The sequence below is a fragment of the Seriola dumerili genome, unplaced genomic scaffold (assembly GCF_002260705.1).
Source record: "Seriola dumerili isolate Sdu_G_001 unplaced genomic scaffold, Sdu_1.0 BDQW01000002.1, whole genome shotgun sequence".
Classification (NCBI taxonomy): domain Eukaryota; kingdom Metazoa; phylum Chordata; class Actinopteri; order Carangiformes; family Carangidae; genus Seriola; species Seriola dumerili.
Window position 1 is genome coordinate 4,352,497 of NW_019174257.1, and position 144,179 is coordinate 4,496,675.

At 41.0% G+C, this 144,179-nt stretch overlaps 1 protein-coding gene across 8 annotated transcripts; it reads left to right on the forward strand.

Annotated features, from left to right (window-relative positions):
- Positions 1–30,853: 30,853 nt before the first annotated feature.
- ephb3 (EPH receptor B3) lies at positions 30,854–89,500 on the forward strand. 8 transcript variants are annotated; one of them, XM_022738806.1, is made up of 16 exons: positions 30,854–31,608; positions 61,836–61,900; positions 66,472–67,144; positions 70,768–70,923; positions 71,977–72,312; positions 74,695–74,831; positions 75,472–75,634; positions 76,168–76,276; positions 77,955–78,007; positions 78,292–78,510; positions 80,562–80,809; positions 81,365–81,580; positions 82,718–82,867; positions 83,234–83,433; positions 86,512–86,667; positions 88,900–89,500. In XM_022738806.1, exons 1-16 carry the CDS (start codon positions 31,545–31,547, stop codon positions 89,006–89,008), a joined length of 3,054 nt encoding a protein of 1,017 aa, XP_022594527.1. In that variant the 5' UTR covers positions 30,854–31,544; the 3' UTR covers positions 89,009–89,500. The 8 variants fall into 8 exon arrangements, with proteins under 8 accessions (XP_022594527.1, XP_022594551.1, XP_022594543.1 ...); XM_022738830.1 differs by having other exon boundaries at positions 78,292–78,426; XM_022738822.1 differs by having other exon boundaries at positions 78,304–78,510.
- The last annotated feature ends 54,679 nt before the right edge of the window (positions 89,501–144,179 follow it).

Consider the following 144,179-nt stretch of genomic DNA (forward strand, 5'->3'; position numbering starts at 1 on the left):
ACGGCCAAGCAGGTGCGTGTGAATCAATGCCAGTTTATTTACTCTCCCAGTCTGTACTCTCAGACATAAAAAAAATATCTTTTACCCAGAAAAAGGTCATGGTGAAGGGCTTTATACTCAACAAAAGCAATAAGAAAAGGGCCTGTGTGAGCATACAAATCTGCCAGGTGAATGACTGACAGCAGGTAAGGAAAACAAAAAAGCTAACTGTGAAGTTTGTTAAATTAGTTCTGTTTTTCGCTTTGGGCTCCACTGATTTAACATTGCCAGACTCACAATGGACAGTATTTTTTAAAAAAAGGATCAAAGGGATATCATCTTATTTATTCCCTGCATCCTTCTCCCTCATTAAAAGACTTCATGAGCGTACATTACCCACAATGCAACTCAACCACAGAAGCTTTGGTTGGAGGTTCGGGTTATGCTAGTACTAGCTATTGGACTCGTGTCCCTATATTTTGAAAGTCAACACAGTTCACATTTGCTTTTCAAATCATCAAAAGTTAGCTGGAAAAGGAAAGAGGAAATATGGGCATTTTCGGGGCAGAAAAAAAGGAAAATCTGATTCCATGAAGCTAAAGCTTGTTCCAGACACATTAGGTGGTGTTGTTATGTAAACCCTTTTCCTGATAAACTGTGCACAATCTGGGAAGCAGCAAATATTTCTCTGATGGGCAACACATGCTCATAGGAAGTAAATAATTTGGTTTTGCAGTGCAGAGCCACAGAACTCTTTTTAAATAAAAAAAAAATGATAAAAAGTAAATATCAGAATCAAAATCCAGAATTAATTTTAATTAGTGTGAATACTGTGGCTGCTGAGTTTGGACTTTGCTATTTCTTAGTGTGGAAATGGACCCCCCCCCCCCCAAAAAAAAAAAAAAAAAGAAAAAGCAGAGCATCAGCCCTGGAAGAAACAGATCACTTTTTCTAGGCCAGCAGAGGAGAAGGCATGTCAAATCCTGGATTTAATTTTAAGGTGGAAGTATGCTGTTTTGGATATTGCTTTTACGTGACTGTTATAAGTGAGGTTTGGTTCAAAGATTTGGGAAAGATTCCTTCTGGCGTAACTATACCAGCTCAGCTCATTTTGTGAGAAGAAATAAGTGAACAGTGGCGTTGTCGTGGCAACCAAGGAACAAAATTCTGATGCATGCAGCTATAAAATCTTCAAAATCAGACTGTGCCATTTATACTAGGGCCATGTATTCTTCATTTGCTTGCATTTATTAGGGGTTACTTATGTCTCTTTTTCTTTTGATTATTGTTAAGTGAGCTTTAATCAAAGGCTTCAGTCATTTTATATGGAAGACTTCAGCATCGTGATATCATAAATAAGCAATAGTTTCCATACTTCTCTTTTCCCCATGTGACAGATTTCTGCTGATCTACTAAATGATCCCTTACATTCTGCTCCCGAGGTCCAACAAACCTCGGCACTCTTTCTCCCCTTCTATCCATCCGGTCCTCCCTCCTTCCCCCCAAAACACTCAGCATAGGGGTTGTGCTTGAGTGAAGCATTATAATAGCTCAAGGAAATGGCCCTTCTTGAGAAACTTTCAGGGAGCTGTCAAAGGGAGAAGATTAATGCCTGGCCAGGCTCTCCAGGGGACTGGGATCCCCCCCCCTTCCCAATTTCTCTCTTCCTTACCCATTTTTTTTTACCCCCCCCAATCCTCCCCTCTCATCATCTACACACAGCCAACAATGGCATGTCCCATACAAACGAAAGATTCACTAACCGAATCTCTGGCAGACACACATTCATTCAGTTCAGTCTCACTTTACTGAGACATTGTTGGTATTTGCTTTTTTTTTCCTCAAGGGACACCAAAGTGCTTTGAGGACAATGCAGCATTGATGTGCTCATTATCCCTTCTTAGATGTCTTTATATCGCCCAGGTCGACATGATGAAACACGCAAAACATTGAAATGGCTGTCACTTTAAAATTGCAATCACTTTAATCGTTTAAAGGACAGGAATTTGTCTCGGAGGCATGTGCCCACATCTTTCTGTAGGGGAAATCAATCTCCTGCTAACTCTCCTCTGTGAGTTTTAGAAATACCAAAGTTAAAAGAGTAGAAACACGCAATAAGCCAGTTTCGGAGAGTGACATCCATCTGCACGCACATTTCCCCACCACCAGCTCCGCCTGTCATCAAAACTTCACTTCCTGCCGTTGACACTCCTGACACAGACGCCTGTTCTGTCCCTAGGACTTTCTTCCTCTCAGTTTCCTCTGACTGTCTCTTCCTCCCTTCCCTCTGTCTATCCTCTGCCACTCTCTCCATCCATCCCTCACACTGACTGTCTCTCATCATTTCTCCACATCCTACATTTGATGCACTTGACACAGAGGTCTGCTCTCCCTCTCTGTCTCCCTCTCTTCCTGTCTGCCTCCAGTCTTTCTTTCTGTCTCTCATCATCTTTCCAACTGATGAAATTGAAGCACTTGACACGTAGGTCCAGGCTGTTTGCAATGTGGCTGTTTAGTTTTAGCAGAGCAGTGATCATGGAAGAATGAGGTGGACTCTTTTTTTTTTTTTTTTGCCCGCCTCAGTTGCTTTGTGACTTTCTTTGCACTTCCCTCGTGTATTTTTCATTATTATTTGTTAATGTGTGCGTCTGCAACTGTCGACCTGAAAGAAAATGTACAAGAATCAGCTCAGCTTTCAAACTGTGTGCCGTGAGATCACCCCGCATTCTTCCCAACTTCTATATATTCCCCATGTGTTTGACGTGAGATGAGCGACACAGACATACATTTCGAGCTTGTGAACTCAGGCCCGTCCTGCTGCGCAGCTGTTGAGAAGATGGGAGGATGATCAACTACTCAAACATTCCTCACTTTCTGTCTCTGCCACCCCCCACCCCCCACCCCCCACCTCCTCTCCCACATCCCCTCTCGCCTTCACCCTCTCTTCCCCAGTTTTCAAGAAAAAGCATGGGAAGTTCTTCAGCGGCACCCTCTCTCTCTTCTCTCTCTCTCTTCTCTCTCTCTCTCTCTCTCTCTCTCTCGCTCTGCTCTGTTTGTAGACTCAGCCGTCCTCCTCGGGGACTGCTTGTTTGAACTTTCAGAATCAGAATTTGTAACGATACAGAGCAAAGCAGAGAAGATGCAGCCATAACAGAGCAGCGCGCATCAGACCAAGGGGAGGAGGGGCCAGATCAAACACGCCCCTCAGGGAGTAATGATGAACCCCAGAGTGAAACCTCCAGTCTCATCCACAAAGCATGGCTGCATTGTGAGACGCCTTTTGTCTCACACACTTTCCAAGTTTGTGACCTCAGTCTATCATTTGCATCCAAGCAGCGTAAACAAGCGTGTTATTTGTGCGGTATTTCCCGGGCCACCCACCCACCCATCCCTTCCACTGACAGCACAGAGAGAGAATTAAACCCTTGGGGCGATCCACGGTTTTCTGCAGCATACACTTTGAACAAAGAATGCAGACTGAAACCCCCTCCTAGCAGAGTTTTATGAGCCAAGATATTTCTTTTTTTACCCAATTCCAATTTGCTGTTGTACATTTGTGTTGGCTCGGCTGCAGTGGCTGCGCGATCGAGATGACAGGACTAATTACATAGCTCAGAAAACGTACACAGAGAAACGAAAACAGTGGTGTTTTTTCTTTTCTTGAACGTAGGGCTGAAGCAGACAGCTGGTGGCACTGACCCCAATGTCACACCATATATATTCCTCTGTGGAGCAGATTTTGTGCCACTGGGGCTTGTATGCTTTGCGGGATCCTGCTGTTTTTAACTTCTGCCAAGTCAAACCAATACGTTGAAACAAACACTTCTTAGCTCTTTAAAAGAATAGACTGTCCTTATGATTAGACACAGGTGAGCCAGTTCAGCTCTTAAGAGAAAAACCTCCATATAAAGTAGTCTTTAGTCCTGGCCTGAACGTAATCTGGGTGTAAAGTGAACTTGCCCTGAGGGAAAATACTATGAAGACCCTTTAACATCAGGTCTATCATGGATTACGGGGAATAAGTAAGGATTTTCTATAAGTGCTCTGTGAAATCCTTTTCTGCTGTATCTAGTAACTACAGCGATATGTAACAATTTGTACAGAGCAGCACACTGTGGTAGAACGTATCAGTTTAAGTGGGTGTGTGTGGCAGTGGAGAAATGTCTGTGGAAAAACTGAACACCCCTCTAACAACTCAAATATTTGTGAGAAAGCTAAGAGAAGGTTATAGAGGTTTGGCTCATATTTCACTATTTTTATTTCAATTTGATTCAATAAATGTCAGGTTCACTTCTTTAAACACTCTGTGCTCTGGATTTGTTTGGGTTCGCTCCTCGATGCAGGGTTCAAAAATTGGCAGACCTCGGGTGCAGTAACATGTTTATGTGTGTCTGAGTGTCAGTATGCATGTGAAATGGACCAAGCGATTCAAAAAAAAAAAAAAAAAAAAAAAAAATGACTGTATGCACTATGTGTGTGAAGAAACATGCATATGTGTTCACATGGACTGCTTGTTCACACTGTGAACTGTGTGGTCCATCATTGTGGCCAAAACCATATTAGGTCAGACACCCACTCTAATGTCTTTCTTGACATTGGCCAGAGTGATATATCAGCATGCATGACAGCTCGCAGTACAAAGCTCCTAGCAGAGGAACATGTACATAATGGTACGACACAGATGTCCAAGATGAAGTCATCAATTTTAGATAAAAATTAAACAAAGGCGTTCCAACCATCTCACAGCAGGGTGGGTGTCAAGGCTCTGAGTCTCATATATGAAACTATCACTACGCTCATCCTTGTTTTCCGGTTTAATTGGTGGATATAAACTATTTTCCTGTGTATTTATTAATTTACGATATGAAAGAATGGCAAGCACAAATGCAGATAATGTGCTACAGAACAAATGAGAACTCTAAAATATTGGAAAACTCATAAGTCCCAGTCAAGACCACCACCTGGTGTAGTAAAGCCAAGAAAAGAAAAAACACCAAAGGGAATGTAGACCGAGTCGACATCGAGACCACACGTGTACTAGAAAGGAAATGAGATATTATGTGATTGTATCTGTCATAAGACTTTGCATGAAAGCCCATTAGTTTTGAAAAAATTGCAAATGTAAATATGAGTTTATTTTATTCCATGTTGCACATTTAACTCCTGACTCTGCACTTCATGTGTTTGTGGCAATACAATACAATACAATACAGTTCCTATTAAAATCTCAGTAATCCTTAGGAAAATGAGAGAGAGAGAAATGCATTCATTGAAATGGGTCATGAGACCTTGCTTTAGAGACAAGCATGAATAAAGTTCAAATTTGTACAAAAGATCAGTCCCCAAGACTGCTATTTTTAAACATGCATATTTCTTCACGGACATCCACAAAGACTCTGACATGGTCTTAAACTCATTTGCGGTCGCTCTAGCCGTATCAGGAGTGATTAAGTATGCTTTGCTTCACCCAGCAGCTCCAAGTATTAAAGGTGTTGTAAAGTGTTATTGGCGGTAGCTCTGCCTGACCTCCCCTGCACAGCTGCCTCCCCCTTTAACCGGCAAGGTCGCGAGGGGTCACAGCTTAGTTAACCATGTGACCAGGAAAGGTTACAGAGGAGAGGTTGAAAGATCAAGTCCACTTCCAGAGAGGCCAGAGTTTAGGGGCCCAAGCGTGAATTCAGTCACAAGGGTATAGTGCTAATGGTCAAGCTGTTGTGTTGCTCCGCAAACAATGGATGTCAGTTTGTGCTTTGCTGTTTACTTTTCAAGATAAATTAATAAATGAAACTTCTCTCCCTCTCTCTGCCCAAAAGAGTGTAGTCACAGTTCATTATGGATATGTTTAGGCCGTGTGTGTGTGTGTGTTTGTGTGTGTGTGTGTGTGTGTGTGTGTGTGTGTGTGTGTGTGTGCGTGCGTGCGTGTGTGTGTGTGTCCTGCTGAATAAAGCATAGGCACGGAAATACAATTCTCTTTTCTTCTGACTTCAAAGACAATCACTTGCGCACACACACACATGCACAAATCACACAAGGACTCACAATTGTGTCAAGCTGCATGCATGAATTTCTTTCCCTTTTCTTCTTTGATCAACCTTTCAATCTCCTGTTTTTGTATATCAGCTTCTTTTCCCTCCCCTGTTTCATATAGTCACACACACCTGCATATATGCACGCACACGTACACAAACACACACATTCACTCTCACTTCCGCTCCTCACTCACTCTCACACACACACACACACACACACCTGCCACATGGTTTGATTTCCTAATGTCTCCTATTAAAATAATAATATCTTTCCTGCTCATTTCTGTAGCCTCCACAGATACTTTCAAAGACATTCAAAAGCATATGAAATGAGCTGATGAATTTGGAAGGTTCGAGTCTGATGAATTCCGATAAGATTCAGACATTATAGTTTGACTGCATGTGCATCTTTACGCATGCTGTATAAGAACTCATACTTTTACATATGTTTGTGTAGGCACTCAGGATGCTACTGTTTAGTGACCAGGACATGGCTGTGTCCACCTAGCAAAAACTACCCATCATTGGTTGTCTGCCCGTGTTGTGTCTAATTCCCATGCCCCTCTGCAGCCCTCTGTAATCTTGACAAAAAGTCGATATCTGCCAAAGAAAAATTGCATTTCGCTTTGCTAACATAAGAACGAAGTTCATCCCCAAACTGAACATCCATCTTCACTCTCTTTTACTGTAGCAACCGTAGATGCTCTGTCATTGTCGCTGAGGTTTGGGGTTTGACTGGACACCATCCAAGATGTTTAGACTGCAGCTGACAGATAAAGCCAGTTGTTCAATGTGTCAGCAGTAAGAAAGAGACACGTTCCCATCTCTTATGGAAATGCTATGCGAGTCAAGGTTTTCGGAGGCTCTAGTCATCATATTTGAAGTGCTAATAACTGCATTCACCTTGGATCTCAGGTATGAGAGAGCCTGAGCACTGGGATCCAGGAGTAAGGAGTAAGTTACTAATTTTGAAGAAAAAGGCAATTCAAGCTGAGTGTTATTATTAGATGAATTTCAGGTTGACATCAGGAAGTTCCAGCTGCTGTAGGCTTTAGCTGTGTACTAAAAGGCCCTGAAAACTTGTTTTTTTTCCTATGGGGTCCAACACAAACACACTCTTTTCTGCTCAAATTAGAACAGGTTTCATTATTTCAAATGAAAGATTTCTGTACTTGTGTTTTTGTCCTTTTCTCTTCTGATTAGTTCGTAGTAGTAGTAGTAGTAGTAGTAGTAGTAGTAGTTTGAAAGTAATGATGTCATGTATTTTGATGCACCAATCAGAGTTTAGCAACATTTGAAACAAAAAATGACAAATCTGATCAAATCAAACCCGCACAGTCATGACAAAGAAGATTAGCTGAGTTTTTTTTTTTACTGTGAAAACCCTTAACAAATAAAACCTAAGAATGTTTTTTTTCCCCCAAACTTTAACTTTTGCTCATTCAGTCAAGCCTTAAAACTACATTGTGTAACTATGCACCACAAATGGCACGTGTACTTTTGCAGACACAGACAGATGACTAAATGTACACATGGACCCATAACCCATGAATTGGCCTTTAACTGTTATCAGGACGTTCAGAAAAAAAAAACTACATTCATTTCCAAGCCTATAAGGTACATTAAGATTTATCTTGACATGGGGGTACAGAGTAACATCATTCCAGTTAGATAAAATGATGATATACACATGCTTCACCCCAGGTGCAATGCAGGCGCTATCTTACAAATATGACTTATTATTTGTGCATCTCGTACGTTATCAGTGGTTAACATTTATCTTGCTTTAGATAAAAGGAAAGCTCTCACTTTTGGAATCCCGTGGGTTCGAGGTGATAGATTGATAATAATGAAGTTAGTTTATGAAAAATGCATTGAGGTTAAGTTTCATGGGATCAGATACATTAGTTGTAACTGGCACCTTTCACCAAAGACATACCCACACACACAAGCTCACACACAAGCTCACACATACTCTTCTCTCACCTCCTGGCTTCCAGCAGTCTCTGATGCTTTCAACTTTCTTCCCCCTGTCCACCCACCCAAACATCCACTCGCTAATCTCCTCGCCTCATTGATGGCAATCACTCGGTGTGACTTCTCGCAGATAAAGTAGCCCTCAGATCATCCCTACCCTCCTTCCCCAACCCTTCCTGCTGATTTCATCACTTCCCTACTGTCCAGCCATTGGACATGTAGGAGTCGACTCACAAAGGAGGACCGTGTGCTTCATCTGTGTCAGGATTAAACTGTTAACTAGGGTGTGACAAGCTGGGGAGGCCGTGCCTTTGAAATGCAAAGTGAACATAAATGGGAGGTAATAACCATGATGTTTTTTTTTTCTCGTCTCCATGTGAATGTTGGTCTGAATTTTGTCAAGGATTAAATTCATTGCTTGCTATGTATCAACTCAATTCCGGAGACTGTTTGTTCTTAGTCTCGATAGTCTCCCTGAGGTCTTGTGTGACTTTGAAGTGGTTTTTGTTCCAAAAAATTTCAGTAGCATTTCTTTAAGCCCTGAGAAATAATAAAATGGCCATAGCTGGAGAATGAAATTACTGGGCTGTTGCATTCCCATTCATCATATTAAAGGAATGTAGTCATCCAGAAAAAAAAAGAATGAATATAGAACACAGGGGGATCGTGTGGAATAATCCTCTACCCCACTCGAGCTTGGGCCAATTTTTCTCTTTAATTACATGTGAACCAGGTCACTTTTGACAGTGTGGTTAAAGGAAAGATGGCAGCAGCCATTTGAGGAAATGCCTCACCTCTTGTTACTTGCAAAGACCATGTACAAATGTGTCTGGTATGTCTTGTGGAGACAAATAGGCACAAATGGTCAGGGGTTAGTGATTTTACAATACCAGACAGCTTTGTGCTGTGAACCAGACTGGGCCCTAAAACCTGAGGTGACAGATGAAGCAGGTAGTGTGAGCCACTTGGCCACCAGGACGTCCTGTGTGACTCATTTTCAAAGGGACAGTGGCCAAACTGTTTTTGGATAGCTGGTCTCCCCCAGCAGACTGAGTGCAGGTGTCCATTAGACACTCATTACATCTAAAGCCGCCAAATTTCAAGGAGTTAATCTGTAAGCCATCAAAAGGCCCCATGCCGAAACAAGACCTGACTCTGAATAAAGCAATTATGAGGTGCACACATATAAACATGAATAATGAATGACTGCATGCTGAATAAATACATTTCCAATGCTGGCATGTTGGCTGAAAATGTGCCGGTTTTATGTGTTGAAAATCAAAATTTATGTTAATTTTCATCCCTTAGTATACAGCACTGCAAGCAAAACGGTTTGCATTTCAATGACAAATCCACACTGAGCCTCCACTCAGACATTTAAATCCAAAGTTGGAATTTCAATTGGAGAATTTTCATTTCAGGTCCCATTCATCTCCCCCACCCTGTTAGCATCTTACTCTCCATCTGATTGACACCCAGTCTTATTGTCTGCGGTCTCTTTAATGGGATGGATGTGCATTTTACTGACAACCACATAATGGGAGCGAGATCTGTATTTTCAACATGGCAATAGTATGGCAGTAAAAAGATTCCAGTGCCAGTGGAAACCCTGGATCATATGTGTTGGGGTTGAGTGAAACGGAGACCTGGGCCAAAAGATGGTTACAACAAAAACACATTAGAGAGAGATCAAACCCAGCGATAGCATGTCCGCTGTCATGTCTAACTTCAACTAACGTTTAAAAGAAATATGGAAGAGAATCCATCTTCTATGTCATACTGCTTCTTTTTCCAAAATGGCTCTATCAACATGTTGTGAGTTTTGGCTCACTAATACACACAGTGTAATGAGCCAGGTCCACCCCTCCAATAACAGGTCATTGCCAACTTCTTTTTCTAGACCCCTGAGAGCACTTCTTTACATAATGAAATGAACCCTCCTTTTAATTCTTTGCCAGCAAGTTACTTTTCACATTTACATCAGTGCATTTACAATGGAAATTGTAATTTAATCATGCAGTGCATTATTTACTTGCATTTTTCTAGGGCAACATATTGTAGAGTCACTGGAAGGAGACGAAGAGAGAGAATAAGAGACGGAAAGACGGGGTGAGGCTAATATGAAAAGTTCTCAAGGAGGAGCGGCATTACGAAGGAATTGCTGATGTTTGCCATAAGGTTTTGGCATTGGATCCGCTCTCCTTGTTTGTGCGGTAGCCACTGGCAACTCCACATGGTGGTTTTGTCAAAGATAGACAACATCGTAATCCAGTTAGACATAAACCGCGTTCTCATCAGACCTTTTGCTGACCTGAAACAGACTTTCAGACAAAGTAACATCCATTTAATTGTGTGAAAGACTTAAAAATGTTTTGCTGTGTCTATTACTACTCATGTGACTAAGCAGGAGTGCTGGATTGAGCAAAACCCTCCGTCTTGTAGCCTTTGAAGGGGTAGTTCGGGTTATTTGACTTGGGTTTTTGTGAGGTACTCATGAATGGTCGTTACATTACCCACACTAGATTCTGTTCAGTGCGCTCCCAGTTATGAAAGCCGACCGTGAGCACCCGCTGTGCACGGGGGGGCCTCCAGGGAAAAACGTGTTTTAGAGAATTTTAAAAATGCCCACCGAAACAATCCAATATCCATTTATATGTATGTCATTTAGAATATTTCAGCGGTTTATCTTCCCTAGAAAACAGCACTTTCCTTTGGCACTACATTTTTCAACCGCTGAACTACCGCATTCCTACGCACAAGGGCACCTACATAGCGTACTGTATTACGCGGCAGCCGCAGGTCAGCTCGGCAAATCAGAAAAATGTAGTGCCAAAGGGAAGTGCTGTTTTCACCTCACACAACCCCATATCATATAACCCGAACTATCCCTTTAATGTTAAAGCAACTACTTGTGATGTCTCACATGTGATTTGATGTAGACTTAATTCTTTGTCGAGGTCTTTTCAATGACGCAGTGAGGTTATTCTTCTGCATAAGAGACTGGAACAATGTATATCTCTCCTACATCTCCCCTTGATGTTCCACAGGCTTTCTATAGAAGTTGTCCAATCTCCTGCAATAAATATGGTATGACTGACATACTCTATTCAGCCATGAATCTTGCAGAAACAATGCTGTGTATGAGATATGTCACAGCTGGCCAAGAGCAAGAATTTCATAACTCTGAACTTGTCAGCAACAAACCACATTGTAAAACTCTGTGACATCTTTATGCTCTCCTGCTGTTGGGACCTTTCTCTAGGAGTTTAAGATCAGTTATGTTCAGATGTTAGGTCACTGACAACAGTACATATCTCACACAATGCATAGACCAACCTGGAAAAAAAAAAAAACCCCAGGAAACATCACCTCATCTCCTCCTGGCAGTTTAACTGACAAACAAATTCCACCAATCAAAGCTTCCTTAAGGGCACAGAGGTAAGCTGTCTTCCTACGGTGAATCACAAACACAGCTTTGCAGCAGCTCTTCTATCTCCTTTCTCATTCATTATCCGTATGTTTGAATGGACCCTCATCCATCAAGGACCCCACAATTAAACCTGTGGATTAGATTTGTCATTCAACCCCTTCAATTTTTTATTTTTTTACTTTTTTTTTGCCAGTGAGGTGGAGGATGAAATGTGTCTAATTCTGACAAGAAGTGGATAATTGTAAGTAATTTGACACTGGCCACAGGCAAAGATTAAGCTGTCTCTGTTTTTTTTTTTGTTGTTTTTTTTAAGATGTCAGATTTGGCAGAGCAAACACCTCTCTGGGGGAATAGTGGTTTTATCAAGCAGGTGCTTTAGAAAAAAAAGAGCTGTTCTGGTCTTTAAACAAGAAATGACATGCCGTCTTAATAGATGAGAGTTTGGGCAGCTTGATAAGTATTGATTAATGCTAAAAAGCAGCGTGAGGATGTTGCAGATTGCACTTTTATGGCTGCTTGAGCACTTCCTGGATGAACAGCATTTACTGCATCAAAGCTACAGGAAGGAGGCTGTTCATGTTCTAACTTAATTGCTATTAATCATAGTTGATTTTTCTGTATTTTTTTTACCACCATTAAAGTGTTGCTACACCTCTGTTATTTATAATCATACTAATTAATTCTAATCTGAGATGCATTTACGAACAGAACCACTTTTCAGCATATTATCTGTTAGTTATACAACCTGGTTAACACTTGCACCTTCTAAACAGGAGATCCTGCATTTGTATATCAGGTCTTTTCTGTGTGGAATTTGCATGCGCTCCCTGCGTTCACGGTTTTCCACACCTGAGGGGAGCTGACGCCACTGAATTCCCCTCACGTGAGAATGTTAGCATGTTTGTGTCCTTGCTAATTACAAGTAGCAGATGTCAAACTTTATATAAGAACAGATATTTCACACTTCATGTAGAAGACACAAAGCAAATACTAGGAGTCCAGTATGAGTTGTAAGAACCAGTTCCAAGGAGGTAAACGTATTATGGCGGCAACAAGAAGTCCTCCCACTGAAACACTTATGTCACGGCCCAATTTCATATTTGATCAGCAGGAATAACCACAGGCCACAGTGTTGTTTAAATAACTAAAACCAAGGTGGATATAACACACCTTACAAAATGTCGGACATAATTTTACCTTCACAGCCCTCTCTCCCTCATAAAATTACACCCAGGCTTGTGCGCCAGGCACAAATTCAATCAAGGAAAGGAGTGTTGGGTGGAAGGGGGGACTATTCTGAGGCTACGAAAATTTAATTTGTTTTTCTCATTCCAGGGATGGGAGCCCAAGTGCCACTCCCGTACCCACACCCCTCCCTGCGAGCACCTTTCAATTTGCCAGATTAGCACCCCTATTGTACCTCTGGCATGTTCCAGAGACACACAACGGCACAGCAACCCCCCCCCCCCCCCCCACCCCCACCCCTCCAAAACATCAGCGCTACCCCCCACCCCCCCGCTCCTCACCTCCTTTGGTCCAACCACTCCCCGTCTCTCTCCAATCTTATTAAGCTAATTAACTCTTTCCCCCCTCCACCAATTTCATTCCATCTCATTTAGTTGCTTGTGCCGTCCCCGACCCCATCTTTAATCACGTTTAAGGTGAAGTTAATGCACCTCTACCAGAACCCTTGCTCTCGGGCATCATGTGAGCAGTGAGCGACAGAGATGAGCTTGCCATTATGAATGTGTTCGTTCAGTCTCTCCTGAAAAGGCAAAAAAAAAAAAAAAAACCTCTATGAGACCAAAAAAATATTCTGTTTCCATGGCAATATGGTCTTAGTCAAGCTTCAAGTAGCATACCATATTAGTGTTTTAAAGGTTTAACTTTTTCTCAAGCAAGGGAGGCAGCAGAAGATACTACTGGCTGAATGTACTCTGATCTCTTTTACTTTCTTATATTTTTAACCTTTAAGCTATATCTGGTTAGCTGAGGTTGCATGCTTTTTTGAGAAATGCCCCGCTCTGTGTGTCCAAATGTGTAAAACTATTCATTTGAAATTATAATTATGACCCAGATATGAGACATTAGCCAGTAGAATAAAGCAACAAATGTTATTTTAATCCTAAAGAACCCACAAGAATGAAGTGTAATCTTAGTCTTTCCATAATTAAATAATAATAATTATAGAACGTTACAGTGCATATTATCTGAGTTTGTGTTTGTTTTGGTAAATGTTTTTTTTTTGTTTGTTTTTTTTCAATTTTAGAAATCAAATAATTCAGTATTCACTTTCAGATGTTATCAATATCTGTATCAGCATTCGGCGATATGTCTGTGTTGACAGTATAAAAAGTGGTGCAGCAGTGGAATGTTCTCTGTGATTTTATACAAGTCAGATTATTTCTACACTTCTGCTTTGCTGTTGGAAACTTTGTAATATTTCCATCACAAACCTAAAAAAAAAAAACCCGCCTGGAGCTTACCTTGACTCGTCTATCGATCACACCGCATACCATGGATTGCTAGGTGAAATTTAAAATAAACATGTGCGGCCTACCTTTAATCTACTCAGTCGCAGTGTTTACACCAACACATAAACACACAAGGAGGAGAAAGCAACGCTCCTCTTCTCCGCAGCGCACGTGTCATTGCAGCAGAGGATGTGACCTTTCCCTTTCAGGAAGGAACACTTATGTGTGATGAGAGACATTTTATGACAGTCTTAGTAAAAGGAACCCAGGTTGCCCTCATTTAGAATAACAATCATGGAAGTAGGATTATGAAAGAATGGCGTGTTTTACATTGCACTGACGGATACAATGTCCTCTATAGAATACAGGTTGTACGTGGAATGAGATATCCACGTGAGAGAGGAAAAGCTATTCACCCGTCCGACAAGAAGCATGATTGGCACAGCTTTGGCCTTCTCTGTCTTCATCCTCTAAGATGGTCCGCCTACCCATCTACCTCACCCTACCAGCCACTTCTAGGAGGCTTCTAGAGTTACCGGGTTTATCATAGTGGCGGCAGCATTTATCATCAACCTATTACCTTTTCAGTGTCACATTTTTTTCATTTCTGAATATGTGATTCCTCATACGCCACTCTTATTGCTCCCCTAGCTTTGCACGGTGAGGGTATCTCTCCTTGCTTTTCCTCTCTAAAGATTTTTATTTATTTATTATGGTTGAACTTGAGTGGATCTGACTGATTGGTTGACCATTTTGAATATCTGGTCCAAAAATCTGTCTGGACTAAATGTATGTTCAACATCATGAACCCCTCCCCCTGGAAAATGATTCCCTTGTTGGAACATTTCAGGCAGTTACAGAAGGTAAGGAGGAAAGGTGAAACTGAGTGGTTAACACCTTCGTGGTATAGTGGTTGGCTGTGAATAACCTCACTAGATATATTACAGCCTCAACCTGGATTGGAAAGTCAGTGTTAAAAATGAAAACCTGCTTCACGAGTGGTCGATAAACAAGCTGTCCAAATGTTTTCCAGGACATTAGTCACACGCCCAACACCTTAATGCCTACTACTGCGAAAGTTTATTTCCTTTCCCTAAGGTCACACAACTTCTCATTTTGTTTGTTTTCAACACTCTGACTCTCAACTAATTCCTCCCCCAGCTAAACCAATAGAGCACCTTCAAAACAAAGCCACACCTTAGCCACACAACCCTGACCAACCATCAACCCTTGATTTTAAGGGTCCGGATCCTGCCTTTTCTTTTAACAACTTACAAGGCAGAACCCCCCTTGAAGGATTAACATAAGGATCGGAGATACGGAGCGAAGGAAACAAGGAAGAGACGGAAGGAAGGATGAGTCCCTGTTAATGGGTGGTTGGGCGGCAGCTGACAGAAGCCACATTTTCAATAGGGTGTGAAATTCCTGCTTGGATGGGACCTCCGTCTGGTAAATAGCTGAAGGGACAGAGAGGGAGGGGAAACGCGTCAGCCTGTCTGCCCGCACTGGTCCCATGAGCCTTCCCATCATGCCCAGCAAGAGACGGGGGTTTATCTGTGGTCGCCGATGCCCAACCGATCTCCCCGCTGACCTCCGTTGGCAGTGGGGAGGCTGCCGCAAAGGCCAACAAAGCATTCTAGGTGAAGAGGTCCTGCCGTACTGGTGTGTGGCCTGGGCTTGTTACAGAAATAGCTATCATCAAATAGCCCCACCAGTTGGGACCAAAGGGCAACAAATGAAGATAATGCATCACATAAACGGACCCGGGAGCGTAAAGAATTCTAACACGCTATCACTGTAATTTCTGAGTTGATGTAATGTCAGGAAACGCATCCTTTGATGAAAAAAAAGGAAAGGGGATAATGGACTCAGCTGTCAACTCAAATGCACAGCTGTCACCACAATATGGCTTCAAAGCAGCCTGAATACTTTACATATTGCCACCATAATACAAAGAAATGACAATGTAGGCCTTGTGACGAGGAAGCACCAATAGGGCCAGTATCAATCTTTGCTTTGTGAGATGTGAAAGAGTTGAAACGAAAGGTAGCACAGAGCGCTCTTGGAGATGCTGTTTGCCAAATTTAGGTTGGCAACTTTGATTAGGTTTAGATATGACCCGGTTCTATCCTATTAGCAAGGACCTCGACCTTTATTGGCCTGGGGTCGCACCGCTCTACATCGCCTCACCTCAAACTCTGTGACACATTTCTCCAATAACAGCCCATTAATTAGTTGAGCGCATTACACTGTTCAGAGGTGGGACAGTTCTTTGCCTGGAGCTGGCCACCCCGTCTCAGGCGAATAGACACATGCAAATCTGTTTGTTTCATCAAGTGTGAATTCAATTTGCGAGGTTCTTTTTAATCTAGAGCACCTTTGCCCCCAGCGCATAGGAGGAGACCACAGAGCTCTCGTTTTGTGGAAGTTTTGATGAAAAAGAAGAAAAAGGAAGGGCAAAAGGAGAAGGAGAGGAAGACAAAGAGAGGTAATGAAAGGCGAAGGTGCGCTGCTGCTGCTAGGGAGGGAGAAAGACTCAAGGTCCTGCAACCTTGGGGAAGTCTATATGAAATGTTGCCAGGATCTTTTTTTTTCCCCCCCATCAGCACCCATGGGAGCTTTCTGAACATTCACACAGAACAGCAGAAAATGCCCAAGACAAAATGACAAACAATGACAGATCGCACCTGATGGAGACGGGAAAAGAGATGAAAAAAAAAAAAAAGAGAGACTGACATGATCAGCACTTCTGTGCCCATGCTTGCTGTTTGTAGTCTGTTTTGTCAGTGTTTCTCATGCTCGTCTGTAGAATGTGTTCTGTCACCCCAGTGGATGCAGCCAGTTGAGAAATCGGGGATTTGCTACAAAGGCAGAACACCACTTTTGTGCTGGAGTGGGTAAAGGAGGGTATCACAGTCCCCTGTGAAAACTTTCCTGAAAGCATGAAAGGAGAAGTGGGCCTGATTTGTTCACTAAGACGAGCAGGAATACTCACATACGTCCAGACCCACATACAGGAATACACACACACACTTTGATATATACTCCCACACACCAAACACTTGTCCCACAAAACCGATTTTTACACACACACCCACTCAAGCCCAAATTCCGCACTTGTTTATCCAGTCGAGTAAACACAAACCACCGTCACCACGTGTGCACGCACGCATAAATAATACACACAACTCAGATTCTCACTCATCTTCCACCCTGGTGATTCTGGTGAATAAATGCCAAGGAATGTGTTTGAGAGCTAAAAGGAGACACCTTACTACCCATGATGCCTCATACAGGTCTGAGTGGGTGTAGGCCATGTTGTGTCAGTGTGCACTGATGACAGACAGGCAGTGTTGGCCCTCCACTGTCAGTGTTGAGGCATGCAGTGACATGACATAGTCTGTTATCACATGAATGTGAATCAGCCCCAAAAGCAACAGACTACAAATCACAGCAGCGAAAGCAACAACAAACCAGTTTCCATTTTAGGAAGAGGGTAGAGGGGGATGAGTAAAAGGCTCCCCAGGCCAAACGGAGATGTTGTCTGTACATCTATTTTTTGTGGCAGACTGCAGTTTTGTCAAAAGAATGATTATATTTTTCTTTTTTTGTGCCGCTGTGAGTGCGCAGAATGATATCTGTTCACTTGTTTTTTTTTTATACGGCGCTATGGCTGTTTACAGACATTCTCATTTGCAGCCGTTTTCAGTGGGTTTTGGCAAAAAGAACAAGAATAATACATTTTCAGAAACGCTATTTATTTCTAAATAAATTCTGGCCAAGAGTGGGCTTGTTAAGTGCCACCATAAACAACTCAATGAGCAATTACAACATAGGAAGATTGCATTCTCCTTTATGGTGGAGGCGGATGCAGAAGAAATTATAAAGCAATTGCACACATTTTATTTGCTCTCTTCTTTTCCCATGGTGAAAAAGTCAGTATAAAAAGGAAGATAAAAGGGAAGCTGAGGGAGTATAGGAGGGGTACAATAGGCTTGTTAGCAATATTAGAACAGCAGGGGTGTCCATCAAACTGCAGGGAAAATATGCAGTGTCATCAAAAATGACAAAGGAAGAAGATAAGTGTCACAAGTGGCTTAAAAAAAAAAACAGATTAATGCTGAAAAATAATAACATTTATCAAAAACTGATGACTTTCAAAATACTGCTGGCAAATAAATTAAGTGTCAGCTAAACAAATTTGTGTCTTTTTCATTAGGTTTCTGTGTTGCATTCTGTTGTGGATTTAGTCAAGTATGGCATGATCACCATATGAAACCATTCGTGTTTATCAGCTAATCAGATGAAATTTCAATTTCCAATTAAATCTACTTTCCGATGAAGCCCTATGTGCCAAAATGTGTTTGGTACAATTTCTTCTGAGCAATTAAGTTTGATTTGATACTGTAAGTTAGCCAAGAAAGTGAGTTTTTTTTTCTTTCTTTCAGAATCCAAGACTGACAGTCTTAGATTCAGTGTGGTCTTACCCACTTTACTTTTGTGAATGTTAGGATACCTCATCCTCCAGAGTGCAGTTGTCGGCTTTGAAGTTCAGGCTACATTTTTCCTTTTTTGAGAGAAAAACTTACTTAATTGGATGAAAACTCTCTCTTTTTCTTCATCCATGAAACAGAAAACTTTTTTTTTAACTGTGAAGATGAAACCGAGTGGACCCCAGTTTTTTCTATTCTTATTGTTACAATGGATATTTTGTGTGATGACCCCAATTTCTTCTCAGATTAACAGTGTGAATGTTTGGGGTCTGTCTTAGCTCTGTGTAGCTAACTGTTCTGATGACAAGCTGCAGCAGCTTGAGGACAGAGACATTCTTGACAAACACCACACCGCTGTACTGCAGCACCTCAGAGGGTCACAGTAATCCTACCGTATACCATTACACTGCATATAGACTAAACACAAGGCCAGGTGAGAGAATGACGGAGTGTGTGTGTGTGTGTGTGTGTGTGTGTGTGTGTGTGTGTGTGTGTGTGTGTGTGTGTGTGTGTGTGTGTGTGTGGGGGAGTTCACAGTTTGCATGTACCTAAGCATGCATTTTCTTCTTAGTTAAAGTAGTTGTGTCAGTGTGTGGGCCTGCTGGCCTGTCTCCCCCTAAGTCTCCACTCCCGCCATACGTTTGTGGCGAACAACACCGAGTGTGCATGCAGGCGAGCTTGTGTGTATGTCTCCATAATGCAGAACAGCCTCGCCTCCCGCCCCAACCCAGAGAAAAAAGTCACAGCCAGGAGGCCACTTTGAAATACCAGGTGCTCATTTGGCAAATCCAGGCAACTGGGGTGTTTACATTTCAGCAACTGAGAGGGGAAAAAGACCAGATGCCCCCTTGAGCTGCTCAGCAGCGTCCATACAGAGATCACTCACATCGCCATGGGTGACAGACCTGTGTGGTGGGAGGGGTCGAGGGATAATATAGAGCGCTGGGCAAAGTCACTAAACACCCTATGATGACTTGCAGCAGGGAGACATGAAATAATGCAACAATGCTGAAAATTAGCTAGACATTTCTCTGTCCCCACAAACCACATGCATGCATGCACTCTCTCTCTCTCACACACACACACACACACACACACACACACACAAACACTCACTCTCTTGCGCTCCTCACTGTTTCTCTTTCCCTCCTATTACCCCGCTCTCCTTCTCTCTAGCTCTTGAATGGCTCTATTGTCCTCTCCCATTGTTGGCGCACAGTTTACAAACAGCTCAAGTACTTCCTTATCAGTTAAGAAAACAATGGGGGCATGAATGAGAGTATGTAATGTGGGGGTTTGGTGAATGGGAAGCAATGGATCTCTTCTAACACACACGTACGTGCACACACACGTTAGCACACACACATACACGCACACATGTACGCACACATACATGCAACCACAGAGCACCTTGTCCCGGCTGGTGCTGCAGACATTTTTATTGTTTCATTATGTCTACTATCAATTTACCGGCAGTAAATTCAGTCTGTCTTGATAAAACATTGCCTGTCAATTTCCTTCATAGCACCTGCTCATAACAAATCACTGAGGCACTCTTTCTGACTGATTGCTTCTTGGCAGAGCGTTTTGTGTTGTCTGTCTGTATCAGCGGCATGCATAAGGCGGCTGACTGGTGGTTACGTGCTGGCGTGTGGGTAGGTGCTGGCAATGTGACTGTTTCCTTTGTGTGCGTGTGTGTGTGTGTGTGTGTGTGTGCGCGCCATAAAGATGGGTGCAGCGACTTAAGAGGGAGAAAAAGAGTCTGCAGATTCATAACTTGCCTTTTTGTCTGTGTATGCAAAGCATGCATGCTCAGTGAACATTTCAACATTGAATATGATTTTATACGAGGGACTGCACCCATTTAAATATAGCTCCAAAATGATTATGATATGTTTTCCATTCGTGCTGCGTGCATCGGTTCGTAAAATCAGTAACTAAATACCGTTATGATATCAGCTCAAAACATTTTCCAAAGCGGCTTTAATGTTTTCTGAGAGAGTCACACTATCATATTGAGAAAAAAAATGTATGCTTGTTTGGGTTAATGTCAAACCTGCGTGTCATGTAAATGTCACTGGGGATTGGAAAGTGGTTGAACTTGTGTGTTGCTGTCTGTCAAATGCTTGCTGGGTACAGTCATGTGTTTGTCTCGGTGTGTGTGTGTATGTGTGTGTGTGTTTGTGTGTGTGTGTGTGTGTGTGTGTGTGTGCGCGGCTGCCCCAACTGCATGCATTCATCCCTTACTGCCATGTGCATACTGTACAGGCTTGTCTGTGCATGGGTGCACATTCTTGAATTACATATCCGCTTTACCAAATTACCTTCTCTGCCAGGGATCTTGCCTTTCTCTTGGTCCACCAGTCAGTTGTCACAGCATGCATGAGTGGAGAAAGTGAGAGTAACACATTGTTGCAAACCTCATATTTAAACCCATACGACGGGCTGCAGTCTTCATTCAGCTTTTAACTTTGATTTTGTGTTGCATTTAGACTGGATAGGAATGGATATTTGTGATTAAAAAAAAGAAGTTACCTTATAAGATATTACAACAGTCCCAGTGTAAGTGAGTTCAAGTCCATTAAAAGTCAAATCAACATCACCAACAACACAAGTTTGCTTAGAGTCGTCTGCAGTCAGTCTATGATTGCTGCTTGTGGTGCCTGCTTCCTCCGATACCAGACGAACTACAACTGTGATTACGTGTAAAACAATCCACCTCTATCTATAGCAGCATAACTTGTTTTGACTCATAAGTAGGTGAGATATTATGAGTTGCAGCCTAGCAGCATTAGTTGCACTTGCTGATGATGTAATCATGAGTAAGTGCATGGACAAGTCAGAGAAAATAATGTTACCCTGCATAGTCTGCCTCAAGTCTAGCGGAGGCCGAGACAACTGTGAAACTGCAGTGACTGCGTGAGCGTTTGTTTCATCTCTAACTAGACTTTCATGTGCTACGGTCCTCATCCAGGCTATATTTTACTCAAAAGCAGAAAAAAATGCAGTAAAGGCAAGTCATATGAACATGTTACTGTACTGCTTTTGCACAGACATGAAAGATGGAATTTTAACTACTGCAGCTGTTTCCAGCTGCAGTTGAGAATAGTTTTGTGTTAGATAAAAAAAAAAGTAGCCTCTGTATTTTCATTCAGTCCAGCCAACTGTTCACTTCTGTATGTTTACATCTATGTTGTTTCACTATAGGATTAATTACTGTATTTTACCACTTTCCTGAACAGTACTTAAAGAGAATAAAAGTTCTAATATTTCTTATTACACATTACAAAAACCATAGTATCTTACAGACCTTTATCTAGCCATGTGTAAGTTTCTTTTATTAGGTAGGTTTTGAGAGATCCATGTTTAAGATTTCTGTCTGCACCTCAATACGATGGGAATTATTGGAACTATGTTTGTGGGGTTCACGGTATAAAAAGATTACATTTTAAAGTTGTGCAGCAACACCTTTTTCTTCCACAAACAATGTCCTGGTTACTCTGGATAATCCACAAAATATGCTTGCATCAGTTTTCAAAGAGACTATTTTTTTTTTTTTTTTGGCAGAAAGTAGTTCAAGTGAAAAGTGTTTGCAGTGAAGTCTGTGGATCATACACAGTAAATGAGGGGAAACACAAGCTGCTGTTGAATATAAAAAATGTGATTTTTTTTCACTGCTATGAAAACCACAAAAGAAATCCTACCCATCTCCATTGCGTTAGGATGGAGACAAATACAGTGATATAACAGCCAAAACCACAGGGAGCAAAAATCATTTCTTAGTTTTATCAAAATATGCAGTGATGGATTAAATGTCTAGCCTCTTGTATCTTTGTGAGTATCCTGACAGTTACTAATGACGTGACAGTTGTACCTGGGTAAGTAATGCTTGCTCTTAATGTTTGTGGCATTTGTGGCTTTTTTGCTTAACATGCTAACTAGCACTCTGGGAGTATCATTCGGTATAGAGGAACAAACACATCCACACACACACACGCACGCACGTTTACTCACACATGATGCCATCCCAGGGTAATAAGTACTTTGGTTACATTACGCATACGTGAAGGTAATAAGGACTGAACACGCACATACACAGACCATACACCCACCCACACTGAGGTCATAACACATTTACACATAAATACACACACACACACACACACACACACACACTGAATGATTACAGTGTTGCACCATCCTGCCAGGTGCCTGTGCTCTCTCGCTACACCAAGCAAACGACCAGCTAACCAGTTGACCAGCTGACTTCTCTGTACCACCACCACCACCACCACCTCTGCAAAACAATTTGCCCAGATTTAGGTGCTTTGAATCAGCTTTCAGATCTTTCAGCAGAGCCCACTTACCCATACAGGAAGACTCATTAGAAATATTACAAGCATTTACCCAGGGATGTGGCTGACATTTCCTTTTGGGTGCCCAGATTTTGGGTGGTGGTGGTGGTTAAGGCTCTCTGCTTCCCATTACACAGCTTTTGGGTCATGGTATGTCGTATACGAGTGGTGTGATCATGCAGAGGGAGAGAGAGAGAGAGAGAGAGAGAGAGAGAGCGACCGGATGGGAGCCATGTTGAATGGTAGCGAGGGCTAAACTGAAACCATGTGCTTTTGTGGTTAGAAACTTTGTCATGACTAACTACGTCTGGGAGAGCCGCAATACAGCTGGACACTGTGGGGGGAAGAAAATCCCTTTTCACCTGACTGACAGTAACTAGACAGGGCCGATTTGTTGTGATTTGATGCTCAAAAGAAGAAGAAACCGAAGCTATTGACCTCCACTTCAGTCAATGGCCTCACCTAAGTCTTCTGTATGAGATATATGAGTGTAGCAGTAACTACACCATTACAGACTTTGATGTGTTTTCAAATAGTAGAACACCCCCNNNCCCCCCCCCCCCCCCCCAGGCCTGTTTAATAAGTTAATTTCCTGTCTTGTTTTTGAGGGATGTTGATAGTGACCTCCAGTAACCTACAGTAGAAAGCATCTGCCAATATTTGCCACCGTTGCCAACCCTCGGGGTCACAGCCTGCATGGAAGATTGCATTTTGCAGCTGGACATGCTGAAAGGTCAAGGGTCAACAGAGAGTTTCTGGTTATGGAGGAAGAACGGGGCCCACGAGGGAGACACTCTGTTGACATTGTGTTTGGACACTTTAAACAATGTTATCTCAGACAGTGTGCGGCTCTGGGCCAATCAATCATTCTGTTATTGGAGCAGCTCCGGTGATTATTCATCCTGGACCTTTGATTTTGGCTGACATCAAACGGATCCTGCATGAGCCACCTTTTCTCTCTCACTGTCTGGACCTCGTCCTTGGGAATTTGTTAGGGCTGTATTTTCCTCAAAACATTTAGTTATTAAAGTAAATTGAGTGTTCTTTTCTCAGTCTGACATGAATGTTATCCACTGCTGCGATGGAAAGAATATTTATGAATCTAAAGCAATTGTGTTGGCACCAGTTGGACGCTAGATATTTCAAGCTCAGTTATGGATGTAAGGAGACAGCAAATAAATCTGTAATATACAGGCAGGCGTAGCTCAGGAGCAGAGATGGAGCAGGTTGTACTTTGGGAAAGCTGTGCATTTGCAATGGCAATGATTGTAATGACACATGGCGAATGGGATTTTTTTTCCAATGTGTTAATGGGAAAAGCTCTGAAGCGTACAGCAGTGTACCCGCACTGACCTGACCCCACCAGCTCACCCACTCAGGCCAGACCTAATACTGGGAAAGACAGAAGAAGAAGAGAAGAATGTGTTTGGAGGAAGTGAGAGGTGTGTGGACTGAGGTATTTTTAGACTTGTATATGACTTTTTTGAATTAAGACCATATCCATTTTGGAACATTGTTACATTTTAAATTTTTCTACTTGTTTCAGTATCAATTTTGATTCAGCCTGTATGCACATCAGCTCTCATATTGGCCCCAAAATTTCCCTGACACACAAGAGGTGATGTTTAACAGCAACAGAAAAGGTTTTGTAAGAGAAGGTTATTTTAGGAAAAAGAAGCGATACCTGTTGTTTTGTAAGAGAACAGCTGTTCGAAAGTTCTTGAAATAACCACAGCTATGAGTGTGAGCACAAATCTGGAGATACGATTACTCCACTGTGACAGTAACATGTAACAATTTGGACATATCGTTTTCGAGTCATGGAAATGTTGGCCAGTTAATCAAGTTCAGCAATTACAGTTAAGGGAAATGAAACCTTGGTTGTAAAGCTTCATTTACAGTTCAAAGCCTCATTTAAAGTCGGGAACTGAACCTCAGTTGCCAGATTGTTGATCACTTATCCACCACCTCAACCTCAATAACCAAATTTCTCACCACATAGCGTGCCCTGTCGAACGACTGCCTGTTTCTGTTCATGTTCTCTACGTAACTCTGTCATAGCCGGGGAAAAGTAATTTCTCACATTTCTTTTTTCTTTTTTTCTTTTTTTGTCCACACAGTGTGTCATTTGCATGCTCAGGCTGTTTATCAGCTATGCATGTTTATGCCTGCATGACAGCGTGATCCTCACACGTGTATGACTGCGTCTATCTATGACTGCCTGTCTGCGTAAATGCCCGCCTGTCTATCTGTCTGTCGGCACAAAGACAGCGGGGTCGGGGTGATGGGAGGTTGAGTCATAAATCTGCAGTCAGCTGAGACAGTGAAGTATATCTATTCTCGGTTAGGTAGAGAAGGTGCTGAAAGGTGATAGATAGTCACCAGAGACAGACAGTAGCTGGTTGTGGCAGAAGGTGGTGGTGGTAAGGTAAGTGGAGAGTGTGGGGGGGGGGGTGGGGGGTGGGAGCTGGAAAGGAGGTGCTGATTTACAGCGGCAGGACTGGAGCTGGAGGCCCAGACAGTGGAGGTGGTGTTGTGTGTGTGTGTGTGTGTGTGTGTGTGTGTGTGTTTGCACTGGTGTGTGTGTAGGGGAGTGTGGATGATGGTGGTCTTGAGGGGGTTCAGTTGGGGCTGCATTTGTGATCCTGTGTTAAGTGCTCGGTCAGTGGTGAAGGCCTGGAGGATTAGACCCCCACACCTCCCCACCCCCAAAAAACTCTTGTGAACAGCCCCCCTCTCTCCCACGCAGACACACACACACACACACACACACACACACACACACACACACACACACACACACACACACACACACACACACACACACACACACACACACCTCCTTTCTGCCTGGATTCCAGCTTTGAGCCCTTGTGAGATTCTCCAGAGCCACCCACCACCAGCTCCTCCTCCACCAGTACTACCAGTACTCTTTGCCTGTTCACACACACACACACACACACACACACACACACACACACACACACACGTCAAAAGACACTCTAACATAACCAGCAGCTCACCATTCCCTTAATATTGCTAGAGTAAAGCGATCCTCTCACACTCACATCACATTAGTGCTGCTATTAGACCGGACCCAGACATGAGAGCTACAGGGTGTGTGTGTGTGTGTGTGTTTGAAGTCTGCAAGAGTTTTATGCATGCTAGAGGGGGTGAAATGTGTGTGTTTGTGTTTGCGTCCGGGCATGTGATTTGTGAGGGAGGAAGGGAAAGAGAAGTTCAGTGTGAGTCAGAGTGTCTTGGATCTGTGTGTGTGTGTGTGTGTGTGTGTGTGTGTGTGTGTGTGTGTGTGTGTGTGTGTGTGTGTGTCTACGTGTTGCGTTTTAAGAGAGAAAGTAGAGACACTGATATCCTGGCATGAGATGAGTGGGAGGAAGGATGGATGAGGTTAGCGAGGGTCTGGCAAGGGCGCAGTAGGTGTAAGCTTGAGAAATTTCCATGTGGCAGTAAAATGTCTGCCACTTTACTTATTGAGTTTCTAATGTGTGCCAGGTGCGTCTCAGAAGCACTTAGTGGACCATTTCTCTGTGTCTGTGTACGGTGTGTGTTTATACGTGCTTGTTTTAGGTCGCATTTGGAACAAATTGTGGACTTCAAACCAGATCAGACACCGCTTCAGGACAAAAATGGCGTCGTCCTGAATTTGGTTTCAGGGAAGTTGGATTCAAAATGTCTTCTTGTCCTCACTGAGATTATATTATAGGGTGAAGGTAAGAGTAATGGTTAGGGTCAAGCATTTTTTGGTTATGGGTAATGGTTACGGTAAGCCTCCAGGAAAAAAAAAAATCAATCTACCGTCTCCAGAAATAAACTATCCGTGTGTGTCGGTGGGTGTTTTCAGCTCTAATCTTGACCAGTTCAGGTCATTATATAACAACGGGGCTGTGTATACAGTTTTACTGCTGCCATTCATAGACGGGAAAACGTTCAACCGTCAAAATGGACCCAAATGACTCACAATATAAAACGTAGAAAAATAAACCTGCTCTAGAAGTTTTTGTGAAAAGCCAACCACAGCTGTAAAGTAAAGAACCGTCGATTTATTAATGTGGATGCTCCAGTCATTGGAAAAAGTCCAGTCCCCCCCAGTGTGTTGGTTTATACCAAGCCCATATTTATGGTTTGACACACTTATTTTTTACATTGGCATACAGTTGGGGGTTCAGCAATTCTCTGAGACTTCCCCCTGGTAATCTTTTGTTTATTATAGACCAAGATCCTTGCTCTTTGATCTTCTGGGGGGAAAAAAAAAAAAAAACCTTCAAAGATGTAACATGCTCCAAAGAAAAATCTGTCAAACTCCAAATAAAAACCAAAATTTTAAAGGTATCATTATGTTTTGTTTTCTTAGCAAAGTTTTGCATAAGTCTTTCTACCTCGTTTCCTTTTAAGAGCACTCAGAAGCGGATAGAAGTAACAGAGGTGTTAGTCGTGAACTCAGTGGTTGCCCTGTAATGGCGACCAGGCAGGAGAGCCAGGGGCTTTCGGTGGTTTTGGCAACAAACGAGACAGTCTTCTTTGAAGCCGTCACAGATCCTCTTACCCACGTTGCTTCGCTTATTAAATGATTTTCCTTTCAAACGGACTATGTCGCTGTGAGGTACACAGGAATTCATATGTGATACATTTTGTGTCAGTAAGACAAACCCCCCAAAATATCTTGAGTAAGTCAGAGGCGGCCTTTAACGCCTTCTCTTTTTTTTTTTTCACTCTCTTCTTCTAGTTTCAAAGTATTTTTAACACATCAGGACTGAAACGCTAAAGTTTTTCATCACAGAAAATATGATGAGAACAAAAAACAGTATTATTTGGATTGAATTTCTTTCTGAAGAAGACAATAAAATATGTTAATTTTGTGGTGAAACATCATCTGAGTTTTTTAATACAGAAATCAAAATGTAGACAGTGAATGTTTGTATAAAAGTGAATTTTATTCACTCCATCATTTACCATCAAAAGTTTTTTCACTTCTTGTGGGTGTGATTTATTTAGGATTTCTAAAGGCTGTTATCCCACATGCCGAGCTGCTATGTCACCAAACAGCAGCGGTAATAATCACAGGGGTAAAATAGGCTAACACATGTTTAAAGGAAATGTGTCATATGCATTGTCTATAGCCGTCTACCAGCAGAGGTTATTGTGTCTTTAAATTTCTTTTCATTCAGTATTTTGGTCTCTCAACTGCAGTTGAGAGACCAAAATACTTTGACAATAAGAACAGTAAAGGTTACCATTGTGTTATAGGCCAACTTGTAAAAACATGCCTTTGACAAGTTGGCCTATAATAGAGTTCCAACTCTTCTTCATATTTTTCCTCTCTGGTGTCAGTCAGGTGGCAGCGGCTCCAGATTCCTAAACCACAAGGTAAATTAGAAATTGAGAGCAGTTTTACAAGTGCTGTGTTATTTCATGCAGTGGAATCCTAACACTCATCCAATTACACTATGTCAATAACATTTCCAAAGTTCAAATTTCTATTTTACTTATATATATATACATATATATGTATGTATATATATATATTATGAATTATTATGAATTAATCTGTATATGAGCTTTGCATTATGACTTTAAAAAAGTAGATTATCTGGGAAATTTGAATGCACTGGTCTTTTTTTTTTTTTTTTTTTTTTTAATCTCTCCTTAAGATCAAATGCAAATATTTTAACTTGATCAGAATCAACATTTCTACAAAACTAACTTTGAGAGAAACTAAAAATGAAAGTGTAATTTGGGACAGATGGAAGAGTGAATTTTTAATAATTTGTGATGACAAAAGCCACAACTTCTTTGATACTCACAGTGAAGTTACACAAATTTGCCAAATGGCAGACTATTATCTTTAAAGTTTTTTTTTTTTTTTTTTTTTTTTTAAATCACCAGCCAACTCCGTGACAGAGGCAACACTGACTCATAATATAGAGAGACACACAACAGAGCACATGGTTACATCTCCCCGCTTGCACCTCTCAGGAAATGGCATCCAATCACCATTCAACTTCACACTAACAGAGCAGTCATTTGGCTTTGCTTGGACATTTCACAGGTCTAATTTCCTCACAACACACTTAAAACATTTCTCTATGTACCTTCAGAGCAGGCTACATATTCCATACATGGCTGAGTGCTATTCTTTGCATGCAGAATGAAGTTCACTTGGCAATACTGCGAATCCCTTACATTAACTTTTAGAATAATAACTTTATTTGAACAGCAGTGTTCAGCTCTTCACTTTTTTTTCTTATCTCCAAATACAGCAGAGAACACATCAATATTCAACATGATTAATAATGTAGCGGACTTCTGCTATTTGGAAGCCTAGTAGGCTATTAATGCTGACTGTGCCAAGTTCAGCCTTTCATATTGTACAACTGCGTCTGACATCTCTTGGCTCTGTTATATATATCTGACTTCATTAAAGGCATCAGTTGACTATTGCTATTTTTTTTAAATGGACAAAATATTACTCAGCATTAAAATAAGTGTCAATATTATTGAATTATTCCCTATACATTAGCATGTGTGCTGAGTTACTGCAGCGGTCCTTCCAATCCCCCGCAGATCACTGGATTTTATGTGGAAGACCAAATGGTTATTTCCGTTCATTTAAAGAACTATAATGGCCCCTAAAACTGAGAAATGTGCTCAATTTTTCAGTGAATAAAAAAAATCACATATTGAGTGTTGCCGTTTGGAGTGAAATGCATTGTTGTTGGCACATTCTTTAACTTTGTTTACTGCTGTTTGGACTATAGGACTGAAGCACTTAGTGATACAATAAAACGACTGTAAATGCAGAGAGATTGGGGAGGAAGGCTGTAAAAGTCCGGTCGTGACAGATGCCCCCTTCTTCAACTTACAGAAGAGGAAAAGTAAATTGCAGTTCGACAGTACTGCAGGCAAAAATAAAAAAAAACACCCTGTCTGCTGCACTTTAACCGATCGATTGTATTGTATATATATAATTGTATTATTATTTTATTATTAGCCTATTATAAACACAAGCAAGCGATTTAAACAGCAGTGCGCTGATGTTCCGCTCAAAATCAAATCGTCCCTTCTCCGAAAGTTTTCTCTTTACTTTCCTACTTTTCATTTATCAGAAAACTTCGATGCCGCCGGCTCTTAAATCAAAATCAAAGAGAATTTTTGATGTTTTTCATTCGCTTCTCATTCATAGTATTGTCTTAAAATCGCATTTTACTCATCCATATATTTTTTTCCTACACGAAGTCTAGGATATAAAGTGTGATTGTGGCTGAGTGTGATGATGTCACTTTTCATACTCACAGAAAATCTCTACATGGGCGAGGCGTCTTTTATTTTTTAAGTTCGGGGTAAAAAAAAAGTGTCCGAGAGTGTCCAACCTGCGCTGTTTCCTGAGGTATTTCAGAGCTTTGAAGAAAGTCTGTAGAAGAAGAAAACGTTTTAGTCGAGGTACAAAAAAAAAAAAAAAAAACTCAGCAGAAACTTCCTCTCTCTTTTTATATGAAAACAGAGCGACCCGCAGGGGGGCGCTGTGTGTCCACGTCTGTGCACGAGCTGGGAGTCCCAAGAAAGGCAAGTCAGAATGACACGCTGCAGAAACAGATGAAATAGAAAGAAAAATAAGACCGATTTCATATTTAAGATGTTAAATTAGGGCTTGAAAATCCTTGGAACAAAAAAATGCAAATGTGGATCTAAATCAAAAGTTGCTGAAATGATGACAAAAATATGAGTTTATTCTATTTTTGTCTCAGACATGTTTTAAGTGAAGATGGTGTATGCTGCTGTAACTGTGCGGATAGAAGAAACAAAGGCTGCTCTGGGAAGAAGAAGTAAAAAAATAAAATAAAAATGTTGTGAATGCAGCCTCGTTTTGAACACACGATGATTTGATTTTGATAATAACTGTGAGACTAAATGATTGTCAAGGTACTAGACATTTTTTTTCAGTGCAGCTGCTTCAACCGTAACCCCTCCTCCTGCATGGTGCCCCCCTGGTCTCTCTCTCTCTCCCTGCTCTCCTCTCTCGTCTCTTCTCTCTCTCTCTCTCTCCTCTCCCTCCTTATTCCTCCACAGCCTTGTGCTTCATTCCAGTGCACAAGCCGAGCGAAGCAGACGGTTCACGCAGCAGCCAAAGCTTATAAATTCGCTCAGGGAATAAACATCTATAAACCGCGCGGCTGTTTCTTTACGGGAATAACACTTGATCGTGGACGCATGTGAGTGCGCACATGCATATAGCCGGGACGATACACCATGGTTCTGACACAAGTGCGGCTGTCTCTGCCTCTGCTCCTCTGACCACAGAGAACAAGAAAAAAGAAAGAAGTCTTTGGATCTCATCTTGAAGCCTGGTGTTTCTTTTTTCTCATTGACTCTCAACGAAATATTGCTGGAAATATTCTCCGGATGGTGACCACGGGCTGGACTACCTGTTTTCAGCTGAGTCGCTCAGTGCGAGGGGAAGGGACTGGAAGACTTGCGCCCGATACCTTTTCTCTGGTTTGATAAAGCACGTTGGAGATCACTGAAAGGGGAGACGGGCATATTCAAACATTTTATACCAAGGCTGTTATTACCTCTGAACTCTCACCTTTACCTGTTTTTTTTTTGGTGAATGGGGGTAACTCTGGTCCTGGAGGCTTGACGCAGCTGGGACTGGGACAGGGACGGGACTGGGTGCGTGGAGCGTCGGATCACCCACCTGTGTATTCCCTCTCTCTCTCTCTCTCTCTCTCTCGCTGTCTCTCTCTCTCTCTCTCTCGTGGGTCTATTTACATGTCCGACCTGACTGCTTTATGACAATGGATTACTTTCTGCTTTTATGCAGCCTCTTGCTGCCCGTGGTGTCCGCCGTGGAAGGTAAGAAATTTCTTCTTGTGATTGTGTTGTGTTGCATTGCAGGATAGCCTAACGCGTATTATTCCTCCATATATCAAGAGAGCCAGCACCCATGCCTCTGAGAGGCTGGGCACCGCGGTGGGTGAGGCTCCGATATACCCCCCCCAAAACCTTCATTTTCTATCAGCCCCAAATTAAAACCAACGTTTCATTTTCAAAGTGGCCATCTGGTTCGTTCTGAGGGATCGCTTAATGGCATTATTGCCTTTACGCAGCCAGGCGCTGTGGCCCGTACAGGTTTCAATACACTATTGTTGTGCGCGTCAACCAAAGCTCATCCATTTCAATGGTAGTTGTGTATTCTTTTTTAGTAACATCAGCTTTTGCCGGCTGCTGCTGCTTTCTTCCTCACTTTAAGGAAATTAGCTCCACACTGTATCTCATCGGGGAGTCGCGGACCTAAGCACCCCCCCTCCCTCCAAGACACTTTCCCCCAGGTCGGCTGCGTGTATTTTAGGGCTATGCGAGTGTGTGGCCTCTTGACATGTGGGCTATCAGTTAAAGTCCAAAGTAAACTCTTGAAAAATCCGATAGGAGTCTATTTGATAGTCGGTTAATTTAGAAGAGCTGTAAAATGATTTTACAAAATGTACACAAAACCGCAACATATCATTTAGTAAATGAGTTCATATTAACTACCATTCATTTATCTGTGTTCATTTCGATTTTTTTTCTAGTTTTGTCAATGTTTTTTTATTCTCTCAAGTGCCATCAATTGCTTATTTCCACTTCTATTCCGCTGCAGTTTCTATAACAAAGCCGTTTGTTTTAGCTGAGTGTTGATGTTTTGCCGTGCGTACAATCGATGGGAAATTCAAGCCATCTTTTTTCTCTCTCAGTGAGATAAGTATCCCACTCTTGCTTTATTTCTTCCCTACATTTCCCAGTGTTTCCCTCTGCTCTGTTTGGGGAAGGGAGAATAAGGAGCAGTGGAAATAAGGTTGAAAGGGGCCTAAAGCTTGAACTATGAATGCTGGAGCTCAGGCGAGGCTCCCGGTTGGCTTGTGATGCCAGTAGAAAAGTAGGACAGTGGGCCACTGGCTCAGTAGACGCTTTTCTCTCTCAGCTTGTTTCTCGACCTGTCCGTACCTTGTCTGAAGAGTTGTTGTTTTTTCTCTCCCTTAAAGTTAAAGCGAAATACGCCTGTCGTAGAGTTGAATCGGATCAATTATTTTTCAACGCAGTTTTTATTTTTTCTCCTTGACGTCATAATTGGAAATAAAGCAGAAATATCAGCGACTCGGCTGCTTATGAAGAAAAAACAATTAATAAACGAAATCCCTTCAAATCAATATTAGGTTTTTGCAGTTTGCTACAACAGCACCCTGCGAGCGTTGGACCCGAGTCTCACTTTTCCAGTGTCTTGACCCTGATGTGAGAAAACATCCGTGGGCCTGCTCGCCAGACTGAGCAAAGTGCTGAGAAGAGCTCACGCTGCTTCGTGATCTCTTCATGAAATCTCCATTCTGACTACACGGCTTTCCTCGCCACTGCTTCCTCTGCCAAGGACCAGGGCTGAGAGAAACACGGGGATGAAAATGATGCTGTGTAAAGCTTATCTGATAGCGGTTGTTGTTTTATTGGTGGCCCTTGATAACAGGGAGAAGGAGTATAAGCTGTATGGTGAGAGTCCCGGTAGGAGTCACTTTACTCGCTCATAGATCACCAGCAGTCAAACTGCTTTTTGACATAGCATCAAGTGCAGAATTAATGAAGGCCGTGCTCTGCAGACAGATGGATTGTGCATTGCATTGTAATTGTACGATGCCAGCTTTCTCTGAATAAAATGATTTTGAAATTGAATTTTGGCCCTGGGACCCCCCCACACCCCTCCTCGGACCCCTGTCAGTGACCCCTGCAGGTCACCGGACCCCAGTTGGGAACCACTGACTTAAAACACATGGCTTGAATGGATGAGTGGATTCTTGTTGTGTAGAAGTTGATGGGGTAGAGAGAGATAGAGAGAGAGAGAGAGAGAGAGAGAGAGAGAGAGAGAAGGAATAGAGGGAAAGAGAGAGAGAGAGATTGGTGTTTTTTTGACAATAGCAGAGACTTGGTTGCGCACCGGCTTCAAGTTGATGTATTTCGTTAGAACAATCTATTCCCTACATAAGTGATGCCATAAATTGTACCCGACTGACCTGGCAGGGGGTTTACCTAAGCTTTTAATACAGACGGGTGATTTATGGCCGCTGCTGGGACTTCTTTCTGGGATCTCCGGGTTTATGGCAATTTAGGGAGAAACAAGCGGCCTGGCTGGGGGAAGTTTCCCCGGCCCCACCGTGCGTCTCTCCGGGTCCCAGGGTCACACAGCCCGGGGAAAAAGCTCTTAATTACTCTGTTTTCTTTTCTTTTTTCTTTCTCCCTCTTTTTTTTTTTTTTTACTTTTTGCCCCCCCCCCCCCCCCCCTCCCTAAATGGAGATGTAATAGTTAAACCCAACGTCTTCAATCTTGTGAATTTAGTTTGCTTTTAATTAATAAATTATGGGCCTATTACACTCTGGGTCTCGCCTGTTTCAGAGTGCCACAGTAGCTGCAAACATAAATAAGCTAAACAAGCGCTTGAACCCAACCACTCACTTTACCTCACTGAGCTGTCTGAGCGCTTTTACTTGGTTAAAATGAGGCCCAACAAAGAATGACCAGTTACTTTGCGCTGAACTTGTTATTCTTGTCATAATGGTTCTTTTGTGGCGATAATAATGTAATGTCCAGGTCCTTTTTTGTATTTGACTTTTTCCTTTCCTTTTTTTTTTTTTAATTTGGATATTAAAATGTGTTGAAAGTGTCCATTAAATTTTGATCAGGAACTCTAATGCCACTGCAGGTGTTTTATATTATCCTTCGATCATGAAATTTATTATGTTTTTTTGTTTTGTTTTGTTTTTTTTTCGTCAAAATGATAAGTCGGTCGTTGCAGTGCTGTTGAGGTCAGGGGATCCTGTGGCCTCGGTGTGTGTTAGGCCTTGGGCTGTTGGACCTACAGCTGCTATCGGTGTGCTGAGGAGACAAATTGCGTCGATGACAGTCCTGTGTAGCGCACAGGCGGTTTGGTTACTCTTCGGTGTAAATTACTTTTGATGGAGGAAGGAAGCACAGGGGGGGAAAAGAGAGAGCTGTATACGAGCGCAGGCAGCATAATGATATTCAGGTCAGGCCAACGAGCAGGAGACCCACGTCGATGCCGTTTGTCTGAGTTTATTGTCTTTTAATGCGTTCCTGTTGTGCGTAATGGGATTGAAGTGCTTATGCTATGCTTAAAGACGATGTATCGCTGTTTCTTATCTATAGTCTACCAGCCTGTTAAGTTTCTGTTTCAACTTGGGTTTCAGTGAAAAAAAAGTTGCCTGTGTATTTAACGTCTGCTCCGTTCTGCTTGCACTCGAAATGTAGAACCTCTCATGATGATTCCCACTTGAATAAGCCTCACCTGGGAAAATTTTCTGTGTAAACTAAGACAAATGGGCTTTTATGGCCGCAGCTCAGGGCTCCCGCACTCACCCTCCATGCCCCCCCCCCCATCCCTGTTTACGGCGGTGTATTTCGTGGAATGATTCCGCGCAGTCAGGGCCTTTGAAGCGCACATGTTTATGTTTTTATGTGGGTGAGATCACACCTCCACAGGAGCTCTCCTGTGCCTGTTTGCAGTTGGCACATTTTCTCATCAAACTCCCGTGATTTATTCTCTCTCCTGTTCTTTCTTTAGCAGAGGAGCTCCCCTCGCCGTCATCATCATCATCATCATCATCATCATCATTATTTTACTATCAATATAAAAGGGCGTTGCTCGACAGTGGCAAATCATATAAGTAGGGGGGCAGGGGGGTTTGTAAATTATTGTTTCCAGTTGGTGATCATCAGGCAGACATCACTATTACAGAAAGAATTCATGTTAAGAAGAGAAATACAAAATAATAATAATGATTTATCTCCTCTCTCACTATAAACCTACTAGAATGCCATAAATGATAAATATGCGTAAATTCGATTCCCACTTAAATAAAACATGCCTCAGTTAAATGTAGTTGAGGGTATTACGTGATTTAAAAGGGATCCTGGTAAACTGATGTATTTTTCACCCCTAATAAAAGCCAAAGTACTGACCCGTGGCGACTTAATTGATTGATATGTGTTGCCTCTGATATTAATATTAAAAAGTAGGCTACAGCACGTTATTTGGACATTTGGAGGGTCGTATCTTGCTCAAACACAATTAACATTCATGACAAAAGGAGTAACGGGGCCATTTTGTCCGGCACACTTGCTGTCCGAAGGCCTTCATCCGCCAGAGCTTTATTTAAGAGCGCAGCATGTGTGGCCCGAGCAGGACTCGCAGTCAAGCTGCAGGATGCGTTCAACTTTACTTCAGGAGCTCTTCTGCATAACATTCAAAAGCAAATTACTGAACAAATGTGTTTAGGGTCACAATAGACGTGACAAAGGGGGCTATTAGAGGTGGCCATCACACAAAGCATTTCAAGGGCCGAGTGGAAACCTGCTAAAGAGGCGTGGAAGTGAATTTGCAAAATAAAAGCAAAGTCATTTTGGCAATTCTGCTAATGAATCATTGTGGAGGTCAGTATCTATCTATCTATCTATCTATCTATCTATCTATCTATCTATCTATCTATCTATCTATCTATCTATCTATCTATCTATCTATGTAATTTATTTATAGGCATAGCCTACTTTATTAATTGGATTATTAGGTTCTTCATCTTAGAAAGGTGGTCGTATAAAACAGAAATAAAGGATTTTTTAATAAGAAGAAATAATAGTGCTGGGAGAGTGCTGTAATAAGAGATAGTCGCACAAACACCCACACAACACACACACACACACAGTGTACAAAGTGTCAATTGATGCGGTCATATTGATCGGGCGAATTAGCGCTGCTCAGCCTCTTAAAAGCGCAGAATCAGGTTTGATGCGGGAGACTGCCGAGCTGTCTTCTTGCTAGAAGCAATTACCAATTCATAGGGATATTTATCAATGCGTCCTGAATCAATTTGCAGGGTGAAGGATGACTTGTGCATTAGCCGCGAGAGCACATTGGGCACTAAGGGTTTCTGTTTTTCCAATGTAACAGTTATGATAATGATAGTAATAATAACAACAACGATAAAAATAATAATGATAATAATAATAATAATGATAATTCATATATTAAGATTTAGTTCGGAGTAATTAATTTATTTTATGAGCAGGGAAATACAACAGCAGTTCCAGTATAAATATATAAATATATGTTTCGTATGTATATATTTATATATATTTGAAATAAATATATATCCTGTATTTTCAATACATATATATTTAAAATAATATATATTAAAAAATAAAAGTAAATCGAATAATAATGCTCATATATTGTTGTTGTTATTATTATTATTATTATTATTATTATTACATTGGTACATCAGTCAACTGTTTTTGCATCTCACCATAAAGTGTATGTACAATTTAAATCGATCAAGACTTTTTGCCTTCATTCATCACATTTGCACTTGTGCTTCCCATTGGTGTTACCTTTACATTTCTAGTATTTGCTTGAGAGGAACAAATTGGCACAACAATGCAGACGCGTCTCAGCATTCACAGATTTGCACTCATTTCAAAGCGTACACGAAGAAGAGAAACCATAAAGACATGAGAGACAACAGCAGTTCCAGTCCATCACGCTCACCAGTATCCTGGCATCTTGACCTCGACAGGGATCCCAGCCACGCAGTAGGTCATATGCTAGGCAGCAGCCATGTTGAACAGATGTACAGTGACTTAGGTTCAGATTGGCGTAAGGCGCTCAGGAAGAAGGGGGAGTGGATGACGACATGTAGGGAGTTGGGGTGGGATGGTATGGGGAGGGTGGAGGGGGGGGTGTGTGTTGGTGGTGGCTGGGATATGGGGCGGATTTGGATCAGAGACCTAGAGTGCAGCAGAGCTGACAGACTTTACAGATGCAGTGGGCCTGCGGGAGTGCTCATGTGCACCATCCGATGGGTCATAGCTCAAATGGCGGCGCGGAAAGATTCACCGAGCTGGAATTTCACATGTAGGCAAGCAACAGCCGTGTCAGGCCTGCTGGGTCCTTCACACACCAGGAAGCAGGATGACCAATGAAAATAAGGCTGCAGGGAGGAAAATGTGGATGTTGTCCATTCAGATTTGATTGTGTAGAACCGTGCTGTGGAGTCCCTATTGAAGATGAGAAAATATGACACCCGGGATGTTGTCAAGTCAAATCCGTTTCACTGTATTTGTTTAGGGCTTTGCATCATAAAGGCGCTCTGTAGCTTGGCTTTTGGAGAAAACAGGATCAGCAGGGGTAGAATACAAAACCGGCATTAGAAATATGAAAGCAACTAATATTGTTATTACAGTAGCCTGATACAGTATGTTTTGTAGGCTGTGGATGTGAGTTTACAGTGAACTCTACCTGTAGTTGAATCCTACCAAAATCAAAATAGTTGTGGCTATATGCGCACAATAGCAACAACTCTAAAGAGCTAGTGCTAATACTCAATTCAGCCATTTACATGACACCGTAAAGAGACACCAATCTAGTGTATGTGACATACAGTAACTGTGACATGAATAATGTGATCACAGGTAGAGAAATGTGATTAACTTATGCTATAACTGCTCTCTTCTACTCCAAGTAAAGTCTGAGTACTACTCTTACTGTATTTTACCACGTGTAACGCTTGCTTTTGCAAACATAATCATACTAATATAGCTGTGCGCTGTGTTTAAATTGGCGCTTCCTTTCTCCCAGTGTTGTTTTAATTGCTTTAAGGTTATATATTTGCGGTCATGAAACAAGCTGTAGCCAGCAGTATGCCACAGTGCGATCTCCTAAGGATATTTTCTGGACCATTTCCAGAGCTGTATGTGAGAATGCAGCTTGTGCGTATATGGCTGTTTTGTATATGGCATTTGTGTGTGAAGTCCATCCTGGCATCTGACAGAGGGGCCTTGTGGGATGGCAGGTCTTTGACACCCACTGTCGAGAGCAAGCAGGAGAGGGCGAATGTGTCTGGGCCTGCCCACCGCACAGACACACTGCTGCTGTCTGCAGTCAGCCATGCAGAACAAGGGAGAGAGAGCGACGCACACGCACACACACAGACACACACACACAGACATGGGGAGTGAGTAAGAGGAAGAGAGTGAGGGAGATTTTGAGCTAACAGGGAGAACAAGATGGGTGGTAAATCAAGGGGGTAAGAGTGTGTGTGTCTGTGTGTGCTTGTGTGTGTGTTGCTGGAGGTACAGTATGTCAAAGTATGCACCCTCGTCTAATGAAGGTGGTTAGAATTTTTTTTATTTTTTATAAATGAGTTATATAATGGTAGCATAGAGAGATGTAGATGCCATCCTGTGTATTAGTCTTTGTCATTAATAAGAACTGAGGTTCATCTTGAAACTTAATAACACTGATATATTTTGACAAATACTTCTGACAAATACTCATGTGAATCTTGTCAGACTTATTTTTCCTCTTACAGTTTGATTCCCTGCTATTTTTCTGTTGAAACACATTCACAAACTGTTAATTTTTTTTGGTCATGGGAAAACCCGACATAGTGAAAGTTTTGCGCGTGCAAGTGTGTGTGTGTGTGGATGGTTCATGGGTGTGCCACATATAAGCTCACTCACAGAGGGATCTTCTCTCCATACCAAGTTATATTAATGGCTTTCAAAATACTGATGAAATGTCTGACATAATATTAATGGCCATAGGAGTTGGCGTTTTATTGGCCCTGTCTGCACCGGATGTCCATAAAAAGCAGCTGAAAGTACCATGTGTCAAAACGACCAGATTATAAGTGAGTTAGGACCCCCTGTGTTTTCCACCCACACTCAACCCATGTCCTGTGACCCTTACCCAGAGGTCACATGGGGACCTGTTTGGATGATTTAGATCGAGGGGGGTGGGGGGGCTACTCTCCAAGGGTAGTCTTATTGCTTCACAACAATAGCTGTCCTAGCACAATCAAGCTCCAGGGGTTATCCTTTTCCAGTGGCGAATAAAAATACTCTGAAAGAGGATGTGTATATTTAGAGAGACCCACTGCGGAACTTTCCACGGCTCGTTGACACATATAAACACTCACACAAACACACCGGGTCAAAAGCACAGTCGGAGACCGGGTCAGTGATGTGCGCTTGACTTTTTTTGTCGTCGTGGACGGTCCGCAGATCAGTTCTGCCGTCTGCATGTAGTACGTGGAGCACTTGTGAGCGATGACTAAGAGCCTGTGCGGACATGCGATGGCCATTATGGCTGCTCGTCTGTTGGCAAGCACAGAAATGGCAGGCACTGGAGGTTTGAAGGGTGGAGTTTAAGGGGCGAGGGGGGGGCTGACTTCTCCTAGCAGCAGTCTGATCCACCTCAGGGCCTCCTCCCACAATTTCTTTACGAGCTACAGGCTCTTGTAACAAAATTTGCCGATGGAGCAGAAAAAGATCTTTGATATTTGACTTTAAAAAATGGCCTGTTACATCTGTCTGGAGAGCGAACGCCGCTGTAAAACGGTGTGCCTTGAGGGGGAAGAAAGGCCACATCACCTGGTTTCAGCCTCTGCCAGTCTTGTTAAATATAAGAAGAAAAGAGAGATGGGGGATATGGGGAGGGAAATGTCTTTGTCGAGTTTAACCATAGCTGGGTGGTTGATGGTGGGACTTCTGGAGGCAGAGGACCTAGCCACAGGCCCTGTTCACTTCAAGAGCAGGAAAACAGCCTTTGCCAATTTTCAAAGAGCCATCCTGAGTAAGCTCACGTGTGATGATAGGAACGGCTTCAAGGGGAATGCTGGAGTCATGACTGATGTGATGAGCTCAAATGTCCACTGTAATCAGCCATAATGCATGTGTGAGAACAAGAGTGTTTGAAAGGTGTATATTTTACTTGGTAAGGGGCCTGTTCACGTGGAGCGCAGCGTTGCAGCAGGCCGCTATTACACCTTATTCTGGCCCACTTCTCATCCTTGGTGTCAAAAACACTCGCCACCTGCACTTCATCTACACTTCAAAAGGCCCGCAGGCAAGAGGAGGGCTCCCCACTTCCATTAAATATTTCTCCCTTTCTCTTTTTGTCTTCTCGAGAACAGCAGCAGGCTTAACCAGACCCCTGCTCTCTTATCAACAGTGCACCAAATTCAATCTTAAAGACGTCCTCCTCCTCTGCGCAGCTCGCACAGGTTGAATCCAACACATTTCAGTGGCAGCAGCGCCGATCACACGTGACCTTTTGTCAAGATATTTACATAATCCCCATGGTTCCACGCTGCAGTCTCCTGGAGGCACTGCCAGCTGTGAGGAGCATTTATTTAACCTCTGCTCAAGTTAAAATGGAGTCTCAGTGACATAGTGACTTTAATGTTTAAGTGAGTGCAATATTTAGAGGACAATGAATGGAAGGTTAAAAAGCTTTACTTGGGGAAGTATTTCATGGGGGCAGTCTAGCAGATGTGGAGGTGTTGGTTTTAGTCTTTTGTTACTCAGATGGTCCTAACACTTGTCCATTTGGTAGAGCTGTTCATGACAGATAGCTATAAATTGGTGTGTGTGTGTGTGTGTGTGTGTGTGTGTGTGTGTGTGTGTGTGTGTGTGTGTGTGTGTATGTGACACAGATACACTCATGATGTGTGTTTTCAGCAGCAGACGGAGGATAGGAAGGGAGGCCACCCTGTGGGTTTGCCATCAGCTTCAGTCAGTTCACAGAGCTGTTCCACTTTTAAAAGAAAGTCTGTTCTCCGGCAGACTTTCTTCCTGTTGAAAGGACGGTGTCTGTTCTCACTGCAAGTTAACTTCACTGAGGAGGAAAACATATATTCATATATGTCGTGGAAACTCAAATATATAGATTTCTTTATGTGTGGGCCTGTGGTGAATGGTGGTTGTTAGCTGTGATTTTAACAGGGATTTGACAGTGAGCGCTGTGAAGGACTAATTGCAATGAGCCAGATGAAAGCAGCGGACAATATAGGCTGACCCCCTCCCTCTGTGCCAAGTCAGGCCATAAACAGCTTTCCTTTCCCCTCTCACACCCTATGGAAATCCCTTCTGACCTCTCAACACACACACACACACACACAAACTGAACACACATGAATGGTGACAGTTGCTTAATCACACAGCCATACACACACATGCACACATCACCTCTGCCCAATACACATGCACACGAGGCCCCCCTCTTCCATGAAATCCTCACCCGTGCACCCACCCGTTTCTTAGGGTCAGAGCCCACATCCACATCCCCTCTGCTCCTCTGCTAATGAATCAATCAGCTGGTTCCATTCATTTCATTGCTGTCAGACCCCATCGATCAGCCCCTTTCTCCCCCGTCCCAACAGAGCAGCGGGGGAGCTCAGAGATCGAGAGGAGAAGAAACATCTCGACAGTTCAAAGACTCTTAATTTCTTATCCGCTTCGCTTCCCCAGAAATATGGCGTTTTGATGGTGTGCAGCAGCGTGAATGTGTGTGTCTGTGCGAAATGAAAGCGAGAGAAGGGATTAAAAACAAGATCAAGAAAGGCAAGACGTCTTCTCTTGGAGTTTATATGTGGTGTCTGACCTTCCTTTTACCTTTGCGAGACTAGCGTGTTAGCACTGTGGATTCCAACATCGCAGGAAGGCCAGAGATAGCGGGTGGCGGATTTCAGCCAGGTGCAAGCTCATTCATTTCCATTGATGCCCCTTCCTTGCTATGATGCATAAACCGCCCCGCCCTACTCTGGCGTTTGAGCCTCTAGCTTGGCGAGGTGAGCCGTGTGTATGGTGGGTCCAACTCTCGCCACGCTCCACTCCCCCACCTACCGAGTCAAAGTCAGAAAGGTTATCAGTTATTAAAGCAAAGTTGGAGCTCTATATGTGTGTGTGTGTGTGAGGCCACGCAGAGTGAGGGAGGGAGACAAGAAGAGAGGGTGCTCATTTTCAAAAGCCACTGTTTATTGGCCAGCCCATTCATTTCAAAAGGTGTTGAGAGAAGCAACTATGGAGGCCAGAGGTTGCAAGGAGCCAAGGTCAATTGAGTTGAGGTTAGGGGAGAGAAGGGTGGAGAAGAGGAAGCAGTGTGACGAGTGGAGTAACAGAGCAGCAGTAGGTTCCGAGATTGTGAGATCCATCTGAGCAGAGAAACTGTAATCTCCTGATTTGGAAATTTGCCACCAATCTATCGTCCAAGTCTGCACTTTCACACCATGCAGCTTCCTTCCTGATACAGGGTTGTGCCTGGGAAGGGAGCTTCACCTTTCCACCAGTACCTTTGACTATCTTTTACCCACGGTCTCGGTACCTTGCGCGCACACATGTACTCACATTGGACCCAGATGAAAGGTCTAGGCTTTGATGCACTCAGAAAGGAATCTGCAGGCAGGTTTTTAATGAATCTGACAAGGAAGCCAGTGCCAATCAATTGAAACATTGTGCGACGATTTCAAGATGCAATCTCCGATAGTGTCAGAGAAGGTGAGTAAATGGCAGCTGGAACGAAATAATTATAGTTGAACAAAAGGCATAGGGAGCGAGTGAGTAAACACGAATCTCATACGACTTGAGATTGCAAGCTCACCAACAGTGGAGCATTGTGGTTTTATTATCTGATGACGGTTAAATGTAGGAGAAATTCAAAGCTTTGTTAAGCCAGGTTATCAATGGGAACAAAGCACAGTGTACCTTTACAATGTTTGGTTTCTTGTCATTGATTTATAAGAACCTATATATTTGATTGCCGTTTGATTAGAGGAAGTCTAACGTTGTGCAACTGCAGTGGTGATTTGGCACAAGTTAATCAGGTGCCACCAACTTCAAGGTCCCTGCATGTATTGTGCCAGCCAGACAGCCTGGCGCTTTGGCCTGCCAAAGAGGAAGAACCGAAAGGTTCAAGGCTTTCCAACAAAAAAGGTGGGCATTAAGCAAAAATCCTGTGCCGACAAAGCTTTCTTTTATGTGGTGTTTACCTGCCCCCGTTTTTTTTTTTTTTTTTTTTTACCTCCCTGCCACTTTCTTTGGCCTTGTCCCTTTCCCAGCCTTGCTCTTAGCCTATGATCCATCCGCCCCCTCTCTATAACTGTCATTCTAGCCCTTTGTTCTTTCATCTCATCCTTTTTGTCCATCGTTCTGCCCTCTGCCCCTGTTCAGGTCCCTCTCTGTGACTGCAGCTTATCACAGTTACAGTAGGTCCTAATTGCAGTATTATTTTCCCCTCCGTTATCTCATGCCCTTGTGGTATCAAAATCCCAGCAGTGACAGTAAACAGCTGGGAGACAGATGCTATTTACTGCTTGGAGACCCTTTGTTGTTGCCTACTACTTGATAACGTCTTGACTGTCAAGATGACTTCCCCTATTGTGTGTGGAGAGAGGAAAGTCTTAAGTTAAAAGGCATGGCAAACGCACGTCATCTCTGATCATTCCACTGACCTGAATTGTTTTCTGTATCTCACGAAGGCCAAATGGTTTTCTGTATACAGAGCAGGGAAGCAAAAAAAAAAATTAGGTTCAAAGACTGACACTTAAGTGACAGGTCTGACACGCACTTTCCTTTCAACATGTCATTGTCACCCTCTGCTCTTTTTTTTGCACAGAACATGTCAGCTTATACAATAAAAAGATTAGAGCAGAGGGAACGGCTACATAAAAGAAAGGCAAGACTGCCTCAGTAGGCTGTAATGCAATATGTTGCTTTAGCTGGCAGAGGGTGTCTAAGAGTGAGTCGCGTGAGGTGTCTGGGTTTTAAATACCTCAGCCAAACAGCTTAGTGTGAAAACAATCGACAAGAGACATGAAAGTGTGAGCGAGAACACACAGAGGGGTCAGATAACCCCTGGCCAGATGGGGATGGGTCAAGGGAACAGGGGAGAGAGGTTGTGTGTGTGTTGTGTTGTTGTGTGGGGGGGTGGGGAGGGGCGGGGGGGGGGTGTTGCAATGTTTGTGCCACTAGTGTTAGGAAAGGGATACAAAAGCATTACCCTCTGTGCCACTTTTGGCCTCTGTAAATCCCCAGGGGTGCAGGAACTAAAAGGGTGGTGATGATTAGAGATTCAATTTGGCTTGCCATCAATCAATGCCACCAAGACAGACAGGATTGTTGCCGATAGCCCATCCTTGCAACCAGATTGGGTTTGTGCCACTTGGGATTCACGCCCTTTTTTCACGCTTTGTTAATTAAGCGACCAAGCTGCCCCTGCACTTACTTATTTATGAATCTTGGCTTCGACCGGTGCTGAAGACCACTTATTAGTCCCATAATTAGTCCATCACTAATGGCCCTGCTTCCAGACAATCCATACAATCTCAATCGAGACCGCCGACCCCCATTCCGTCTATGCACACACGCAACCATAACATCCATGTGACCTTGACATTACACAACCCACGTTGTCTGGTGTTGTGTTTCTGTGGTACTGGGTAAAGTGCCCCCATATGGGATAATGAGGCAACACTTAAAAAAATCAATTTCCATCTCCGTCTGTGTAAGTAATTCCTCACCTGTTCATTAACCCAAGAATAGAGGCTGGATGTTTTGAGCCCCCACAGTTATTAGATATGTAAGAGAACCTGAAGGAACAGAACGGGAGGTTTCATGTTGGTGAAATATTAACACTTACCCAGAGCTTGAGAGGGCTATGCAGATTCCACTCCTGATTTATTGATATGTGTGCATTACTTTCAACAAGAGCATGGAAATACAACAGATGTGTACTGTTGACTTCATAACACCTTTTTTGAATGAAGTATGTCAGTAGCATGACATCATTCTTATAGCCCCAATCTTATAATTACTGTAACTACCAATCAGTCCTGCAAACACTCAGCCCAAAAGCCTTTTTCCCTTCCTTTCAATGAAGTCACTGTTCAGGGTCAGTAAGCCCATCCGCTGTGGCCTTGTGTGGTGCGGTTTGAATCCCATAAACACTGGTCCCGAGTCAGATTTACTGGCCAGCAGCCCTGGGGATTCATTTGTATTCTACCCACTTTGGCTGTTTCAGGGTCAGGGCCGATGACTAATCAGGTCACTGCTGATCCACACCCTGCGGTCGGAGCATAACCAACCCCACCTAGCTCACTTGGACCACCAAGAGGTCTGGCTTGCGTATTTGTGCGTGTGTTGAAGGTAGATGGAACACATGTGAGCTGGATGGAAACATACTGATATTTTTGGTGCATCTCATTTCCCATGTCTCCAGTTTGGGGGAAAAAAAAAACCAAACTGGCACCTCGTTGTTGTTTATTCCCTTCAGATTGTATCACCACAGGCCACAACAGAACTGAACCCAGCTGAACACATGTGCTAATGGGTGAGTTTAGGCATAAACACAGGGATTGTTATTTTTTAACTGGGTAAGTTTGCCGACGGCTGTGTTCTAAGGATCACAATAAGGCAGGTGGGTAGTTGGGGTAGGGTGGGGGGGACTTCTGGGGAAGTTATGAAAAAGTTAACCGTTGCGTCTCTTGGACAACCCTGGTGCAAAACAAGCTTCCTCTCATTTGTGTTTACTGCAATGTGCATGTTGTTTGAAAAGGCACAGAGAGAAGTAAAGAAAGACAAATCTGTTGCTCCCTGCAGAATTGCTTCACTTCCAGAAACCACTGTCTCTTGTCTTTTCCTCTGAGGCACAATTTATCCCATCAGCCATCTGTGGTAGTCAGATTATCCAGATAATATAATTTCAAAATGGAATGGGCAGTCAAAACAGCAAAGGTTAATCTATAAACTAAGTATTGTTTGTCAGCCTGACCTTTTTAACCAATGACCTCTTGCAGATGTGTGAGCAAAATCCTTGTCCTTTTGATCTACTTAACCATCTTCCTGTGAAAATGTGGCACCTTTTAAAATACTTGTGTGGTCCTGTTGAAATTCCCAGATGACTTTCTGTTTCCACACACACACACACACACACACACACACACACACACACACACACACACACACACACACACACACACACACACACACACACACACTGCCATTCAAAATAGAAATTCATGTTTTCGATACAGGAAAATATGTGTGCACCGTGTGTCAGCACATAAATCAATGGATGCCTGGCGGCCTTGTGGCTACAGCTACTGTGTGTGTGTGTGTGTGTGTGTGTGTGTGTGTGTGTGTGTGTGTGTGTGTAGTGGTGGTATGGGGGTAATTGGTGACACAGCGCTCCTTCCACACTGCCAGTTTTAGTTACACATCAATGAACGGTGAATAATACATTAGCCAGGATAGCCCACAATTCCTCCTACGTATCCCGTGAGAAAGACAGAGGGATGGAGACATAGACACATGACAAAATGAAAAATATCTACACTATATATCTCCTATAGAGAAAAAACAAGCTTGAGGAGAAAAGATATTTAACCTCGAGCTCCTCGTTCCCTCCCTAACCTCATTTGTCAACCACATCACTCAGCCAAAACATCACACTTCAACCTACCTCACTTCCTGTTTAGATAGTGTCCCTCCTCCCTCGTCCTAATGCACAAGCAGCTTCTTTCCTTTAGATTTATGCTGCTGTTTAGGAGCTTTAAGGACAACACAGCACCTTCAGATGAAAGAGGAGTCGAGGCATAATAAACTCTAGGCCAGTCAGCTGGCTTGGGTTTAGCTGACTTGCTGAAGTGTGTGAGGGTCCTTGAGCGTGGACCAGTGATGCAAGTGGTTCTGTAATCATGGTGCGATTATTTCAACATCCATCTTACTAGGACAATGACAGGATGAGTTTCTGTTTGTGTATGTGTGTTAGAGAAAGATAGAACGCTCATTTAGTCTGTATCTATGTCGCCCTGTGCGGTGTGAGTGTGTGTGTCTTAGTGTGTGTATGTGTGTGGATCTTCTGCATTCAGGGACTTGTATCCTTGCTAGTCTTTCACTTTCTGTGCATGTGTGTGTGCATATATGTGTATCCGTGTGTGTGTATGTGTTACTAACCGCTGTATGATTTATTCCCTCTTTCTCTGGTGTTGCTGTCTGGGGCCTTCTGTGTGTCATGCCAATGCGCAGAGGTCTTTATGTAATTGAAGCGGGCCTCTGAAAACCCCCTGCCATATGGACCCCAGCAGCCTTGGATGCCTGTCTGTCCATCCGTCAATTTCTTTTAATTGCCCAGAGCCAGGATTCTGTGCCACGGCTATCTATCGAGTGGTTTCTCCATAGGTTAAATACATTAATATGTAATAAGGTTTGGGACCTCACCAATCCCTGACCATGAGATTGACCAGATAATGCTGAGCTGGGCTGAAAACAGGTGGAGTGTGGATGCTGTAGTCTGGCTGTAACTTTCCTTATACTGTCATTTTCATCCCCATTTGATTTACAACCTCATTTCCTAAATGTGTTTCTCAAAGCTGCTACCAAATTACTCGTAAAATACTAGGTGGTGCTACTTCCCCTTTTACTTACTTTATTTGTTTATTTGAGAAAACATAAGTCTATGAACCAAAAACAACCCTTCATTGTCCTGATATCGTGTCGTTGAAAGCAACAAGTTGTGTATTGTTTGCAGTATAAATGTAGTTATTGTTTTGTGTGATAAAGTTTATGTCCCTGTGTAGTGTAAAGTTATTAGTCAGGCTCCTGGAATCTTTGTGGTGTATTGTGTATTTTGGAGGTTAGAGTTTGCCAATCTCCACAGCAGTTATTTTGTTTATTTGCGCTAATTATACTAAAAGAAATGTGCTAATAATTTATTGAGGCAGTACAACAGCTCGTACCTTTAACAGCCAGAAAGTTCTTCTCCGTCTTCTCAGCTCTTATTTGCTCCCTTCAAATTGCATCATCCCTCTGGAGTCACATAAAGTCTTTGTTGCATCTGTTGTGAGAATGTTGCAGCTGATGTTCGCATTTTCTCATATCGTCTTGCAATGCTGGCAGTCCAGGAAATGAAGCCTATTCTGCAGCACTGTTACACTTACAAGAAGCCCACCTTGCAGGAATATAAGCTACATGGCTAATATGTAAATGTAACGCACATGTAAGGTCAAGCAGATATTAGCATCGACATGGCAATGTTTTAAGCTTTTTATTGATGCTCCCGACGTCCTCTCTGTATGCCCGTCTCCTGGCTGGTTCATTACTGGTGCTTTTAGCTGCTAAAGAGGTGAAGTCCATTTGCACAGAGGAGGTCTAACAAGTCAAGTTATTACAGCAGCCAAGTGTGAGATTAATTAACTCAGTGGCGATTAAGAATGCCGCTCTGACAAGAATCTCTGTGGAAGCGAGGGGTTGTGCGAGGGAGAGACAGAGAGTGAGAGCGACACGCAGATATTGTGAGAGAGAGCTTCCACTCCAAAACAGATCAACGCGATTAATCTCACACAGCCGTTTGTGAGTATGTGACATCGAAAAACAAAATAGCCATAAATTATAATGACCCCCCCCCCCTGCACCTCTTACTCTAAATTAATGATGCCAAATAACAAATAAACACATTTGTCTGCCACCACCCACTTCAGAGATGAAATAAAAGCCTTGTCCCCAAAATAAATGCATGAAGCCTTTTCAGTAATCAATCGGCAGCTGTTTGTCATCATAGATCATTAACCGTTGTCCACGGTTCAAAAGAATGAAAGAAGGGCAAGACAGAAATGAGGTTGTACCCAGCTGTCTCATGCAAGAGAGCAACGCCACTGCCAAGGTTTTTGCGGGATGGAAATTTCAACTACTTGACTTCAAAGCTGGTTAGTGGGTTAAAGCCAGCAAGCATACACCTAAGCAGGAGTAAAAGATAAAGAATGGGAGTGGTAGCCATATGTGTGAAGGGAGAGACTGTCATAAAGGTGGAGACAAAGGAGAAACTGAAAAGAAAGGGAGGAAATAAGGAAGGATTTGTGAGGGAAAGAGAAGAAGAAGAACAAAAGTAGATGACCTGCCCAGTTTACTTTGCCCGGTGTTTTATATAAACAGCATCTGGTGTCTGAGCCATTGTCCCTGTTCCTGTTTGTATTTGTAGTGTCTCATGCTACATTAGGATTTTAATTGTTTTACATAGAGCACCACTCCCCAGCCTCTTTGTACGCATTTGTACAGAGAAACAGATATCTGTGCTTTTATGTGTATCTTTCTGCGTATGGGTTTGCGTGGCTGTTAGAGTAAGGGTGTGTGTGTGCACATGTGTGCAAGATCATCTTAGTCACACCGGCCCGCAGAGCCCTGACCTGGCGAGCTGCATTCCTAACTTTAACGGCCCTAACCTCTGTTTTTGTTCCCAGTGTCTTTGACCTGAATGGTTAATGACTGGGCAGGCAGGTAAACTGTAACAAGCCCTCTGTCTACTTAATGAGCTGATGTGAGAGGCACCAGCCTGCCCGCAGGGTTTCCACGTCACCTGCTCCTCCTTATCCTTCCTTTAGAAAAGAGAGGACACGGTAGTGGAGGTGCAATGATGTGTATGCGTGGTGGTGATGGGGGTATAGTGTAATTACTCATCTCCTAAAATTCCCCATCTGCCAATTTTTTTTTCTTTTTTTCCCACCCTTTTTTTTTTTTTCTTCCTCACAGGTAAACGAGGGCATACCTGGGAAATTAACATGACTGGTGGTGATAATTGACTTGATAATTACCCCGCAACATCTTCATAAATCATCAGTGGTTGCTCGATGAGCCAAAAGACGGCTTTTGGTATGTCTAGCTGCAGTCCCCGCTAATAGGATAGTCCCCAGCTTCTACTCTGGTTCTGTTTTTTGTTTATTCTGTCTGTGCAAGTTTCCGAAGAGAAGCAGAAAAGAAACAAGCAAACCTCAAAGACTTTTGGTCTCTACCACTGCGGTTTTTTTAAACTGTTTTAAAGTAATTGGAAGCCACTGGCATGCGGAAAATGCGGACCGCGTTGGGGCTTTGCCCCTCAATGCAGACACACAGGCAGCTGTTCCGGGTGGAACAGGAAGTAGAGATCTTTAATTAGATTCAACACGATCATTACATGCTGCGCTGGAAGTGGATCGTAAGGTGATCTGATATGTTGGCAGATGACTGTATTAGGAGAGACTGCATTAAGAGAAACAATGGTCGAGGGAGAGAGAGAGAGAGTGTGTGTGTGTGTGTTTGTGAGAGAGACTCAGTGGCTATTGAAACAGAATGGCAAAGCTGGGTGCTAAGCACTTTTCTTGTGGTGCGCAGCCATTCAAAAAGCCACGGCTTCTATTCAATGCCCGGTTCCAGCTCTTTCTAGGCTACACCCCCAGTGAACAAACAGGATTTGTGTGTGTGTCTGTGTCTGTGTCTGTCTGTGTGCACCAGTCTTAATAACATGTCTCATTTTCTATTTGTATGTGTGTTGGTGTTATTATTGTTTAAATAATGTATTATGCATAATGTGTATGCATTGGTATTATGTAAGTGTACAGTATGGGTTTGTGTTCCCATGTAATTGAGTTCTATTTGTTGAGTCAGCCATTGCTGACACACAAAATTGTCTGAAACCTGCTATTAGAGCTGTGAAGTAACTGCTCACGCACAAATCGGCTGCATAGGCAGCACAATAGCCAACCTCCTATTGAACAGAAGAGTGTGTATGTGTGTATTTGTGCATATTTATGCTTCTAGTGCCTCTGAGACACTCAGATAATCGCACGCTTCCACCCTTACAAGCAAATACTCATTCATTCACACAGGTGAGTGTGTCCACGCACACACAAACACCATTCTCTGCACCAATGCAATATTTTCATTGAAATTCACATGTGGGTCCCCCAAGGACAGTTGCCGCTATCACATTTTCATATATTTGGTCCGGTGCTATCTTCTACACAGTCTGTTGCCACAGCTATCGGGCTGTTATGAATGGAAGCCCTGGTTGGCACAGGGACAATGGAGGAGAGGAGAAGAGGAAGAAAAGGACAAGAGAGAACAGAGAAAAGGACAGCAGTGAAGTAGACGATGGCTCCCTGGCCTGCAGTAAGGCAATGAGCAAGAACAGTTCCCATCAGGCTGCATGTCAAACACAGACACTTCAGGCAAACACACAAACATACACAGGATATTGTAGATGTCTACACACAGACACACACTCGGTCTCTGAAGGCCGCTACGTGTCAGCATGCCAAAAACACAGTGGCAATGAAAGAAGTGCAGGGGCTGTGGGGAATACAAGAGAGCGTCTACCAGCTCTCCATCCTCTCCTCTCCCTCCTTTTCTCTCCTCTGTGTTCTCTCCTCCCTCCTGCTCCCCCCCCTTTGTTACCTTACTGGCCCCCTTTGCCTTTCATTCCCATCTCTTTCTCTGCTTTGTTTGCTCCCTCTCTCTTTGTCTCTACTTTGAATATCTCTCCTTTTCTTTTGCACTCCCATCTTTTGCTCCCCCCCTTTTCTCCCCTGTTATTTCCGTGACTTTCTCTTCCCCTTTTTCCTCTCTCTCTCTCTCTCTCTCTCTCTCTCTCTCTTTCCACTTTTGCTGAAATCTGTGGAGACTTACAAGCAATGTTGGTATAAATGAGTGTGTGCTGAATGACTGCCACACCCAAAGCTGGGAATCTATCTCCCTCTCTCTTTCTACTCTCCTCTCCCTCGCTTATCTCGGCAAATAAACCCATATTCAATAGTTATTTCTTTTGTGCTGTGGCTGAGAAGTAATGTATTGAAAATGCAGGAGACTTTCATTGCCTTTTGCATCTCGCTGAATGACATTTTAACAATCTGTTAATGGACACACGCTGACCTTAGAGATCAAACCTGTGATTTTTTTTTTTTCACCACAAGGCCAAGAAGGTCTTTGCTTTAACAAAAGGGCAGGATCTGTAGAAATGTGACGGGTGGTCGATGAAGGTAAAGTTTGAGGGCAGGTGTGCTAAATGTGACTGGGATGGAGTTAACGAGTCCTGACACTCACCTGTCACAATGTTAGCCTGCACCGCTAATTCCCAAAATCCCTCAGAGAGGCAGAGGCGCCAGGTGAATTTGTGCTCACAGACAGGCACACAGGCACGGACTCACCTAATGCTGGGATGCTGTCTTTCTTGAATAAAAATACATGTAGTTAGTTCGATAATTTCCCTTTGATTCAACTTAAGTAGGTTTTTTTTTCTTTTGCAGATTCTAACATTTAAACAAGACTGTTCAGTAAGAATGAGGATTACTTCAAGATTAATTCAATCATAATCTATCTTTCCCTCTTCTCATTTGACCTTTGAGGCGCTTCATATTTATTAGCATCTCACATGATTCTTATCAGGGTTGTGGGCTACAGCGGGCTGCGTCTTCATTAGCCACATCCACTGTGGAGTCGTCAGAGGATTCTGCAGGTTTGGCAAGACAAAGCAGCAAATCAAAGAATATCGGCTCTGCTTTATCGAGTTAGGGTTATCGAGTAAATTACTCCACCGCCCCCCTTTTATGTCTTTCTCTTTGTAGATGAACATATAATGAGGCAATTGTTGAACATCAGTAACAAGCTTTAAATAAATGCCAAAGTACACCGGATGAGATGGATAGATAGAGAGATGTGAATTTTTTTTTTTTTCACCGTGTCAGCAGAATTGCTGCAAAACTCTGGTTGTATTAAAATTAGCTAAAACTCAAAAACAGTCTACTAAATAATGTGTCAAGAGAAATTTCATTTTCACTCACTGATGTCCTTTCTTCTATAGCTTTTGTTTTTATATGGTATACTTCACTGTCTGCACAACAGAACAGTCTGCATTTTTTTCACTTCTTTCTACTGACGTGCCCTTGAGCAAGGCTTTGAACCCCTGCCTACAAAAAGAATGCTTTGGTGGAAATTGAATAAAAGACACAGGGTGCAGTTTTTACAGTATATGTTATAAATAGGTGATGTTGAAAGCTAGGTAATAGTGGAGCTGATGTTGGGACGCGTGTTACCTGCTTGTTATTTTGGTATGTGTCAAAGAAGTCTTTTTATAGAAATCTGAAATGTGCGCCTAGGCGTGTTCGTGCGTCTTCAGTGTATCAGGTATATTTGTTAGCCTTTCATCTGCGTGACAGATCCTGAATCAATCACAGCTTGATGAGGTTGCAGTTACACTAAATTGTGTTTTAAATATGAATCGTACTCGAGGTATTGCTGTCCCCCAGGGAGCATGAGGAATGAAATCAACAGCTGTAGTGACACACACACGCACACACGTACACACAAACAGACAGCCAAATTACTCTGTCTCGCTTCCCTTCTCACTGTTGACTAATGCAAACATACACACACACACAAATACCCACAAAATTCGACTAGGAGATATGTATTTCCATATGCAGATCCTCAGGGTGAAGGCGAACCTGCTCCTTGCTCGCTTGTTTGCATTTCTCAGCCGCAGTTGGCTGAGTCATTCGCCAGGAAATCAGATGATGGCACCAAGGCATCTCACGCAGAGGCACACATTGCACAAGTCACCCCGCGCTTGGATTCAGCAATCTAATTCATGACTGGAGCGTTATGCTTAAACAGTGTTTACTGTCAGCGTTTGATGTTGAATTTCACTGGAGGGACAAAAAAAAAAAAAAAAATCTAAACCCAGACTGAATTATGAAATGTTGTAAAACAGAGAGAGAGAGGTGTGGAGAATTTCCAGGAAGGGTTGTAAGCGAGAAATGGCTTCATTTATGGCAAAGTTTGAGGCAATAGTTTCCATGTTAGGTGATGTAAACATTCCATGTCCCTACAGAAATCTGGTTCTGCGCCCGTTTCCTGGCTGTGGTTAAACACAGACATAATCATTTGCAAATGAGGAACATACCCATTTGAAATGAGATGTAAGTGGTTAAAATGACACAGAGCCTTACAAAATCATTGCTTCCAAAGAAACTATATGTAGATTATTACTCAGGTCTGATTTATTTTATGACCTTTTTCAACTCATTAGAGTTGAGAGGTGAGTTAAAGCATTGGCAGCCCTAATTAGATTTCGTATGACAAGGCCAAACATCTCAGTGTTGTAAAACCAGCATGTGCTGGGATGACTCTTGTGTTTCGTGTGGAATGAAACCCAGTAAAGTTTGCGTCACACAGGGAGGCATGACTGTAAAAGAAGAAAAGAAGAAGGTGTTTCAGTCTTCCCAGACAAAGGCCCAGAACTCTGTTATTAAGTCACGACAGTCAGCATCAGCAGTCTTGTGGGAGCAGTACACACACATGAAGATAACTATGTGCATGTTGAGTAAAGGGGCAGGCGGAGACATAAAGATAAATGTGGAATGTTACGGACGGTGAACAAAAGCTTTCACATTCTTTTCTAAGAGCAAAATGTTAAGTGCGGCTTTCACAGTTTGGTAAATGAGGTGGTAACTAAAAGGTTGTAGGTTCAAAGCCAGTTGAAGTCACTCAGCTGTAAGTTGAACTGCATGTCTTGGGCAATCTGCTCTGCTGTTGTTACTTTGTCATTTTCATTTACAAGTGAACAATGACAAAAAAAATCAAAATTGCTGATTAGATCAAGGTACAGTAACCGGAGCAAAGATGGCACGCTCACACTGTCGAGGATTTCCATTCAACGTTTACCCAGAATTGGATTTTGAAGGCAATCTGAAGGGCTTGTGTCAGAGAGCAAGTAGCCAATAAAGCAAGTGCTAATGGTTCACCCCCCAACCGTGAACGTGTGTGTTTGTGTGTGTATGTGGTATGTTGTCAGTACTGTTGATGAAGGGGCTGTGACTTATTCAATAGCAACCGAACACAGAGCCATTCAATGAACCCATGGGACAATGCACACAGCTGTGAATGGCTGGTCTTGGGCAGGGTGAGGGGTTGGGTGGTTAACTAGGAAGTTGAAGCTAAGAAGGAAGAGAATGTGCACATTCACACACACACACACACGCACACACACATAGACAAAAGCGGGAGCCCGGGAAAAGGAGTTTTGGGGGAAACTAGTTTGTAAGTGTGCATCTTTTTTGCATTTTCAATTAAGTCAGTTTACGTGCTCATCCACAGTCACCTGCATAAAGTGAAACAATAAAAGAAACTTCAAAGTTTTAAGAGGTCAATATTTAAGTAACTAATCTTAAGAAGAACAATGTTAAATGCCACAGTGACAATGTAATAAACCAATCAGAAGCTTCAGTTTCAACCACTTATACGTACTCGTATATCACACAGACACACGTGCTATCACTCATTTATTATAGCAAGACACCGGCCTCTGAAAGACTGAACATGCACGCACGCATACATACACACTCATTCTAGAACACACATGCTGACGAACATGTATTCACGCACACATACACACATTGAGGCACACCTGGTTTTGTAGACAGCTGCCCTTAGGGCTACCTGTTCGTCAGATCCTCTGTGCTTTGTAATTAGGAGAGTTAGTGAGAGAAGGGGAAAGGGAGGGGTAGAAAGAGAGAGAGATGAGAGAAAGAGGGGGAATGAGTGAGAGAGTAAGAGAAAGAAAAGAGGGAGGGGGTTAAGACAAAGAGGCCCATTCCATTGGCAGTACAGGAACTAGACTAGACTTCATGAGCCCTCGAAAAAGGCAGCACCCTCCTTGACTCGGTTGCAGCGTGCACACACACATACGCACGCATGCACACTCACATATATGTAATTTACAAAAAAAACAGCTGCACTAGCTCACAATGTCCCCCTTACCGCGATCAAAGCTCTTTCTTTTTTCCATTTCAGCTGCTTTGCTCTGCTCTGTTCTGCTCCCTCAAAAGCCTCTGACAGAAAAGAACATTGTTGTGTTTGTTTTTGTTTATTTATCACAAAGACCCAGCATCATTGGGTAAGAGCTGCTTGTCAGAATTGCCTCTGCAGACACAGCGGGCCAAGCAGACAGACACAAATTTTTTTTTTTTTTTAAATGGCACGCTGTAACAACCCAAATAGTACTCGGCCCCAAGGTATCTTTTGACGAGGGGAAAATAATTGAGGGCAAGGGCCCAGTGACAAATGCAGAGGGCAAAGAATTACGTTCATTAGACTTCCCCACGGGCGGAGATGATATAAGAGTCAGATTGAGCGAGAGGGAAAGAGTCTGGAGAAAAAAAAATTAGAGACAAGGAGAGAGAAAGAAAGAGACAGGTAGACTTATTTGCTATGTATCGGCATCGTAACCCTGTGAGCACACACACAGGACAAACCTCTTGTGTGACAGCCATTGTGGGATGACTGACAGTGAGTGTTAGCAGGGTGAAGTATGTGTGTGTGTTGATGGGGAAGAGAGAGGCGTGGGGGGGGGACTCAGGAATTCCACAGAGGAATCACCTCCTTGGCCTGTCCATGTCGCAGCAACCAATTACCGTGACTGTGAGTGTTTGTGTGTGGGTGCTGGAGGGGAGGTCTCGCCATGAAATGGAGGGGGCTTCTCCTAATCATCGCACTCTGGCCCCGCACAAAGGCAAAAAGGCTGCTCGGACAATTTGAATGTGAATGGCATCTCTCCTCCTGCTCTCTTTTTCTGTGTTTCTCTTCCTCTTTCTCTGCCTCGGCTTCACATTGGATGACAAAAGCGGAGGCAACAAAGATAGCGCACAAAGCAATCAGGCTAATAGCGCTAATAACTTGAGCGTGGGGTCCTCGCTCTCAGTGTTGACACATTTCACTGTTTCTGTGGCTAAACAGAGGCTCAAGTGTTTGGCAACCAGACGGTATAGTATTTTAATGGAGTGGCTACCCCATGCCAGGTTGCCATGTGCTTGGTCTGTTTGACTGTAGGAGAGCACAACAAAAGCTACTCAGAGAAGAGGTGGGGAGAAGATAATTAACTAGTGAAGAAGCCTGAAGGGAAGGATTTTCAGGGAAGGAGTCATTAGGGGTTTTGAATTTTTTCTTTTCCTCATTACTTTTTCTGGCTGAATACAAAATCCTGCTGTCATCATGTTTCATTAATACAGCAGCCATTTTGTTTGGCACTCATAGCAGGAAATCAAGCTAACACAGGGAGCTATTACGTCAACAAAAAGCTTCCGGTTGACATTTCAAACATTTTTGTGCGTCTTGGCGTCTGTGACACTCATTTCTCCAAGGTTGTCGAGACGCATCTTTTAGCATCCCCCAGGGTTCCGGTTCAGTTATCTTTCAGTTGTCATCTGACAGGGTCACGCTAACAAAGACAAGCATGCTAAAAAGCTCAAAGTAGTCGAGGCAAGATCCAAGCTAAATCCCTCACCTGTCTGCTCCTTGCGACCTGGGGAATTAGCCCCCGTGAAACAACCATAGCCTTTCTTCTCCTTTCCTCCTTCGGTCCGTCTCTTTTTTCTCTCTTTTAGGAAGTCTGCTTGTTTGAACAAAGAAATATTTTAAGAGGCTTGTAACTCTTGGTGCTGTGTGTCTTTGTGTGTGTTTGTGTGTGTGTGTGTATTGGATGCGGCCATAGGGACGAATGCTTCAGTGCCCTCCCCTGTTATTAGGCCTGCCCTGTCATTACGGGATTAGAGTGTTGGGGTTGGCTTTGCGTGCATGCGTGTGTGTGTGTGTGTGTGTGTGTGTGTGTGTGTATGAGCGTGTACATGTGTATTTGCCTGCATATGATCTCTCCAAGCCTGTTTGTATTTCTGCAGTTTTTCTCACACAATCAGAGCGCGCAGAGCAAAACAAATGTCGCTGCCATTTTTTCCCCCATGTTTGTTTCGTTAATCCCAGGTGCATTTGACCTCTATCATAAATAACACTTTACTAAAGCAGTCCCCAGGTTACTCAAACAGTGACTTGCTAATTGAATAGTCTTCATAAGCAGTAGGTGGTTGAAAAACATTCCCCTGTACACCGCACGTCACATCCATCACAGCGCAGCATGAAAACACAAGCGCAGATATAGAGATTGGCAAGAAAAGGAAGATGGAAGAGAAAGAGGGAAAAGACAAACGAATAGAGGTCAGCGCTATCACTTCCGAGTAGAGTGAGGAGAGACAGAGAAAGTAGTTAGAGAAAGTGTGGGATAAAAAATAAGGGGTAGACCAAGCGAAAGAGTGGGAGAGAGGAAAACAGCAGGGAATTAGATCTATCGTTTCACAGGAATGATGAGAAAGAGATTGAAAATGAATGAGAAAAAAAAAAGTGAGAGTGCACGCAAAGAAGATGGATTAAACAGCCTTGTGAATCTGTGTATGCTGATCCACAGCGCTACCTCCCACATCTGCGTGCTTCACTCTCCCTCAGTGTGTGTGTGTGTGTGTGTGTGAGAGAGAGTTTTACGGCAGTAAATTTGCATGTTCATTTGCCTGATTTACTCTATTTGCTCTTTGTTTTTTTTTCCCACCCGTCCAACCTACAACTTTTCATTTTCTCGTTTTACACTTCCAGGGTTTGAAAAAGTGAAGTGAAACTTCTAGGGCTATAAGGCAAACAAGAGCACTTTCTGTGCACGGGGAAAGTGTCCTATAGTTTACACACTACTGATCTCTCCCTCAACTCGTCCTTCTGGTTTTCTTTCTGTCTTTTTCTTTCTCTCAGCCAGGCCCATTAGGCAAGCCGCCAGCATGGTCTTAGAAGCTTTCAGAGGTTATTTCCTATTAGAAAAATAACTCTCTCTCTTTAATTTGCCTCTGTCTCATACTTTATCATTCATATAGCACAAGACTGTCGGTTTGACAGACTAAAACAGTTGATTCGGCTGTGGACATATAGCACTTTATTTTCTGGTTTGTTTTGTTTCCTTTATTTTCTGTGACGGGGCAGGTGTCTGAATTTGCTGTACAGTCATGAATATTGCAGTGCGCTTCCATTGCCTGATGTGTTATTCACACACACACAAACGCAGTGTCCACAGACACACGTACAATACAGCCACCCACACACGCACACACACACACATACACACTGACTGAGAGGGAGTGGCCATAAAAGGTTGGGGTCATTCAGTGCTTTTGCTCTGGCCCATTGACTCAGGATTGGTGCTCCACTTTGGGCACAATACAGGGCTTTGCACCAAACACACACACACGCATTTACACACACTCACACACATTCAAACACACACAAGCACAGGCCCGGCAAGGTTAAACAATGCAGATGCATCGAGGTGGGAAGGGTTACTGCTGCACACGCAATCCCGAATGATCCACCGTCCAAACCACTGAGTCAAATTGCACAGGTGCGCGTGTTTGTGTGTGTTTTGCATATCTCTCTATCTGCTCTCCAACTCTGGTTCTTTCTCTCTCGTCTCCGTCTCTCCCACTCCCCCACGCCTCCCCCCTCTTTGAATCCCCCTGTTTGTCATTGTGTTTCACCATGTTGCCATTTTCAGCAAGGTCAGCGCTAATGACAAGCCAGCGTACCACACACAAAGGTCTAGTCATAATAATAAACACCAGGCAGTGTAGGTGTATCATTTCCACTACACCGGCTTACTTACCTGCGTAGCTGACAGTAACAGGTCCCAAATCACACACTGTCACTGTGTGAGTCAGGGGAAATCCTGCAGCTAATATGCACTGACACAGTTTCTAAGATGAAAACACTAGTAGACCTTTATTTGCTCAAGTGACAAATGTGCCTCATTGCTTATGCTCTCGGCAAAAGCAGACTGCAGTCATGATTTGTTTTAAGGCATTTCCTCTATCGGCACAGAGAGAACATTGGAGACTGAGTGGAACGACGGAGAAAGAGAGAGAGAAGATCATTTGTGACAAAGGTTGTGAGCCAGATTTGACCCTGTGCTGTGAGTGCATGATATTCACTTCAGTTCCCAGAGCCACTCCCAGAGAGACAGTTCTCTCTGTGTGAACTGGCTCACAGTGAAGCTTCCAGACCATTTCGCCTGCGGGGAACAAGCCAAAGCTACATTTGAAATCTGATTGTATGAGTATTTTCTTTTTTTTCTGTTTTTTTTTCTTTTTGTAAGGGAAGATGTGTCACTTTGGCTGGAACTCTCTTGGAAGTCATATGTTTTTACCAGTGTAATAGGCACTTGCACATGTCAGAGACACTGTCATTCAAAGCATGTGGGGGTGGAATTCAGTGGGAATTCCCAGTTGAAGGAGCATGCCTCCACAGAGCCTCTGAGTTCGAGGGTGTTTGCGTTTGTCACTGCTGGTGCTCCTGAATGCAGCAGTGGTGGCAGCAGGCATTTGGAGAAGGGATGGTGAAATCCTGGGGTTATACTCTTTTATTTTGCTCCCAAGTGCCATTTCCTGTCAGCTTACCCAGTGAAAGAGAAAGAAAAAAGAACTACGAAGATGAAAGGGGGAGACAGAGGCAGAGAACAACTGAGAGATGGTGGTAGAATAGCAAAGTGGGCTGAAAGACTTCTTCAGGTTCATCCCCTGTAACTGAGGCAGCCAAAGTGGAACATCTCACACTCCCCTCCATGACCAGGGACAGTGTAAGCTCACTTTCTGGCAGTGCCGTTTCATCATCTTTTACTATCTTGTAGAACAGCACAGTGGTTGAGATAATAACGGTGGCTGCACACTGCGCCTTGAGCGCCAGGTAGTAAAAGACTCGACATTTACAGTCTTCCTTCTCTGCTCTCACAAAGCCAGGGTCTTTGCCAGTAGAAACAAGAGAGTGGAAAGTGGATAGGAGGAAAGGGATTTGCAGGAGAGATCCAGGTCCACCATTTTGTGCGTTTTTTGTGTGTATTAAGCGTGTGAGGTGTGTGCGTTACTCTGTGTGTGCCAAGACATAGGTGTACAAATAAACGTCAAGGGTGTATGTAATCAAGTATTGACAGAAAGTGAATCCAATTCAAGCGTATTGACCCCTGTTACGCTCAAGAGCGCCTCTTTTGTGACACCTAACTTTAGTACCCCCCTCTCCATTAAAGCCTTCTGTTGGGTTATATATCTTTTGGAGCTTTACAACCTGTTACTCACTGTATGTGTGTGTAGGTGTGTTACCAAGTGTGTGTGTATGTGTGTGTCACAGCGCCCTGTGGGAAGCGGAACCGTTTCTCAGTGAGACTCACCGTTGTTTCCTTTCCACTGTATAAAAGCAAACGTCTAATAGAGACTAATTACTCAGACAAGGAGCCGCAATAAAATGTCACACTATTCTTCACTGATTACCCACCTAGATCTTTGTCTCACACATACTCATGCACACACACACACACACACACACTACTTTTTTTGTCTAATTTAATCTAATATCGCTCCAAGCCCGCGATTTCTGTCACTGACTTATTCATCCCGTTATCTGAGAACAACTTTCATCAAAGCCTCTTATCTGCTCCTCAGACCACGTAACACGTTATATGACATTGTTGTAAAAGTTTGGAGAGTTGACTAATCATCTCCTCTGTCAATCCGTTTCTCTTTGTCTAACCTGGTTGTCTTCTTTCTGTTTCCATTTACAGAGACGTTGATGGACACGAAGTGGGCTACTACAGAATTAGCCTGGACTGCACACCCTGAGACCGGGGTGAGTATTTGTGTGTCTATGAAGATGTTGCCATCTCCAAGGAGACGGAGATAGTGGGTGGGTGGGTGGGTGGGTGGGTGGGTGTGTGCATGTGCACATTTGCGCCTCTCCATGCAGTATGCCTGCTTGCGTCTTTAAAGTTGAACAGTCCTGTACATCTTCATCAGCAAATCACTCACCAGGTCGTGTTTTAGCATTCAACAGGATGCGCTTTTTAGCGAGCCAAAAAAGATACACTGCAATCCAGTTCCACTGACCCGCACAGTCACAGATGTTCCTTTCCTCTTGCCTCAGTGCACTTAAAACATGTGAAAAGCGTCAGTTTCCTCATGAAGCAGCCTTTTAAAAACAGAAATATTTCCTGGCGTTGACCCGTTGCACATCCAGGCACCCAAATCTACCACACACAAAGTGCTAGTGACAGCCTCATCTTGCTTTCCCATGTGGTCTCCACAATGGCCTAAAGAGGAGCAAAAAGAGTCTTGACCCCTCCTCAGCTATACTTCAAAGACCGCCAGTACTCCTCCCCTCGCCTTTGTGTGGCCCTCTGACTTGGTCCTTGTGTTTTGAAAGGTGGGCCCCCATTTTTTATATTTAGTTTTTACCCCAGTGCACTTGCAGGGAGATTCCACCCCAGCTGTTCGAAGTCACCCACCCTCCTTATTCTCCCCGTCCTTTACTTCCAAGTAACTAAGCACTAATGAAGCCAGACACACTAGCCACATCAGCTGCAACAATCAGTAGGACAACCCCCCCCATAGCCTGTTGTGCCCTCTTTCCCTTTCCTCCTTCCCTCCTGTTATCTGTCCATCTTCCTTTGCCTCCCTCTGCCCCCTCCCCCTTGTTGAGCTACAATGCAGTAGCAATGCTCCCACTGGTCCCATGCAGAATGGCATAGGAACTAAAAAAAAAAAAAAAAGCCTCCCTGTTTGAACCAAACCCACAACAGATGCTTCTTTTCAAGAGATGTATATACAGTGGAGAGCCTTTTGCACTCCTTTGCACTCGCTCAAAAGACAGAAGATGAATTTCTCTAAAGCCTTTTTTGTTTTGCAGCAGAATGTGCCACAGACGGTGCATGTCCCTAAGTTATCTTCCCCCCTTTCTGTCTTTGTGCACTGTGTATTGTACGTGTGTTTATTTGTATGCTTTTGTGGTCTTGCAACGGGAACATCGCAGCTTGTTTTTGTTACGGGTGACAAGTGTTTAAGAGGAACCGGTACAGTGGCAGAGAGGACAAACAAAGTAACATACCAAGTGAGCTGGAGGGGAGGGGGGAGAGCAGAGAGACTGAGATTAAAATCCAGAGAAATGTCCGGACAGAGAGAGGGAGACAGCATATGAAGGATGAAAAAAAAAAAAAAAAAAATCAATTTCTAAGGAAAAAAAATAGACCCCCACACACACATTCACACACTTATACTCTCCCAGGCATGCTGTCCAGTCAAGTCTGAGTCACAGCATCTCTGTCTTGTTTCACAGTGTTGCACAACACATACAGATAAAGCAGCAGACATAAAGCAACACAGACGGGAACATAAGATGGATGTGTCTTTTTGTGACAGTGAATCCAGAGACAGCATATGGCATGTATGTGTTACTGTTTATGCCACCACACTTGGCGTAAGAGCTAGGTGCAAAAAGCCATTTGTGTGTGAGTAAATGCATATTTAAGTGTTGATTGCATGGCAGCGTCTTCACACACCACATTACCAGCTCCCTGTGTCTCTACGTGTGTGCACATGTATTCCTTCGTATTCTTTCACCTATGTGTCCGCACTTAGCTCTGTGAGTTTCACAGTCTCACTGTCTGCATATGTCTGTATAGCCTGTAGCATCTATGCATCATGCCTGTCTGTGTTTTTTAGGTGTGTGTGTGTGTGTGTGTGTGTGTGTGTGTGTGTGTGTGTGTGTGCCTGTGCACGTCCACACCTATCTCTCGCTGGGCTTGTGTTCTCGCTCGGATTTCCAATTATACTACATCTCTTTGTATTGTGTATGTGTTGTGTTTGTGTATACTGTATCATTTGTCTCACAAAACAGATGGGATATTAAAGGGGAATTCCACTTTATAGCTGGGCTCTCCTCAGACGTGGAATGACACCCTACAGGGGTTTCCATAACCACACACTGATAACAATATACTGTAAATTAGTTAGCTGGTGGAGATAATAACTATTGTTAGTGTATTACCGTCTGCTTCACAGACCCCCGGCGTGCTAAAACATGTTATGAACAAGCTAAAATGTCCTTGAAATTAGCCCCGCCGAGCTCATTCACGCTAAAAACAAACAGCAAAATAAAAGCACGCTAATTGTTTGTTGGAGCCACAGCATTTAAGCTAATGCCTAAAGCTAATAACACTAGTTTAGTTGCCATCAAGGCTGCTAAAAGTTGAATTCGTATGAGGATGAAGAGTGAAAAAGGGTATCGAAATGAACTCCTGCAGCACTACCATCATCGCTGTCCTCAAATCATGTTTGTATTCATGAGTTGGTTCCAAGGAGCCACAGTTTTGCCAAAAATATCATGAAATATATTTTCCCATTGCAGCTTTGGACCTTAGAGGAAAGCGATAGTATGTCACAGAGGTGTTGTTCATTGACATCTGAAAGTAAAATTTAAAGCTTTGATTGGAAAGGACAAAGAGAAAATGGAGTGGATCACAAATCTTGCATAACGATTCATCTTTGTTGGAAGCCAATGCCAAGAAACTTGACCCTTTTTCACATGACCTACTTAATTAATTCAGGCTTGGTAGACAGGCGTTCAAGAGCGTATGGCCACTGGTGTGTGTGTGTCTGTGTGTCTTGCGGGAATGACGTCTCCATAAGTATGCAAATATAAACACACCAACACGCGCATACACTCAAACAAACAAGCGGAGCAAGTACACAAATACACGCTCGTGTAGACAGACTCACACAAGCACATTTAAACAAACACACGCAACCTCATACATATACCCACAAACACTTGGCTGTATCGCTGTTTTGCAGAGGGTGATTTATTACACTGAACTAAATACCCATTGACACTTCATGCTTTCAGCCATCCCATTGACCTGGCTAGTGATTATCGATTCCCTCTGGTCGCTTCCTCCTTCTCTCTCGGTCTCGACGGGCCATCGTTTTAATGCCATGGCCGAGCTACGCCCATTCTCCCTCTCTCCCTCATGGCCTCCAGGGTCTTGGATTAATAGCCTTGTCTCCACCACATCCATATCACAGCCTTAATTAAGATGCTCTGAGCTCAGATGGAAACAACTGGCTCTGGAGAACAAATTGGTGCCTTTATGCCAGAGTTTTGAGACAGTCAAATCTTCCAAAGCAAACTTTGGTTCCAAGGGTTCAGCCATAGGCATTTAATTTTGTTATAGATGTGTCTTGCTATTTAAAACTGAAGTATTTTAGTCTTTTAGGGTGGCAGGGGTTGTGAGTGATGTGAAAGAGCCGCCTGGAATCAGAAGGTCACAGGTTCAGTCTCATGGATTTAGGTAGCAAGTCTATTGACAACCATGTGATGTGAAAGGTGAGCAATGTACACAGACTCTTAGCTAAAACCCCAACTTTTAATCCCTCATCTAGTTTTATTTTGTTCTATTCAATTTTCCTCGGCATTGTCTTTTAAATGCTTTAATGCATTACCATGCCGTATGCAAAACACTTTGAATTGCCTTTGTGTTTGAAAGGTGCTATGCAAATAAGCTTGCCAGGCGTTGCCTTAGCTATAAAAAAAAAAAAAATTAATGCACTATGTTTGTCTGATAGGAGAGGAGAGCAGATCCCTGAGCAGACACGCACACGCAAGCAGATGTATTACACACAGGAATCGCTATTTGAAGTGAAATGATTTAATCGTGGTGTCCTCATTTGAGATTGAAAAATGCATTAGATCACAGTGTCTCACAGCAAAGCTTTTACAGTCTAGTTTGCTTTCGCTCGTTTAATGAAGCTGGTAATCAAAGTTTAGAAAATTTAATCCCATTTTATCCTGAGTAATTCACCCCCTGGGTACTGTAGTAGCATTGAAAGACGTAGAGGAGTGTAAAAACAGAAAAGCATGAAGGTTAACCGGCGCCTTTTCCTTGTCTTTATTAGAGGACGTTGCGATCATTGCTCTGTAATTGAAGCGTAATTGGTTGTGAAGCAGTGTGGCTGCTACTTCCAAACAGATATGAGGTAAACATGCTGTGGTGGCTCTGTGGTGAGGGGGTGACAGGTTGCTGTAATTGTGATGAATTTGCAGTCCTTGTCCCTGGCTCTTCGCTACACTAACCAGAAATGAAATGCGTAGCGCGGCAAAAGCAAGGGACCGTAATTGACAATATCCAAAAAGTGAAAATAAAATCCCTGTGCTTCTTTCTTCCTTGGTCCTAACCTACACCCATACTTTTATTCTTTCATGATCATGCGACGTGACTGAATGTAGCTGTTCTTTAATGCAAGGTGCAGAAACCAGACAGACAGAATGTCTTAGTATCTGTCAAACTGTCAGAGTATCTCTCAGAGATATCAACAAACCTTTACAGCCTCTAACCAGTTCATATTTCTGTTCTACTGTCTTTGCAGTGGGAAGAAGTGAGTGGCTACGACGATGCCATGAACCCCATCCGGACGTACCAAGTCTGCAATGTACGTGAGCTCAACCAGAATAATTGGCTACGCAGTGACTTCATCCCACGGAAGGATGTGCTGCGTGTATATGTGGAGATGAAATTCACAGTGCGTGATTGCAACAGCATTCCCAACATCCCGGGTTCCTGCAAAGAGACCTTCAACCTCTTCTACTACGAGTCTGACTCAGACTCAGCCACAGCCACCAGCCCTTTCTGGATGGAGAACCCTTATGTGAAGGTGGACACTATTGCCCCAGATGAGAGCTTCTCCATGCTCGAGTCTGGGCGGGTAAACACAAAAGTCCGAAGTTTCGGGCCATTGTCCAAAGCCGGGTTCTACTTGGCCTTCCAGGACCTTGGTGCTTGCATGTCACTCATCTCAGTCAGGGTGTTTTATAAGAAGTGCTCCACCACAATCGCCAACTTCGCCGTCTTCCCAGAGACAGCAACCGGGGCTGAGGCTACGTCCTTGGTCATCGCGCCAGGAACTTGCGTCCCCAATGCCGTGGAGGTGTCCGTGCCACTGAAGCTTTACTGCAACGGAGATGGGGAGTGGATGGTTCCCGTAGGAGCCTGCACCTGCTCGGCTGGTTTTGAACCAGCAATGAAGGAAACCCAATGTCAAGGTGAGTGTTTTCACAACAGTCATTCTAGGTCAGTCCAGCATTTCGTAATTCAGTGTTTGTAAAAGTAGATTAATCTAGGGCTTAGACAGACATACTTCAGCAACGGTGCACAAGGTTCAAGGCTCGTGTCAGCCGCCAAACTGGTCTAGAGTAGGTCAATGAATCCATGCATATTCCACATAATATTTTGTAAGTTATGCCACAGTCTTACTTCCCTTGAAGATGATGGTAGGATGGTGTAGATGGTGTAGATGGGGGGGGGTTTCCCTTGAGCGATCAATGATGTATCATATTATTACTGCTGAGAAAAGTTACATTTGCATTTTAGGCACACAGTACCTGAAGCCTCTATGCAGAGTGAATAACAATGAGCAAGTAGTGAGAGGTCAAAGTCTCGCTGAAGGACGCTTCATCTGGACACATGACTGTTGTGGACACACACTGATTGGTGGAGAGATTGAATCTGTATTGTTTTGGCTACAGGTTACAGTCTCCAACACTAGATTGCCCAGCTGCCACATTATTACGAGCCATTTATTTGCCTTGTATTCTTTGACACATTAATCCAATGACAACAAGGTAGAATAATACACGCTAGATGACACTGTCACCGGGCGGCTGTTCACGCCTCTGACCCCAGTTTTGCCTGGCAGCTGGCTGCTAAATAAATGGAAATGCAGGGGAGGCTGTCTGTTTATGAGAGCTGGGAGGCCCTATGATGCTTTCAGGTCTGATGGAAAACATAACGGGTTCACAGAGGTTGAGAGCAAGGTGAATTTAAACACCAGGTCTCATCTGAAATGGAGTGCAGGTGACAGCAGTAGGAGAGGGAAGGATAAATGGAAAATGTGTGTGTGTTGAAGGATATGGGGGCGTAAAATCAAGCTTAGGGTGCGTAGGTCAAATGGGGGCAGTGGAATAAGGGAGAGGGGAGACGGCAGGGTTATTGATCAGTGGGGGTTGAATGCGAGGTGTCCCTGCATATGCGGTTTGCACGTCATCCTTGCCTGCCTGGGTTCACAGGGCTCATTCTTCTTACAGCAGAGAGAGATGAGCCTGTGAAGATGTGCGTATATTGAATGCGTACTCACCTTTTAGAGGGAGAGTGTGCACACAGATCGACTGCAACATTAAAACCAGTTTCCTGTTTTAACTTTGTGGCTGATTGGTGTGTGAGAGAGAGAGCTTAGTAAATCTGAAAGCACTGTGTATGTGGCTAAAAACTCATTTGTTTGTTCCTGGCAGTTCAAGGTTAAAGCCGTGGTGACCGGGCCCTGATAAAACCTTCTCTAATCAAGCTTCACTCGAAACCACAAGGGATAAATCTCCCTCCCTCTTCCTCTCTTCTCACATCACCTCTCTTCAGGTCATCTCTTCTTTTCTCTCCTCTCCCACTATTTTACTCCATACTCATCTCTCATCATCCTTTGGCCATGACTCTTCCTTTCTCTGCTTTTTTTCTGTCCTCGTTCCAACATGCAGCATGTCCTCCAGCTCCACTGTTGTTGCTCTCCCTTCCTCTCTACTTGTCTTTACCTCTCCCACTCCTTCCTAATCTGAAGGCCGTTGCTCTTGTTAATACACCAGCAGAGTTACAGTAAGGATGCCTGCATTAATATTAATCACTCGTTTGCTGCACATTTTTCACCCCCAATATTCTTTACTTTTTTTTCCTTCATGCTCCACACTTTCCAATTTCAGCATTCATTCTAATCAGTTCCTTAAGCTCTATGTTCTGCATGAGAGGATAAGACACAGGGGAGTGGGGAAGAGGGAGGGAGGGGGCAGGATTAGCATTTTCTATGCCTCCGCTTCTTCCACCTCTCGCTCCCTTTTCCTCTACCCCTCTCTCTCTCTTCCTCATTCTTTAGTGGTTCCTCTTTGGAGAAAATGGATGAAAGGAAGAGGATGACCCCTTTACTCACTGGAAGTGATTGATCAGCATGTTCATCCCTTCCCTGAAAAAAAAAAAAAAAAAAATTGACTCTTAATGGGAATGCTCTCAACAACTTTTGTTAGGCTAGCATGTTCAAAACCAGTACTCTCATTCTCTGCAGGTTAAGAAATTGCTTGTAGTTTACTTGTGTTTGGCTGAACTTTAAAGAACTTGCTTGGGTCACGATACCAAATCGAAGAGGCTGTTCTCCCACCTGGTAAAACTCGAGGTCATTTCTTATCTGTTTATCAAGCAGTGCTTCCTGTTAGCCAGTGGTGTGATGACTCTGATTAATGGTGGAAGAACAAATAGACTCAGTGCTAATGTACACGGTGCCAGCAACTGGCGGTTTTGTGCTAATATTGAACTTTCAAAAATGGGAAGACAGGCAGGAGCAAGAAGTGGTCCGCTGTAGCTCTGATCTCCAATGTTGGTGGTTTTGGAAAGAGAGCGGAAAACAAACTCAGAAGCTACGTTGATAATTATCATTCAGGGGGACAAACACAGCAGTGTGTCCTTGACATTGACGAGCTAACGCACTAGTGGGTCAGCTAATCAACTGGCCCCTGTAAACTCTGCCTGTCTTACCTGCTCTCGTCTTTTTTTATTAAGCACCACCGCAAACTCATTCATCTTTTAACGAGACAGTTTATCAAAGATATGGAGCCTGCCAAAGTGTTCTGGATCACAGTGCCGCTGTCAGTGTTTCCTGGCGCGTCTGCAACTTATCACCTGAGTTATAAACCTCCAAACAGCTGCTATAAATGGAGCTAAGGCAATTACAAAGGCCATCAGTGTTTCATCTGATTAACTAGGCATCACCTATTCAGGAACCAGGTTAGGCAAAACTATGTTTAAGGTAGTTAGGCATGTTTATGTTTAAGGTAAACTATGTTTAAGGTGTAGGTCTGTAAAGGAAGTGCTTTCAAAGGCAGAAGTAATCATACTGTGCATACCTTTCTGGGAAATCCTCTTAAGATAAAGTGCATTCAAGTGACTTGAGGCCAGGTTGCTGTGTTTGTGTACAGACACATATCTTTGCACAGTAGGCTAGTGCACAGACCTATGTTTTGTGTACACATCGGCATGTAGTATGTGTGCCTCTGTGATTCTCTGTGTATGTTTATATGTATTTGATACAAGATTGAATTCAGACGAAAGCCAGCATTTTGGCTCTGAAGGTCGTGTATGTAATTTGGGTTGACAATCTCTTCGTGCAAGCATAGGTTTATTCAAACGGCTACCTGCTGCTCAAAAATCCCTCTCCTTTTCCACTACAGTTTGCTTAAGATGCGGGCAAAAGGGGCACATGTGGGTTGAGGGGACGAAAGACAAATCATGTACATGCACAAATATGTAAATAACAAACACATGCTAAACACATCAAATGAGATGTGTCACTCATTTTACCAGTGAGTTTTAAATGCAGGCTGAACAACCACAACATTACCCAGCACAGTTCAGACATTACATCCTGTTGCTAACGAATGTATGCTACATCTAAGGCTCAGTTGGAGAGTATTATTTAGTAATTTCATACCACCATGGGATTTGCTTGCTACACCATTTGAAAAAGACTCACAACCTCAGTAATAACATTATTTCTTGCAAAACCATCGATGTTACAGTCAACAACCAGTTGTTATTCACACTTTTCGTTCTCCATTTCTCTCTCTTCTGCCATCAGCTTGCAGCCCTGGCACCTTCAAGTCCAAACAGGGAGATGGCTTCTGCTTGCCCTGTCCTGCCAACAGCCGTGCCAGCTCAGGAGCAGCCAGCGTTTGCTCCTGTCGAAACGGCTACTACCGCTCAGACACTGACTCTCCTGACTCCCCCTGTACCAGTAAGTGAAGGCTGCTGTCAACTGACAACTGTATAGCATCACAATTTTTACACCAAATTTTTACATCAAAACTTCTGTATCTTCTTGTTCCCAATCAAAATACAGAAATTTGTTGAAGTCAGATAGTATTGAAATGTTTCGCTAGCCATAAAACAAAATGCTTGACTGTGTGGTAAATGTTCTCCCAGACTTCCTGCTTTGTATTGTGCCCTCAATGCCTGATAAAAGCTCTCAGGAGTACATTCCCACCACACCACATGGACAACAAACAAGCCTGCTTGCTTTCCCAGCGTTATCCAAAACTTTTATCATCCAGCCCCTCCCCTGAACCGCCTCTCTGTGAAGTCTATCTGTAACGCTTCCACCCCTTTACAGACAGAAAGAAGAGGAATTTTTCTAGTAGCGGTGCCTTCGTTAAGAGCAAATACGCACACGTAGGAGCTAATTCATTCACTGCTGAAGAGAGCAGAGGATCCTTTTTTCTGTTGCTGCGGTGGGAGGCTGATTCTTTCACAGTGCAGTGAGAGATAAGGCTCTGGTAATTGGATAAGAATTGCCAAGGCTCTGCCAATAGTTTGTCTCGCTCGTCCCCCCCAAGCACTTTATACACACACACACACACACACACACACACACACACACACACACACACACACACACACACACACAAACACACACTGGAAATGAGCATGCAATTCAAATTTGAACTCCTGTCCTCTTTTTTTCTGCAAAACTGCTGGAACGGTCTCTTGTTATGTGGAGGAGAAAAAAAAAGTGTTCTACTTAATGCATGAAAGATGTACTAATACCACCGCAAAAAGAAAATTCTTGGGTCATGAATTATGTTGATAGCAGCTATGGAATAATGAATGTATGTGTGTATAATGATGTGTAAACTGTGTCTTTCAATATGAATCTTTTTCTATTGTCAGTATGTCTCTGCACTGTCACCAAGACAAATTTCTTTACACCTATTGTGCATGGAGATTAAATTCATTCTCATTCCAAACCTATTTTCCTCATCTCATCCATGCTTTACCTTCGTTTTTGCAGCTGTTCCCTCTGCACCACGCAGTGTCATCTCCAGCGTGAACGAAACCTCGCTTGTGCTGGAGTGGAGCGAGCCACGTGACATGGGCGGCCGCGACGACATCTTCTACAACGTCATCTGTAAGAAGTGCCTGCCTGAGCGGGGAATGTGCTCGCGGTGTGATGACAACGTAGATATCTCGCCGCGCCACCTGGGCCTGAACCAGCGCCGTGTAGCCGTCCGTAACCTGCAGGCCCACACACAGTACAGCTTCGAGATCCAGGCGGTCAACGGTGTTTCAAGCAAGAGCCCTTATACACCTCAGTTCTCCGCAGTGAATATCACCACAAATCAGGCCGGTAGGTAGAGCTGCAGCCTTGTGGCTGCCTGTCAAAGATCAATATTGAACTTGTAGGCACTGCCAACTTTCAAAGGCTAGATAAAAGATAAAAAAAGGATGTCAAAGAATAAAATTCTGCGCTTAAGAAGTAAAGATCAATTTCTTGTATGCATGTAGGAGTATGTTACATATTTTGCTTTCAACAGGGATTGAGAAGGAAGACATTCTTCTGAATGAGCTTAGAAGGGGACCTTTTTCACACGCCCACAACATGCTCTGCACTAACACTGCTGCAAATAGCAATAGCGAGGCAGTGTGTATTCAAAGTGTTGAACCTTCAGCATTGTAGCTGCCCACTGCTTCCAACCCACCGCTCCGCCAGCCCACAGCAACACCAGTAACTAGGCCAATGTAGCAATCAGTGCTGTGTGAAACTGAGAATGAACCCCCGCTAATGTATACACAGAATAACAGGGTAGTAGTGATGACTTATTGCATATGTTCTTTATAACACTGAGATTCACAGAGTAAATTGGGTGATATATTTTTTATTAAAATCAGTAAATTGGTAAGTACCTGTGGCTAGTTAGGTAGGTAGGTAGGTAGATTACTTTGTAATCGCTTAGTAAAACTTGGTCATTTTGTTTGGTTCAGTTCACCTTAAACAACCTCACTAAATGTCAGTGCTGTTGAGCCCTCTGTACCCTTTTGTTCTTGTGAGTTGGTCTCTTTGTTCAGGTTCTCCCAGGGCTCTTAAGTTGTGCCTTGGACTTTAGTCGCTATGTTAAATTTGCTCTTTCTGCAGTCTTAGACAACCCAAAGGATTATCCCTTCCTCCATCACCCATCATCTCTCCCTTCTCTCTATGGCCTTGTCCTCATCACCTCTAACCTTGTATTCCTGCTCCTAAAAATGCTTTACGAATGCCTTCTGTTTGTGAGCCTCGGACCAAGAGGTCCCACAGGGCCCCATAAGAGGGCCTCATTATTTTACGAGGGGTCCGGCACTGGGCTGACAGGAACCACTGTCCATCCTTGGGTGCAGGGGGTCAGTTGAGAGAGAGGTAAAGAGAAAGCAGGGGGCAAGAGAGCATCAACTGTGATCAGATTATCCCCTGGTGTAGTCCCAAGACCATCCCTGCATGTGCATTCACCTTTTAAGAACCAAAATAAATACTAGGGCGGTGATAAGCCCCAGAGGCCACCTCCATGGTTACTGCGACGTCTTCTCCCATAGGAGGGCCCCTAATCCCCTGGCTAGAGTAACCAGGGGATCTGCCTAGGAAGTATTGTCATCAGGGGGAGAAAGAAAGATGTGGAGGGCCTGGATGGATGAGGCTGGCAGGGAAGGGAAGGGGGGTAGAGAAGGGAAGGTTTGAAGAGAGAGAGAGAGAGAGAGAGAAACAGAAGGATGTCTGGCCACAGACACAGGCAGCAGAGGGAGAAAGGAAATACAAGGGGGAGGATCAAAGAACTAAAAACTGGGGATTAAAAACCTTTTAACAAAAATGAAGAGAGAATGTGTGTGCAGCGGTGAAAAGGAAATGAAAAGTGAAGAGCTGAAGAGGACAGTGAAACGGGGGGGAAATTTAAGAAGGTGATTGTGTAGAGTGTAGAAAAGAAGTGAGGAACTTTATTTTTGAAGAGAAGGTGCCACTGGAGATAGACAGTTAAAGTTATGAAACAAAAGCAGTGGAGTAGACTGAGAGGAGGGAGTGAGTCACAGCTACAGAACAAGCCTGAACTTAGAAAAGAGGAAAAGGGAGACAGGGAGGCAGACAGCACTTGGCCATTAATAGGCACATGTGAACAAAGCATGAAAAGCTCAGGTGGGTGGAGTGCCAGTGTGTTTTATGGTCTTCTGTGAGTGTGTATATGTCCATAAAACATAAATCGCTTATATTGTGCGTGCTCATTTTCATGCATAGTAACAGTACATGTCAATGTATGGACAGCACACAACGCATGGAAAACACGACTGTTCTCCAACACCTCAAAGGAGCAAAAGTGCAGCAGAAGTTCAACAAGAACTCAGTTAAATGTGTGAAATGTCTACAACTGTATGTGTGTGCCGGCTCCTATGCTTGCCCGCAAGTTGGTTTATTGCTTAGGGAACTACATGTACCAGAGACTTATCCATCAGTTTTGCAGTTTGATTCTCTTGTCACAGGAGAATTAGACATCCCCTCTCCCTCCCCAAGGACTCTGGGAGGGAGAATTCGAGCATTAGTGGGGAATGGTTCTGCATACTAACTATTGGCCAAAGCTTTTCACAAAGGCCACAGCCCAAGACTTTGTGTTTGGGCTTATGTGAACACACAAAGGGCATAGAACTTGAAAAGACATAACACAGAAAACGATAAATAAAACAGGTTTTCATTTATTTGCTTTGCCCCATGTAGCTCCATCTGCAGTGCCCACAGTTCACCTGATGGCGGCCACAGCGAGCACCATGAGCCTGTCCTGGCTGCCTCCAGACAAACCCAACGGAATCATTCTGGATTATGAGATTAAGTACCATGAGAAGGTAAGCGGCAATGTAAGTCAACGCCTCTAATTCAATCCAATTTCAATGACTCGCATGGTCTCTGTTTCGTCTGTGTTTCTGTGAATGTGGAAAACAATGCCACAGCTGATAAACACATGGCTGCAGTGAGGCAAGACACCATTTCCAATCATAGCTTGCATGATCATCCTCGCCTACTTATTCCCCTCTTTCCACCCCTCTATCCCTCCTTCCTTTTTCTCTCTTTCTCTCACCCAATCCCTTCCCATATTTCCATTATGCTCTGCCCTTTTCTGTACCCCTAATTCTCTCTCTCCCTCTTGCCCTCGCTCTTACCCCCCGTCCTCTCTCAATACATGCATTCGAAAGTTTCTCTGTTTTCCAGAGGCCCAGAGAGTTGTGCATAGAGAACAAAGGCGCTCAGTGTTTATCTGCTCTGTTTGTTGTCTTGTCCTTCTCCCGTTGGATTAACACGCCGTCTACAATCTGTCTGTCTCCATTTCTTTCTCTCTCTCACTCTTGTCTCCATATTTCTTTCACCCGCCTGCATGGTTCGACTGGTCAGCCGTGTCAGGGAGGGTAGAGCATCAGAGAGGGGTTGATGATGAATGAGACAGCACAAGGGGCTGCTGTTTGGTGTTGTTTTCATCACTGACTGTCTTTGTCTCTGCAGGATCAGGGTGAGGCCATCGCCCACACCATGACTGCCCAGCGGAGCAACGCACGCATTGAAGGTCTCAAGGCTGGTACGCCTTATGTGGTACAGGTCCGTGCCCGAACAGTGGCCGGTTACGGCCGATACAGCAGCCCGGCCGACTTCAGCACCAACCTGCAAAGTATGTTATTCCCATACCCACTTTATTACCCAGGGATGTACTGGGATATTTGTGGCTTAGTAGCAATACCACCATAATAGTGCTGTGCATAAGCCTACGAACATAATGGAGGCTCAAAAGCTCATAGAGCTAGAAGCTACTATGCCTACTTTTCATGCAAAAATAACTGAAATCCTTGTAGAGAAATTGACTTAAAATTTGGTAAAAAGCTACCATTTCCTAGCAATCAGTCAAGGTATTAATTCACTCTTGCTCCACATCATACTCATCATGTCCCATAAATGTATATGTTAGTCTCAGGTTGCTCTCCATCCTGCTAAATACAGCCTGAAGAACACAGGGGCATGGTTTTACTTACATAAGCATACAGATCTGAAGTAGGCGTGAGAGGCATACGAGCCTGCAGTTAGACTGGTGGCAGAAAACGCAGAGTGGCATGGTTTGGCTATACAAATGGATTACAGCTAGTGTGGGTGTATGTTTGTGGCACGTTCTCTCAGTAACCACTCTCTCTCTCTCTTTGACCCCTAAAGCTGACCCTCCGAAGTCATGGCAGGAGCAGCTGCCACTCATCGTGGGATCAGCCACCGCCACCTTGGTCTTCATCATTGCGGTTGTGGTCATCGCTATCGTCTGCCTCAGGTCAGAACATCTCACCATTCAACAGCGTCTCAAAAAGCTTGAGAAACTTGGGCAGCAACAGTAGATACGAGTGTGGTAGAGCACTTCTACACTGACTCATTTACTTTTATCTACCCTGCAGAGTGTGTTCAAACAACAAGGACTTAAAGAAACATTTGTGGGAACATTTTTCTTTCAAGTTGAAAAAAAAAAAAAAAAAAACTGAGATAGCTTCAAATGTCAACTTTGTTTGCATGTCCTCCAGAACAGTCTCAGCGGATTTCGGTGCCACCTGTGAGACCACTGAATGCCAGATTAGCCTTCTGAATCTGTGAATAGTAAACAGCTTTGGCCGAAATGCTACTTTGCTCACTGGACACAGCATGGTGGAGCAGCTGTTGGGCCTGATAGGCCTGCCCTCATGGCCCAGCACTCAGAGTTAACTGTGCAGTTGCCCGACCACAAAGAACCCAGATGCGGCCCTGTCTGCTGGGCCCAATTGACTGGGAAGATGCAAGCGGCTGCTCACACCTTTCAAAAAGTGTGACTCTGCATCAGCTGGGTCTAACCACACTCGTTTATCCTTATACTACTTATTTGTCAAGCAGCAAATTCAGTGTGTGTATGTGTGTGTGTGTGTTTGTGTGTGTGTGTGTGTGTGTGTGTATATATATATATATATATGTGTGTGTGTGTGTGAAAGGTTGGCACCAACCGCTGACTGGCGCTCACTGGGTTCCCTCCGAAAGCCAGTTCAGGCAACGTCTGACAAGCGTGGGCATCGGTCACGCTAGACTGAATAATAATCTCCCTGGCTCCCCCCTCCTCTCCTTCTCCCTCCTGCCTCTTCGCTCTCTTCTATTTTCACACCACTACATTGTGTCTCTCTCAGGGTCTTGGCTTAGCTCCTGCTCTGACTGCCACAGAAGAAGGAGAAAATAGTAATAATACAAAACACAGAGCTTCGGCATATTCCGGAACCAAATTAGAATTTGAAATAAGATGCAAATCACCATCGGGTATTATTGCCCTGGTTACTGGTTAGACAACAAAGGAAGCACATTAACATGTAATTTCAACAACCCAGCCCCCTCACTCTGTCACCATCTTTGCCCCCCACCCCCTCCCGCATGCAGAAGGGACACATGCAGGAAGGTGCGGATACAGAAACTGAGAGACATGGGTAAAAGAGAAAAAGAGAGAAAACAAATGGATGAAAAAAAGGAAAGAGAGAATGACAGGAAGAGAGCGAGAGTCTGTGAGGAGAAAAATAAGCAGCAGGCTGAATTGGAAGGAGCGCTGTGATGTCTGTAGGGCGAGAAAAGCAAGACAGCTGAGCTTGCTGTTGAAGTCTGCTTTTGTCTCGGCTGCTCATTTTGAGGGTACCCAGAGTGAACGGCTTTTACTTACTGCATAAGACAATGGTATGATATCCTTTGTTTAGACTCCAGTTACAGTCCCAAAGTATGAATCATTTTACCACCAGGCATTGATACAATCTTTATCTACAGCGTATCCCTTTGCCTCCAGTGCAGGAAGACTAAACATCTTCACCAAGCCACATTGTAGTGTGGCTACATCTCTGCAGACATTATCAGGGATCTGTTTTCTCTTCATGCCTTTGTTCCTTTCCAGTATTTGCACCCTGCTGTGTGAGGAGTCCACGTGACTCAGTTTGTGTTTTCGTCTCTCTCAACAGAAAGCAGAGAAATGGTTCAGAGTCGGAGTACACAGAGAAACTGCAGCAGTACAGTAAGTCTCTTTGCTGAGATGACCCTCCTTGTTACATGGCTTTCCAACAGCAGCAGTCCTACACTTCAACTTAGCATCGACTGAGAATCCCCACGCGCTAAGGAATAGCTCACATAACATGAATCAGCTTCATCGATCTAGTGCAGTAATAAAATAGTCAAGAAGGATCTTGCTTTGATCTTTCCTTGGTTGATAAAGAGCTTTTTTTTCAGAGCATTAAACGATTGTTGGGTGTTTTGATTTTTTTTTGGCAGCATAGATTCACTTTCCTGTTCTTGCCACTGAATCCCCTATAGTAACGCCGGGAATGAAAGTCTACATTGACCCCTTCACCTACGAGGACCCCAACGAAGCAGTGCGCGAGTTTGCCAAGGAGATAGATGTCTCCTGCGTGAAGATCGAGGAGGTCATCGGCGCAGGTAACCCACCAAAGCTCCTGAGCTACAGGGGGAAGACTGCTAGTCACCTCCAGGCCATTCCGTTAGAGGACTTCACACCAAGCGGTACTTTCACTCAATTCATCGCTAGCCCTCTCCTTGCTCCCTCCCCTACCACACTCGTCACCTCTTAGGAACCCCTTTCCAGTCTTACAGATGTCTCCAGCACTGTCCTGTGTTCAAAAGCATTACTAGCTACAGTGTGTCTTTATCTCTTTTCAGTTAGCGAGACTGACAGTTCTAGCACCCATATCTTATTTACCATATTGTGTATATTTAGAGTAGCTGTAATAGCCTGTTGTTTGGCAGATTATCATTTCACCTGTGACCTTAAAATGGAGCCCAATCCTGGAACGAGAAAGATGCTGTTTGAGAAAATTGATTTGATTTAAATAGGTATGACACAGCAGAAAAGTCATTATGACTTGAAAATCTTCTTGAAACCACTGGAAGCAGATTCTGGACAATGCAAGACTACAGCCCCATACAGACAGGATTTATTTCTCTAGGGGAAAAATGTAATCCTGTCCGAGCGCATGTGTGTAATTCTTCTCTTATCTCATCCAGTATTAATTATAGCCTTTTGTTATTTGGCACACTTGTTGGCCATCCATTTTTTCCCCTTCCTTTATAGATAGACACTTTGTGATTTAAGATGTAAGTCTGAATGAAGTTTCCCATTTTCAATTTTTGAACTTCAGCTGTCGCCCACTTTTGAGTTCTGTGGGTTGTAATGAAAGCATTTTATACAAACCCATTACTTGGTTACTGACATACAGTTATTATTAAACTCCCTAGTCTTGGGTTGTACAAAGCATGTTACTAAGAAGCATGGCTGATATTTATTTCCCTGCATCCCTCTGAAGATTTAATCCTGTCCAGATGGGGCAAAAGATATTAAAATATTTCTTGTCCAGGATTGGCTGTCTCCGACCCTGCCCACTTTTTAGTGTCTTGAGAACCTCTTTATTAAAGAGGGCTTCTACTGGATCACTATATATGACCCCTGTTCACACACTTACACTTCCTCCACTATGTGGTTGTGTCCCCCTCCATTAGAACCCCTCCCTAACATTTGATGTCGTAGATAGTAAAATATTTTTTATGTATTTGATATATTTGATAGTAATAATCTCTGCTCAAAAGCTGCAGGACTGTGCCAAGTTTGAGTTTTCTTAGCATTGTATCTGAGCCAAAATGGAGGACGTTGTGATGGCAGAGATGGGACTCCCCTACTGCTGCTTCTGCTACTACCATTACTACTGCTACTACTACTACTACGACAACTCTTCTACTGCTGAGGCTACTACTTGAAACCCGTCGCTTCCCAGCATTCGCCTTTAAAGTGACGAACCCTCATCCCCTGTCTTCCCTGTCCCCCTACTTTCCTCTACCCCTTCCACAATCCATTCCTCCATTCCTCCATCCCCTGCCCCCTCCCCTCCTCCTCCCCTCCCCGACTTCCCCCATTCTGTGACCTTTGCACCCGTGTCGACACATATCGCTCTCATTGCCTAATTTTTTCTTGCATTCTTGCACACGCTTGGTGTAGACTCTAAACGTAAAGCGTCCACGACCCCGAGAACCCCTAAGCTTCTGTCTCCACCTATCTCCTCCACCTGCGCCCATGTCTCCAGCCCCTTCGAAGCTTAGCACCACCCCCACCCCCCTGATCCTTGCCCCTTCCTCCTCTGTCCCCCTCAGCTCCTCTCACCCTGTCAACCTACTTTACCCATTTTTTTTTTCATATTTCAACATGCATTTTTTTCTTAATCAACTCTACACCTAAATCTCACATTCCATCATCATGCCTCACACTCACCATGCTGTTTCTTTTAATCCATAGCTTAACAGCATAAAGTCACTGTATGCTCCATCCCTTGACACTGGCCTAGAGTCCTGGCTTCTCTTTGCAGTTCCCCCTGTCCCACCCCTCCCGCTACCCTTCCCTGGCTCCTTGGTTCTAACCAGTTAACTGTCCCCTCTCCCCTCTTTCCCCCCACTCTCCTCCACTCTTCCGTCATGCCTCTCTCCCCTCCCTCTTTTTCTCTCTCTCCCTCCATCTCTCCTCTTCCTCTTTTGATGTTTCTCTGCCCGTCTCACCTGGGCTCGCGCAGGAGAGTTTGGTGAGGTGTGCCGCGGTCGCCTCAAGCTGCCCGGGCGCCGGGAGATCATCGTAGCCATCAAGACCCTCAAGGTGGGCTACACTGACCGCCAGAGGCGAGACTTCCTGTCCGAGGCCTCCATCATGGGCCAGTTCGACCACCCCAACATTATCCGACTGGAAGGTGTGGTCACCAAGAGTCGGCCAGTGATGATCGTGACTGAGTTCATGGAGAACGGGGCCCTGGACTCTTTCCTAAGGGTGAGAAAAATGAACACACATAAACACATGACACACAAGAAGAGCTCTAATATGACTTACTCCTTATAAAACATGGATCTGCGATTTTATCATTAATGCAACCCTATCCAGCAAATAAGCCCATCCAAATCTCCTTGATCTTACCGTTAGTTATCTCACTTTCTTTGGAGCCATAAAAGCTCTGCTGCAGTGCCCACAATGGATATCTTACAAATGCTGCATCCAGGCAATTGGTGACATTTACAAAGAGCTCAGTCTCCAATGAATCTCTGCCTCAAAGTCACACCATACATTGTCTGCCAGAGAAAGGGGAGTAATACAAGGGATATAGAGAGGAGAGGAATGGAGGATGGGTGGGTGGGTAGACAGGAGAGAGATGTCACAGTGCAAAAGTGATGGGAGATTAATTATGCAGGTAAGAGAACATATGCAAAGAAAGTAAGAGACACGTAGGACAAATAAAAGTAAAAGAGAGAAAAACATATATTCCTTTGAATGTGCAACCTTGATCTACAATCCAATTTATCCTTGTCATTCTCTCTCTTCCTTTGCCAGCTCAATGACGGGCAGTTCACAGTGATCCAGCTGGTTGGCATGCTGCGTGGCATCGCAGCAGGCATGAAGTACCTGTCAGACATGAACTACGTGCACAGAGACTTGGCTGCCCGCAACATCCTGGTCAACAGTAATCTGGTGTGTAAGGTGTCCGACTTCGGCCTATCTCGTTTCCTCGAGGACGACCCGACAGACCCCACCTACACCAGCTCGCTGGTGAGTCAGTGTGTGTACATACATGTGTATGTGTTTGTGTATATGTGTTCATGTTTGAAATCAATGTTTAAAGGTGCTACATGTAACGTTTTAACATCAATACATCACTATTGCTTAAATTTTGGCCCCTTTCACAAAAGAATCCACAACATTGGCAAGTATTGCCATGTGTATTGAGTGTATTCAAAAAATGGATCTGTGTCAAGTCTGTTCCCACATGACATGACCATTCTGGGCGGAGAGGGAGATTTTACTCTCCTTACTCTGGATGGCATGCAGGAGAGAAAAATAAGAGCAGTTAAAACAGTGGACTAAAAAAAATTAGATTGCAGCTGAATGACTGTTTGCTGCTGAATTTATGACATTTTGGAGTCACGAAAGTGTTTCCAAAGCGCAGCATTACGGACACTTTGGTTGCTTTGGTGAACTTTTCAACCTGGATGTGCTGCTGTGTGTTTCCAATGAAACTTTGGCAGATTTGCAAAATATGTTACAAGAACATTTGCTGACAAATTAAGGGAGTGTCTGATATGAAATATTGATTCTGGCTCTTTTTCTGACATAACACAACATGTAAAAGTGGCAAAGCACGTCAAGGCAGATAGGATTTGAGATTCAGTACAACTGTGCTTCTCAAACACGAAAATGGATCTTTTATTCCTGTGCAACTCAGCTAAAGCCCGCTGAATACGTTACAGCGACAGATCACCAAACAAGTGATTAAGGGTGATTGAAAAGTCACTTCAAACATATAGATCCATTTTAGTAGCAAAACAAAAAGCAAAAACACCCAGAGCAATGTCAGTAAGAATGACGGATGAGTTTGTGTGGTAGTTACAAGAAAGGATTCTAAAAATGATGGCGATATATTGATGTTGAAAAATACAGTTTGTAGCACATTAAATATTCTTGTAGCATCATGTGTTTGTACACCTCATTTTCTCTAACTGTGTTACTAACCTTGTGTGTACGTGGTGTTTGGGGTTCTACAGCATGCGCCCATGTGTTGTGTATCAATGTTTCCCTCGGACTGTGTTTTTTCTCACCCTCTCTCTCCCTCTTGTATGTGTGTGACTCTGTGTTTGTGCTCCATCCCTCCAGTATTTCATGCTCACCTACTCATTCGCATATCCACAGGGAGGGAAAATCCCCATTCGCTGGACGGCTCCCGAGGCGATCGCCTACAGGAAGTTCACCTCAGCCAGTGATGTGTGGAGCTACGGCATCGTCATGTGGGAAGTGATGTCGTACGGCGAGCGGCCGTACTGGGACATGAGCAATCAAGATGTAAGCAAAGATGTGATACACATACTTAATTTCACTGATATGAAAGTAGATGTTTATGCTGTCTTTCTCACAAAGCTGTAGTATTTTTCAGCCATTTTTTGTCCAAAAGTCATTCTCTCTCTACATATACACCTACAACTGCTCCTCACAGCTAATTTTTCTCTGGCCCTTATTTCTTCGTATCACCTAGGGTGATTTTTTTCTGTTTATCTCTCAGTCCTCTATCATTTCCCTCATTCATCCTCTTCTGTCCTCCCTCACTTGTTCTCTTCATCGACCCATCTCTCTCCTTGTGTAGTTCGTCCTCCCTCTACACCATACTTGGTGATTAGAAGCAATTGTGATTTCTCTCTCGTCCTTCCTCAGGTGATAAATGCCGTGGAGCAGGACTATCGACTTCCCCCACCCATGGACTGCCCCACAGCACTGCACCAGCTCATGTTGGACTGCTGGGTAAAAGAGAGAAACCTGCGGCCCAAATTCACCCAGATTGTGGCCACGCTGGATAAGCTTATCCGCAATGCTGCCAGCCTCAAGGTGGTCACCAACAGCACACAGTCCACTGGGTAAGTCAAAGCATGTTGCTCATATTAAGTTCAGAATCAGTATGGAAGCTGTGTCGAGCAAAGCTTTACAGCAAAATGCCCTATGTTTTCTAGGTTCTTTGGAGCTGGTAATTGCAGAAATAGACTTTAACTTGTGATTCTGTTTTTCTTAGTGTCCCCGGTGGTCCTTGTTGAGTTTTATTAGGTGGATTAGTGATTTTCATAATGGGCAATCATGTCTAATTATGGTCATCGCATTATGGATATTAGTGCTGAATGCTTTGGAAAAATCTTCTCTGGTTTTCTTAAGTCATATTTTGAAGGAGCCCAGCTGGACTCTTATGATAGATTACAGCAAAAGGTCATTAGTTTATTGAGTGAAGTCACTTGACTTTTCAGCCGTGGGAGTACTAGCCAAGTCATTTCATTTGCACCTGAGCCAGAGCGCCTGTGATAATGATTTCCACTGTGCAAATATTCCTTATCCGAGTTGATACAGTGTGCGTGAGTCACTCTGACTCAGCTGTAACAATCTCTTAACTCCTATAAAGTGCAGATTTCTTCCCATACAACTCTCTGGTTCTCACAAATGCAGCCTGGGCCATTATGCAAATCCAAATTACCATCGCTCAATGCAGCCCTTAAAGCAACTCCCCTGCTGACTGGGAGCTCAATCAGTGATGTCACATCTACATTTAGCTGCACCACCTTCCTCTGCAACCTGTTTCTTGGAAAGAATTTGGAGGAGAGAAGGTGGCAGAGTTGGAGTGCAGAGGAGGGGGTGACCTACCTATCTGTCCCTGCATCAGGGTCTTTCTGTCTTGAGGGAGGGCCACAGACAATCCTTGGTTGGGCTCAGGGGGGAAACCAGGGTCTCGGTTGGCCACCGGAGTGACGTTCTTAGAAGATTAAGCTTGCGGTTAATTAGCTCGATTAAGGCGATGCAAAAAAGAGATGGGAGCGCCTTTTAATTAGCCACTAACGAGATTTTAAACGGGCCAGCGGAGAGGTGGCCTCCTGCCGACAAACCTAACAAGGGAGGAGTGAGAGATGATACTGTCGTCCTGGTCGGCATTGAAGGGTGGCTGGAGGTTAGCTGACACTGTCTGACATCAAAGTTCTTTAGTTGTGTGTACTGCACATACTTGGCAGCATAATGAGTGAAATGAGCATTGGTGACATCACAAGTCATTTCTGTGTTTATCTTTCTACTCTAACCCTGTGGTGCAACCGTGGCAGCCCCAGCAATCAAGCATGAATTTAGCCTTGGCCTTTAACTGTCTGAATAGCTAACGTACAATATTACCCAGCTTTCCTGCTGCGTTTCTGCTTGTGGCTAACATGTGGCTGGGAATGGTCTGGACCCTTTTGAAGCCAACTTTAGAAGGAGGGCTAACAATACTCCATTAAGAGAAGAGCCAGAGTCTGGCGTTAACGACGGCCTGAGGCCTTGGGCTCCGAAGCACAGGCCTTATTAAAAATCACTCCATCTACACCACTCAATGGAGCCTCTGTATCACTGTTATTAACTCCCCCTCCATGCCTTTTCTCTTTTCTCCCTCTTTCTCTCTCCATTCCTCTTTTAATTGTTAATGAATCTAATGCCATCAAAAAGGATGACAGGGATCAACAGAGCAGAGAGGAGGGGAGACAGTGGTGCTCATTCTCTTCGCCTGGTCCCTCATCTGTTTCTCCTCCTTCACCTCCCCCACACCTCCCTCTCGCCCCCTCCTTCTCCACCCTCCTCTCTTGTTCATCCGCTCCACTTTGCTCGGAGTTGTAGCAGCGCAGTTTTATTAAAACTCCCAAGGTGGCCTCTATCTGCAGCATTGATCAGCACAGTGGGTTAGCTTCTTCTTTAGAAAGGCCTTTTTTAGATTGTCAACAGGTGTGCAGGAACATGCAAAATACCCTCAAACACATTTTCAGGGATACACACAGACACACACACACACACACACACACACACACACACACACACACACACACACATACATACACATTCACACACTACTAAGCTATACTTTCATATACACAAAGATGCACAGTCAAACACGCATGCAGGTTTGTGAGTCACTCCTTCCATGTATTGTCAGCATCCACAGGTTCATGAGTCAGTCCAAATATGCAACCACACACATCTGTGTTTACATTCCACAGATATTTCTCCCATCATGAGCCATTTTCCCAAAACTTCTTTCCATCTCTGTGGAATTATGTTGCACGCATCCTTTTGTCGAGGGAACCTGGTCAGAAAGAAACACATCTTGAGGGAATGTATTTGAAATGCAGTAATTGTGTACTATACAGCGTATAGCTTATAGACCTAAGCTATGTTCGCACCGGCAGCCCAAATCTGATTTGAGCTGTCCAGCTAAACCGCATGAAATCCAATCTTCCCAGATCAGATTCAAACCACAGTTGTTGGTGGTTTGAAAGTGCAACTCCATACAACCACTCAGATTGGATTTCAAGTTTGTTTTTTTCTGACTTGTCAGTCCCCTTGCAACACAGTGACATCTCAGAAGAACAGGAACCAACAAACAGGAAGAGAGCAACCCAGACATTTCCAGGGTTTCATGAGGCACATTTCCATACTGCCACATAAATGCATTCTTGACAAAAAAAAAAAGAACAAATTGGTAGTAACTTGGTTACTATGACACCTGTTGTTGTAAAAATAGCAAATGATTATAGGTTCTTAATATAAATCTGATCTAGTTCCATGTAAATTACAATGTGTTATTCATGATTCAAGACCAGATTTGACATTTGCTCTACTAACACACACCAGCTCGCCTCACCAGCTGCAGCGCCAGCATCCACCCACCCACCCAAGCCTCCAGCCAGTCTCTCCACAGTCATAAAAGTACCCTGGCCCACGCCCTCACCCAACTCCTTACATGTGCACACATCTCCTTACATGTGGAGGAGAGGAGGGGAGAGGGGAGAGGAGAGGTGGAGAAATGGAGAGGTGGCGCTCAGCGGGGGGCGTTTGGGGGTGAGGTTGGCCGGTAGAGGCAGTAGAGTGACGACCTTAACCCTCTCTCTCTCTCTGTTTCTCTTTCTCCCTCATCCCTCCCTCCCCCCCCTATGTAGGGTATCCCAGCCCTTGCTTGACCGCTGTGTGCCAGACTATACCACTTTCACCACTGTGGGGGACTGGCTGGACGCCATCAAGATGAGCCGCTACCGTGACAACTTCGTCAACGCCGGATTTGCTTCCTTTGACCTGGTGGCCCAGATGACAGCAGAGTGAGTGCAGAGAGAGAGAGAGAGAGAGAGAGAGAGAGAGGATCCAGCTAATCAGGCCTAAAGTGATTGACTGGGCTGAGTTTGAGAGTCAAATTAGTGTTAGACAGATTGACCTTGAGGGAATAAAAATAGTCTCATGGCTAAATTAAACATGATAAGATGTGAAAAGTGGGCTCTGAGTGGGCTCAGACATCAAATGAATACCAGATAAAAAGCATAAGAAAATAAAGCACATTTTACCATTCTGGTGCATTTAGTAGACATTTCAGAAATGCATTTGTTGAACTAGATAAATCATTGCCTTGAAGACACAGAGTATCAGGCCTTTTACGGTAATGTGTTCCCAGCTATTACAGTGTATGAAGAATAGTAGTTTTAAAAATGAGCGTGAGTATGAACAAGATTTACAGGAACAAAATTTGCCAGGAGAGACGTGAGAGGGATTATGTAGGAATACGAAATGAGAAAACAAACTCTTCTATGCTTTTCCTGTGATTTGGTGTGTAATTGACCAATCAGGATAGGTTCACTGTAGAATAGGGATTTTGTAATTAAGGGGGGGGGCGGGTTTAACTAGTAACAATCACCCGCTTCAAAAACAAAGCAGATCTGACACATAATCAACAAATGCATGGTTAAACAGTGGAGTACAGTCGTTCAGCGAGCACTTGTAGCTGCTTCTTTACTACGATCTCCAGTTGACCTTGACGACTCACCCGCCTCCTGCCGTGTTTACAAACAGGAAATGATGTAATGGAAGTCATGGAAATTGGAGGCCAGTGATGATCAAATAAATGAATTAAAATTATAATGATAAATAAATCATCCTCATTAGCTGCATAATAGGCAATGGAGGTGGGGGTAATTTGTTTCAATTTGGCCAGGCTGACAGGTGTGGTGTACTGTGGCTCTCTGTTGCCCTTAATGGCCAGTAATTCCTCTAATGGTGCCCATTTATTATCATTTCATCCTCCATCGCTGTGCTGATGGAGATGGCGAAATATGAAAAAACAAAAAAAAAAAAAAAAAAAAAAAAAAAAAAAAAAAAAAAAAAAAAAAAAAAAAAAACACCATTTATTTGTGTGAAATTGCAGTGATTCACCCTTATTTGGCTTTGGAGAGGATGTGAGCGCACATGCACGTACTGTATGTGCGTCAGTGTGTTTGTTCATGTGTGGGTTTAGGTGCACAGTTTTGGACTCAAATGGATAGGGCCACAAAGTCAATGAGACAAGCAGAGTGTATGGTGTCTGCGTGTAATATTAGATTATCCACTGTTTGTGTGTGTGTGTGTGTGTGTGTGTAACTGAACGGAGAGGACACAGACTGTGGCAGAGCCCCAACAGTCAGCTAATCGCTGTCCCAGACGCCGTCCGCTCTCTCCTCAGCTATCGACTAGGGAAATCAAACAAGCGAGCGGAAAAGAGAGGTTCTCGTGATATTATTGTGCAGTGTTAAACCAACATGACCATGATGATTAGATTATGCCGTTTGACTAATGACGGCCAGAGCAGGTGCGCTCTCCCCGGCCTCTTTAAGGGTGTAGTAATGTCAACTGTACGCTCAACCTTGGGTTAACGCCCTCTACTTTACAGATCACACTTGTGGTAGTTTGTGTGAGCCCTTGGCTAAAAGACTCATTAACATTTTCCAGTCTTGTTTGCTGTAGTATTTTTAAGCATTGATTGAAGAATGTTGTGCAACAGTGGCCAACTTAAAGCTGATTTACCGACACACAGACCCATTCTAAGTATGAATGACAGGATTCTGGGTAATCTGGCTAATATGTTGCAAAAAAAAAAAAAAAAAAAAAACTTCTGCTTCTGCGTTTCTTTAGCTAAGTGGCAGACTGGTGTGGACTCTGTGAAGTCTGCCAGCTGTCGAACAGTAGTTAAGTTTGCTCTTTAATCATTAACTATCACATTATGGCTTTGACTCCCCTCCGCTTTGCCCACCTGCCGGGCAACAGAAGTATGTTGCATTAAGACTAACATTCGCTGTAGCTGGATGAGTGTCCCCATTTTGTTGACATACCCTAAGGAAGCCATTTTACGGGTGATTGCCAAGGTGCTTGTCTGTCCTTGTTCCCACCTGATACAGTGTGTGTTTACTTGTGAAAAGTGAAATTTGCACTTCAACTTCTGACATGTGATGTTTGTCTACTTTAGTTATTTTTTTTAATAATGGAGCCACCTGTTCTTATTTTTCCTCTCCTTTCTTCTCACTCCACAGGGACTTGCTGCGGATAGGGGTGACGTTGGCTGGCCATCAGAAGAAGATTCTTGGTAGCATTCAGGACATGAGACTACAGATGAACCAAACACTTCCTGTTCAGGTGTGAGCGACGGGACACACAGACCGATGCAGTCGAAGGACAGCCAGACAGGAAAAGGGGGGAGGAACTGTGCCAGAGAGAGCCATTGGAAAACCCTAGCTGCCTGACCCATCTCTGCCACTTAGACGCTATGAAACTGGCTTGTGGTGCCTCTGAATATTTTTTTTTCTTTATTTCATTACCACTTCCATTTCCTGTTTCTGCTTTTTTTGTTATTCGTCATTGTTTCTTTTTCCATCCAATCAGAATTTGTGTGTTTTTGAAGGAGGAGAAAGAGTTAACCCCCTTATATCCCATGCGTGCCTCACCAGCTCTGGTGTGGGTTGACGTTTGCATGCATGTGTGTTTTAGTAAGGTTGGCCTTAGCCCTGTAACTGAAACGTCTGATCACTGATCCTCACGCAAGAGCCCTTCCCTTTGACCCCTCGGCCCAGCTCTGATGGACATAATATATAGTAAAAGTACGAACACCCTGGGTATAAAAAAAAAAAAAAAAAAGTGAACAAATGTTCACACACATAAAAAAAGAAAAAAAACTAGACAAAAACATTGGTGTTCTGGACCCACAGGAGATAGAGGACAATTCTTTCCCTGATAGAAGTTGTTTTACTGTGCACATGTGTTGTTCTCCATCTTCATATTGAAGGTGTGTTATCTAAAAGGGCACTTGCTGAAGACGGGTGAGGTGGTGGAGGAGGAAATATGACGGGCTGAGGTCAAAGGTTAAGAGCATGACATAGGTCAAGAAGGTCAAAGTAGTGCAGCCACATTTTTGGACATTTGTTTTGGCTGCTGAATCCTCAGGAGGTCACCAGATGACCTCTTCACTTTGACCTGAAATGACTTAGGATAGTTCCACAGCTTGGGATCACCTGCTCATCAAGTGTGTTTTTACACATAAAAATGTTTTATTTTTGTTTGTCCACACTACATTTTTTCTTTTTTCCCCCGTTTTTTTTTTTTTTTTCTTTGGCTTTCTTACAAATTTTTTGGGAGATTTGAGGTTTAAAAATGGCCGGCCAATCCTGAGTAACCCCACTGGACACTTTATGTGATTAAGGGGAGACATGGACTGTGGCAACACTATAGAAAGACCACTTGGCCTTTTGTGTGCGTTTTTGTATGTGTGTGTGTCTGTGTGTGTGTGTGTGTGTGTATGTGTGTGTGTGTGTGTGTGTGTGTGTGTGTGTGTGTGTGTGTGTGTGTGTGTGATTCAGTGTGCGTGGATGTGCGGATGTGTCAGGTTGCACACAAGTATACTGTACAGTATGGCTTCCGCTATTTGCCACTGTGGAGAATTAACGCATGAACTGAACCGTGACAAGGAGCAAATATATCTGAAACAATTACGCTATATTCTGTGGACAACTGTTAAACATTCTTTTTTATTGAATCCAAAACAATGAACTTGGGACATACACACATATATATATATAAAATTATATATATATGCATCATGCAGAAAATGAGAGAAACCATGATGGACACCTTACTTTCTACTTAACTATTATCTGGATTTAGAAATAATCAAAATTCTTGTTTTTATTTCTTGACATCCTGCCCTATGTATTTATTTGTACCTCGCCCGCCAAACCCCCCCGCCCCCGCCCACCAACACTCAGATGGACTGTAGGCCATTTGGGACAGTGGACTTGGAACAATCAGAAGGAAGAGAAACTCCAAGAGGATTCACCTAATGAATTGATGACTATTAAACAAAAGAAATTGCATATAAATTGGATATTGTATTTTTGTTGTTGTTCTAAACAGCCTGTACATGTTTTGTAACAAAAATACGATAAATAACAAAAGAAAAATGGTGTTTTGACTAAATGGAAGTGTCGTTGTGAAATGATTCGGAGTGAAATGAACAGAAAGAAAAAGGAGGAAGAGAGAGACATGGGTGGGGGGGGGGGTCAGGACTGAGAGAGGAGGAGATAACCCCATGGTTAGAGAGCTGATTATAACATGTTGCCCTTTTGCTCTCCATCCATCGTAGTGTTAGTGTCTGTGTAGGTGTGTTCAAGTTTGTGTGTGCCGCCTGAACTGGATGTTAATCTTCCCCCAATCCATCCTCAATCTCAACATAAAGAGCATTTGTGAACCTGAGCTGTAACTAATTGTCTTCCAGGCACATTGTTTTCAATTCAAAACCCCCCGCAGACCACTATGATGTATCTCTGTGGTTTAATTGTACTTATTTGCCAACACCTCCAACAATAGGATCCTCCCGACCCATCTAATGTGGGACGGTTAAAGAGTCATTAGGGGAAAGGTACAGAGATGATGCAGCCTACCTGCCAATCATTTCAATTGTCCCAGAGGCGGAGCTCCGTCACAAGACCTGCAGTTTGCCCCTCTGCAACGAGATCTCATCAGAGAATCCAGAGCTGTCAGAAGAGAAACCTATTGGTCTTTGTCTGTCAGGTCGATTAATGCAGCAGCCAATCTGGCATTGCGGGCATACAGCATGCAGCGAGCGTAGACATACGGTGAGCTGACCTATCATTATCTCTCTTCATTTCCTGTCTGGCCTGCAATCATCCTGTCTCAGGCTGCTGCATGATTAGTACAGTGCAGGATCAACAGCCCTGGCACGCAGACAGCCAAAATCTGCAGGCCACCCCCCCCACCCACAACCCCCTCCTCATCCTAAATGATAGCAGCTGCATCAAGGAGACCATACTATTTGCGCTTGTGACAGAGGGGTGTTTGAAGGTAGCGGATTAAGGGATGGGGCTGCATCACTGGTATGATCTTCCTGTCTCCAAATTGTTTGGGTTGGGTCCTGATCAATGCAAAATGTGACTATTATTAGCTTGGTGTGTAATGATAGCGTGATGTTGCAGTGTGTCTTGCCATATTACTTTTTTCAGCCACGCTTAAGACCCTTCAAAAGCCATGCAGAATATTATGCAAAACAGCAATGTGTTCCACATTTTCTATTGTTTCATCTTATTCCACGTACAGATGTTTTCACTGCCGCTAGTACACTCTTTAAAAGGCTTAGTAACCAATAACAGTTGTACTACACAATCGAAAAGTAGTTTTAACAGTTGTGTACTCACACTATACAGGAAATAAGTCTCAAAATTTTCAATTGTTTTCATCAGTGTCAGTTCTGATTTCTGATATGATGGCTCAGAATCAGCAGAGCCGGTACCATCAACAAGATACACTACCATGATGATGAGAATGTGCTCAAAGTGCCTGTTAGATGAGCAAACATTTTATTTTATTTTATTTTATTTATTTATTTTTTTTCTTGATATCATTTCTGAGGAATTGTTTTGTTTTTCACAAAGCAAAACAACATTTTGATTGAAGGAGAGTGATGGAGTGTACACATTTGGAGATGGCAGAAGAGCAGAATTAATGCAATCAGAAGCTCACTTTCACTCAAAGTCTCTCAGGAATATACAACATCACTCCCTCTTCCTCCACTCAGCTCAATCATTCAATCAGCTAAGCCCCACTGTTGCAAACACGCATGTGGCACCAAACAAGACACAGTCAATAGGGTGGGGGGGTTGGGGTGAGGTGTGGGGGCAGGAGGGGGGGGGGCACATCGGTGCTAAACACAATCAGATGGCAGACATACCCACTCATGAAAAATGGCAGTGCTTTGGAGTTTGCATGAAGTATTGATGAGGTGCACATGGTGTGCCGGGATCTGGAGTTGTGTTCACTGAAGTCAACCAGCCGTGAGAGATGAGCTCAACTGGCACTGTTGCACATCTTAAAATGATTAAACTGCCGACACATCAACTGCAAACAATTAATCATTAAGTGGATTTTTCACACATTCTTGGGAGTGTTTAATATTTAACATACACACAGAGGAAAAGCTCTCGCTCTCATGTGTTTGTTTTTTTTTTATTTGTTCATCTTCCTGACTGCAAGTTGCTGAAATGAAGATGGACTGTTGTGTTTGTGTGAATGTGTGTGTGTGTCCCTGTGTGTGTGTGTATGTGTTTGGAGTAAAACGATTGCCATTTTATACAGAAAACATTTTTTGATCAGCAGAGACTAGGCTTTGTCAGATGTGGTTATCTCTTTGTGTGCCAATAGAATTCAAACTATCCCAACATTCCTTCCATCTTTCTTTCCCCTATTTTACATCCTCGACAGATCATCAAACACACACACTCGCCCTCCCTCAAAGCCCTTTTACTTGCAACTTTCTAACTTTCTTTTCTTCAGTTGTCTGTTTTAAATAAATATACGCGGTTCTGTCCTTTCTTTTAGTCTTACAACAAGCTCACGGCAAATCTGTCTTGGTCACTTTTGAAAACTCCCTCTTCGTACAAGGAAGCGAGATGTTTCAGAGAGTACTGTACATGTGTAGTGATCGGAATAAAGCGCAGAGAAATGCAATTGTTAATTCCTCTTTGAAAAGCATTGAGATGTATTTAATGGTGCAGACATACACAGCAAATTACTAAAAATGATGATGCATTCTTGTAGAAATATTTTTAAAAGACCCTTTTGCAATTAAATTATTTAAGAAATGTGACCCGATCTCTTGACTGAGTCTTTGTGTTTCATTTTGAATTGATCCTTCATCCATGTGGATTTGAAGTAGATTGTTCCCTACATGTGGTACCGTGCCAACTCATAATCACACACATGTTTTTCAGTCAAGCAATTGCCCAAGACAAACATTTAATTTCACTGCTTATCATCTATGGCCGTCTCTCATTCCTATAATCATTACCAGGACATCATGTTGTTTTTCAGCAGTTGGCACAGTAAAATATTTTTGTTGGTTAAGTGGCACCAAAGTCTCAATTCCGATAACTATCAGCTTTAGATAAACACACCACACTCCCAGGTGCAACTTGGTACATTTCTATTAATGTGCTCAGTGTACCTGTAGGTAGGGATTGTTCATTTTTTCATCCAAATCTCTGATTTAATGTTTTTTGTTTCGCTTCAGACAGGTTTAGGCTGCATTATTCCCTTTGCCTTGGAAAAGCCTGAGGACGTTTAGTGTAACACTGTCTGTAAAAATATATTTTTTTTGTAATGCTGTATTTCATCTTTATAGCTACAGGCACCTGATGAATGGATATTGATCCTTGGGAGAAGTTACCCAGAGTTCATCTATTTCTAATGCTCCTTTCGTTGTTAAGTTCCTTGCCAATATTGGAGTTGTTACTGTGAGTTAAAGTCCACTATTCGAAAGTAGTTTGCCAAATTTAGCTGACTTAAATTACAGATCTGTCGAGGAATACCAAAAAAAAAAAAAAAAATGCAGCGGCGTAATTACAAATCATATGTAGTTTTTCAAAAGTTACCATCACAACAGGGCCGATTTGCTCTCAGGCTTGCAAGTTTTCAAGACATGTTGTCACAATCAAATCAAAAAGTTTGCAATCCGCAGTAGAGTTATGTCAATAACTTGCAACACTGAAGCTCCCCATATTGTCTTTCAAGCCCACTAATTAATATGAGCTCCACTCATCTCAGCAGGCACTCAGCCAGCAGTCTTGTTTTCCAGCAAAAAAGGGAAAGATGCTCAGATCATAGATTCTACCTCATCCACCCCTTGCCTTGTCCCCTGGCTCCCCTCTTCTCCCTTTCCCTGTCCAATTAAATTCAGAGTCTTGGATCGCGCGGTCTCGGTGTCTGGGTAGAGCAGATATTTTCGAAACGCTCCCCCCAAGATGCGCGTGGTGAAGTTTCAACAGAGGATTATGTGGGGTTCTCTTTGTGTTGCAGCAGGCAGAATAAATTTCATCTCAGATCTCCCCAACTTTTACAGCCCCTTGTTCTCCACTGTTGTTATCTGATGATGGACTTGCTTGACATGTATTGAAGGTCCAGCAGCATTTCACAGACATATAATCTGCAATTTCTTCTATCCTGTCATTTGGTATCATAACCAGCTTCTACTTTTTCCATCGTGGCAGCACTTTTGAAGAGGAAACTTAAAAAACCCCTTGTGAAGAAAAAGAAATGAACCACGACTATACTGCATGTGCCCCGAGACAGATTCGGGGCCATATCATAGGTTCTGAGTTGTTTTGACTAGCCCAGATAGCGGGTGCTCCTTCAGTGCTTGATACGTAGTATAATCTGTCAGTTTGAAGTAAATATGGACCAATGCCAAGATGAACTAGAGCTCTGTATACTTTCCTACGGCTATTGACATAGTGTCACATTACTCCAAGCTGGAGAATATTGATTGTATGCAGGCTTGTTTCATCAAAATATGTCATATAATGCAAGGGAGAATTATTGAGACGTCAATAAAGATTAATTTCTTATCCCTACTTGTTCAGTGAGACGGCATTAGCATTAATATCGCTATGCATTAGCATGTCTTAGCCACATGTCGGTCAGGACGAGGATCAATGCAAAACATGATCATACAGCTATAAAAAAAAAAAAAAGAAAGAAATCCGCTCCCTTACACCCTCCTTACCCACTCCTGCCCCTCATTTCCAAAGCCAGACTCTGTCTCCCTTTCTTCTCTGTTATTCTCCACAGACTATCCCTCACTCTCCCCCTCTCACAAGCTCCAGACACCCCCACACCCGTTCCCTGTCTACTTTTTCATCCTGCCCCATCTCCTCTGCCATAATCCCTCTCTTTCACTTAGGCTTGGCACAGCTAATTGGTCACGTCTGTACTGTGACATGGGGACCTGACATAATTGCTGGACAAATAGCGAGGCGTTTAGCTTCGGACCTGTCTCAGCTAAGCTGTGCACAGACACCAGCCGACTGGAAAGCCTAATTACCACTCCAACTCCACAACTTGCTAATTGGCAAATACTTCCAACAAAGAAGTGTGTGTGTGCCTCTGTGTGTGTGTGTGTGTGTGTGTGTGTGTGTGTGTGTGTGTGCTTGTCTGCACCTTTATTTCCTTCCTTTAGTTAAGGGCTTTGTGAAACGAAAGTAAATAAATAAATTAAATAATTTTTTTTAATATATAACAAAAAATAAGAGATCTGCATGATATGAGTCATCAGAGAGGTCTTTTTTTTCAAAACGTATCCATTATTTCCAGAAACTGCATTTTTAATTGTCATCTCTAAAGTACAAATTTTGGTGTGTCATGCATCACATTTTGTGCTGCTGTTGTATTATTTTGCTGTCTGTCATGACGATGCTAATTATATTCCTGTCTGATTAGAGCAGCTCAGTCCAGTTTTTCTCTTTCTTTTGTACCACTCTTCAACGCCCCCAACACACGCACTCATACAGACCTGACCGAACTGATTATCACATCCCAGTGTTTTTTTTTTTTTTTTGTGAATAATTTATTTTACTTTAACAATACATTATGTTCCACTGATTTCAGCATGTTTCTCCCTTTAGTAGCCATGAGTTCATATAAATTGATTAAAAATAGAAAGAAATAAATTGAAAAAAATACATAGAGAGAGAATTTTTGGAAATAGCCATATATGAAAGTGCTTGTGCAGAACATGGAGAGGGTTAATCTTCAATAGTTACATATTTCTATAATGGAAGGACGAGTTTTTCACTTCGTCAAATGCTCCCGAAATTTGCAGACGAGCGCCTCCATTCACAGCAGCATCACAGAGGATTATCCTATTGCAAAACCCCTGAAATATTTGACCACCCGCTCACATCGCCCCCTTCCCCAAAAAAAGGGGACCCGGCCTTTTCTGCCCCAGAACAAGCATCCTATTGTTGGGTGTTTGGGTGCAGCTGCATGGTCTTTCTGTCTGATGAGTTGAGCACGTCTGCCAGGGAAACAATATTCGTCAGGACTGCTCCCGGGGACCATGGGGTGACCTGGAGTTCACGGTCAAAGCTGGACAGTTGGTGGGAATCTGTCACACGTGAGAGGTATGGCAGCCTTCAGGTGCTGTGAGGCCACTGAACAGGCACATCAAAATGCCGCCCTGGGAAGATAAGATGTCCTCATGGCTGCAGTTATAAAGATAGAGCCTTAATTTACTGTAAACAGAGCGTAATACCAGTACGGTGACACATAAATCACGTGCTAGTATGAAACCGCACTGACATTGGGGCTGGCTGCTCCAGGGAATAGAGCTCACACATGCAGCAATGCATACATGATGCTTGGTGAGATAATGAATTTACTTTGTTCCAGCTCCCCGCTGAGCTCGTGTCCTCATCTCAGTTCAGCAGACGTCTAGCGAGCTTGTGTTTGTGTCTTTGAGGGTGTTTTGTGTACTGCGGTCTTTGCAAAGGGCTTCAGGCATGTTTACATTTGAAAAATAGTGCTGTGTCATTACACTAACGAAAAACATAAATGCCGTCTGTATAGGAATGTTAATCTGTATGTATTTGAATTTTATTGATAGGTTTTAATCTTTAAGCTCAGTGATCGGCATCTACTTCTATGTAGCACAGTCAATGAGAGACAAACATTTAAGATAATCCTTTAATCAGCTAATTGAGGAGCCTTTTGTTGACTACATGCCTGTCTGAACCTGTTACCCCCCTCCCCCAAAAAAAAGCATTGTAGTGAATGAAAATGAACAATAATCATTCTCTTTTAGCTGATGTAATTATGAAGAATAATATCCAAACAAGCATCTGCTAGCCACTATTTCTTTGATGTGAATAATCCAGGTGCACCATCCATAATTTTGCTCACCAACTAAGGATAATTAATAGCTTGTGCTTTGCGCTTATGGAAGATGGTCATGACATTGCCAAGTCGAGGTCATTTTTCCTCTCCATTGGTGTCATCAGTAGGCATGAAGGGAAGGGCCTTGTTCCTGCCTGACATCTCATTAACTGCTCGTCGATATTTATCAGTCTTAATCAGAGCTGTGGCAGGTCCGGTGTGATTATTTCCTGGGTGTGAAAGCAATCACACCTCGTCCTCCCCACTGTCCTTGATTTACGGAGGGAAAAACAGTCCGGCATGGTTGAGGAAGTTTGAGAGGACCATGTAAAAAGAACATGGAATTGAAAAGAGCATATTCACAGCTTCTGCCTTATCTCTCCTTATTGCCAGAGATAGAATGCGTCAGTGTCCAAGCTTGGCAATAATTACAAACTATCTCTTTTCTCTCTTGAAAATTCAGTACAATGTTGTATTGTTTTGTATCTACAACAATTAAGGGGGTTTAGAGAACTTTCATGATTTAACATCTCAGACATGCAACACATACCTGACCACAGGAATTACATTCGGAGTGGAATGAAAGTGGGATTATTGCCATGGCAATCACAAAATATATTAATTTTGTCTGTCTCTCTGACATCATCCATTTGGAAGTGATTTCCAAATTTGGCACTTGTGTTATTTGTACTGCCATTTTTCTTCTACTTAGATAGACGATATCACAAGATATCACAGAAACAACCGATATTAAATTTTTTGACACATTGCAATACAGGGTTAGAAAAGTGTAGCAGGGAAAATGCTCTTAGATATAAAAACAATAATAATCATATTAATAGTAAAAAAAAATATTATAAAAATAAATGAATAAATACATTTAATTACCTTGTAAATGAAAAATAAAATGATAGAAAATTGCCCAAATAATGACTATTTCTCGTTCTGTTTTATTTTAAGATCATGATTATTCCAGGATGTCTTTCTGTTGGCCACCCAAGGAGATATGCTGAAGCCACTCTTTCCAGTGCGTTCTGTGAGTTAAATATTGAACGGATTTGATCAGAGAGTACCCAAAATACGCAGCCTAAAACAATAGAAAATACTGTCATCACACAGCCAGCGGGAGGGGAAAATATTCACCCCACACAAACCACAAAATATTGTTAAAATGAAGGAAAAATGATAACTCAGCTGTCTAGAGGTGGAAGACAGACAGAAAAAAGGAAAATAGAACCTCGCACCAGTTTCCAGTAGCTGGAAAAAAAAAGTTGGTTTTCTATCTGCATCATGATCTTATTTAAACAAAGGATATGTATTTCATAGAAACTGGACTACAAATGACTATAAAAATCAGATCAAGGGGGCAAATGAATTTCTTGTTCACTCACAAACTAGTCATTTACGTCTGCTGACAGGTGTCCAGTCTTACCCCGTGACCTCACTGAGGACCTCTAACAAGGCCAAAGTGAAGCAGTCTAATGTCAGGTGGCAGGCAGACAAAGGTGAGGCAGCGGGGGGCGTTGGATAATGTGCTAGCATTCTTGTGGGCTTCACAGCTGTGTGGGTTCGAAGGCCAGTGAGGTGTTTTTATGTGGAACCAAGTGTCAACTCATTATGGACTCAGCTTCACCTCCTTGCACCGCCATTGACCTGTTAACAGTACAAGTCGCTCGGAGTTGTCATGAGACAAAGGCGAAGAGTAAAAAAAAAACGCCGCTTGAGTGTGAGGCAAACGCAGCGGGAACGCTCCAGCAAAATAAGATGAATCATGAAAAGTGGGACATTGTCCGATTTCTCAGATTAAGAGACTGGCTTTATTATGTCTGGGTTTTTTTGTTGTTTTTTTTTGGGGGGGGGGGGGTTTTTTTTTTTTTTTTTTTTTTTTGCCGTTATGTCTGTTGCATTCGCTCTGCGACTCTACTCCAATCGCGTCACCGGGCCCAGTCTCCACACCAATCACAGCCAGGCAGTCACAGCAGAGGATACCGATTGGACGAAAAGTGACCGATATGTGACCCCGCCCGCGGCCAGACACTCGCAACATGGCGGACGGGGTCACACAAAGGCCAGATCGTGAAGCATCCTGGGTAAAATGTGCCCTCTTTTTTTCCATGAAGGAGGAGGGCAGTTGTGAAAGAAAAAATGTAGGACAGCTGGCAAACAGAGAAACCATCGCTCTGTTAAACTAGACACAGATTTAAATAAACTAATCAGATATTCACGCTTTAAGGATAGTTGTTGGCCTCATGCTACACCAGTGAGCATTGTGTTTAATAGCTGTATTGGAACAAGCCTAATCACACAGTGCCCACATATCGCTCATTAACAAAGATTTGCATCAAGCCTAATTTAGCAGAGTGTGCTATCAGGGTGTAAATGGTGTCCAATAAAGAACAATAAAGGCTTTCGATAGAGGCATAGTTAGCGCTGGCAATTACCTCTCATTACATTCTACATCGTTAGAGCCGTCATATTAAACACATGGAAAATGTGAAATAAAAGCTATGCTCCACACATCAAAGGCTGCCCATAAACTCAGCTTCTATAACAAGATTACAATGTGCTAATTTGTGAAGCACTATTATTCCACTCCTATGTTGCAAGTGTTGATAGAAGAGAAAGAAAATTCCTGACTTTAAGGGGAAATGGCTGTGAGAGCAGTGATGGCCTGTTTGTTCTCCTCCTCTGTTCCACCCTTAATCCCTTCCCCCTTAATCTCACACTTGATGGTTATAGTATATTGGTGTGCAATTACAGAAGAAGCTTTAATTACAAAGCCAGTCATTTTCAGCTATTGTAGCTTTTACAACAATCAGTATGGCATGATATTTGGAAAGTATGTTGGCCCCCTGAGGATAAAACACATACAAGAGACCAAGTACAGACATTCAAACAAAAAAAAAAAAAAAAAAAAAAAAAAAAAAAAAAAAAAAAAAAAGAATGCTCAGGGATGCTAGGGGAAGTGATGGGCTTGATTTCTAACAGCAACGTCATGAAGATACTTTTGCTTGTGTATTTAACCTAACTTAACATTTAAGTTTTTATATTTATTTTAGTTAAGAAAGCAACCATTTAGATTTCAAACATGGGGTCAGGTTATCCAAATAGGGCTCTGGTGTTTTTGGCGTTGGGAGGACCCACCTGACTGCTCAGAAAAGTGATCATCTCAGCAGCTCGCAGCCTGTCCATCTTATCTTCCTTTAGGGTGTTAAAATTTGCCTACACTCACTCACTACACTCACTGTCAGTTAAATTCCCTTTTCCCCAAAAAAAGTCTGTAACACTGCTGTTATGCATAAATCACTCCCTCTAACATCCTGGAGCATTTCTGGTGTAGCACTTCTTGTTGCATGTGTTTTCCCTTTTTTGCATGTGTTCTTGTATTTGTTGCTTTTCCAGATTTGGAACATATTTCCTTTAATGTTTGTGCTTTCAGTCTTGTATGAATTATGTACTTATGGGCCACCATAGAAAGGAGTTTAGTAATTAAAATTCACATTTTAGTAACTAAAAGAAAATGAAATTCAAGTTTTAGTTACTGAATTTTATCTGCTCTCAAGTTGTGATTTTGTGTCTTTTACACGGTTGTACCCGTACCAGATGGGTGACCTCTGTGTGTGAGTCAACCCATATGGGTGGGACTGCGTGTGGTTGTACCTCCAGTTTTTTCATGTTTACTTTCATGTCTTCATACTGAGCTGCAAATGTTTGCATGTCTTCAGAGGAGGCAGTTTTGCTGTGTTGACATATGAACGCCATCCCTGCCTGACAGGAGCAGAAAAAAGGATTAGCGGCAGGTTTAAAAAAAAAAAAAAAAAAAAAAAAAATTCTAGACATGCTTGACAACAACAATACAAGCACACCTCCCACCCCACACATGCTTCAGTGGTCCCGTGTGATGTGATAAAAACCATCACATGGGCTGAGAGGCATGGCAGACAGTTGGAAGACATGCACAGGCAGAGCCCAATCCAATAGCTATCACTTCTCCTGGCACACTGTGTACTACTGAGCTGAAAAGAAGCTGCACCTGTACCTCACAAAATGGGTTCAACAACACAAAATAAATGTAATATGACACATTATTCAATTCTCTTCATTTCCATAGAAAGTATGTAGGTGGGTGTTACATTTTATATTTTACTTTGATTTGATTTTCTACTGTGTTCTAACCTTTAACTATGAATATAACATATATAGAGAAATTTGTAGGAGCTGCATGGAAATTAAAGGAAACATCTACCTTCAGACTCACAGTAGCAATTGATTTGGTTCATGTTTGATTTAACTGAATTTTACTGAATTGCTGTACCCACTTATCCTCAACCTGTCATATTAGACATATACTCTGCATTTTGTGTTTTATGCCTCAATCTACAAAGTGGTGCATCAAAAAAAAGTGCTTTGATTCTGAGGGGCTGATACCAAACCTTTTGAGGTTACCATATGGTTTACATACCTAAAGTTTTTCTTTAAAGCCCTATGCTAGGTCTAATTGAAATTTCTCAACGTGCCATCTACAATTCAATTAATTGCAGTAAATCTGCACCAAGTAACAACAAGGCACAGAAAGTGCCAGGACAGCAAACATTTGTTTTTGATGCTGTCAAAGAGTGATTGGATAAATTGGATACATTTCTCCTACACATATCTCTAAGAGCTGACCCACGTGCATTATTTTTGTGTCTCCGGCTGCTAAATTGCTCCCCTTATAGCACTTAGGGGGTCACATCTCCTTGCTCAAGGGCAGACAAATAGTAATGACAGTTTGAGAGGCAAACAGATATCACGTACACCTTCCTGTTTAGACTTTCCAAATTGGTCTGAACTACCGACCTTCTGGTCAAAAGCTCAATTCTCGCACTGTTAACTTGCTGCTGTGTGTAGTTGAGATAATGTGGCTGTGGTTACCGGCTGAGCCAATTTTTCCTCAGGACACCCTCTCACTGGACCGGTGATTATTGCCAGACTTTATTGCCTCTGCCAGGGAACATACATGCTCACATAACACACACACACACACACACACACACACACACACACACACACACACACACCCACACACACAATGTTCAAAGAACTGCAGCCTTCATGCACACATTATATGCACAAACAAACACACACTTCTGCACACAAGAGCACACACAGTTCACCTTGAACACAAAGATACTGATGTTTTCTCCCACAGGACTTTGAGAACAGTGGAGGTGAATTGAATCGATTTGATGGTAGTGGAGAAGTGGTGATTATGGTAATATGTCTTTGTTATGGCATAGAGAAAAAAAAAAAAAACACAGTTAAGCTCCCAAAAGGACACTAGTTTCTCACTACCCTCCTCTTCTGCTGCCTCCTCATTTGATCTGCCAAGCCTTTGCCCCTCCCTCCCTTGAACGTTGCCTTCATCTTAATCCCCATCACCATCTGCCCTTTGCTCTGGGGGTCAAGAGCGGTCATGTTTGCTCAAATCGGGAAATTATGACATACTGTAAGTTAATGCTGTTTCTTCCCTCAATGGGTGTTTTCTCCCAGCGCAGATTTCTCTCGTCCTGCGTCCTCCCTGCAGACACAACCTCATGACTGAGGAAATTAAGTGTGCGTGCAATCAATGTAGCCAACAGGAAACACACTGCCCATGTTGGCTGTGCTGCGCTAATACTGTAGATTCTAACCCCCATTTCAATGCACTGTTACAGCTTTGCTCACTCGAATGCTTCCTACATTTTCTCTTATTGTTGCTTATTTACAAGTAATGTATGAGCACATATTTGCGAATCTTTTCCATTCAGCTTACTTAGTTACTGCAAAGCTAATATTGGAGTAACTATTTGTATTTAGCTGGCGAGTTGAATGTAGTACAGTGCAACATAATACTTCTACCAAGTGAAGGCTGCAATTTACCACGGAGCGTCCATTACAAAGAGAGAGATACATTTGAATATTTTCACTGTCACCAAAACCAGATACATAATAACCAAATACCATACTTTGTATGTATTCCCTGAGCACTGAATATCTTCCACATGAAAGCCAAGAGGCCCTAAAGTTGCCTTGAGCAGTAAATACAGGCATAAACCGTTACGCCCTGTTCTAAAACGTGAAAGCGCACACATACATGCACGGTGCAGAATAGAGGAAACTGCCAACTATGATGAATAGCTTTCAATCAGGCCACAAAATGGGTTCACACACCTCTTGGAGGGGAGTTTAGTCAGATAATTGCTGTTCTGAAGAAAGGCTATTCGGATTAGTTTGTAGGAAATTCATTACAATCTGAAGGAGTTCATCAGTGTTAAACATAAAAAACATTTAACCTTGTGAAACATGGAAAGATCTTTTTAAACACATTTTTTTTAAGATCAGTGAAAGTTAAACTTTATTTGTTTGAGGTTTGAAAGTTGTAGAGGTTAGTGAGTACTTTGCTGACTGAGGATTTGGCAATAAGAACATGTCCGAACCATCAATCTGTAGAATTTAGTCTATCTGAAGTAAAGCTACAGTGTCATTTATTTTATTGCACCATGGTATAAAGTTATGTTTACCTTTATTACTCATTGCTGTAATTTTTATTAACCAGCTAAGTCTGCATAAGTTTTGAGCAATCTGGTAGAATATACAGTACATGTAAGTGTTGTACACATAATCTTTCTTAAAGTTGCATAGTTGGTTTAGCTTGCTTACCCCATGTGCAGTATCCATCTACCATTATCTCCCATTATCTCCCCTTGTCAATTTCAAAGATGATTGCAAATTTTAATGTTTGAAAAACACAAACTCAAACCTTGTCAACAAAAAATTGAAAATGTTTCAGTGCCATCCAAAGATCACAGCAGAGTGATCTTCAGGATGTCTGGTAAATGCAGCACAACGAGACTGAAAAACCAGAATTACCGCCTCGTGGTTGTTTGCCTTTGCCAAGTTGCAGGAAATATGATCTCGGTCTCCCCTTCTGTTCCCGAGTTACAGCATTGAATAATGGCCAGAAATGTTTTTGCAGAACAAAATGATGTCACAGTGAAGTTGACCTTTGACCATTTTGATATAAAATGCCATTTCTTATTTTAACCTACTGGATATTTGTGTTAACTTCTGTCATAAATTGTGAAAAAATTGGTTTTCTGAAGTAATGGTGACCTTGACCTTTGACCTCTGACCATCAAAATCTAATCAGTTCATCCTTGAAGTCCAGTTGAGCGTTTATACCAACTTTGAAGATATTCCCTTAAGGCATTACTGAGTTATTGCATTCACAACCCAAAAACATAATGCCTCTATTCATGGCTGCTGCCAGTGGGAGGCATACTAATTACTTAAGATTTGCAAGAATCAAAAACATAGTCAAGGTGACACATTGTATCTTGGCATAGGCTCAGCCCCCACTCAGCTCCTCTGCTAATGCTGTCGAGGGTGTAAAGCAAAACTTCTACATGTATCTGCGTTGCATAACTTTGTAGTCATGGTTGTATTTGGATGCCAGTATGGAAGTGGGAGTGACATAAACTAGATGGACAAGAATATTTTGTGTTTCTCCAGTCTCGGTTGCTATTGTCATTTCCACATTTTACACTGAAAGAGAGACAAAACACACAAAACAAACCAAAAAACAAACTGTCTAGACAACTAAAAAGAGACACTGCAACGCAGAAACAACTGTCTTTCTCTCACCTTCACTGTTAATCTCCCTAGCGTGTCAGTGAGTGAGCACAATTCAACCTGTCCCAAGCCAGTTAACCTGATAAGCACAGGTGCGCCAGCTGGCATGATGGGAGGGAAGCAATCCCTCTACATCTCCTGTTAGTGCTCAAGGCTTGCCCAGCCATGCCACACAGTCTAAGTATGCAGGCAGGCTTTGCCTTGTCCTGAGGCATTCAACCTGCCACATCCTCAAAACACACCCAACCTCACCGCAAAGCTATTAAATACAAGTTTTACAAGCATCAAGCAATAATTCTGTTTAAATGAAAGATCAGAAGACCTGCAGGTATTGATATTAAAAAAGGATCTACAATTTTAGTCAGGTAGTTTTTAAAAGTATAGAAACAAAGCAAAAAATTTAAATATGTCTGCTGTTTTATAATTAATTCCAACCAGTTGACAAGTAGAGTTGTTGTAGTTCTAGTTGTATAGTTAGGCTAACAATTATTACACCACTACTTTGCATAAAAGCCTGAGGCTAAGTTAGCATAGTGAACACATTGACTTTAGCATGTTAACCTGCTAACAGGAGTCATTTACGGTTTTTCAGAGCATAGTCTCTTTATAGTACCCTAAACAATTTATAGTGTCTATATTTCTATGTTAGGAGAATTAGACTGATGGTTGTTTTTATTGTTCAGGTGCTATAGTCATGGGCCAAGCCTTTTACTTTTTTGACTGTTTTATGACTTTTTTATGTTCTTTTTACAAGTTTATTTTATTTATTTATGTTCATTTTTGTACATAATTCTTTTTAAAACCGCTTTGTTTAGCTGGTGTAAACTACAAATAAAACCACCACACCAAAAGAAAAAGCCTAGCACTGGCCCCAAGTCAACACATTTTCACTTTACATTAGTCTTCACTTAGATATGATAGTGTTCAAAACCAAGCCCAGAATTTTTTATTTGAACCTTTAGAAACCTTTTGTAATACATTATTACAAAATATGTAGCTGTAAAAATACAAGGATTTTTACACATTTAAAACCCACACTATGAATTATTACAGACTCTTATGTTCATGCTGCTGCATCAAAATAATATTTTTGTCTCATTCATGTGGGTGGAGGAGGAGGAGGAGAGAGGAGGGTCAGACAAAGGCAGAGAAATATGATAATGAGCATGTGCTATGGTCAGGGAGGGACAGAGTAAACATTTTTGTGCATGGTGAGCAGTTTGAATGGATGAATGTTCCACCACATTTAGGAGTCTTCATCCAGCGCATGTATCAATGTTGAAACTTGAGCAAGGTGAGGTGGAGAAAGGTTAGACACAAGCTGACATTGTTGGTCTGTGTGAGCCAGTGGGGGGACATCATGAGGTCATAACAAACTGGGAACATGGCGCCAGAGGTCAGCATGCTGTTCATCTATCATTAGGGTACAGGACATGTTGTGCCCTTGCACCCCAGGGTGCTCTAGACATGGACATGCAATCAACTAGACAGTCACCTTTGAACCTAAGACCTGTCTGGTCTATATATGACAGTAGTTACTGCTGTGGGCTCTGGGAAGGTTAACTGTTAGTAGATTATGGTAATGATTAGTTGATTTTGAAGGTGTATAAACTTCAATATGACAAAGATACAACACCATAGCCAACATGAAAAAACAGAATTATGGTTATTGTATTTTACTGTTACTTGTCTTAATTTAAATCACAAAAGTTAAGTTGATTGGGCTGTCCATCTTTGTCAACTCTACAGGAAAACAGCTCAGTTTTGGTTCCTGGAACCAGCTTTATCAAACAGTACAGGAAGCTCTGATCCTATTTGGAGTGTACTGTTACTTTCAGCGTGAGTTCATCGTCACTGTCCATTTGTTTTTTTACTTTTAACTATTGGTCTTTAATGGTGATAATGTCAGTGTGCAGTACACATTTCATTAATATAAAGGGCAATATAAAATTCAGATTTTCATGACACTGTCAAAGTACTACTTTACTTTTGCTTTACATTTTAACTTTGATAACAAGAAATTCGAAGGTGTATGCGAATATGTGAGGGGGCCTCTGCTTTCTTCTATCGTTTTATGTCTTTGTGACTTTAATTTAATGCGATAAATCAATACAGTATGAGATTAATTCGAAAAGATAAATCAATGATTTTATTATGACAGCATAATAATACATGATCTACAACTATCCCACCTTTGAAACTCAATAGTCTATGCAACTCAATATTGTTTCATTCGCTTCCCTCAAAGACTTGTACATTATCCAAAGCCATTACCTACCTCTTTCCAATTCAAGCTTACTTTGCCCCAAAGTGGAATAAAACACGATTAATGATTTCAATTACTCTGACCCTGCTTGCCGTTTACAGTGCCTGAAGTCTGGGCGAGGGAGCTGTGCTGCATAAAAGCCGATGGTGAAGGACATTTACTAGAGGAATGATTCAGTGAGGGGGCTGGCAGTTTGTGCTGCCTCATCAGTGGGGGAACAGAGCTTCTCTTTGTGCTGGAGACTTCCTATTACTCAGCTTGGAAACCACATTGTAGATTCATGTTGCTGATGCTGCTGGCCTGCCATTCTCTTTTACACGTTGTAGGATGGGATACCTGTGTAATGGCAGATTGGGCTCATGAAATTCCAGAATGAGCAGAATGCCTTAAAATGAAAGTAATGTGCCCTGGGCTCAAAAATGAAGAACATAAAAAAACAAGGAGCTGAGGTGAACTGAGAATATTTTGATACAATAATAGAGGTAAGGATAGAGGATGATTGTATATACTTATCTTCAACTTTGACTACATGAATTCAAGCTTATGCAAAGCACAGTTTCTATTTCGGAGTCTACCGGCATTGTGAGCAACAAAATGTGGCCTCAAGTCAATGTTAAACTAAAACGAGGAAGAGCTGATAATAGCAAAATTAGGAGGTTTTGTTTTGCGGTCCACTGCTTCCTCATTCTGCATCCTGCACATATATAACAGTGTAGCTTCTTATGAAGTTATATTCCTGATATTTTTCAGAAAATGTGTTTTAATAATTCTATATCAGATATACTGTATAGAACTGTGTGATATGAAAATGTTGTGCAGAGTCAGCATTGTATCACAATCTCATAGATCCAACAACAACTTATTTCTTGTTTTTCAATGGTAGAATGTTATCTGAGGACAACAATGGAAAGTAAAACTTCAAAACTGTTGGTTTAAGCTGTTTTAAGTGACTTTACAGTCCAGACTTTAATGACTAGTCAGCATTAATTAATATATGCCATATTAAAATTGAATCAATACACTTTGTGCAATGAGATTGGTGTTGGTTGAATGAATTGCAAAGGATTATCACCCAAACTCACTGTTTCTTCTTTAGAGCCATATTTTGAGCTTAATGTTTGAGCTTCAGCAGCTCTTATTCTCTCCCAAAAGCAACTATTTTCAACTAAAAAGATTTGATACATCAGGTGACCATGACACCAATTGAATACTAATACTTTGGGTCTGCTGGATGTGAAAGCAGAAAATTGTTTGCTAGCACATTTGCCATGACAAATATTAGAACTGTTTTTAACATAATGTACTAATATATGGTTACAGTATTCAGAGTTGATTTACTAGACTGAAGCATTTTATGAGACTGAAGGTCTCTCAGATTTAGAGCTGTAGCGAAAAAGAGACAGTGAAGGAAAGATGAGAAGAGGTTTTACTCCTGCAGGGTTTCAATTTGAAGACGCAATACAAATACTAAAAATGTATGCACTCCTCTATCCTTTGGATAAAAGCATACACTGTATGAAAAGAAGATGAGGCAAGGTGATAGAAGAAGGTATGTGAGAAATGCTTTCAGAGTTTTCAATTGAGAGAGATTGGGCGCGACGGGTGGGGTGAGGAGTGCATATGGTTGGCTCGAGGTCAGAAACATAATACCCTTTTATTTTCATCTATGCAGGTGAGGTTGAGAAGTCACAGGTATGGCTGCAGATTAACTGAGGCAGACCCACTCCACTGGGTCCTCCCCATAGTCAAGACCTTCACCATCATCTTAAACCCTTCAACGAAAAGGTTGCCTCAGAACGTCTTGAATATTTAAGAGTGAAGAAAAAGTACAGTACAGTACGCAGACAGCAGCTGTGTTGGCTCATGGTAGATTTTCTTAATTACTTGAACTGCTTCTCACAAGGCTTCTGAAGGGAAAATGATAGCTCATGATAGCAGAAGGTGGCTGCTGACACTGCATTAGTGCAATAAATTACTGGAGCTACTTGATGCAAGTGAATCATATCTTTTTAAATATTAGATCACAGTTTGTATTTCACCGCATATTTCATGAACAGCTATCTACACTGACCAGAGATTAGGGAGCTGCTTTAGTTAGGTATCATTTGCTGTGCTGCTGATGTTCTTTCCACTGCCACGTCACTCGATATAAGGATTTTGTGACCCAGACCGATTGTCATGTTCACAGAATCCAAACCTGTCATTCGACGGGGTGTTAAGTATCAGTGTGCTGAACAATTATTACAACAAGAAAAAAACAGGTGTCTCTCTTCAAGCCACACTTCAAAGCACTCCGGTGGCCTTTGAAGTCATAGCGTGCCAATACCTGGGTGCAACAGATAGACAGCAATCCCATTTGTGTATAATTCCTCCTTTTCATAAGTCCACCGCTGAGCAAATAGGAGGAGAAGAAAAGATAGACATACAAAACAAAACATGTTAAGTGGATTCTTTCGTCGCCTGTAATCTCCCTGCGCTGTTGAAACGCCTCTGGAACTCGGCAGTGAGGTCGGACAGTAACAATGTCCTTTTCAGCGGGCGATGAAAGCATTTCAAGTCATTCCCTATTCTGTGTGGGCCTTTGTGCCCCTTATCCACTTATTCAAATCAGTATAAACGGCAATGTGTCATATTAGCAGGCTGAGCAAAAGAACTGAAAAATGCTTTGATATGTATGGAAACAAAAGTGAAAAGACTAGCAGAGAGGGCAACGTGAACACACAGGCCCAATCCACTGATCCTCTCTAGGCTGCTTTGTGACATTCTCGCTTTGGTGGAGGTTACAGATAGCCAGTGTGTGTATGTGGGTGTGTGTGTGTATGTGTGTGTGTGTTCGTGCGTGCGTGCATGCGTGCGTAGTTGTCTGGTTATGTGTATGTGCAACTAGGAGCAATGGATTTAGGAGTGAGGCCTTTTTATATGCTACATACAATGCCCTCCTCACACACAGACACCTCCCTCCAGATAGAAGGAAAGGAATTCTAGGAGTATCAGTCAGCCAGACTGGGCCCCAGATTGACACAGTGGACTTAGAGTGACAGACGATGCAAGGAAAGCGAGAGGGAGGCTCAGGGAGCAGCATCAGGAGGCTGAAAATGTCAGCACCATATCCATCATCCCTGCATATTAGTAAATGCAAGAACTATGAAGCATAATTGTTAATTAGCTGGGGCATGAACTTGCCTTGAAAGAAACCCTGAACATTCCAAGGTCTTCCCACCCTTGCTTGTGCTTTCACGCCCCCCTCCCCTTTCCGAGTGGCCCTATCTCTCCTTTTATACAAGCGAGGATAACCGTGGCCCTTCTCCACCCAGCCGCCCCGTTTTATCATTTGAAAAAACAAAAGAAGAGAGGAGAGAGAAAGGAGAGAGGAGAGGGTAGGGGGAAAGGCCATTCAGAGTTCTGAGAATGTTGCTAAACAGGATTAGAATTGGTTAGAATAGGGGTAAACAGTAGCATGCTGCATGGGGGGGCCAATGGGATGAGAGTTTGCTCAAAGGGGCTGGGTGGGGAAGACAATGGTTAGATTAGCCATCTGTGGGGCTTCTGGTGCCCGGCGTCATTAACCGGCTTAGGGCCCCACAGTAACACCAGACACCCTCCTTCCCCCATGCATTAAGTATCAAGCCTTGTGAGACTTGTGTATGTGTGTGTGTGTGTGTATTTGCAGGGATAGTTGGGTGACAGGGGGAGATAGCTGTGACAAGGTAATGTCTGATGAAGCTGATAATTGCATATACAAACACACACGCATAAGTACACTAACGTGTGTTTGCGCACATCTGCTCGCACACTTAAACCCTTGCCAGCACACAGACACACACACGCACGCACACACACACACACAAACACACACACACAAATTTCGCATTACCTCCCCATGATACCAACATGCCCCCACCCCTGCACCCCCAGTCCCAGTTCAGGGGAACACAGTTTGACATTTGCTTTGTCTCCTTTTTTTGTCTCCTGAGAAGATCTGTGCCATTTTGCATATCACTGAGCATCGGTTGGAGGGGACACATGACTAACACTGGGACCTCATTCAAGTATTTACCACAGAGCTGAGAGGGGTGATACTGAGGCGGAAAATCTAGTCTGTTCACATTGTGCATTGATGTTGTTTTAATTCCCAAATGGGGAAATTTGTTGAATATCCATTGGCCTAAGATAGGACTGCCATGGCCCTTTTCATCCATACTGTGTATTTTCTCTTTAGTGTCACGCTCATTTTACATTGGTTTACACTGATCTGTCATAATTTTGATTACTTTTTTCATTGTTTTCACTTGTTTACTTCACTGTGAAGGAGCTTGCTTAGGAGGAGCTGTCCATAGGTTTGCCATTATAATGTACTTCACGTACAATAGATGAAAATTGGAAAATGCACGGAAAAAACATATAGGTTGAGCAGATGAGACAAAAACAAACAATAGAACAAACCAACAAATTATTCAACTAACATGAACTATTATGTGTCTCGAGTAGTATTTTAACTTAACTGACATTAATCTTCACTGTTACTATGAATCTTTCATGACTGCACAGTTAACAGCTCTCCATGTTGACTCATTAGGGCTTACCCCCTGTCAAGTGTTTATATTATGGGCCTGACATAAATGTATGTTTCACTGTAAGAGGTGGAAAAGCATGTGGTGCACAATGACTGTGGTGCAATTACAATGATGACCTGGTATTGTCAACATAATGTATAAAGCCTAATTGCTGTTTGTGTCATTTTGCTATAGTCTCATCACTTGTCTTTGACTGACACAGTTAGTTTTTGTTTCGACAACCATTTCAAATGATTCCATTGTTCATTCCACTAACACATAAAACTGCGTGGATATCACAAAGGTCAACTACTGAACTGGATAAAATTGATATTTCAGTCACATTTGATAACATTCAATGGTTACTGTGGTGAGTGGGTTTATTTAAATAGTTACCACATCAATTGTGATAATGTTGTCATGGAAATTATGTATGAGACAACTGTGTTACCATGGTGAAATCACCCTTTGACTGAATCTACTGTACAAGCTCAGGGTTAATCATTAAAATATTATTAATGTATATGTCCGTACAGCACAGATGGAACTTCCCTCCTTAATTGTTCTATTCAGATTATATGGAAGTCATATTAGCTGCATGGGAGGAAATGCCTATATAATCAATATGTCCTTTCCATCCATTTGATTTGCCACAGAGCATTGAGCTTCCAGCACTTTCTTTTGTTACATGTGACTAGTCACCATCTATTTCACCAGTTGTCTTCTTTTTCACCTCTTGCCATCTGGCTCATGACTAGAGGTTACCTAATAAGGTCACAGCTGGGCCAGCATGTCTCCCTTTATGTTTAGCAATAAGACACCTAGGTGTGTGACTCTTGCTTTGTATGTGCCATTGTCAGCTCACCTTGTAATCCTCCCTGATATCTCAATCCCCAATACTGGTTAAAAGGTGGCCTATATAGCAGGCAGAGAATAGACATTGTTCAGTCTAATTGTCAATGTGCTGTCTCAGGAGCAGAGGGGAAAGGAGGTATATTGGCACTGGGGAACTGGTCGATTACGTCAGATAGAAGGAATGTTATGTGTTGCATTGAGTTACATATGATGGATGGGGCTAAAGGGGTGATATGAACTCAGGTTTGGCAAAAAAAAGTACACTGTGACAATGTGTCTTTGATTAACTTTGGTAAAATATAAACTAAAAAGTATTACTTTTTTTCTTTATGGCACTTTGGTGAAGAATTATCCTGCATGTATTACTGTATATATACACTATGCAACTTTGTTAAATATTGGAGTCATAGTAGGGTCATCAAACTTCCTAAAACACTTTCCTTGGACATAAATCATTCCCCTATCTTGCATTATTTATTGGATATTTCCTTTATACCAGATCATGGTACACGTTTAGTCCCCTTGTGCATGTTAAGCAGTTTTATGACAGAGATGAACAATGATACATTTGAACTAGGTGAATTTAAACTGGAGGAGAGCTGTTTGCTTTGGACTGATTAGTCCCATTGTCTCCATTAGCTCTTCTGATGGAGCCACACAAACTCAAGTGCCACTTTGTGATGACGGCCATGTGCAAACGACATCCCGATTAATGGATCATAGAATTGTTCATTAGCACTCCACCTGCCACAGCGGTCCTTGAAAAATGCAAATTGGTTGTTGTTTTTTCTCCCCTCCCCCAGTCACCTTACAAGTGCTAGTTGAAGTGCAGCCGCACTAATAGTAACATTTGGGTGTGAGTAACTGGATTAGGGTGGAGGTTCAACTCAGACCCACTTCCAAACTAAAGTGCTTGTTCCAGTAAAAAACAGAGGTCTCCACTCCTTGTTTCTGGACAGTCTTTTCAAATCAGATGAATGTGTTATGATGTCCTTCAGTAGCAGCCAGTTGAATTATTAAACATCCGTCTTTGCGAAGCATATCTGATTCTAAATGTTGGAAGCATGAATGTACAAGGATCAGATTCAGAGGATTTTATTATTTATTGTCTCAAACACTACCTCCTACTCCTTCTCAATCCCAGACCCTCGCTTGAACCCATGGATATGAGTCAAGGGATTTTCATTTCTGGAATAGACAATGACTGGAACTGCTCCAAACCTGTATAATTAAAGTCTTTACCAAAACAGTAGTGTGTTCTTAATGGGATACTATTCACTTTCAGTATATACATTATATAATGTACATAATTCTTAATATAACATCCTTAATGGAAAACTGTATTGAGAGAATAACATGCAAGTTGTGTTATAAACAGCAACTATCCTATACAAAAAAAGAAAACAAAAAATTATGATAGTTTAATTGACATTGAAAATACTGTCAATTATTATTTCAATGAGAACAGTATTTATTTATGGACATAAATAAAAGCATATGCATGAAGGTATAAAATTCCATTGCATAATAAGGCATGAAAACATGATTGTATAGTAAATAGTAACAGTCATAATATAGTAATGCATAAAAAAACATTGGTATAGTAAGGCATAAAAAGGGATAGTATAGTAAGGCACAAAGATGTCATAATATATTCAGCTAAAAAAATGATAGTATAATGAGGCATAAAAACATTATAATATAATAAGGCAGAAAATGTCATAGTATAGTAAGGCATGAAAACATCATGGTATAGTAAGGCATAAAAACGTCATAAGGCATAACAACATCATAGTATAGTATGGAATAAAAACTGAGGGGTATACTTAGCCATAAAGGCAAAAATATACCATACTATGATGAGCCATAAAAAGAAAGATAAGTTAGTCATAATTATTAGTAAGGCACTAAAAGCTCATAGTATAGTGAGGCATGAAAAATGATAGTATAGTAAGGTGTAAAAAGTCAAAAGATGTCATAGTATAGTACGTGATAAAAAGTGATAAAAACAACATAACATAGTAAGGTATCAAAGGTCATAAAAACTACATAAGATAGTGAGTCCTTAAAATGTCAAAAAACGACCTAGACGTAAAAAGTCATAACAAGTCATAGTATAGTAAGTCCCAAAGAGTCATGAAAATAAAACGCCAAAAAAGTCATAAAAATGTCATAAAATAGTATGGCATAAAAAGTAATGAAAACGTCATAGTATAGTAAGGGATAAAATTGTCAAAAAAAGACATAGTATGAAAAGGAATGAAAAGTCATGAAAAGGTCATAGTATAGTAAGGCATAAAAAGAAAGAAAAATGTCATAATATAGTATTGCATAAAAATGTCGAAAAAACAACATAATATAGTGAGGCATAAAGAGTTATAAAGACGTCATAGTATAGTAAAGCATGACAATGTCAAAAAAACTAAAACGTTACAAAAACGTCATTGTATAGTAAGGCTTAAAAAGTTATGAATATGTCATAGTTTATTATGGCATTAAAGTCATTAAAACAACATAGTATGGTAAGGCATTAAAAGTCATAAAACCGTCACAGTATAGTAAGACATAAAAATGTTGAGAAATGACATAATATAGTGTGGTCTCAAAAGCCATAAAATTGCCATAGTATAGTAAGGCATAAAAAATCCCAAAAAGTGATAAAATAGTCAGGCATGAAAAGTCACAAAAAAAGTCATATTATAGCAAGGCATAAAAAGTCATAGTATAGTAAGGCATGAAAAGTTCCAAAAAGTCATGAAATAGTCAGGCATGAAAAGTAAAAAAAAAAGTCATATTATAGCAAGGCATAAAAAGTCATGGTATAGTAAGGCATGAAAAGTTCCAAAATGTCATGAAATAGTCAGGCATAAAAAGTCACAAAAAAGTCATGTTATAGTAAGGCATAAAAAAAACCATAGTATAGTAAGGCATAAAAAGTTATTGTATAGTAAGGCATAAAAAGTCAGATTATAGTAAGACATCAAAAATCCCAAAAAGTCATGAAATAATACAGCATAAAAAATCAAGAAAAGTACATTATAGTGAAGAATAAAAAGTAATATTATAGTAAGGCATAAAAAGTCCCAAAAGTCATATATAGTAAGGCATAAAAAGAAATAAAAAAGTCATAATATACAAAGGCATAAAAAGTCATAGTATAGTAAGGCATTAAAAAGTCATGAAAATTGTATAGTATGATAAAGAATAAAAGGTAATACTATAGTAAAGCATAAAAAGTCAGAAAAAGTCATATAATACTCAGGCATAAAAAGTCATGAAAACGCCATAGTATAGTAAGGCATAAAAAGTCATAGTATAGTAAGACATTAAAAGTCCAAAAAGTCATGAAAAAATACGGCATAAAAAATCAAGAAAAGGACATAGTATAGTAAAGAATAAACAGTAATATTATAGTAAGGCATAAAAAATCAAGAAAAGGAAATAGTACAGTAAAGAATAAAAAGTAATAAAAAGTCCCAAAACTCATATATAGTATGGCATAAAAAGAAATAAAAAAGTCATAATATACAAAGGCATAAAAAGTCATAGTATAGTAAGGCATGAAAGGTCCCAAAAAGTAATAAAATAGTCAGGCATAAAAAGACATATTATAATAAGGAATAAAAGGTAATACTAAAGTAAGGCATAAAAAGTCAGAAAAAGTCATACAATACTCAGGCATAAAAAGTCATGAAAACGACAAAATATAGTAAGGCATAAAAAGTCATGAAAACAACACAGTATAGTAAGGCATAAAAAGACATATTATAATAAGGAATAAAAGGTAATACTAAAGTAAGGTATGAAAAGTCCCAAAACGTCATAAAATACTCAGGCATAAAAAGTCATGAAAACGACATAGTATAGTAAGGCATAAAAAGTCATAGTATAGTAAGGCATTAAAAGTCATGAAAATGAAATAGTATAGTAAGGCATAAAACCTCCCAAAAAGTCATTAAATAGTCAGGCATAAAAAGTCATAAAAATGTCATAGTATAATAAGGCATAAAAAGTCATATTATAGTAAGGCATACAAAGTCATAGTATAGTAAGACATCAAAATTCCCAAAAAGTCATGAAATAGTATAGTAAGGCATAAAACCTCCCAAAAAGTCATTAAATAGTCAGGCATAAAAAGTCATAAAAATGTCATAGTATAATAAGGCATAAAAAGTCATATTATAGTAAGGCATACAAAGTCATAGTATAGTAAGACATCAAAATTCCCAAAAAGTCATGAAATAATACGGCATAAAAATCAAGAAAAGGACATAGTATAGTAAAGAATGAAAAGTAATATTATAGTCCGACCTAAAAAGTCATAAAAACATCATATATAGTAAGGCATAAAAAGTCATAAAAACAAAAAATAATTGTAAAGCCTAAAATTGTCAAAAAACGACACAGTATAGTAAGGCATAAAAAGTCATACATAGTAAGGCATAAAAAGAAATAAAAAAAGGTCATAATATACAAAGGCATAAAAAGTCATAGTATAGTAAGGCATAAAAAGTCAGAAAAAGTTATAAAATACTCAGGCATAAAAAGTCATGAAAATGGTAATACTATTGTAAGGCATAAAAAGTCCAAAAAGTCACACAATACTCTGGCATAAAAAGTCATGAAAACGACATAGTATAGTAAGGCATAAAAAGACATAGTATAGTAAGGCATCAAAAGTCCCAAAAAGTCATGAAATAATTCGGCATAAAAAATCAAGAAAAGGACATAGTATAGTAAAGGATAAAAAGTAATATTATAGTAAGGTATAAAAAATGAAGAAAAGGACATAGTATAGTAAAGAATAAAAAGTAATATTATAGTAAGGCATTAAAAGTCCCAAAAGTCATATATAGTGAAGCATAAAAAGAAATAAAAAAGTCATAATATACAAAGGCATAAAAAGTCATAGTATAGTAAGGCATAAAAAGTCAGAAAAAGTCAGAAAATACTCAGGCATAAAAAGTCATAAAAATGGTATAGTATGATAAGGAATAAAAGGTAATACTATAGTAAGGCATAAAAAGTCCGAAAAAAGTCATACCATACTCAAGCATAAAAAGTCATGAAAACGACATAGTATAGTAAGGCATAAAAAGTCATAGTATAGTAAGGCATAAAAAGTCATAGTATAGTAAGACATCAAAAGTCTCAAAAAGTCATGAAATAATATGGCATAAAAAAATCAAGAAAAGGACATATTATAGTAAAGAATAAAAATTAATATTATAATCCGGCATAAAAAGTCATAAAAACATCATAGTATAGTAAGGCATAAAAAGTCATAAAAACAAAAAATAATTGTAAAGCCTAAAATTGTCAAAAAACGACACAGTATAGTAAGGCATAAAAAGTCATACATAGTAAGGCATAAAAAGAAATAAAAAAAAGTCATAATATACAAAGGCATAAAAAGTCATAGTATAGTAAGGCATAAAAAGTCAGAAAAAGTTATAAAATACTCAGGCATAAAAAGTCATGAAAATGGTATAGTATGATAAGGAATAAAAGGTAATACTATTGTAAGGCATAAAAAGTCCAAAAAGTCACACAATACTCTGGCATAAAAAGTCATGAAAACGACATAGTATAGTAAGGCATAAAAAGACATAGTATAGTAAGGCATCAAAAGTCCCAAAAAGTCATGAAATAATTCGGCATAAAAAATCAAGAAAAGGACATAGTATAGTAAAGGATAAAAAGTAATATTATAGTAAGGCATAAAAAATGAAGAAAAGGACATAGTATAGTAAAGAATAAAAAGTAATATTATAGTAAGGCATAAAAAGTCCCAAAAGTCATATATAGTGAAGCATAAAAAGAAAAAAAAAAGTCATAATATACAAAGGCATAAAAAGTCATAGTATAGTAAGGCATAAAAAGTCAGAAAAAGTCTTGAAATAATACGGCATAAAAAGTCATAAAAATGGTATAGTATGATAAGGAATAAAAGGTAATACTATAGTAAGGCATAAAAAGTCCGAAAAAAGTCATACCATACTCAAGCATAAAAAGTCATGAAAACGACATAGTATAGTAAGGCATAAAAAGTCATAGTATAGTAAGGCATAAAAAGTCATAGTATAGTAAGACATCAAAAGTCTCAAAAAGTCATGAAATAATATGGCATAAAAAAATCAAGAAAAGGACATATTATAGTAAAGAATAAAAATTAATATTATAATCCGGCATAAAAAGTCATAAAAACATCATAGTATAGTAAGGCATAAAAAGTCATAAAAACAAAAAATAATTGTAAAGCCTAAAATTGTCAAAAAACGACACAGTATAGTAAGGCATAAAAAGTCATACATAGTAAGGCATAAAAAGAAATAAAAAAAAGTCATAATATACAAAGGCATAAAAAGTCATAGTATAGTAAGGCATAAAAAGTCAGAAAAAGTTATAAAATACTCAGGCATAAAAAGTCATGAAAATGGTATAGTATGATAAGGAATAAAAGGTAATACTATTGTAAGGCATAAAAAGTCCAAAAAGTCACACAATACTCTGGCATAAAAAGTCATGAAAACGACATAGTATAGTAAGGCATAAAAAGACATAGTATAGTAAGGCATCAAAAGTCCCAAAAAGTCATGAAATAATTCGGCATAAAAAATCAAGAAAAGGACATAGTATAGTAAAGGATAAAAAGTAATATTATAGTAAGGCATAAAAAATGAAGAAAAGGACATAGTATAGTAAAGAATAAAAAGTAATATTATAGTAAGGCATAAAAAGTCCCAAAAGTCATATATAGTGAAGCATAAAAAGAAAAAAAAAAGTCATAATATACAAAGGCATAAAAAGTCATAGTATAGTAAGGCATAAAAAGTCAGAAAAAGTCTTGAAATAATACGGCATAAAAAGTCATAAAAATGGTATAGTATGATAAGGAATAAAAGGTAATACTATAGTAAGGCATAAAAAGTCCGAAAAAAGTCATACCATACTCAAGCATAAAAAGTCATGAAAACGACATAGTATAGTAAGGCATAAAAAGTCATAGTATAGTAAGGCATAAAAAGTCATAGTATAGTAAGACATCAAAAGTCTCAAAAAGTCATGAAATAATATGGCATAAAAAAATCAAGAAAAGGACATATTATAGTAAAGAATAAAAATTAATATTATAATCCGGCATAAAAAGTCATAAAAACATCATAGTATAGTAAGGCATAAAAAGTCATAAAAACAAAAAATAATTGTAAAGCCTAAAATTGTCAAAAAACGACACAGTATAGTAAGGCATAAAAAGTCATACATAGTAAGGCATAAAAAGAAATAAAAAAAAGTCATAATATACAAAGGCATAAAAAGTCATAGTATAGTAAGGCATAAAAAGTCAGAAAAAGTTATAAAATACTCAGGCATAAAAAGTCATGAAAATGGTATAGTATGATAAGGAATAAAAGGTAATACTATTGTAAGGCATAAAAAGTCCAAAAAGTCACACAATACTCTAGCATAAAAAGTCATGAAAACGACATAGTATAGTAAGGCATAAAAAGACATAGTATAGTAAGGCATCAAAAGTCCCAAAAAGTCATGAAGTAATTCGGCATAAAAAATCAAGAAAAGGACATAGTATAGTAAAGGATAAAAAGTAATATTATAGTAAGGCATAAAAAATGAAGAAAAGGACATAGTATAGTAAAGAATAAAAAGTAATATTATAGTAAGGCATAAAAAGTCCCAAAAGTCATATATAGTGAAGCATAAAAAGAAATAAAAAAGTCATAATATACAAAGGCATAAAAAGTCATAGTATAGTAAGGCATAAAAAGTCAGAAAAAGTCATAAAATACTCAGGCATAAAAAGTCATAAAAATGGTATGGTATGATAAGGAATAAAAGGTAATACTATAGTAAGGCGTAAAAAGTCCGAAAAAAGTCATACCATACTCAAGCATAAAAAGTCATGAAAACGACATAGTATAGTAAGGCATAAAAAGTCATAAAAACAACACAGTATAGTAAGGCATAAAAAGTCACAGTATAGTAAGGCATATAACCTCCCAAAAAGTCATAAAATACTCAGGCATAAAAAGTCATGAAAATGGTATAGTATGACAAGGAATAAAAGGTTATACTATAGTAAGGCATAAAAAGTCCGAAAAAGTCATACAATACTCAAGCATAAAAAGTCATGAAAATGTCATAGTATTATAAGGAATAAAAGGTAATGCTATAGTAAGGCATGAAAAGTCCCAAAAAGTCATAAAATAGTCAGGCATAAAAAGTCATGAAAACAACACAGTATAGTAAGGCATAAAAAGTCATAGTATAGTAAGGCATGAAAAGTCCCAAAAAGTCGTACAATTATACGGCATAAAAAGTCATGAAAATGTCATAGTATAGTAAGGGATAATAAGTTATATAATAGTAAGACATAAAAATGTTGAGAAACAACATAATATAGTGTGGTCTCAAAAGCCATAAAATTGTCATAGTATAGTAAGGCATAAAAAATCCCAAAAAGTGATAAAATAGACAGGCATGAAAAGTCACAAAAAAGCCTTATTATAGCAAGGCATAAACAGTCATAGAATAGTAAGGCATGAAAAGTCCCAAAAAGTCATATAAAAAAGTCATAAAAACGTCATAGTATAGTAAGGCATAAAAAGTCATAGTATAGTAAGGCATAAAAGGTCACAAAAAGTAATAAAATAGTCAGGCATAAAAAGTGATGAAAATGTCATATTGTGATAAGCAATAAAAGGTAATACTATAGCAAGGCATAAAAAGTCATAAAAAGTCATAAAATACTCAGGCATAAAAAGTCATTAAAACGACATAGTATAGTAAGGCATAAAAAGTCATAGTATAGTAAGTCAGAAAAAGTCAGAAAAAGTCATTAAATAATACGGCATAAAAAGTCCCAAAAAGATATATATAGTAAGGCATAAAAAGAAATAAAAAAGTCACAATATACAAAGGCATGAAAAGTCATAGTACAGTAAGGCATGAAAAGTCCCAAAAAGTCATATAAATTAAGGCATAAAAAGAAATAAAAACATCATAATATAGTAAGTCTTAAAAAGTCCTAGTGTCGTATGGCATAAAAAGTCATAAAAAAGATTCATTAGTGTAAGGCATATAAATGTCAAAAGACAACATAGTATAATATGGCATAAAAAAATCATAAAAATATCATAGTATAGTCAGGAATGAAAAGTTATAGTAAGGCTTGAAAAAGTCTTAGTACTGTGAGGCCAAAAAATGTTATTGTATAGATTAGCCCCTGGCCTGGGGTTTGAACACTCAACCTTCTCAGTGTGGGGTAAAGGTCCTTACCATTGTGCTACCATGCTGCCCATCTGAATGTCATAATATTGTAAGCCATAAAAACATCAGAGTATAGTAAGGCATAAAAACATCATAGTATGGAAGGGCCTCCACCCCGGCTTCGAACCCACAACCTTCGTTTTATGGGAGAACTGCTCTAACCACTGTACTACTGTTCAGTTCATTCATAGCATCATTAATATTACTCAATAAAAACATAAAGGGCATGAAAGACAATAGTATTATAAGAGATAAAAGCGTCATAGTATGCAAAGGCATTCCCCCGGGATTCGAACCCACGACCTTCGTTTTATGGGTGAACTGCTGTAACCACTGTACTACTGTTCAGTTTCTTCATGGCATCATTAATAGTACTCAATGAAAACATAAAAGATATGAAAAACAATAGTATTATAAGGCATAATAGCCTCATAATATGGAAAGGCCTCCACCTGGGATTCGAACCCTCAACCTTCTTGTTATGGGTGAACTGCTCTAACCACTGTACTACTGTTCAGCTCTTTCACACCATCATTAATAGTACTCAATAAAAACATAAAGGGCATGAAAAACAATAGTATTATAAGAGATAAAAGCGTCATAGTATGGAAAGGCCTCCACCCGGGATTCAAACCCACAGCCTTCTTGTTATGGGTGAACTGCTCTAACCACTGTACTACTGTTCAGTTCAGTCACACCATCATTGATAGTACTCAATAAAAACATAAAGGGCATGAAAACAATAGTATTTTAATAAAAACGTCATAGTATAGTAAGGCATAAAAATGTCAAAAAATGACAGTATAGTAAGGCATAAAAGGTAAGGATATCGTCATAGAATACTATGGCATAAAATTGTCAAAAAATGACATAAAAACACATAAAGAAATATAAAAATGTCATAGTATAGTAAGGCATAAAAAGCCCCCCAAAAAAATCATAGTATAGTAATGCTAAAAAAATTCAAAAATGTCACAATATAGTTAGGCATAAAAAGTCATGAAAACGACATAGTATAGTAAGGCATAAAAAGTCATAGTATCGTAAGGCATCAAAAGTCCCAAAAAGTCATGAAATAATACGGCATAAAAAATCAAGAAAAGGACATAGTATAGTAAAGAATAAAAAGTAATATTATGGTAGGGCATAAAAAGTCCCAAAAGTCGTATATAGTAAGGCATAAAAAGAAATAAAAAAGTCATAATTTACAAAGGCATAAAAAGTCATAGTATAGTAAGGCATAAAAAGTCATAAAAACGTCATAGTATAGGATGGCATAAAAAGTAATATTATGGTAGGGCATAAAAAGTCCCAAAAGTCGTATATAGTAAGGCATAAAAAGAAATAAAAAAGTCATAATTTACAAAGGCATAAAAAGTCATAGTATAGTAAGACATCAAAAGTCCCAAAAAGTCATGAAATATTACGGCATAAAAAATCAAGAAAAGGACATATTATAGTGAAGAATAAAAAGTAATATTATAGTCCGGCATAAAAAGTCATAAAAACATCAAATAATTGTCAAGCCTAAAATTGTCAAAAAACGACACAGTATAGTAAGGCATAAAAAGTCATAAAAAAAACAAATAATTGTAAAGCCTAAAATTGTCAAATGACACAGTATAGTAAGGCATAAAAAGTCATAAAAATGACATGTATGAAATAAAAAGTCAAAAAACAACATAGTACAGTAAGGCATAAAATGCCATAGTATAAAAAGGCATAAAAACTTCATATCATAGTAAGGCATAAAAATCATTGTATAGTAAGACATAAAAAACGTAGTAAAAAATCATATAAAAGTCATAGTATAGTAAGGCATAAAAAGTCATAGCATAGTAAGGCATAAAAAGTCATAGCATAGTAAGGCACAGAAAGTCAGAGGGTAGTTAGCATAAAAATGTCAAAACCAACATATTATAGTCTGGCATAAAAAGTCATAAAATCCTCATAGTATAGTAAGGCATAAAAAGTCATAAAACATAAAAAGTCATAAAAACAACATAGTATAGTAAGGCATAAAAAGTCATAGCATAGTAAGGCACAGAAAGTCAGAGGGTAGTTAGCATAAAAATGTCAAAACCAACATATTATAGTCTGGCATAAAAAGTCATAAAATCCTCATAGTATAGTAAGGCATAAAAAGTCATAAAAACGACATAGTATAGTAAGGCATAAAAATGTAAAAAAAATGACAGTATATTAAGGCATAAAAAGTAAAGAAATCGTCATAGAATACTATGGCATAAAATTGTCAAAAAACAACATAGCATTGTAAGGCATAATAAGATATAAAAATGACATAATACAGTAAGGCATAAAAAGCCATAAAAAGTCAAAGCATAGTAAGGCATAGAAAGTCATAGTATAGTTAGGCATAAAAACGCCAAAAACAACATATTATAGTCTGGCTTTAAAAGTCATAAAAACGTCATAGTATAGTAAGGCATAAAAAGTCATAAAACATAAAAAGTCATAAAAACGACATAGTATGGTAAGGCATAAAAATGTCAAAAATGACAATATAATAAGGCATAAAAAGTAAGGATATCGTCATAGAATACTATAGCATATAATTGTCAAAAAACGGCATAGTATAGTAAGACATAATAAGATATAAAAATGACATAATATTGTATGGCATAAAAAGCCATAAAAACGACATAGTATAGTAAGGCATAAAAATGTCAAAAAATGACAGTATGGTAAGGCATAAAAAGTAAGGATATTGTCATAGAATACTATGGCATAAAATTGTCAAAAAAGCGACATAGTATAGTAAGGCATAAAATTGTCAAGATTTCATTGTCAAAAAACATAAAAAGTTATAAAAATGTCATAGTATATTAAGGCATAAAAAGTCATACTATAGTAAGGCATAAAAAGTCATACTATAGTAAGGCATAAAAAGTCATACTATAGTAAGGCATAAAAAGTCATACTATAGTAAGGCATAAAAAGTCATACTATAGTAAGGCATAAAAAGTCATACTATAGTAAGGCATAAAAAGTCATACTATAGTAAGGCATAAAAAGTCATAAAAACGACATATAGTTGTAAAGCCTAAAATTGTCAAAAGATGACACAGTATAGTAAGGCATAAAAAGTCATAAAAACGACATGAATGAAATAAAAACTCAAAAAACAACATACTATAGTAAGGCATAAAAAGTCATAAAAATGACATAGTATAGTAAGGCATAAAAAGTCATAGTATAAAAATGCATAAAAACTTCATATCATAGTAAGGCATAAAAATCATAGTATAGTAAGGAATATAAATGCCAAGATTTCATTGTCAAAAAACATAAAAAGTTATAAAAATGTCATAGTATTGTAAGGCATAAAAAGCCAAAAAAAATATCATAGTATAGTAAGGCATAAAAAGTCATGAAACGTAAAAAGTCAAAAAAACGACATAGTATAGTAAGGTATAAAAATGTCAAAAAATTACAGTATAGTAAGGCATAAAAAGTAAGGATATCGTAATAGAATACTGCGGCATAAAATTGTCAAAAAACAACATAGTATAGTAAGGCATAAAAATGTCAAGATATTGTCAAAAAACAAAAAGTTATAAAAATGTCATAGTATAGTAAGGCATAAAAAGTCATAGTATAGTAAGCCATTAAAAGTCCCAAAAAGTCATAGAATAGTCAGGCATAAAAAGTCATGAACACGTCATAGTGTAATAAGGAATAAAAGGTAATACTATAGTAAGTCATAAAAAGTCCCAAAAAGTCATGGAATAGTCAGGCATAAAAAGTCATGAAAAGGACATAGTATAGTAAGGCATAAAAAGTCATAGTATAGTAAGGCATGAAAAGTCCCAAAAAGTCATACAATTATACGGCATTGAAAGTCATGAAAATGTCATAGTATAGTAAGGGATAATAAGTAATATTATAGTAAGACATAAAAATGTTGAGAAACAACATAATATAGTGTGGTCTCAAAATCCATAAAATTGTCATAGTATAGTAAGGCATAAAAAATCCCAAAAAGTGATAAAATAGACAGGCATGTAAAGTCACAAAAAAGCCTTATTATAACAAGGCATAAAAAGTCATAGAATAGTAAGGCATGAAAAGTTCCAAAAAGTCATGAAATAGTCAGGCATAAAAAGTCATAAAACCATCAAAGTAAATTAAGAAATGAAAAGTAATACTATAGTAAGGCATAAAAAGTCCCAAAAAGTCATATAAACTAAGGCATAAAAAGTCATAGTATAGTAAGGCATAAAAAGTCATAGTATAGTAAGGCATAAAAGGTCACAAAAAGTAATAAAATAGTCAGGCATAAAAAGTGATGNCAAAAAACAACATAGTATAGTAAGGCATAAAAAGTCATAAAAATGACATGTATGAAATAAAAAGTCATTAAAACGACATAGTATAGTAAGGCATAAAAAGTCATAGTATAGTAAGTCAGAAAAAGTCAGAAAAATTAAATAATACGGCATAAAAAGTCCCAAAAAGATATATATAGTAAGGCATAAAAAGAAATAAAAAAGTCACAATATACAAAGGCATGAAAGGTCATAGTACAGTAAGGCATGAAAAGTCCCAAAAATTCACGAAATAATACGGCATAAAAAGTCATGAAAACGTCATAGTATAGTAAGGAATAAAAAGTAATAATATAGTAAGGCATGAAAAGTCCCAAAAAGTCATTTAAATTAAGGCATAAAAAGAAATAAAAACATTATAATATAGTAAGTCTTAAAAAGTCTTAGTGTCGTATGGCATAAAAAGTCATAAAAAAGATTCATTAGTGTAAGGCATATAAATGTCAAAAGACAACATAGTATAATATGGCATAAAAAAATCATAAAAATATCATAGTATAGTCAGGAATGAAAAGTTATAGTAAGGCTAGAAAAAGTCTTAGTACCGTGAGGCAAAAAAATGTTATTGTATAGATTAGCCCCTGGCCTGGTGTTCGAACACTCAACCTTCTCAGTATGGGGTAAAGGTCCTTACCATTGTGCTATCATGCTGCCCATCTTAAAGTCATAATATTGTAAGCCATAAAAACATCAGAGTATAGTAAGGCATAAAAACATCATAGCATGGAAGGGCCTCCACCCCGGATTCGAACCCACAACCTTCTTGTTATGGGTGAACTGCTCTAACCACGGTACTACTGTTCAGTTCATTCACACCATCATTAATAGTACTCAATAAAAACATAAAGGGCATGAAAAACAATAGTATTATAAGAAATAAAAGCATCATAGTATGGAAAGGCATCCCCCTGGGATTCGAACCCACGACCTTCGTTTTATGGGTGAACTGCTGTAACCACTGTACTACTGTTCAGTTTCTTCATGGCATCATTAATAGTACTCAATGAAAACATAAAAGATATGGAAAACAATAGTATTATAAGGCATAATAGCCTCATAGTATGGAAAGGCCTCCACCCGGGATTCGAACCCATGACCTTCTTGTTATGGGTGAACTGCTCTAACCACTGTACTACTGTTCAGCTCATTCGCACCTCCATTAATAGTACTCAATAAAAACATAAAGGGCATGAAAAATAATAGTATTATAAGGCATAAAAACATCATAGTATGGAAAGGCATCCCCCGGGATTCAAACCCATGACCTTCATTTTATGGGTGAACTGCTCTAACCACTGTACTACTGTTCAGTTCCTTCACACCATCTTTAATAGTACTCAATAAAAACAAAAAAGGTATAAAAAACAATAGCATTTTAAGGCATAAAAGCATCATAGTATGGAAAGGCCTCCACCCGGGATTCAAACACACAGCCTTCTTGTTATGGGTGAACTGCTCTAACCACTGTACTACTGTTCAGTTCAGTCACACCATCATTAATAGTACTCAATAAAAACATAAAGGGCATGAAAACAATAGTATTTTAATAAAAACGTCATAGTATAGTAAGGCATAAAAATGTCAAAAAATGACATAAAAACACATAAAAAAATATAAAAATGTCATAGTATAGTAAGGCATAAAAAGTCCCAAAAAAAAATCATAGTATAGTAACGCTAAAAAAATTCAAAAATGTCACAATATAGTAAGGCATAAAAAGTCATAAAAACGACATATAATTGTATAGCCTAAAATTGTCAAAAAACGACACAGTATAGTAAGGCATAAAAAGTCATAAAAACGACATAGTATAGTAAGGCATAAAATGTCATGTATAAAAAGGCATAAAAACTTCATATCATAGTAAGGCATAAAATCATAGTATATTAAGGCATAAAAATCATAGTATAGTAAGGCATTAAAAGTCATAATAAAGTATGGCATAAAAAACTTCATAGTATATATGGTAAGACATAAAAGGCATAAAAAGTCATAAAAACGACATATTAAGGCATAAAAAGTAATGAAAACGTCATAGAATAGTATGGCATAAAATTGTCAAAAAACAACATAGCATAGTAAGGCATAAAAAATCATGAAAACGTCATAGTATAGTAAAGCATAAAAATGTCAAATAACATAAAAAGTCATAAAAAAGACATAGTATAGTAAGGCATAAAAGGTCATAAATTGACAAAGTATAGCAAGGTATAAAACTGTCGAAAAATGACATAGTATAGATAGGCATAAAAATGTCAAAATTTCATTGTCAAAAAACATAAAAACTTATAAAAACATCATAGTACAGTAAACTTTTTAAGCCCTTGTAAGGCATAAAAACAACACAGTATAGTAAGGAATGAAAAGTCGTAGTAAGGCTTGAAAAAGTCTTAGTACAGTGAGGCAAAAAAATTTTATTGTATAGAAAAGCCACTGGCCTTGTATTCAAACACACAACCTTCTCAGTATGGGTCAAAGGTTCTAACCATTGCGCTACCATGCAGCCCATCTGAAAGTCATAATATGGTAAGCATTAAAAACATCATAGTAAGGCATACAAACATCATAGTATGGAAAGGCCTCACCCTAGGATTTGAACCCACAACCTTCTTTGTATGGGCCAACTGCTCTAACCACTGTAGTACTGTTCAGTCCATTCACACCATCACACCACAGTATCATCATATCACAGCAATAAAGTACTGCAACCCTGGATTTGAACTGATTATCTTTTCTGGGTGGGACAGAAGTCCTAACCACTGCACTACCATGTTGCCCCATCTTGAAGTTATAATATTGCTATCCATAAAAACATCATAGTCTAGCAACGCATAAAAACAACACAGTATAATAGGGCATAAAAAGTCATAGTAATGCTTGAAAATGTCATAGTATAGTGAGGCATAAATAGAGAAAAGCCCTTGGCCCAGAGTTCGAACCCACAACCGTTTAAGTGTGGGGCAAAAGCTCTAACCATTGTACTAATGTGCTGCCCCAGCTCAACGTATCAAAAAAAGTGTCAAAACAAAGACAGTATAGTAAGGCATAATAAGATATAAAAACGACATAATATTGTATGGCATAAAAAGCCATAAAAAGTCATAGCATAGTAAGGCATAGAAAGTCATAGTATAGTTAGGCATAAAAATGTCACAAACAACATATTATAGTCCGACATAAAAAGTCATAAAAACTTCATAGTATAGTAAGGCATAAAAAGTCATAAAAACGACATATAATTGTAAAGCCTAAAATTGTCAAAAAACGACACAGTATAGTAAGGCATAAAAAGTCATAAAAACGACATGTATGAAATAAAAAGGCATAAAAACTTCATATCATAGTAAGGCATAAAAAGTCATAGGATAGTAAGGCATAGAAAGTCATAGTATAGTTAGGCATAAAAACATCAAAAACAACATATTATAGTCCGGCATAGAAAGTCATAAAAACGTCATAGTATAGTAAGGCATAAAAAGTCATAGCATAAAAAGGCATAAAAACTTCATATCATAGTAAGGCATAAAAATCATAGTATAGTAACGCATGAAAATGTCAAGATTTCATTGTCAAAAAACATAAAAAGTTACAAAAATGTCATAGTATAGTAAGACATAAAAAGTCATACTATAGTAAGGCATAAAAAGCCAAAAAAATATCTTAGTATAGTAAGGCATAAAAAGTCATATAACATAAAAAGTCATAAAAACGACATAGTATAGTAAGGCATAAAAATGTCAAAAAATTACAGTATAGTAAGGCATAAAAGGATATCGTCATAGAATACTATGGCATAAAAAGCCAAAAAACGACATAGTATAGTAAGGCATAAAAATGTCAAGATTTCATTGTCAAAAAAAATAAAAAGTTATAAAAATTTCATAGTATAGTAAGGCATAAAAAGCCCAAAAAAAAATCATAGTATAGTAACGCATAAAAATTTCAAAAATGTCACAATATAGTAAGGCATAAAAAGTCATAAAAACAACATATAATTGTAAAGCCTAAAATTGTCAAAAAACGACACAGTATAGTAAGGCATAAAAAGTCATAAAAACGACATGTATGAAATAAAAAGTCAAAAAACAACATAGTATAGTAAGGCATAAAAAGTCATAAAAATGACATAGTATAGTAAGGCATAAAATGTCATAGTATAAAAAGGCATAAAAACTTCATATCATAGTAAGGCATAAAATCATAGTATAGTAAGGCATAAAAATCATAGTATAGTAAGGCATTAAAAGTCATAATAAAGTATGGCATAAAAGACTTCATAGTATATATGGTAAGACATAAAAAGTCTCCATATAGGAAGGCATAAAAAGTAATAGTATAGTAAGGCATAAAAAAGTCATAGTATAGTAACGCATAAAAACATCATAATATAGTAAGGAATAAAGACGACAGTATAATATGGCTTAAAAAAGTCACAGTATAGTAAGGCTCATACTTATACATTAATATATCCACTCCTGACTTTAACTCCTGCTAGCCAAAAGACAGAAGCCAGGGTTAGCTTGTTAGTTAACGCTAACTAACAACTATGACATCACTTTACATTCTCCTGATGACATTAGGTATGACTGTGACATTCTCACATGATGTGAGTCTTCGTATAGCCCCAACCTATTAGCCAATCTAATGCTAGCTTGTCTTTATTGGTTGTCTTGGAGACATTGGAATGATCTAATGACTTCACTAAAGTGTGAATGAAAATACTAGTAAGGACAATTCTGTCCTCCCAAAATATTGGTAGGAACATGTCCCTACCGTCCATATGCAAACCTAGGCCATTGGTTTTGAGTATATTTACCTTTTTAAACTTATAAAATGACATGTTTATGTTGAAAATAAGATATCACATACACTTTTAGGGTGGGTGAGATTGTTGTAGAATCTTGATAGAGTTCATTTACAGCAAATCATTTCTATGAAATCAGTGACATGTGTCCCTGTGTTCTCATACAATTACACCTATCACTTGTCCCATAAGGGCAAGCAATGAAAAGCATTTATAAGCAGGGATAAGCTGCATAACTATATATTAGATTTTAAAATTAATACAGAGCACTGAAATCATTGCAATATCCATTATTACAGTAGCGTAGTTTATTTCACCTCAGTGCAGCCAGTGAAAACTGTGATTTGTTTGGAATGATAAAGATCAGAATGTGATGAAGGCCGATTTGGTTAAACAGTGACTGATTATTCAATCTTTTCATGAAAATAAAAAGATCTTTCTCTACAGCCAAATGTGTAGACCTTCATCACTGATTAATGTAACTTTTCAAAAAATGAAAAATGACTCATCACAATGTCATCCTGAGTGTACACACTGACATTTGTTGTTCTGAATGAATCCACAGATCTTGCCTTCGAGGCCCGTTGTGGCCCAGACTATTTTCTGGAATTCTCTGCATTGATACTGTTGTAGTCTTCCTCCAGGTACTATCCCTATCCATCTGGGAGTGATGGAGAAGGCTCCGTGGGGGATTGTGGAGATTAGGTGTCTTCCTGGATTAGGTTTGACAGGGCGCCACGGCTCATCCCCTCTCTCCCCCGGGTATTTACACAGTACTTGGCTTGCCCACAGGTGGCTAATATGCTGTTAGCAGGGCCTCCTTCATCCCCTATATGGCTTGTGTACATATGTGTGTGTCTGTGTGTCTTTGTGTGTGAGTAAAGAGAAAAGAGAGTGATAGATAGGGAAGTATAAAGGTGCTGAGAGGCTGCTGGATAATCAATCAAACAAACAGATAAAGAAGTGTTCACACACAGATGTGTTCACACTACAATATCACGCAATGGAATGTACATACACAAATACAAACACATTTTCACAAAAGCAGTCAATGCTCCTTCCCTGCTTGTGTGCACTGTGACTAAAGGCTTCATGTGTTTCTCTTTTCTGAATGGTTGCAGGTGGTTTGAAAGGAAACTGAGTCCAACAGCTGTAAATGTAAAAGTCTGCACAGACCATGTTTTGGCCATTGCAGGTACTGCCTGTCAAATTGGTTTGATAAGCTGCAGCATTACTAACAAGGAGTCACTAATCATAAATGTCTGATCAAAGATAAAGCACTGTAGCAAACTGGGGATGGAAATCTGTTTCCATCTAATAATTGACCACTAGCCGGAACAACCTCTGTCATAAAAAATGCAAGTTTATTTTATTATTTACCCTCTGCTTTATATATTTACTGTTAAATGCTCAATTAAATGTGAAGGCTGTGTGTGATCAGTCAGTGAATCTGTGATTGATAGAACAATGCCTGCATGTAGATTGTACACCCCAAAGAGAACACTGTTCGGAGAACATGATGGATAGACACTGAAGCGTGCAGTGAAACGTTATTGGTATACATTGCCAAAAATGTACTCTTTGGCCTATTGAGGTTCCCATCTTGTCACACTTCTGTTTTTGTAACAGCAAGTAAGTCAGAATAGTTGAGGACTTGGATTGGAAGATGCACAGCACATATGTGGTGTATTTGCTGTTATCCCTGTTTTAAACAAAATCATTTTTGTTCAAGCATGTGTGGTTATGCAGTCTACATAAGAAAACTGTTTTCTGTGAGTTCAGAGACTTCGGTGAGAACAGAGACTCAGTTTATCTGTCTGAGTTTTACGACCTGAGCTGACAGGAGCAGAATGAACATGCACTTTGAGTCAACCTCCCTAATGGGATGGGGGTTTTAACTTAGAATCCAGAGAGTGTTGGTTAATCTTACAGCTGGTTCTTATCATGGCTTTCAGTGTTTATTTCTGTTTCTTTATGAATGTAGAGAACAAATGGAGCATTGCAAAAGTGTAGGCAGAAGACTGAAGTCAAGCTTGCATCAGCCTATCGGTAAACCCGCTCTTTCATTCGTGTGTCATCATCAGTGGATCGTACGGACGATCCTACTAACAGCTACCTAACATTGAATCAAATTGATACAGGTATATATAGTAAACCATGTGGATCAATATTTAAAGATAAATCCAGCAAAAATCAAAGGCCCAACCTTAAATTCAGCCCGTAAGTGTCCTTCGGCAGATTCTGCATTCTCTGTAATTATGAGTGCATGTACATCGCAAGCATCTGTTTGTGAATCTGCAACAGACGTGTGTGTGTGTGCTTTGTAGAACACTAAACAGAAACAAACCAACCATGTGTTTCATGTTGCCACTGTGGTCCAGTAATGGGTTTTTGCTGTTCCCCTGTCTTTTGGGGTCTTGTACATATAAGCAATTAAATTTATCTTGCATATTTATCAAGTAGAAAGTATTGTTATTCATCATCTTGAGTAAGTGTGGCTTCTGGTTCACTTGGCGTTTTAATCCATTACAAAGTGAGCCTGCCATGACTGTTGAGAGGATGAAAGCAAAGAGAAGGGAAAGCTGTGATGCTTGTGTACGTTGCAGCACAATGTGAGAAAGTGCAGATGGAAATTTCATCAGGTGCTTCAAGCTTAGATAACTGTCTCCTCTAAAGGGGAAAGTGAGGGTACATTGGTGGTTTCCACAACGAGTAGAGCAAAACTAAGCACTATCACATTATTTTAGTGTCAGAGTTGTTGTAGATGTGTCGCTCTCACCCACCGTGGAAAGAAATCTCTACACTATCACATGAGGTTGAGGGTCTTCTTAGGTAAAGATGTGATTCAGCTTTAAGCACAGCGCAGAGCAAAAACTTTTAGCTACATAAATGTCCTTTTATTCAACATGGGCTATGGTATCAATTTAACAAATGTAGGCTGGAACACTTTGGCATTTTGGGAAAATTCATAAAGGTCACACAACAGTCATTGGTTTTGCATCTGTTTTACATGTGGAAAGGTAGACACAGCAAAGTGTAAAAATGCCATCTACAAATACTGTCTTTAGCCACAGCATTGAAAGCAATGATTATTGAATATTAAATATGTCCTTGCCTTCATCGTGTGCACTCTGTGGGAGGAAGTTTCTGAAGCATAATCAACAGCATGCAGTCCTCTGTCCACTATTCCTCAAAGGGAACGAGGCATCAGAAGTGTCCAGGAAAATATAGACGAGTTGCCTTTTTAATGGTAAGAGTTCTTTTGGAGAGCAATGCAGAGTGGTTCAGTGTGTAGGAGTTAATAGCTTGGGTTTGTATTGTTGAGTCCAGCTTATGGCCAATGTTGTGTTTCCATGAGATCTCTCCCTTTTTTCTGCTGCTTTCCACCAACTTCTTTGGAAGAAGCAGAACCAGAAGAACCACATTAAAAAGTTTGCCAGACGCTGGTTCTGATCAAGTGTCCATGAGCAAGAATCCCACCCAGCACAAAACACATTTACTGACCCCGACATCGCTGCTCTGCTTTGAAGGTCTGTTTGTCTCATTGGATAACATTAAATATCACACTGTTATATACAGAATTAGTATACTATATATTATGTATGCTTGCCGCAATTTCCATAATTCTCTCTAATTGTCTACTGTTATGTTTGTTAATGAATTTACAGTGACTTCATTATATTATATATGAGCCTCCATGGCCAAAGGGCCATTAATTTCTGGATTAAAGCAGGAAAACATGGTCCCAAGCTACAAGAAAGAGGAAGGTGTTTCAGCAGAGCTTGAAAAAGAGCCAGTCATGGTTACGCCTGTCATCGGACAGACCATGAAGACAGCTTGACCTGAAAAGGCTGAATGCAGACTGCTCTGTTTTTCCCTTAACAGCCAATATCAAAGTGCTCTCATGCAAGAGGCTGTCCACTTAGTCCCCTTCAAGTCCACTGTGTGTGCTTTGTTTGATGATCCTTCAAAAAAGATTTACTGTTTTTATATAATTGAAAACGTAACTCTTTTTAAGCATGTATCCATACAAGGAGAGCTTACTGAGGACCTCTGCTTTCACAGTACACATACATAAACAGTGACGTAACATATCCAAAAATTTGAGGACGCAAACTCTGAACAGGGTGCAAAACCCATATTTCATATACAGTATATACAGCACCTTAAGCACACAAAACAAAACAAACCTCCAATGAGCATTTAAAAGCTTTTTAAATCTTAAAAATAAACAAGAATAAACTAGAATAGTGCTCAGTAAAACACATACTTTCACCAAGGCCAAACAATCCTGCACGTCTTTTGTTCTCAAGTATAGCCTTCTTCATTTACTGTCTTTAATCTTTATGCAAGACAGCTGTATGGCTTTATTACATGTTGTGTGATGTCAGCATTATACAATTCATAGAACTGTTGAGCAGTATGAATCCAGATACAGATTATTATCTGGAGATTAGAACCTGGATTGCCACCAAATAGCACAAACTCATAGATGTAACAGCATAAATATGTCAGATTTTTTACATCAAGTTCCAGACATTATTTCCTGAGAAATTGATGAAAATGTTGGAAAATGTCCTCTATCACAATGTTAAAAAAAAGTCCTGGATCTTCCCATTAACCGGTGGAAAATCGGTTCAGTACTTTTTGCGTAATCCTGCCGCCAAACAAACAAACACACAGGGGTGAAAACCAGTGGCAGAGGCAATAAAAAAATGGCTCATATATTTGCAGTAAGTGTCCTGCACATCATAACCTTCTTCGTATGGATTTGTCCCTGTGTTACTGTGATGAATTTAGAAATTATGAACAGGTTTGATAGCATAATGCATGTGGTAAGGAACCTGATCACTCACTGTTTTACTTGTGCATTCAAACACCTTCCGCTCAAGCAGCAGTATCGATTGGGCCAGGTTTCGCAGGAGCTTTACTGCACTGAGTTAGAAAAGCAATAACGTCCAACCTCCAAGTTCAAAGATGCCACTCAGCCACAATTTACTGAAAATAAACTGAAAAGAAGCAGTGATAAAATAACTCTGATGACATATTTAGTAAAAAAAAAAAAAGTGAAAAGGTAAAAGATAAACCATGTTTTCTTCTTCCCTTTGACCTACAGCTATCCTAACTTTAAGGGGTGTAAAGTGAAAAACAACTGATACATTCTTTGAAAACCTAAAAATATAGGCAGATAAAGACATATAACTCTTACAATGAGCTCTAATCCCAAATGTCTCTCACTGTCTTCATCGCAGACAGATTCCAGAGCTTTTTCGATCTCAAAATAAGATACATCAGGCGACACGCAGAGTTTCACAGTTGCTTTTTGTTTTGTTAGTGTACGCACTTCTCCGGCATTTACTACCCACAAGCCCTAGCTCCCCATGTGATTATTGTACACTCAGTTTGCACAGTTTGCCACCACAGTGTGCTACAACGCATCAACAGATGGCAGCATTCCAGTCTTGTCGAGTAAGTCGCTGCTTGTTAGAGATACATCAAACCAAGCTTTATTTTTTTTTGTCTTTGACAGAAGATCAGTTTGAAACCTTTAATGCAGCTCGCATGGTGGTGACACCTTGTGAGCAGATGTGCTCGGGATGTAAATGAGCAAAATGGAGTGGGGTCTAGTGCATTTCTCCAATGCCAGTGGTACATTTGGCGGGGAACGATGTTCTAGCTAATGACAGGCCTAGATAATCATAGGAAGAATGATGATGGTAATAACCATTACTGGGCTGCGTGATAGGCCCCATGGTGATACTTGTTTACAGTTATTAGTCAGTGCAGTACCATGTGCTGCATGACACACATTAATAATGTGTGTGTGTGTGTGTGCGTGTGTGTGTGTCTGTGTATGTGCATTTTAGAAAAGGAGCGAGATGAAGTGTTATGGGTTAAATGTCTGCACCTAAATACCACTTTTGGATTGGAGCGTCTGACTGTTTATGTGCTAGTGTGATTGTTTTCACATGTGTATGCACACACCAATTTGTGATTGATTTCATAATGGTATCTTTCTTTAATGTGCGTATATGAATGGGGTGTCTGCATATATGTGTGTGTGTGCTTAAGTGTGTTTTTGCAGCTCTGTTTCTGCTCAGTATCCATCTGCAGCGACGCCATCCATCAATCTGTCGACTCCCCAGTCCACCGTATCACCTTTCCTCTTCCCTCTTGCATTCTCCGCAATTCCTTTCGCTTTTAATCTACACCTGAGCCCGCGCCCCCCCCCACCCCTCCCCCCCCCCCCCTTCCTTATCCTACTTCATCCCTGTCACCTACTCACCATCCCATTTTAGGTATTACCATAGCATGCTGATAAAAAAAACAGAAAAAAAACCAACAACAACAAAAAACAAAAAAACATGCATGTGTGCTAAGTATGTTTTTCAGGGATGAAGAAAAAATTGGTTCTTTCTTTTTTGCTTGTTTAAATTCAAGCAGGGAAATGAAAAAATCCAAAGCTGCAGTTACAAGACTCTCCTCACTTTACACGCAAACGCACACACACACACACACACACACACACACACACACATCAAGACCTTTTCATTCAGCAATGGCCATTTCCTCCACTCCTGGGGGCACCCACTGGAAGGAGCTGAGGTCAGTGTAATTGTAGCGCCCTTGATCAATGCTCATTTGCTTCTACGGCTGCTGTCGCTCACTCCCCCTCTCTTGCCCCGCACCGTACCAAACTCCAGCCAGCCATGCATCATTCATAAGGAGTGTAAAGAGAAGCTCAGCAACTCTGAGGCCTTCTAACCTCTCGACCAAGGCTGGCCCCTCTGTGCCCTTTGTGAGTTATGTTCTCTGCCTGCCTGTCTGCAAGCGTGACAAGGTGTTCAGTTGCTGGGTAGAAGTGTCATCTGGGTGAACAGGATTTGACCGTCAATAGACAAGTATGGAGCGACTCAGGTTGTCCCAGGGCTTGAGGCAACAGATCGTCTCATATGACGTAGATTATGTAAATTACTGTGTCTATTTTAACACTTGCTCTATTTGCATCCACTGAGAATTCCCTTCTTAACTAAGTTACACACGTAACCTTGACCGTTGTGTGCACTGTAAATGTCATTACTTGGTTACAACCTGTGTAAGTTCATGGTTTAATCATTAGAAACATGGTTAAAGGGTTAAAGGGTCAGTCCAAACTAAATACAATAAAACTACACACGGCAGCTGAGCGTCTTTATCCAGAAGGAAATAGCTAAAACTCACAGACAAGATGGGTGCTATTGTCAACATGGAAGAGGCTGTAAAAACACTGTGTTTACCATTTAGCTATCATCCAATGGTGCATTGTAGCTTCGAGGCTCACAAACCAAATGCTACATAGCTATTTGTTCCAGCATATGTTTTTAATTTTTATTATGAACCTTAATGATGTCTACATCTTTAAAAAAAAAGAAGTTATTGAGACATGTAAAACATTGCTATAACTTGCTTCAACTTTTTTTCATTATGCTATCAGGTCAGACTTAGACTTTGGGTTTAGGACCCACACTCACCAGCACTGAAGATATGCTAGCACAGCAAAATCAGAAAATATTTTATAAAATGGAAAGCTACTGTACACTTGTACCCTGAATGTGAGGAATACATAATTCATGTTTAAAGTGAAGCTTTGACAGCCATGTCTTTCTCGGGGCGATGCTGTACATCGTGATGTTGGGGGTAAAAGCACAAAGACAGTAAGAAGTGTGTTTCTGTTTGGATAAGCAGTTCTTTCCCTTGTTTTAGACGTTGCTGACATTTTAGACAAACAGGGTGGGAAATATCTCATCGTTTATTTTTACTCTTTCAGTCTGTTGACAGGACACTACAGGTAGACAGGACAAGAACAGGATATCAAAGATTAACTAGTCTGTGGCCTTTAACAATGTGGGCTGTATTCTTTACTGCTGTGGCTCACTGATCCTCACACCTCTCATCCGCATACAAATTTGCACAATGCAAAGCGCAGAATGTTGAAAAATGACTGTAACCCAAAATGGAAGGAAATAAGATTCATTCCACATCAAGAAGACAAATCCTCTCCCTTTGATCTGTGCATCCCAAGGCCATGAAAGTCAAGGTTGCAAATTAATATCTCATTAGCCATCGTACCACTACACAGGAAATCGCAGTCTTGCCTGTGTTACTTTTTTCTTTCTTTCTCACCTCGCCCAAAAGACCAACACATAAAAGTGCGAGCAGGCAGGGAGACGGGTAATCAGGGAGGCATTATGTAAATAACTTCCTCTGCTGCTGCCTGGGAGCCACGTGTATTTAAACTTTCCTGCTGTTCCCTCGTTTCGGCCTCCACTGGTGCCCGTTCATTAGTTCGGCAAGCCCGGCAAATGAGGTAATACAGGAAGGCGGCGTGGTATCTGCAACATCAGTTGACGTTTTTTTGAATGTGGTTTTTCTATGGTCGGGATAACAAGGCGAAACTGCGAGTCACAGTGTGACCATGTCTTTCATGGCTGCGGCGCTTTCCCTGCCCCGCAGATGCAAAGCTGGTATGAAAGGTGGTAACGGTTTGTTTATGTGGAGGTGTGTGTGTGTGTGTGTGTGTGTGCATGCATCTGCCAGGCAAAAAGATGGACAAGCTCATGAAAGAAAAACATTCCCATAAAGAGGGTGCACAAAACAATAAAGTTGCTATGTGCACACAGGCCTTGTGGCTCTGACTGTACCTCCCACTCTTTCCTGTGTCTCCCCCTTACCTCCTCCATCGTCTCATCTCTACTTTGATCACCGGCCTTTCTTTTCACAGGCCTCACTCCTGTGGCTCCACGCACACAAACACTGTCTCTGTGTATGTGTGTGTGTGTGTGTGTTTTCTCCACCTTTCTTGCTTTCCTTCCCTCCCTGGGCATCACCTAGACTTTGATCTGCATCACAGACTTGCACATCCCTTTCCCCTTTCTTGTTCCTCCCTTGCTGTTCATCTGTCTTCCTCTCCCATGCATCTTATGAGCCTATACCTTTGTTCCTCTGGGTTTCTTCCATAGCTTACTTCCTTATAACATATGCTCACATACAGTACCTGCTTTGGCCAGCCAACACCCCCTGGTGATATATTGCTCATTATGTTATTAAAGCAGAGGCTTGAAACCAAATTGGAATTTGAAATAATCCTTAAATGCTTGCTGACGCCGGACAAGCTTGTCTCGAATTAATACCATTATCAAACAGTGACTTTTTCTAAGTCTTTGATCTGTTGTAAACAATTACTGGACAAAGAGGAGAGCGGGAAAGCACAGATCTGGCACTCGTTCAGCATGACTTTCCTGTGGCAGCGGTTAATTGAAGACTTGAAAGAGATAAAGGTTTAAGAGGAGAGAGAGAAGGACGTTGATGAATGGCAAGAGTATCATAGGCCCCTGTATCTTCCATCAGTCGTCGTGAATCCCCTCCTCATTCGAAGAAGGCAGTAGCCATGGTAACAAGGACAAAGAAGGGTGAAAAGTAAGTATAAAAGAATGCGCAAGAAAGAAGCAAGAGGATAAAGGCAGTGGAGGAGGCAGAGTATTACAGATGGAGAGGAATATGAGATAGAGGACAAAAAAAGAAAGACAGTCAAAGAGAGGAGGCATGAACAAGCTGGGGCAGTCGCAGACAGGTCATCTCCTCCGAGGTCCGACCCCGACCCAACAGTCGGTCCTCCCTCCTGCGTGGAGACGTGAGCCCCGTGAGGACAGTGACATTTGCAGGCATCACGTCTCAAGGGAAGCAATTTCACAGACACAATGTACTGCTGCAAGAACTTCCATTTAGCAAATTTGGCCCTCTGGGATCATAAAACTTCAGGGCCATTTATTACCTTACCAGCCTTTGTTTTTCCTTAGATTTCGATCTACGCTCATCCCCGCGATCTGTCCTTGTTACAATAGGTGAGTTCTTTCTCTACCCACTTGCTCAAAGTCTTACAAAGTTGTTTATATCAAGTGCTGTGACTGGAGATCCTTTGACACATTTTCTCCTCTGGCACGTACACTACCAGAGTCCATTCATAAGAGGCGCGCAGGTGTATTGTTGCAAAGTGTTTGTCTGCATGGAAGTCTCGGGGGAATTGTCTTCTCCTAGTGTTTTCCCCATAGGCACAACCTTGGGAGGTACAATCTGCTAGAAAGGCTTCACGCTGGTTCTGACTGTGGCAGCCCACAGCCAAACACTACTCACACACACTAACTAGACAATGCAGCACAGTTGAGAAAAGAATGTGATCCAATCCATGTGGCAGCATGCTAGAGCTGGTATTGTCAGAAGCAAACTTGTGGTACTTAAGTTATTGGTTAAGCCCAAAATATAGTTCTTAACATTGCTTTTAACCTAGAAGAACATGGGATTTATAAAGTCACTGTAATATTCTTGTGGTGGTAACAAAATGTGTCATATCCTTCATAAATCTGACATATCCTTGATTCAATTACGATATCGTGCCTGAACAAAGATAAGATGGACAGATACTGCTCACTAATGACACAAAAACCCTAATGTTGTGTAAGCTGGTGCAGAGATTGTCTTGTTTTTTTTTGTTTCAAATAGTTCTGGGACATCAGCAGTCACCAGTAGAACGTGTCAGTGGTTAACAGGTTACCCAGGTAATGTTGAGTACCTCCCATTAGCTGCTGTATGCACATATACAATGTCATTACATTTTATTCTATTCTCACTCAGAACCTTCATTTGGCTTTTACTTCAAATATTGATTTCAGTCTTTGTCCACACACTCAATTAGAGTTTATTTTAATGCACTGCTGCTTTTGGTCGAGGCAAAAAACTGTGTGGGCTGAGATCTTTGTTCATTATCTCTTCAGTAGAAATGTAAATATGATAAATATAAATGTTATATTTGTTCCGATGTCTGCAGTCAGGTTTTTGTACTTTGTTGAATCATTCTTGTTTTGTCCAAAATACTATTGTCAGTGTAATAAAGTGGTGGTAGAACACTTCATAATTCATAAGAAGTCCACACAGCAATGAAATTATAATATTTTCCTGTGTGGGAAAACAGCAAATCGGGCAGTAAAATCATTGTCCCACTAATTGGTCAACAAATGTATGCTGCAAGAGGCAATTATCCCTAAGTGACTTGGAGGTGATTAACACGTTGTTTCTCCTGGTGTGTTTTATTTTCAACCCCTCCCCCCTGCGCACACACACACACACACACACACACACACACACACACATATACACACACAAATACTGAAAACTGGTGTATGTCAACACGGTTGGGAAACGGTTCTTCACCAAACAGCTGTCCTTACTCAGTGAAACACTTACAGTGTAAGCAGTGTAAAATCCTCTTTATTCACTCCTGTGATATAGGTGCAAGTTATCACTGTGTACACCTTCAGTGGAGCAACTCTGACCCCTCCCACTTATCCTCAGCCCCCCCGACCCCTTCCCGCCCGAAGTTTCAAACAAGAACTGTGCCCCTGGTCCAACTCAGAGCAAAGTAAAGTAATTTCCCATCCAGTTTCTAGATACTTTTAAAAGTTTAAAAGTGTAGAAAGAGCTCATGCAGGGTGAAGTGAGCAGGGTTAGCTTTAACAAGCTAATGTCTCTCAGATCAGAGAGGCCAAATTTAAGGTGAACTCTCATTAGGGAGCGGGAGAACTACGCCAGGCTGTCATTACCTGCCGTACAGCAAGTCTACCTACATGTTGGGAATATGCTGCTGGATCCTCGCCTGAGGTTTAACTCTAATCTAAACTGTCTCTTTGATCTGTATAAACCCTTTCCCGCCCCCGACCCCCCTCACACGCACAAACTCTTTTCCTCCTGATTGTGCACCTTTGAGCTCTTTTCAGTTCAACTCAGCAAAATGCTGTTTTATCAACATTTGGTAGTAAATTGAAATCCAATATCTCTGCAGACATAAGACGGGAAGTTAAAAGTAACAATCAAAGTGCACCTATATGAAGAGAAAAAAGAAAAACTGTGGAGGATGATGATGTTTAATGGCACATCTTGTATGTTTTTGACCATTAAAGGCAGAGCTGACATTGCTACTGAACTGATTTTAGTTATGAATGTGTGGAAATAAAGCAAAGCTTGCCATTTAAGGTAGTCAACTGCTGTTCATGAAGCCTTTAAAAAAAACCACCTGCAGTTCAACATCCACCTGCAGGTTCTGAGTCTATGTTCCCTTAGGGTGTAAGTTATTATTGTCACTCCCTTTTCTCTGCTGTGCTAAATTTGTTGCTTTCCTTTAGGGAGAGACAACATCAGAGCACTGACTCCAAACACTGAAGCTGTGCACTGACTCTAGGAATGTAAAGCAGTGTGCTGCAGGAAAGTTAGCTCTGTTTTATTGGTCATGCTTAAATTAAGGTTAGACACAGGTACAGTTCTCAGGTGGAGTCCACAGCAGAGCAACATAATTTGATTTTCTTACGTTTTGTCCTCTACTTTAATATTCTTCTTCCCACTTGCTTTGTCCCTCCCTTCTTTCCTTTGCCCCATAAAACGGTTTGATTGACCAAACCCAGGAGTTCAAAACATGCCCGTGAAACTGGCCATCTGTTCCAGCTACTGCTTGTGAGAAATTAAATAAATAAACTGTACGTGCAAGTGTGTGTACTTGTTTGTGCTGGTGAGTGTATGACTGAGGAGGGGAGGGAGAAAGCGATAGCCTTTGCACCTCATGCATGCATGTGAGCATGTTTAAAATGCAGCAAACGTAATGTGGTTTGCTCTCTAAGAAATTGGTTTGGTTGAACTCAGACAGCGGGGCGTGGACCCATTTTCAATCAAGATTACGTGTGTCTAGAACTTCAGACACCATAAATCAATCCACATAAATAAACTTTGACAAAATAAACCCTGTCAAATA

Coding starts and splice junctions, on each gene's coding strand:
- ephb3 (XM_022738806.1), top strand. CDS start 31,545: ATGACAATGGATTACTTTCTGCTTTTATGCAGCCTCTTGCTGCCCGTG. Junction 74,832..75,471: donor ATGAGAAGGTAAGCGGCAAT/GTAAGTCAACGC, acceptor TTGTCTCTGCAG/GATCAGGGTGAGGCCATCGC. Junction 76,277..77,954: donor ATCGCTATCGTCTGCCTCAG/GTCAGAACATCT, acceptor CTCTCTCAACAG/AAAGCAGAGAAATGGTTCAG.